Source organism: Helianthus annuus, chromosome 8 (assembly GCF_002127325.2).
Source record: "Helianthus annuus cultivar XRQ/B chromosome 8, HanXRQr2.0-SUNRISE, whole genome shotgun sequence".
Classification (NCBI taxonomy): domain Eukaryota; kingdom Viridiplantae; phylum Streptophyta; class Magnoliopsida; order Asterales; family Asteraceae; genus Helianthus; species Helianthus annuus.
In genome coordinates, this window is record NC_035440.2 from 9,828,274 (window position 1) to 9,972,452 (window position 144,179).

Sequence of the window (144,179 nt, forward strand, 5' to 3'; positions counted from 1 at the left end):
GGTTTGATTAGTTTTGTGATTTCCGTTCCTGTGCTATCATTATCATTTAAAAAGTTTGAAATATTGTCATTTTAATCCCTGGCCAAATTTTAAGGGGCGAAAGTCGTGACAAATTGTCAAACTCAAGAATGAAAATGACAATAAAATGCAAAACTTAAGTACTCAAATGTACAAAAAAGTCATTTTGAATGAATCAAACAAAAATGACTAATTTTGACATTTTATAAAATGGATGATTTTTTTATACTTTTATGATTTAAAAGGTTTTGCATAAAATAACTAAGAGTAAATTACAAGTTTTGTCCTTTATGTTTACATCAAATTTCAGGCGATGTCCTTTAGCGCAAAAGTTGACAGGCGGTATCCTTTATCTTTCAAAATCTTGCACGTTTTGTCCTTTAGGCCAAACCCAATTAGATTTTTTGGTTAAATCTAGTCATGTGCAAGGCACATGAGGGTACTATTGTAATTTCAGCATTCAAGGGGTTATTGTGTAAGATAAATTATATCAAGGAGCTATTATGTAAAAATAAAACAAAATAATTTAAGACGTTATTTTTATAACCATATCTCTATACATGTAGGGCTTTTATGCAATTGAAATTGAAAGATGGCTTTCATGTTTCCTACCTTCTTTATTTGCAAACCCTATTTAATGTACGCTACCAGGTTTTCTTCATCTTCATCTCCCTTCTGCAAATCAATCACAAAGATTCAATCAATTCTACATGTTAATTTTTCGTCAAAGGTTAGTCGAATTTCACTCTCAATTTCGTTTTGATTAGTTCTTTTGAATCAGGCTCACTTTCGATTTACCCATCCCCTAGCTTCTCAATACTCATTGTTTCTTCGATTCATTTGTGTTCTTGGTACGATTGGGGTTTCTCGGTACGGTTGGGGTTAATCAACAGCGAAAAGTAATTTACGGGTTGCAGCTCCATTGATGTGATAATCAGAGAACAAAACCAAATATGAATCTAGAGAGGTTTTTAGAGAGAGAGAGAGACCAGAGGTTTTGTAGAGAGAGAGTGTGGAGAGCAAAGGTTTTTTAGAGAGAGGAGAAAGAGGGAGAGAGAGTTAAAGAGAGAGAGGGGTGTTGTATGATCTATTTGGGGTTAGGGTTCCGATGGGGGAGGCGGCGTTGGAGTTGGTGCTTGCAGTGGAGGAGGTGGTGGTTGGATGGTGGCAGACGACGGTGGCAGTGGTGAAAACAGTCGTGGTTGCAGGGGAGGAGATGAAACGGTGGTGGTTGCATACGGTGGTGTGGGTGAAGACGGTGGTGGTGGTGGTGGTGGCGTCATAAGGTGAAGAGAGAGTAGAGAGGGTGGTTGTCTTAGGTGGGTGCGGTGGTGGCTGGTGTCAACGGCAGATGAGTTGTGGTGGTTGTTTTAGAGAGAGAGAGAGTAGAGAGAGGGGGTAAGTATCTTGTGATTTTGTTTCAGAGAAAATGAGAATGGTTGACTATGTTTGAAGATAGAATTTTTTTATTTTTAATTTTAATACAGAATAGCCCCTTGATATAATTTATCTTACACATTAACCCTTTGAATGTTGAAATTACAATAGTACCCTCACGTGCCTTGCACATTAACCAAAAAATCTAACTGGGTTTGACCTAAAAGACAAAACGTGCAATATTTTGAAAGGTAAAGGATACCGCCTATCAACTTTTGCGCTAAAGGACATCGACTGAAATTTGATGCAAACATAAAGGACAAAACTTGTAATTTACTCAATAACTAATTTACAAACATAACAAATAAATAATTTTTTTTATTTTCTCAATTTGTAATACTAAAAATAACTTTAACAGAAAGAATAAAAAAATCAAAAATAGAAAAGAAATTGAAATCAAAGAGTTTGTTTGCCTTGATATCGAGTTCCCGATTAAGGGTATGCAGTGTGGGGGACGGTGACAGGATGTCGAGAGTCGGCTAGGGCCGTCCACACCGCCCCCTTCAGCTTTATCCCGTCGCCCCATTGCCAGTGGTTACGAGCCTCTCTCCACACACACGTATACATACATCTTATATATATATATAAGGGGCTCATCTCACACCCTACACCCATCTCTTGAAACTCATCCCCTATACTCAATGATGTGGCCACCTATCTTTACGGATTATCCCAAATAACTATCCCTTTATGTGTAGTGTGCACCCAATAATAACCTAACAATCTATATATAATTAAAAATTTAGTTATATGAACTATTTTACAACCTTCATTAATGAGACTCTTAAATACATGAGTCTCTTAAATACATTCTTTTTTCAAATTAATAAAATTAATATTATAATTATAACAAATTATATCTATATCTATATATATTCTAAAGTTTAGTTATATGTACTATTTTAAAACCAAAATTTATGGTTGTTTTAAATGAGGTCATTTACATATATCCCCCTCCTAAGATCATTTATTACATATATACTCAACCCATAAAATCAATTACATATTCCCCCTTTTAAACCATACATGTTACATATTTACCCATTTTATTAAAATTACTCCTATTGAATTACTATTTTACCTTTAATGAACTTATTAAATGATTATTACATTTTCCCCCTTTCTAATACCATTACTTACATATTTTATGATTTAATGTGTAATATAATTGTTTACAAATAAGATATTAACCTAATGATATGAATTCATTTTTTTTATAAGCCCTGCCTATTTTTTTATAAGCTTCTGCCTCTGTTATGTGAAAATTGAAAGTTTTGCTTATATATAATACGTCATAGCTCTTAAGCATTATTTTTTTTAAAGAGAACAGTCATGCGACCATGGTTTAAAAATTTACTTTTGCTGTAAAACAGTTTTTTCAATATTATTTTGAATGTTTTTAAAGTCAAAATTTATGATGTTATAAATTCAACACTTAAAACAATATTGATTAAAAAATATATTCCAAAATCATAATCTAAAAGTTTACAAATAATGAAATAGAGGTAAATTAGAAGTCTTTAAGTTAAAAAATATTAAATGGAATTCAAAGAGAAGTAATTTACCTATTTAACTTTAACATTAATCCCTGTTTACCCTTTTTTCTCAATAACTCCTTGGAAACTAAAGAGTTTCCTACAACTTGCAATTGCAATTGAATCGTTTACTTTTAATTAAAATCTATTTATTTACCAATTTATCAACTATTATTTACTTCCTTTTCACATTCGCATTCACATAACACTACGTCTACAAAGTTAGATACATCCAGGGTTAAAGAAAGAGAGAGAGAGGGGCCTGGAGAGAGAGTGGACGGTCGCCGGCTACATTACCCGGTGATCATCTGTTACTCAGGAGATGACGACGAGGGTGATGGGGGTAACATCACCGCTCAAGGGTGACATATAGTGACGATGGTGACGGTAGTTCGCCGGTGGTCAGCAGCCACATCTTTGAGTGACGACTAGGGTTCCGAAGAACGAACCGGGTGATGTGATGGGGTAATGACTTCAGTCAAGGTAAGGTAACGGAGGATCGAAGGTGGTATACGAAGTGTCATCCGCATTTTCCGCCTGCTCTTCTCCTCTACTCCTCCGGCAAGGGACTCCTTATCACTTTTCGAGGTGCGGTTGCTCTATTCCCTGCTATTTCTCTCAACTGGTATGTTTTTTTCTTTTGTCTTTATCTGATTTAGAGCTTCATACGTCTTTAATAATTGGATGGTTATAAAAAAGTTTCATGCAAATATATGTATTGAATATGGTTATATGCAATTCCTTTAACTGTTTTATGTATTTTGGAATGTTACTTTGATGAGCAATTACGGACCATCTGAAAGATAAAGAAAGGGTTTCGGCCACGATTCTGACCGGATGTCGCTTATATGGAGATAGTCGTGCACGATTAGTTGGTTTGTTTGTTTAAATACTCATATACATCTCGCCTCTGATTGGGTTCAGATCTTTTTTATTCGTGTCATAGGTCTGATTCCAAGGGTTCTTTCTTTTCGTATTCTGATTTGGTTCAGGTACGTTTTTATTTCCAGTTTGTTTAGTCGCATTATTTTGAGTTTTGATATAGAAAGAGTTCGTGGAAATAATAACATATTCGGTGGTGTTACAAATGGATATTTTGCTTTCACTAAGGAACACCAGTAACCGTGTGGATACAGGTGCATTGCCTCCATTTCAGTTCAGCTATTTGAGAAATGTGAGTTTCATACTTTCATTGGTTTTCATTTTATTTGATGTATATGAATAAGAATGCATAATCATAATGTTTTAGTTACTAAATTTGTGGTCTCTTTGTTCTAATTGTGGAAGAATTGTTGTGCTCTGCTATTTCTGGTCTAATTTCTTCTTAATTAGTTGTCTTTTTCCTTGCCTGCAGAGGAAATCATTATCTGAGTTTTGGCGGGATTGTCCTATTGTGAGTATATATTTTAGCTTATTTAATGATTTGTTTATTTTGTGTTGATTTATTTCATGATTTCATCCTGTTTGTGGCCTTTTAATGAATGAGAGCTTTTTTGTTGAATGTGTTAATGAATGACAAAGAAGATTGTTACTAACAGATCTTTTCATTTTTTTGAAGCTGGCTGATAATTCAAAGGAGCATAATTGCATGCCTTATGAACATTATACCGCAACATTACTTGCAGTATGTTCATATTATCAGTATATTTGTATTCTATCTTCAAGAAATACAAGCAACTAACTTCGCTTACCATTATGTTCATCATTTGTAAACTGGCTTAAAATAATCAGCAAAAAGGCCTTTAAGGAGAACCCACAAATAGGAGTTTAACTCACACTTCATGGGTATCTCATCAAGCAAAGGTCGTGAAAGGCAAGGATGGCATCCTATGACGGCCAAATCTACAAATTTGTTGTTGCTACTCCCATTATTCATTCAATGGTCTCATTCACACTTGATCACAATAAGGTTGCAAATCATACTGCTATAGTGCTATACTATGCCAACTCTACAATATAAATTTTTTAAGCAAATAAGATGAATAGCTTTTGGTATGTACACTTTGACACCATATATCTTTCACTCATTGTTGCATTCTAAATCTTAGGTGGTTCATGACGAGTGCCCACCTACCGAATAAAAGAAGCAAGTTAGTACACAGAGTCTTCCCTCGCCCAATTAACCTGCTTTGCTTCGCTCGCTTCCATTTTGTTTCTATACTTTATTGGTCTTATAATACCTTTTGTTTATATTCATGGTAGTTGTTGATATTTTTACTTAGCGTTAAAGTTTATGTATAAGAAATCTATGATGTTAATAATGGCAGACCGGTTGTAATCTATTTTGTTACTGTTTCATGTTTCTTTACGTGCATACTGCAGTCGCTACACTCATAAGTTAGTTCACTTAAAAATTTGTTTATGTGTGTTCATTTACCTTCATTTATCTATGTTTAAGTTCGTTTAATAGTCATTTCAAGTTTTTAGGCAGTTACAATTTAGTCTGGTTTTATTTAATTTATTGTAGCATATTGTAATATGATTTAAGGTTTTCATATGGTAGTGATTTCTCTCAATGATTTTTATGGGTTAGTCATGTATGGAGAGTCATGCGTGCACATATGTTAAGATATTTGATTTGACTAACTCATAGCCGTTGCTTATGTTTACTTGCTTAAACCTGTTGTAGACAAGAAACTACTAAGGGGAAGGGCGACTACATGGGCATGCATTAGCGGCAGAAGATTTCGTGAATTATTGAATAAACCGGAAGCTTTATGAACTCCTTTAAGTTTTTTTCCTGTAATGTATGTTTTTAGACTTGGCATACAAGTTTGTTCTTAAACACATTCCGCAAACAAAGTTTCTTGTGCTATGCACGCCTTAAATTTTGTGTGGCTGGCTTATGGTACAAGCTCTTATGACGTTTTGTATGGCTTCTCTTACATTGTCTTTTGGCTAATCACCTTTTATCCATGCACATGGTTGTAAAAGTCCCGCCTAGGCTCCGAGTACTCCCCGAGTACTCGCTACAAGGTAGGCTGCCGAGGCACGAGTACTCTTCTCCCAGGCCAATTACTCCCCGAGTAATCTCCGCCTAAGCCGAGTACTTCCCGAGTACTCCCGAATCCGACTAGGGAGCGCCTAGCGACTTTTGCAACCATGTCCATGCATAAACATTTTTCCCGAACGCACCACAAAATGAAAGACACTAACTGTTGGTCATGCCGTGCATCGCACGGGCCTACCCTCTAGTATACTTAAAAATTTAGTTATATCAACTTTTTTACAACCTTCATTATGAGCCTCTTAAATACATTTGTGTCTTTCAAGTTGTAATTGCCTTAATATTTTTTAGTGTTTTATAATTACATTTATATTATTTCAACAGGTTTCAAGTGAAAAATAAGAAATTTTTCCGCAATTTTACGACCATTACTTCATTTGGAGTTGTTGGTACTCTGATTTCGTTTGCCATCATATCGTTCGGTATGTTAAATGCTTACAATTAAACATCTCGGTGGTCTTATATTTTTTTAGGATGCGTTGATTTTATTTATGTTTATTACACTTTAACTTGATTATTATTTTTTTATTTCAGGGGCAATGCGTCTGTTTCCTTTATTGGATATTGGTTACCTTGAGCTCAAAGACTATCTCGGTATTTATTCTTTTTCCTCATTTTTCTAAAATTTTGATGAATTTTTAATTTTATGACGTGAATGTGATATATACCCAGTATAAACTTAAAATATCATATATACCCCTTTTAAATGAACTTTTAGTTTATGACGGTTTTACCCTTTTCAAACACATTACCTTTTTTAACCTTAATTTAATTTTTGCGGATATATTTGTTGCTTCGATCATAGCTTAGTCTGAGAACTCTTTTTAATTAAAAAGAAAATTTCAATAACAATATCACATACAAATTTGATTAATTTGTTCTTTTTTAAATTGTTAGTTACGAGGAAAAATAGGTAATGGTTTTTTAAGGTTCATTAATGATACTATATTTAGGTTAGCCACACAACTCTAAAATATGTATTTAAATCAAATTAAAAGAATTAAATTTTTTATAAATCATGTGGTGTCCAAAGCCATATAAATGAACCATCACATTGATAATTAATAGTGTACAAGTGGTAGGTATTTCTTAATAAATTGTTCTCTTTTATAAAGTCTAACATTATATAAAAACCAATTCAAGAAACTCTAACTACAAGCTAGGATACCAAATGTCGCTTTAAAATTAATTAAATTGCATTGTTTTATTGTGCCTCTTTGAATATCCCTGTCATTTAATATTATTCATTAGGATATGATTAATTTGTATACAGTTGAACGGCCTTTGGTTATGCTATAAGATTGCCGACTTTGTTATGTTTGTAGGTTCATAGTTTCCTTTCCTCCTCTATTAGCATGGCCAGCCCCCTTAGTTTGCAAACGTCCGACGGTGGTACAAGCAGTCATATGTTCCTTAGTGAACTCCGTGAAGGGAGCACCGGACCTATCATGATAATGGTTTGTAGAAAATGGAACGTGACAAGTGTTAACGGCAGGTACATGAGCACCGACTATATTGTCACTGACATAAAGGTAATTTTTTACCCTCTGCTATCCCACATTCTTACGCTTTTCTACTTTTGATTCTGAAACAAAAATCTACGCCTTTATTTGCGCAGGGAGGTGTAATGCATTGCACCGCAAGGAATAACATTGCCCACTATTTATTTGACAAACTCAAAGAGGGCGGTGTATATTTGGTCAACGGTTTCGCCGTGCAACCTACAAATCAGTATCGGGTTCTTAAAGACAGCCCCTTTGTGATTGGGTTTCATGGTTCGACAACTGTGAAGCGGGTTGATGATGACGGCGGTCGTTTTGAACGCTACCCTTTCCTGCTTACGGCGTTTGAGGATCTCCAACCAACCGAAAACAAGTACTTCGTTGGTATGTTTCCTATACCCCACCTGGTATTTGTCATTAAAATATTATTAGGGCGTATATTAAATGCAATCTACATCGAAATAAATATAAATCTTTGATAATTATGTTACCGACATTGATATTTACAACAAAAAAGAGTCATGATAATCATAGTTATGATCATCAGAATCCAGGTTTTCTTATTAATGTTATACACATGAGACAAAAATTTTAATGTAACATATAGCGATAGAGTAATATTTAGTTAAAAGAAAATGCTAAAACGGTAATAGTAATAGTAATAATATTAATAAATAATAATAATAATAATATATTTATATTTTTTAATAATAATAGTGTTAATACCTCCAATCGAGCTACGAACACGAGTAGGTAGGCGACTAGGGGGTGGCAGGGCTGCGCCTTTTTGATTAAAGACGCTAATGATTATTATTATTATTAATAATAGTAATTAATAGTAATAATAATAATATACAAATAAAATAATAATTAGTAATGTTAATAAATGAGTGTGAAAAGAATATTCTAAATTATACATGTTAATTTTTTTAAGACCAACTTAAAGCAGATTATAGACACGACACAGTTATTACAGTTAGATGTTACCGGTTCATATCATCAGTATGCTACGTGTTTTAAAATAATTAATGATGTGATTCATTTAACATAGGTAAAACAGCAAAGTAAAAGTTCCTAAAAAAATGTATTCTGTTTATAAATTTATGTCGTTTTGGTAAGTTGATCATAACAATAACAATACCACAGGGTTTGTAGTATGGGTGCAATGTGGCCATTAAATCATAAATGCAATACTTGGCATTTTTATTTGGTGAGGGTAGAGCAGGCGATATGTTTTGTTTGCTAAAATGGGTCGTGTTAACATCGGGTACACTATCATATTTAGCTAAACATGTAATATACGACATAAAGGAAAAGTTGCACAACATTGACATGTTTAGCATGATGTTTGGCAAGTGGGGTTACATGCCGTTGACATACTTTTAACATGATTCAAAACAACAAGTTCAATAGCATAAAGGAATGTATACATTTAACTTGAAATAGTAACCAGTTTTCATATAAAAGGTTTTGGGCCCAATATATTTATGATGATTAAGATCCATACCTATTTTATAAAAAATAAATTTAAATATATAGAGAAAAATATTTGCCTCGAATATTACCGGGCTTGGCTAATCGTCCGGCTCACACTACCCTGGAGCCGACGCTGCTAACAACACATATGAGTCTTTGTGTTGAACATATATGTCACATGTTCATATTAATATTGTCATTGAACTAAAGAGTGCATTTCATAATGTGAGACCATGTATACCTGGAGCCGGGAATTGCTAAAACAGAGAAGGAAAAAAAAAAGGAAAAGGCGGGCCACCGGGTTCAGTAAAAAGAAAAATAGCTACCGAATACCGAGAATTAGTAAATCAGAATTGCAAATAGTTTCTTAGAAGACATCTGTTTTCACTTCTTTTTGGCCGGCAAGTTTTGCCAAGGAAAGAACTTATGGTCCATGGTTTAATAAAGTTTAAGCACGCCCCTTTGCAGGCGTATTGTCTTACATGTTATGCACCGGCCGTGTCAGACGTCTTACCACGCATGCCGTGCATCGCACGGGCTTTCTCGCTAGTTTCTTTAAAAAAAATTAAAAATTTTGAAATGTTATTCAATCAGTCAACTTGACTTAATTTGAATTTGTCCAACAGGACAAGCATACGACACAAAATAAACAGATACAAAACAACACATGCATCCCTAGTTGTAAATTACGCAGTAACACTTGTAACCCACTCTAGACTAGTCAATATCACCTCTGTAAAAGATCCCACCATCTTCTTTATGCTAGTACACACTACACCGTACCACACCACCTACAAACCCACTTTCTTGAGTTTCTACTCACACTCTCCAAAACCCTAATTCCCCCACCCCAAAATGCCGATCGGAAAACCCACCACCACCATCCTCCGCATCGCCACCATCCTCCTCCTCTTCCTCAACCTCACCACCGTAACCCCCAAATCAACAATCGAACCCTGCTCAACCACCGACTCCTGCACATCCCTTTTAGGCTACACCCTTTACACCGATCTCAAAGTCTCCGAACTCGCATCCCTCTTCCAAATCGACCCAATCAACCTCTTATCCGCCAACTCAATCGACATTTCCCAACCCGACGTCGTTTCCCACATCTTACCTTCCCAACTCTTCCTCAAAATCCCCATAACCTGTTCTTGCGTCGATGGTATTCGCAAATCTGTAACCACCCATTACAAAACAAGACCTTCTGACACTCTATCCAACATTGCTGACGCTGTGTATGGTGGGTTGGTGTCGGCGGACCAGATTAAGGAGGCGAATGAGATTAGTGATCCGACGGTGTTGGATGTTGGGGTGAATTTGGTGGTGCCGTTGCCGTGTGTGTGTTTTAATGGGACGGATAATGGTGTTCCGGCGGTTTATTTGTCGTATGTTGTGAAACCGGTGGATACTTTGGCGGGTATTGCCGCGAGGTATAGGACTACTGTTACGGATCTTATGGGGGTTAATGCGTTGGGGAATGCTGATGTTGAAGATGGGGATATTCTTGCTGTTCCCTTGTCAGGTAATTTGGTTTTGTGAAGTTTGAATTGAGGGTTTTGGTGTAGGGATGACTGATGAGGCAATTGTACCCGTTACCGAAACCGAACCTGTACCGAACTGTACCGAGCCATTACCAGGATGAGTACTTTCAGTTCGGTGCTGGTTCGATACAGTACTGGTATGTTGGGTTGATTCACCGTACCGAGCACTTTCGGTACTTCGGTACATGTACTAGTAACAATTTTTTTGTGATTTTCGGGATTGGTACTTACCGTATTGATACGGTACTGGTATTTTGGGTTGAGTTACCTTCGAATACCGTACTGTATCGAGCACTTTCGGTACTGGTACTTCTGGTAACCATTTTTTTGTGACTTTTGGGATTGGTACTTTCGGTATTGGTACGGTACGGTACCGTACCGGGCGCATACCTAGTTTGGTGTGTTTGGGTATGGGGTTAAGATGATTCTTGAAGTTCAAGAAATGGATTTTATGTGATTGGGTGTATGTAACGTTCGGAGTTTTGTAACGACCAATGTTGTTTTTTGTTGTTCGGGTGAAGACTTGTCAAGGGATGAGTAGCGATACCGAAAATGAGAAAAAAAATATAAATCGAATACCGTACTGATTATAGCAAGGTTTAAAAAAACGGAAACGAGTTTCGAGGCGTTTTCACTTCGCCTCACGAGGCGTAAGCCTCGAGGCGAACCGAGGCGTAAGCCCAAGGCGGAATCAAAAAATAAATATAAATATTATATACCTTATAAGAATAGTAATACTAACTAAATTCATCATCAAATTCATCAAAATAATCAAAAACACACATAAAAGAGACAAAAATTGCTTGAAATTGACACAAAAACGCAAAAACATCAAAAACAAATATCTAAAACCCCTGAGGCGCACCTGAGGCGCAGCCTTTTTAGCGCCTCAGCCCCTCTGAGGCGCACAAACAGTAGAAACCCCCTGAGGCGCGCCTCAGAATCGTTTTTTGGCCGTTTGACCTTGAGGCGCGCCTCGAGGCGCACGCCTCAACCGTTTTTTAAAACCATGGATTATAGTGATATGGTACTGGTAGGGTAAAAATAACGAAGAAAATTGAAAAGAAAACCCTTAAAACGAATAGCTAAACCGATTTTAATTGGTCGGTATTGGTTCGGTATGGTATCAGTGTTCGGTAAAAAATGCTCATCCCTACTTGATAACTGTTGCGTCCAAAGCGCGCTGGTGATATTTGAGGCGGAACATTTATGGCTCGGTATCTCTTATGTGGATAGAAACAAATGATGTGGGATTTAAATAAATTGTCACACTTTGAGTGATTATGGTTATGATTTTCTGATTATATAGGATAGAATGATTAGGTGTGGAGATTGGGGAACAGAGTAAAGGTTGTTGGAATAAATGAATGTAAATTTAATTACCCATGATACAATTTAATCATTTGATTAGCTAAGTGTAATAGTATTTATTCATGTGAATAAATGAATACTATTACTAGTTGCTTCCAGGGTGTTTTAACTGTTGATACCATGCCTAAAATAGTGCGAAATTGTTGAAAAGGTTATTTTAGTCCACTGGGTTAACTTCATTCATTTTTTCTGTTAACGAGATGGGCGATTCGGTCATTTTATATGTAATTCTGTTAACTAGAAGGGCAATTCAGCCATATAAAATGACCGAATTTCCCATCTCGTTAACAGAAAAACTGGATGAAGTTAACCTAGTGGACTAAAATGGCAACGAAGAAACCTTTTTGGACCCACAGGTGAAAAATGAAACATTTGGACTAAACTGGTAAAATGGCTCAAACCACAGGGACTAAAATGGCATTTAACTCTTTATACTATTATACACCTTTTTTCGATTTTTATTTCATCCGCAAAATGAACCTAAATACTTTTCTTTCTTTAAATATATGTTTTTTTTTTGTTGGTTATTTTCAGCTTGTGCCTCAAACTTCCCAAGATACGCATCCGACTACGCATTGTCTGTACCAAACGGAGGCTATGCCGTCACAGCGGATCATTGCGTACAATGTAGTTGCACACCGGGGAGCAGGTTCTATCGAGAACATTTTACGTCCATGCCATTACGAAAAAGTTACTTTTTTTAATTATTTTTAAGCTTCATGTTGTTTTGTACAGGTTATATTGCCAACCGGCTTCGTTATCGGTTTCTTGTTCTAGCATGCAATGCAAAAGTACCAATCTCATGCTCGGAAACGCTACGGTTCAACAGAGCAGCGCTGGCTGCAACGTCACGTCTTGCGGTTACGGTGGTTTTATCAATGGCACGATAATCACAACGTTGTCGAGTTCTCTTCAACCACGGTGCCCAGGTAACGTGATCCCGAAATCTTAAACCGATTTAAGATGTTAAATTGTTTGGCATTTTTTAATGATGACGGTGATGTGTTTTGGGTCGTCAAACATGTTACAGGGCCACAACAGGTTCCGCCACTTATCGCACCGCCAACGATGGTTACCCCAGACATGGGACTAGCTCCAGCCCCTTCACCATTCCAGATCGGTGGTGCACCGATCGGTGGTCTTCCCGGCTCGGTGGTGCCATCATCGACCGGCTCGAGCATAGCGTTCCCTCCGTCTGCAAATGGTCCCAGTGGAAGTATCTCTGCCGCATGCACCTTGGTGAACCCGATATCTGGTTTCTCACTTGCCGTGGTTCTGGTTGTGTTTCTCGGCTTGGTAGTCCCATTCTTGTAATATCCGCTTTCGGTTTGGTATAAACGTGTTTGTTGTATATTTAACCTTGATTTCTGGCCGGAAAAGACGTGTTACACGGGTTTTGGCTGTTTTTCCAGTATGAGATTTCAGGTTAGGTGGTTTGTTCTTGGAACTATTGAGATTTGAATGAATGAATGTTGACCCATTTGAATCTTTATGATGGATTAATAGATTTTGAATGATGCTTTGGGCTCTTTTGGCACTGTATGTATGATATGTGTGATTTTGTTAGCTGTCTCTTTTGGACTATATGTAATGGGTTGGGGCTTTTGTTATGATGGTGGGGTCCCCTTATATATTTTCATTGACATAACATGCATTTTCTTTTTGTTGTCTACTTGTCTGAATTGTTTTTTTATATAATAATTGGTAAGCTTAAAATGTTAGAAAAAAGTAGTTTCTTAAGGAAACAAAGAAATTAAACAGAGAAAATTTTATATTTATTTGTTTTTACCTACAAGTAAATATTATTTGAGTTGGTAGCTGGCTAAGACTCTCCATTGACGGTTCAAAGAAACCTCGTTAAGAGACGGAACATTGCGCTGGACCGTTAACGAAGGTTGTTAATGGGTGTGGTGGATCATCGCGGCGCAAACGACACTCTTCGGACGTTGGGGACAAGCTTGGTGATTGGCTGCTTATATTTTGGTAGGCCCCTCAAGTTCGCTCTTTCTCTCTCTCTCTCCTTGCAGGGTACAAGTGAATCAGCACAAGGTACAACTCTTGGGTAGTCATTGCTTCCCCTCCACACCCTTGGGTAGTCCCCAAGGGGATGGTCCTCCACCCTTACTGAAGTGACGCCTACGTAACGGGTAGTCCCTTTGGGAACTAACCAAACCACACCCAATGGTCTAAGGGAAAAGAGAGATGTTGGGGAGTGGGTGTGGGTCAAACTAGCCGTTGGGTTGGGTGGGAACTTAGGTTGAGTTTTCAAATAAAAGTTTAATTAATTTATATACCAAACACCAACCATATAGATACCACATTTCACACAAATCGCTCCTTTACTGACATGACATCCAAAGGATATTCAAAGTACATGATGAAGTACATGGTTTTCCTCGAATGCTTGCTAGCTTTGATTGTATAGATTGGGGTTGGGCGGCATGCCTAACTGGTTGGTGAGGAGCACATCATCCTGGTGATCATGATGGCCCAACTTTGATACTAGAGGCGGTGGCGTCATATAATCTATGGATTTGACATGCATATTTTGGTATGGCCAGGACACTCAATGATATCAATGTTGTTGAACAGTCACCCTTATTTGACGACATTATAAACGGCGTTGCACCTGGGACTTCATTTTATGCTAGTGATATGGAGTATGAGTACGAGTATTATCTTACAAGCGGTATTTATCCTGAGTGGTTCGTGTTTGTGAAAGCATACTCAAGTCAACTTTACGAGAAACGGGTATATTTCACGAAAAAACAGGAATCTGCAATGAAAGATATTGAACTTACGTTCGCAGTTTTTAATAAAAAAAGGGTATAGTTGCCCAACCTACTAGAATATGGGAAAAAACAGTTTAAGAGTGTTACGTATGTTTGCATTATTTTACATAACATGATTTTAAAGGACTCAGGTAAGGCGAGTTGTTAAGATTATGATCCAGACGACATGGAGCTACCGGAGTCTACATTAAACCCAAAACAAAGGCTAGCTATCCTTATGAAATTACGCCACTACGAAACACATGATTCTCTACATGCCGATTTGACTAACCATTTATGGGTTAATCCTTCGAATGGCGATGATGACGAGGAAGATGGGTAATTTGTTTGGTTCGTAATATTATAGTTTTTTTGTTTTTTAAATGTATTTTATTATTAATATTTTATTAAATAAAATAATAAATTAAATAATTATTGTTAAATTATTACAGTGTACTTAACCCACAACACCCACAGTTTAGTTAATAGCATTGTGCTAGTTAATGAAGAGTTTAGTTAATAATATTGTGCTAAGTTGACACTATGTTATATGCAAAAAAATTAGCACCATGTTATATTGTGCTAAGTTGACACCAATAAAAATAAATTAAACGAGCCCATCACTCTCTGCTTTCTCTCTCTCTACAACCTTTAAAACAAACCATCAACTACCACTCACACCGTTACTTACCTTCACTGTGTAATGCTCATTGTTTTGTGTAGTTTTGTTTGTGATTTGTAGTTTGGAGGGCTTTTGGTAACCGGACTGTCACCTTCTAAGCTTGAAGAACGAGATGGAAATATCATGTTCAGAATCAGAAGAAGAAGTCTAGATCAACACGTGAAATTCGTAAGAACTTCCGGCTGTTGATGAGTTCGCTGGCGACAAATCCGGTGGAGGATCTCATCTCTGCTGTGATATAACTTTTGACCAGCTTCGTTCGACAAATTTTCGCTTGCTAAAGGTCGTCGTCGTCACTTGTGCGGTCAAACAACCTACATCGACACTACATGGTTTGCCAGAATTTAAAACGGAAACTATATGATTTGAATGTCGGAAATCAAAAGTGAAACTCTTTGTTTTGAATCCACTGCACGGTTCGTCGGAAATTAGATTAGAAACTTTATGATTTAAATCGGAATATCTGTAATGAGTGTTAGATCTAAAGTCATCTTCATTACGAGTGTTAGATTTAGGCATGTCTAAACAAATTTTCATTAATTATTAATATGATCGAGTTGAATTATAAAGTTACGGTGTCTATTCATGGCTTATTTAAGCCTTCAAGCTATGAACAAGGAGTATCACCAATGGATATTAATTAAGTATTTTGTTTTTTTATCCACAATTGTTTTATATAATTCTAGAATTTGTTTTACATGTAAATCTTTACTTTTATAAAGTTAGAGTTTAAAAAGAAATTACATTTCAGACCCTGTACTTGTGAAATTTTAAAAAAAACCCTCATCAAACGATTGTTTCTAACACAGTTAGGCATTTGGATGAAAATGACAAAAAGTTACAAACGTGGAGGCTATTTGGTAAAAAAAAATCATTTTAGACAAAAATGACAAACATCCTCAAACCTCAAAGACGATTTTTGCAATTAACTCTATAATAATAATTAAAACCAAAGGGATTTGCCAATTGCCTAACTTGCCATTGTGGCTAGTGGGCTAGTGGCAATGTGGTTGATCAAATAATTGAAGGATAAACTGGTTCAAACCGATGGGCCGGGCCGGTTCTGACTTGAAACACGGACCCAAAAGTCCACACGGGTTTCTCGAATTACGAATAACAAAGTAACCGCTCCTCCAGGAAGCTTCCAGAAACCGTGTGAAAAGCTAACGAAGAAGAATTTGAATTTGCTTATAAAACCCTAAGGCGTCTGATCCAATCTTTCTCATTTTCTCCTTCAACATTCTTTCAAGGTACGTCAACTCAACTTCGATTTTATTTCATCTGTGTCTTTTCCTACTTTTTATTGTATAATAATTTATACATCTAGGGTTTGTCAATCTATTCGCGTGATTTATCTGTTGGTTTGTTGTCGTCCGATCGTTGACTGGTTACCTTTTCGCCAATTGAATGGAAAAATTGTTGCTTTTTTGGTTCTAGGGTTTTATTGGATGTATCTGTTGATGAATCAGGCTTCAGGGATTTGAATTTTTATAAAAGATGAAAAAAATTGTTGCTTCTTGATTGATTCTAGGGTTTGGTTGGATGTTTTTCTTGATAGATCAAGTTGGACTTTACTTTGATTCTTAATTTGGGTTTAGGGTTTGTGCTTGGTCAGTTAATATCCGTTATTCATATCGGTCCCCTAGCAAAATATCACTGTCAAATATCGGCCAGAATATCAGTACCGATATCGACAGATATGACCGATAGATCACCCATATTTAACCGATATAGCCTATGTATCACTGAATTATTAGTGTTAAATTGCTATATATATGTAAATTCTGCATTATATCAAAATTTACGATATCCCACCGATATCTCACTGAGATAACCTGTATCTCAAATATGCTCCTTGACCGATATCCGATATTTTACCGCATTAACTGCATAGTGTTTGGTATTACATCTGTTTCAAGAGAAGAATTGAACTTTTCTTGCGCGCATGTGTGTGAATTAGGTTTTTTGGGCCATCTGAATTTAGGGTTCAGTTTTACCACATCTGTCTTGACAAGGTTAAGAGTGAACTTTGATTGCTGTGGATTTTCTTAGCACGTAGATTGCGTGATTTTGGTAGCAATATTTTATACCTTGTAGTGCCTCTTCAGATTTATTTTCTGCATCGATGTATAATGCCTCTATGGTTATTGGTAGACTGAAGGTATACATGGTAATTGAGGTCTTGATCACTGCTCTGTTGAGTCTATAAGTGAAATTGGTACATATGTATTTCAATTTTTTTTTTTTTTTTTTTTTTTTTTTACGGCAAAGACTTTTATATATAATATAGAAAAGGGGCGAGTAAGAAGCTAGACCCGAAACAATTACACAATTACATCTCAATTAGTATTAGTGTAAATTTTGTCATTATCTAATGTTTCATTTGGCTTTGGTTTTGCACCGTCATTATTGGATTAACAGTTTTTCTTATTTTCAATTTTTTGTGGCTTAATATTGATATGATTTTTTTTTTCAGATTCTTTTATAGATTCGATATTCAAGTTTGGGATTTTGCGTTCTTAAGTAATCTCAAACTTTGCGTGTTTACTGTTCGAATAAGGTAAGAGTCCCAAACCAATTCTTGTTTTTCTGTTAAACTTTTTGTATTTTTGGATACTTCAAATTTTTTCTAAAGGCTTGACGTATTTTGGTTGTGTAATTCAAATTTTTTAGTTTCGTTAATCTTATTTAGCCTAGTATATTTGTACATGTTTTTTTATAGTTTTTATAATACTTATGATATTTACTCTTCTTATTCTTTTTTACTTTTTAAATATTTGATTTTTTTGATAAAGTAACTAACATTGTGTCATTCTCTCTTTGAGATGCACCTCTGGTCATCATCATACCATAATGCAGATATTGAGTTGGTTTTTAAATCCGAATGGACGCCAAGACGTTTATCCAGCTGGTTGAAGAGAAAAAGAAGCGCGTATTGGCAAAACAAGAAGCCCATTTGAAATGGCAGCAGAAGCTTGAAGCCGCTATTGAAGCCAATGAAAAGAAACAGAAAAGGCGTAAGAGAAGATCCGTGTCATATGATACCGACAGTGAAAGTGAAAGCAGCCGTGAGGTCAGAAAGTCAAAGAAGAGACGTCACAAGAAACATAGAAAGCATGATGATGATGACGAGAAGAAAGAAAAGAGATCAAAACGCAAACCAAAGAGAAGATCTTCAAGTTCAAGCGATGACAGTGACAGTTCGTATGAAAGTGATTTAGAACATCGTAGAAAAAAACGTGTTCATAAGAAACATAGACATCATCATCATCACTCGAGCTCGGGCTCTGATGATGATTTTGATTCTTCGAGTGATGAGGATAAAGGTGCGTTGAAGAGGAGACACTCGAAGCATCATAGCAGACACGTGAAATCGAGGGGTTCGGATTCTTCAAGTGATGAATATGATGATGATAGGATGAAGAAGAGAAGGCATTCAAGGCATCATCATCATCATGACAAACGGCATAGGCGTTCAGACTCGAGTGATTCAGATGATTCTAGCTTTGAAGATGGTGTTAAAAGGCATGGCGTTAAACACCATAAGCATCATCGCAGGTCTAATAGCCATGAATTGAAGTCTGACTCTGATAACAAGGAACAAGATCGTCATCACCGTAGCCATAAAGATGACTTTGTTGACCCACATGATAGGGAGAATGAACCTGAGTTGAATGGAGGTCTTCCTGAAGGTGGTCGTTATATGAGTGTGGATAATGATGAAGCTGAAGAGGGTCAGATTGTTTAGGTTTATTATTGCCATCATTTGAAATGCGCCTGTTTTTAAGACCTCTTTGAACTTAGCTTTTGCTGGCAATTTGTTGTTCTTGTAGCTCATTGATCTTGAATTGTTTCAACTTTAATTAACAAGTTTCTCTCTGTCTTTGATGTACATGAGCTATAACTCAGCGTGTGCGCATAAAACGTTAAAACTTTCAGATTTGATACATTAGTTCTTGGTTCTTTACAGTCTACACTCTACACACAATTACAATACATGTCAGGTTTATGTATTTTGGTGCAGTTAACTCGTGTATTTTAAGTTTGTAACAACTTATTGATTATTGAACTTCATGTTTCTACTATATAGTAGCATACGCGGACTGGAAGGTGCAATGGGGGCTTTAGATAACTGCCAGGCGTCATCAAGAATATCATCCATAGCTCAAATAATTGTTTTTTTCTAGCAACCATGAGAACATGTTACCGGAAAACTCATCGAATCTGAGACTTCTGGCAAAAAGGAATCGTACGTCTACCACCGTGCCACCCTTTCAAGGTTTCATAGCCCATATAATGCAAGAAGCATGACAAACAAGACCCAACCTTGTAAGACCATTGCTCAATATTACCTACCCATGGGTGTCTTATATCTTATCAAATGAACTAAATGTTCAGATTCTGCTAAATTAACTTTTGTAGGAATTTAATTATATTTAATTTAATTTTAATTATAAATAATAAATAATTAAAACTAAAGGGATTTGCCAATTGCCCAACTTGCCATTGTGGACTAGTGGCAATGTTGGTTGATTAAACTTTGAACCATTGGGCCGGGCTTGTTCTGACTTTACACGACCCAAAACTCCAAATTACACACGGGTTTCTCGAATAACAAAGAAACCGCGTGAAAAAGCTAACGAAGAAGAATTTGAATTAGGGATGGCAAAAAAGCCCAAGCCTGACGGGTATACTCGAAACCCGAAACATACGGGCCGGGTATACCTGAAGCCCAATGGGTATGGGCTTAAAAAGAAAAAATCAGGTACGGGTATGGGATTTAGTGATACCCGCCCGATACCCGGCCCATTTACCCGAATAATACCCGAAAGTAGATTTCCATATGTATAAACTTAGTACATGCACTTATTACCTTCTCTAAAATTATATGTGGATATGTATTTAGCAGTGATTAGTGCACAAATAACTTATTTTTTAGCATGTATATTCGATATGGAAGCTATCACCCTTTGTTATGTGGATGTTCATGCAATTAGGTGGTCATGATACAATTACCTAATTAAGTAATCGATTTAATTTAGTTTGGTATATGTGGTTTGAATATGATATTTAAGTTATTAATCATATTTTCATTTGTTATAGTCATTAAAAATTTAAAATAGTAAACTATATAAACATCAAAGTAAAATTGCACATTTGTCCCAACGGGTATTTTATGAAATTAACGGGTATACCCGATACCCGACGGATAATTACCCGACAAATACCTGACGGGTAACGGGCCGAGTATGAGACAAAGAATTACAACATGATACGGACCTGAGATTACCAATACCCGGCCAAGTCCGTCCCCTTGCCATTCCTAATTTGAATGTGCTTATAAAACCCTAAGGCGTCTGATTCAAAACTTTCTCATTTTCTCCTTCAACAAACATTCAAGGTACGTCAATTTTCATTCCCTCATTCTCTGCTGTCTTTTCCTGCATTTATCGGATTATAGTTTACACATCTAGGGTTTGTCAATTTGTTCGCATGATCTGTCGGTTTGGTTTCGTGTACTATCGGTTACTGCCTTACTGGTTACTTTTCAGTCGATTGAATGGAAATCTTTTTGCTTTTCTCGATTATAGGGTTTTATTGGATGTACCTGTTGACGAATCATTTTTGGTCCACAGCTCGCTCCAAGCTATCGCATATTTCTTTGATCAATTTGATATGATCACTTAATTCTGTCTTCCAAGAGGCAATTTGTGTGCATTCCTAAGTTATTCTATTTATAAACCTTTTTTTTTTCTTTTAATTCAAATAATAAAAGAAACACTAACATGAGTGCAATTAATAAAATTTGAAAATGAGCCACCTAGTGTCCCCTCTTATGCAACTAAGAATTAGTCTTTACAAAACTTCAAAATTAAAGGGCAAAAATCTTTATCACAATCCATTAAGAAGAAGAAAACAAAGGCTCTTGATTGAAAAGTGTTTTGTTAAGTGAATAAGCGACAACATTGAAAAGAATATTCAAACGTGAACTTAGGAATGCACACAAATTACCTATGGCATTATAGCGTAGTGGTATTGGGGGTGGGATAAGGCTTATGATCATTAGGTCATGGGTTCGATTCCCACAAAGGGGGTTTTCCCAGATTTATTGGGTTTCCTCCTGAATTGGTGTTTAGGCATTATTGCCTAGTGGAGATGGATATGATCGGGTGGTTCTGCTGGTGGTACGATGATACTCCAGTGGTCCGTCAGTGATCCAAACTTGCCGTTCAAAAAAAAAAAGGAATGCACACAAATTGCCTCTTGAAAGACAGAATTAAGTGGTCATATCAAATTGATCAAAGAAATATGCGATAGCTTGGAGCGAGCTGTGGACCAAAAAGAGGTTTGCAAGGTGAGGAGGCCAAGGGTTCATTTGAATCAGTCAACTTGTGCTCAAAACAAACCCACGCCAGCAAAAGGTCACGGTCCTTGTTGTAAAGATGATTCTGTGAACATAAGCTCTACGGAATTCACAAAAAATAACCCACTTTTTTTCACCTTCTGATGACCAAGAACCAAAGATATCTAATCATAATTTCGTTTTTGTATCTTGTGAAAGCACAACTCAATGGTAGGAACTATTTCAATATATATCCAAGGAAAAACGAGATCTGGGTTTTATGTAAGGAGCAGGATGCCGAGTGTACATTCGCTGATATGGATGCTGGTGATTATGACATTGTTGAAGTCGGTGAAAACAATGGAGACATTGTAAAGGTTTTGCCCCTCACACATGTGGCTGGTTACAAGACAGTTTTTAAGGTTGTTGATGATAGGGTTGTGGAGATACCAATTGATGAGTCACACAGGTTCTTTTATCAGGTCCGGGCTGTTCGTTTAACGGATGAACAAGTTGGTCGGTTGAGAGGGTTTTGGGAGCTTGATCTTGCACAGTTTCTAGGTGATTTAGGTGACTTTAGTGTTTTACATACGTTGCATTCCAATGGTAGATTTTTGGATTTAGTACTAATCATTTACGAATTAAAAAAAATACAGATGTGTTTGTGGGTTACCTGTTTAACTAGATTTAGTCCCGTGTCAAATACACATCTTCGTGTTCTTTACAAGGTCTAAATGTGGTTTGCAGTGTCCGGCCATTTTTTGGATCTTCAGTAGGATATTAATTATTTTATAATTTTTACCCTGTTAAGTTAGTTTATATATATTTATAAATAGTAAATAATTAAAACTAAAGGGATTTGCTAATTGCCCAACTTGCCATTGTGGACTAGTGGCAATGTTGGTTGATCAAACAATTGAATGATAATTTCTGATTGAATCATTGGGCCGGCCTGGTTCTGACTTTACACGACCCAAAACTCCACACGGGTTTCTCGAATAACAAAGAAACCGTGTGAAAAAGCTAACGAAGAAGAATTTGAATTTGCTTATAAAACCCTATGGCGTCTGATTCAAACTTTCTCATTTTCTCCTTCAACATTCTTTCAGCCGATCGGTTACTAGTTTGAATGAAACTAGGGATTTCGTTGATGTGTAAGTTGAGGGGTGGAGTTTTTAGGGATTCGAATTTATAAATACATCTGTTTCAACTAGGGGTTTGCAAAGTCGGTTAAACGTGGATTCGATTAACCGAGGGTTTGGTTAATTGAAAAGTAGTAACCATAACCACAACTGATGGTTGGTTAACCGGTGTTTGGTTAACCATTGGTTATGGATCGGTTTCGGTTAATTATCCAATGTATATAAAACTTGTAAAATATAAACTCATGAATATAAAACTTGCAAAATTATATAAATACCACATGCATATTGCTAACGGGCCCTATGTATATAATAAAACAAACACTAAAGGACCCTTGATTGTGTTGGAAATTTCGTGTAACTTTTGGAAAAAAAAACTTTAGCCAATTTGTCAAACAAACTGAACGCAGCGGAAAACATGTACACGAGGTTCGGTTCTAAACCGTTTCCACCAGTGATCTCATTACACTCAAAATAGGTTATATAAAAATTAAAGAATCGTGACTACCAAGTAAGACACCTTGGTTCAACGAACGATCTCGCTAGATGATCGTTGACCACGAAATTTGATTTGTTCGTTTGAAACGATTTCAAACGAAACCTAAATCTAAAGAAAATAAAGTTCAAAACCTTACCTTATGCGTAATCGAAGAAACAAGAAGGTTTGTTAATAATAGCCAATAAACTATTGTTCCTCATCTTTTCCCTTTTGCGACGCCACTCTCCTTAGAGTATAAAGTTCCGTATGTTTTTTTTGTTCCTTCAGTTCTTTCTTGACTTTTTAAAGCATCAAAAAGAATACTCTATTTTAAGATGGAACGAAACATCTATATTTGTTGAACTTCTATGAAAGGATACAAACCTTTCATTTAAAAGGTTTCATATATCTATTAACTTGATAGTTTAATATTGAGATTTCTATGGGAGTAGATATATAAAAGATATACTAGATTAAGAATTGTAATCTAATCACAACTCCTCCATAATTATCTCATAATTAAAACAATTATCTCTCCTTTTAATCATCTAAATAATTAACAATATATATATAATATATTATAATTAACAAATTAATTATAATATTAAATCCGGCTCTCCGTAATTATTCTAAATAATTACATGTTTCTTTCATTACGCTTATTATTTCGTGATCCGGTGATTAACGATTAAAACACCGTTACATGTTCGTTGCCCAAAGTGTAACTCTTTGGGTCGTACCTTGACGGCAACATTGAATTATAAACGACAATTGAACATTATATCCAACAATCTCCCACTTGGTCGATTGGCCGATTAAGTTTCAATGTACACAATAGTGGGTGCCTAGCTGCATCATATTGCCCCCGGCAAGGTATGACAAATTTATGTCAACTAATTCTTTGCACTAATCAAACCTTTGGTTATGCAAATACTATAGCCCGGGTTATCGACTCATTTATCCCTCTGTATTGAACACTTGTTGAACATGAGACATGGATTCAATTCATTCTCATATATTATTCAACCATTTCTAATTTCGTTCATGATTTGAAGTGGTTTATCAAACTACAACTAGTTCGAGCGTGGCCACGCGTTTAACACCAGTTCAAATCAACGAAAGGCGCCAGAGTGTTCCTCTCCTAAGTATAGAAGCACAGATCCCTTTGGCTACAAACAACTCCCACTAAACTTCAGATCATTCCCAAAACTATCCTTATTACTGCCAGTTACGTACAGCGTTAGATAGAATCAAAGAGCAACCATTCATTTAAGTTAGTTCTAGTATGTACCGCAGGTCTAAGGATACAATGATCGTACCTATTCAAAATGTCTTATGACTAAGATCCATGAAGATCATTTTGAAACGAGTTACGCCCAATATGATTCAACTAATCATATCAGTGAATATGGTTCTCAACACTTTGAGTATCCATTATATGGATCAACCATCTAATTCACAATAGTCTTTTACCAGATTGGTTCTCACGAATCTGATAGACTACGGACATTTTAGAATACAATATTCATAGATACTTAACCTACTAATATTTGAACACAAATATAATAGTTTAAAAGACATTCAACCATTAAATTCAAATAAACATAAAATACTGTTTACAGTTCAAAATGCACCAAATTACTAAATTACAAAATCAGACCCACTGTCTAGCATATCTAAGACCTATACAATCAGCATGCTTCTCGTGTCTCACTTGAGGTATAGGCTTAGTAAACGGGTCCGCTAGATTCTGATCAGTATCAATTTTCTCTACTACGATGTCTCCTCTTTCCAAAACTTCCCGTATGTAATGGAATTTTCTGAGAATATGCTTCGTGCTGTGATGCGACCTTGGTTCCTTTGCCTGAGCAATCGCACCTGTATTGTCGCAAAATATCTCGATAGGCTTCTGTATGCTTGGTATAACTTCGAGATCAGCAATGAACTTTTTCATCCAAACAGCCTCCTTAGCAGCTTCTGAAGCCGCTATATATTCTGATTCAGTGGTCGACTGGGCCACCACGCTTTGCTTAGAACTCTTCCAAGTTATAGCACCACCATTTAAAGTAAAAACATAGCCTGTCTGAGATCGTGAATCGTCACGATCCGTTTGGAAGCTTGCGTCAGTGTAACATTTTACTTTCAGCTCTTCTTCCAAACCGCCAAATATCAGAAACATATCCTTAGTTCTTTTTAAGTACTTTAGGATATTTTTCACAGCAATCCAGTGACTTTTACCAGGATTCTGTTGATATCTGCTAGTCAAGCTCAGAGCAAACGATACGTCCGGTCTAGTACATAACATGGCATACATGATGGAACCGATAGCAGAGGCATATGGAACCTTTTTCATATCCTCTTTATCTTTGTCCAATTTGGGACACTGATGACTATTCAGTACGGTTCCACTTGCCATTGGCAAGAGACCCTTCTTGGAATCTTGCATCGAAAAGCGCCGAATGACCTTATCGATATACGTACTTTGACTAAGTCCAAGTAGCCGCTTAGATCTATCTCTATAAATCTTTATTCCTAGAATATAAGCAGCTTCTCCAAGATCCTTCATTGAGAAACATTTACCAAGCCAGGATTTAACGTCCTGCAGCATCGGGATATTGTTTCCAATGAGAAGTATGTCATCTACATACAGGATTAGAAAAGTAATAGAACTCCCACTTGCCTTTTTGTAAACACACGGCTCATCTTCATTTTTGATAAAACCAAATTGTTTGATTTTCTGATCAAAACGAAGATTCCAGCTTCGAGATGCTTGTTTCAATCCATAAATGGATTTATTCAACTTGCAAACTTTCTTTGGATTCTTAGGATCTACAAAACCTTCAGGCTGCTCCATATAGACATCTTCTGTAAGGTGTCCATTTAGGAACGCGGTTTTGACATCCATTTTCCATATCTCATAGTCATAATACGCGGCTATGGCAAGTAGAATCCTAATAGACTTAAGCATGGCTACTGGCGAGAAGGTTTCCTCATAATCAACTCCTTGAGTTTGAGTAAATCCTTTAGCAACCAACCGAGCCTTATAAGTTTGCACATTTCCATCCATGTCTGTTTTCAACTTGAAAACCCATTTACTTCCTCTAGTCCGACATTCGGGAGGAAGTTCAACCAAATCCCAGACTTGGTTGTCATACATGGATTGCATCTCGACGCCCATGGCTTCGAGCCATTTTTCAGATTCGTTACCTGAAATCGCAGCTTTGTAGGTTGAGGGCTCTTCTTGATCTATTATCAAGACGTACCTATCAGGTGAATACCGATTAGGTTCATGACGATCCCTCGTACTTCTGCGGACGCCTAGTGTTACATCAGATTCCTGAATCCTCTCAGGTTCAGGTTCAACAATATTTTGTTGAGAGGCAGATTCGACTATTGGTTGATTAATTTGTGGTTCTCGAATTTCCTCAAGATCCACAAGATTATCTCCAATTCCTCGCGCCATAAGCTCATCCTCTAGGAATGTTCCTCGACGCTTAGTGAAAACTCTATTTTCAGCAGGATTATAGAAATAATAACCAACCGGATATGCATATCCAATGAAAACAACCTTTTCACCGCGAGGATCAAGTTTGTCCGAAGACTCACTGGTAACATAAGCGTTACATCCCCATATGCGAAGGTAAGAGACTTTAGGTGGTTTACCATGCCACATCTCATATGGTGTCTTTTCTACCTTTTTAGTAGGAGCAATATTCACAAGACGTGTAGCAGTTTCAAGAGCATAACTCCAAAAGGAGTGTGGTAAGTTTGTACGACACATCATTGATCGAACCATATCTAATAAGGTTCGATTTCTCCTCTCAGACACACCATTGAGTTGTGGTGTTCCGGGTGGAGTTAGTTGGGATATAATCCCACACTTCTTGAGATGTTCATCAAACTCTTGATTAATGTATTCACCACCTCGATCGGATCGAAGTGCCTTAATCGTTTTCCCTAGTTGATTCTGTACTTCATTTTGGAATTCTTTGAACTTTTCAAAGGTTTCATGTTTAAACTTCATAAGATAAACATATCCATATCTACTATAATCATCAGTAAATGTAACGAAGTATCTTTCCCCGTTCCTTGACATAGTCCTGAATGGACCACATACATCAGTATGTATGAGTCCTAACAGGTCTTTGGCCCTTTCACTAGTTCCGGTAAAAGGGGCCTTAGTCATCTTGCCACTTAGACAACATTCGCATAAATCATAAGTCTCCTGACCCGTGGATTCTAGAATCCCTGCGGTCTGGAGCTTCCTCATGCGATTGATGTTAATATGGCCAAGACGACAATGCCAACGATATGTTTGATTAAAGCTAGTTTTAACACGTTTAGAGGAAAGAGAGCATACTATATTATTTGATCTATTGTTAGAAGTATCTATTTCATAGACACCATTGTGAGGCTTAGCCTCAAAATAGAACACACCATTTAAAAATGCAGAAATGTTACCATTAACAATATCAAAAGCATAATTAAAACCTTGTTCTCTTAAAGCAGAAACAGAAATAATATTCTTAGTCAAACTAGGAACATAAAAAACATTGTCTAAAGAAATAAACAATCCAGAAGGTAATTCAAGAATAAATTCTCCAACTGCCTTCACAGCAACATTCTGCCCGTTCCCAACGTGCAACTCTAAGTCACCCTGCTTCAGCTTCCTAATCCTTTTTAGTCCCTGCAAATCATTACAAATGTGAAAACCACATCCAGTGTCAAACACCCAAGATTTGCTCGAAAAGGAAAATAGATCAATAACATGTATACCTGAGGATTCTCCAATCTGCAGCTTCTTAAGCTTCAACTCAGTCAGGTACTTGGGACAATTCCTCTTCCAATGCCCGATCTCATCACAATGAAAACACTTGGCATCTTTATGAGGCTTTGCCTTCGGAGTGGCAACCTTTTTACCTTTGCCCTTGTCTTGCTTACTCGCCTTGCCTTTTCCCTTGGATTGCTTCTTCTTGGTAATTCTTCCTTCCCTGATCGCCAACACTGGATTGCCCTTAGTTGGGATGTTTGTCTCAGCAGTTTTTAGCATCTGATGCAACTCTGGGATCGTTCTTTCCCACCCATTCATGTTATAGTTCATTACGAACTGATGATATGAATTGGGTAGCGAGTTAAGGATCACATCCGTAGCTAACTCATTACTAAGGGGTGCGTTCAGACGCTCCAGTTGATCAACGAAAGACTTCATTTTCAGTACATGAGCACTGACCGAAGTACCTTCCTGCATGCGACATGTAATGAGAGATCTCATCACCTCAAAACGCTCATGACGAGCTTGCTGCTGAAACATGTTTTTCAGCTGCTCACTCATCTCATATGCGCCCAAGTTTTCCAGATTCTTCTGAAGTTCTGGAATCATCATAGCAAGCATAAGACATGTCACATCTTGGGAATCATCAACATGTTTTTCCCATGTCCTACGGGCTGCACCCGTATTAGCAGCAGGTGCTTCGGGAATTGGTCCTTCAAGGACATAGGCCTTTTTCTCCGCCCTGAGAACAATTTTCAGGTTGCGGTACCAATCCATGAAGTTAGAATTATCAAGTTTAGCATTTTCAAGGATGGACTTAAGCGAGAATTTGGTGTTATCAGAATTGTTTGTAGACATCTGTAGAATTTTTAGAAGAAAATTTTATTAGTAATTTTCATGCATTAACCTAATTCAATTTTGACCCAAGATATACAAAATTTTAGGAATTAGGATGAGATCCCATCTCCCCATAACTCAGTGAATGGACTTAGCACTCTTCACTGGCATAGATTGAAGGGTAGGTGACGATCACCAATTGTGTCAACTACACAATTCTCGGTTTGGGGTCGCATGACGAGTGTTGTCAAGCATTGGTACGTTAACCCCAACTACGCCCACTTTCACAACCGTAGAAGACGAATGCAGGGTAAACACTAACATTCGCTCTCGTGTCGCAAAAGTGATATTTTTCCTCAAATAAGAACCGTAGCCCGGCCCATGTAAGCATGGAAATCGCGGAACTACCCCTAACCAAAACCGTAGGCCTGGATGCAGGGTAAACACTAGCACCAGGGGTTCGGATAGATCAGTTCGGGTGTTCTTAATTCAGGGTGGCGTAGAATATCGATTTTAGTTTGGGTTATATTTTAAAATTACCAGTTCGGGTCGTTTTAAAATACTTGTACGGCCTATGGCATGAACATAGGCTATACAATTCCTTTGTAAAATTCAATTTTACGTTTTAATTTGTGACGATTTGAAACACCTTTCAATCACTCGACCGATTAATTTTAAATACCCTATTTAATCTAAGTTGGTCGTGTCGCAAATTTATTTTAATCAATAACTTTTATTAATTATGGTTTCAAATTAACTTTTAATTTTTGAAAAACCAATTTTGATTTTTGTATTTTAAAATAAACTGTTTATTTTAATTACCTATCCAATACTTAATAAACCTTTTATTAAAATTGTCGTTTTAATGATCGTGTATTAGTTATTAATTTTATGGCGTAATAAACATCTCATGGCAAAACACAAAATAAATAAATAAATATGCAATTCCGGGTTCATAATATGTTCGGTTCGTTCGAGCCTAAGAACGTGAACCGAGCCCATTAAGTGTAGCACAAACCCTTTTGTGCTCCCACTTAATCTTGGATCCAATCCTAAAAAAAAAACTTCCTTTTTTTTGTTTGTTTAAATTTCCGATTGGAAAAATTTAATGAGTTCTAAATAAAAAAAATATATATATATCGCTTTCATATTAAAATCATTATTTCAATATTATTGGTTTTATTTTTTGTGTGTAACGCGCGTAGCTCAAAAAATTTATTTAGTACGCGTGTTATATTAAAACCGATTCTAGACCCGGATTTGCATAGTACGATCATTAAGCTAAACGAAATAGGTTAAGGCCAAAAATTATTTTTTCAAAGTGGACTTTGACAAGTGTTCATGTTTGGCCTTAATAAAAATTTGCCTATAACTATTATACATGACAAATTCCTATGCCAAATCTACTCGATTTTAAGCATGCAATTCTATAAACTACTTTATCAAAAATAAACCTACTTTGATTTGTAAGGTGGCTCTGATACCACTGTTGGAAATTTCGTGTAACTTTTGGAAAAAAAAACTTTAGCCAATTTGTCAAACAAACTGAACGCAGCGGAAAACATATACACGAGGTTCGGTTCTAAACCGTTTCCACCAGTGATCTCATTACACTCAAAATAGGTTATATAAAAATTAAAGAATCGTGACTACCAAGTAAGACACCTTGGTTCAACGAACGATCTCGCTAGATGATCGTTGACCACGAAATTTGATTTGTTCGTTTGAAACGATTTCAAACGAAACCTAAATCTAAAGAAAATAAAGTTCAAAACCTTACCTTATGCGTAATCGAAGAAACAAGAAGGTTTGTTAATAATAGCCAATAAACTATTGTTCCTCATCTTTTCCCTTTTGCGACGCCACTCTCCTTAGAGTATAAAGTTCCGTATGTTTTTTTTGTTCCTTCAGTTCTTTCTTGACTTTTTAAAGCATCAAAAAGAATACTCTATTTTAAGATGGAACGAAACATCTATATTTGTTGAACTTCTATGAAAGCATACAAACCTTTCATTTAAAAGGTTTCATATATCTATTAACTTGATAGTTTAATATTGAGATTTCTATGGGAGTAGATATATAAAAGATATACTAGATTAAGAATTGTAATCTAATCACAACTCCTCCATAATTATCTCATAATTAAAACAATTATCTCTCCTTTTAATCATCTAAATAATTAACAATATATATATAATATATTATAATTAACAAATTAATTATAATATTAAATCCGGCTCTCCGTAATTATTCTAAATAATTACATGTTTCTTTCATTACGCTTATTATTTCGTGATCCGGTGATTAACGATTAAAACACCGTTACATGTTCGTTGCCCAAAGTGTAACTCTTTGGGTCGTACCTTGACGGCAACATTGAATTATAAACGACAATTGAACATTATATCCAACAGATTGAACTAAAGGGTTAAAAAAATCCAGTGGGCCGTGAAGTCGTGAACTTGAAATAATATTACATTAAGAGAGTCTGGTCTATATACATATATATATATGTTTAATTAATCATTTAATCGGTTCGGTCTGGTTATATTCGGTTTTAGATATATAATTAACCAAGACCAAAACTGAAAGTTCGGTTATTCAAAAAACAATAACTGAACCATCTCCATCGGTTATTGCTTCGCGTTGGTTAATTCGGTTTTATGCTCACCCCACTTTCAACTTTCAAGAAAAGAATTGCACTTTAGTTGATATTAGGATTGATAAATGCTGCTGGTCGAAGAGAAAAAGAAGCGTGTTTTGGCAAAACAAGAAGCCCATTTGAAATGGCAGCAGAAGCTTAAGGCCGCTATCAAAGCCAATGAAAAGAAACATAAAAGGCGTAAGAGAAGATCCGTGTCATACGATACCGACAGTGTAAGTGAAAGCAGCCACGAGGTCAAAAGTCAAAGGAAAGGACTCACAAGAAACACAGGAAGCACGGTGATGATGAGAAGAAAGAAAAGAGATCAAAACGCAAACCGAAGAGGAGATCTTCAAGTTTAAGTGATGACAGTGACAGTTCAGATGAAAGCGAGAGAGACCAACACAGGAAAACGCATGTTCACAAGAAACATAGACATCATCATCATCATCACTTAAGCTCGGGGCTTGTTGATGATTTTGGTTCTTCGAGTGATGAGGATGAAGGTGCGTTGAAGCGGAGACACTCGAAGCATCATAGACATCATAGCAGACACGTGAAATCGAGGGATTTGGATTCTTCAAGTGAGGAATAAGATGATGATAAGATGAGGAAGAGAAGGCATTCAAGGAATCATCATCATCTCATACGGCATAGGCGTTCAGACTCGAGTGATTCAGATGATTCTGGTGTTAAGCTAGGGCTGTTCAAAAGACTCGCGGCTCGCTCGTAGTTCGCTCGAAAAAAGTTCGAAAAAAGCTCCGTTCGAAATTGGCTCGGTTTTAAATGAGCCGTCTCGGCTCGGCTCGGTTTGTAAACCAGCCCAGCCCGAGCCAAGGTAGGTTCGGTTCGTGGCTCGCTTGTTAGGTGGCTCGTTGGCTCGCTCGTTGGGCTCGTAATAATTAAGGGCTCATTATATATATATGCGTATATATATTTCAGGTTATCTTTGTAGAAAAAAAACAAACTGGTCACTGTAGAAATACTAGTATATATGACATTGTAAAATAAAATCAAGTTTGAAAATGAAAGTTGTGATTTTGTTAGTTAGTTACCATTTATCTTTGTAGTTGCACTCATCCACTCATCGACCATAATTTTACACATTAGCAAGTTTCAGCTTGCATTTAGCCAAACATAAGAACCCTTAAACTTGCACATCTATAGATGTCCCACAAATAAATATGCAGGTTTTGTGAAGGAACTGGTTAAAAAAAAAAGAACCTGCTCCCCAAATCAGCCATCTTGTCATAATATGTTTTCATTAGCTTGAACTTCTCTTTTTCAAATTTTTACATTTTTTTTTTCAAATTTTATCTTTTTTTCAAGTTCCAAATTCTTGTATAATTTTTACAATTATTTTAATAACGATAACAAATAATGATAACAATAATAATAATAATCATTTAAAACAAATACGATATGCCACATGCCTCTTCAGAAGATCCTTTTTATACATCTCTAATTCCACAATTTGGTTCTTGTACCATTGCAATTCTTTATAATTTTGATCCACCTTACACCGCTCTTCGTAAGAAAACTCTTCCATCTAATACCAACACCATATGAACGAGAAATAAAATTAACATATAAACCATTACTCTATGCGTATACAAAAAACAAATTTGTAGTACTATAACTTTTCCACAAATTTGCGTATACAAAAGAAAAGTGATATGGAAAAGTTATAGTACTGCAAATTTGTTTTTTGTATACGCATAGAGTAATGGTTTATATGCTAATTTTATTTCTCATTCATATGGTGTTGGTATTAGATGGAAGAGTTTTCTTACGAAGAGCGGCTTAAGGTGGTTCAAAATTATAAAGAATTGCAATGGGACAAGAACCAAATAGTGGAATTAGAGACGTATAAAAAGGATCTTATGAAGAGGTATGTGGCATATTGTATTTGTTTTAAATTATTGTTTTTGTTATCGTTATTAATAATTGTAAAAATTATGCAGAAATTTGGAGCTTGAAGAAAAAATGTTAAAATTTGAAGAAGAAAAGTTCGAGCTTCTGAAAACATATTATGATAAGATGGCTGATTGGAGGAGCAGGTTCTGGAATGAAGCGATCGAGTCACAGAGAGGGTTTGTTGTGGAAGTGAGTCAGTTGAGGGAGAACTACAAGATAAATGTTTGAGTTTGTATGTGGTGGTGTGATGAGCTGAGTGGTTTTGTGAGAATTAGGTGGTTTGTTTTAGTATTGGTTGGTAAATTGTGTGTTGACTTAGAAGTAACTTTGTATCTTATTCTGTTCTTCTGGATTCATACGCGGTTTCCATGATGCAACTCAAATTTTTTAAAATATTAAAAGGTGAGACAAAAATAAGACAAGTGACTATTATATCGTGTTGATAAGATAACCAATTTAAATATTTGTTTTTAGGTTCATGGAGGAAGAACTGAATCGTGGTAGCATAAAGAGTATTGTTCATGGAGTCAATAACATTGTTAAATGTCAGGTTTCACAACAACAAAATGCTTATGATTGTGGTCTCTATGCTCTTCTGTTTATTGAGCACTTAATTAAACAGGCCCCTAACATAATGGAAACAGAATATACAACAATGGTACGTGTTGACTGTTGTCTTCCTCTGATATTTAAAACATTTTTTTTATTCTGTTGGTTTTTTACTTGGTCAACATTTTTCAAATTTTTAGTTTGGAAAGAAGTGGTTTCAAGAAAAAGAAGTCGGAGGCTTGAGAACTAGGATGAAAAGCGTACTTAAAAATTTCCTCCAAAGAGAGACATTAAAAGTCTATAGCAGAAAAAAGAGACGCGGTATGACAAAATATATAACCCCTATCTATTCTGTTTCAATCATTGATTTTCAGTATTCTGTTTCAATCATTGTTTTCCAGTTTCTCATGTTTCACTAATCCAAAGAGTAGCGTGCAATTTCCTCAGAAACACTAATCCCTATCTATTATGTTTCAATAGTTTATGTTCAGTATTCTGTTAATAGTTTATGTTAAATTGAGATCTCCCCTGAGGTGTTACTTTAGAACCAGTGTTACTTCAGTTTATGTTTCAATAGTTTATGTTTATTTATTGTACAATTCAGGTGAAGAGTCAGATGATGCTCCATCATACCTTGGTAAAGGCTGGCAGATGATGATGCTACACTTATGACACCACAACCGAAGGTTAAGGCTGGCAAAAAACCAAAGGCGGGGTTAAATCAGTATAGAGAAATGCGTCGCCTTGGTCGCAATCCTAAATCAAAAGTTGCTGACCTTAGCAAGAGAATCTTGAGGAAAAGACAACCTACGTAGTGGTTGTAATTTATGACAAAATAGGGGCATAGAAGTAATGGTTGTAATTTATGACAAAATACAAACACTGGGGCATGTGTACATTGTTAAGTTTTATTAAGTTGGAAATCATCCTGATCAACCGTTGCATAAAAAGTATTGGTATGTAGGTTGTAGAATTAGCATACCACATGTCTGATCACTCTTTTGGTTCTAACCTATCGTTTAACCATACTATGGTTATGAAAAGTATCAAACTTTATATTAATTTAAGTCAGGTCACAAATCTTAAAATCTTAAGGGGGGATCTTCAAGTTAAGGGAGGATTCCCCTTTTTGGTTCTATGTTAAAACCTTATTAAAACATTAAAGGGAACCTTCAAGTTAAGATATGGTTCCCTTTTTGGTTCAAAGTTGGGGATCCGCAAGTTAAAAGAAGGTTCCCCCTTTTTTTTGGTTCTAGGTTAAAACCTTACACTGTGTTCCAGAGATCCACTTAAATGGAGAAGAGAAAAGATTTATAAGGAAAGAAGAGGGTAATGATGTTCCAGAGATTTTATTACGTGAAGAAAAGAAGAGAAGAGAAGAGATAGGGGAGGGTTTTTAGGGTTGAATTGTTTCATTCCAAATTGGGGTGATTGGGAGAGAACAGAATAATTAAAAACCACGTTCCTAATTCACTTCCTATTTTACCCTTGTAAAACATATGGCGGGTATATCTCCCACAACCCGCCAAATCTTCAACCCACCTTCCATCATCTATCCCCACAACTGCAACTGTTCCATCATTGTTTCAATCTGTAACCTGCTGTCAGCGATCCATTGTTCATCTCCCAGGTAACATCACATTCCTATTTCACATCCAATTTTGAGCGTCTTCTCCTTTGTGTGGGTCGTTCTGTTGAAAATTTTGATTAAAGTCATGGGTCCAATTTGGGTTTTGGCTTCTTGAATTGTTTAATTTTGATTAACTTAGATTGCTTTGATTGTTTATAGCAGAAAATTGTTTATACTGGGTAATGATTAATGTTAATCTATAGGTTTAGTTAGGTCAAATATTGTTTTAATTCATGGGTAGGTTATTTGATTGGAGGTATTTTGATATTCTGTTGGACAACTTTTCATTCTGGATGAATATGAGTTGCTTAGCATGTTAGGTATTCGGATAGGAGTGTAAGTTTAAACAGGTTTGTAACTGGTTCGTGATCAAAATTAGTCTATAACTTTATTGTGACTGATGTTATGTCTAAATTCATTAGTGTTTTTTAAACCTTAAAGGCCACGAAAGGAAAAAAAAGAATAAAAATGGCGAAAGTAAAATCCACATGGACACGAAAATAAAGAGTATATGAAGAGAAAAAAACACTGGTTTAATGGTTTAGTTATTTTGTACAATATTTTATAATTATAGAACAAAAATACTTAAGTTGACTTATAATCTTGGTTTTCTTTGAGGGTACCGAAAAAGAAAATTTATAGAAGAAATCTGACTTCTAGACTCTAGTTTGGACTTGATTGTGTGCACTAGTTTAGTTTTATGTCATTATTAGAGATTAAAAGTAAATGAAGAGTTGATATGTGTTTTATGTTGTATATTTTGGTGTTCTCTAATGAACCATTCTTTAGAATGATATGTCCCCCCCCCCCCCCCTATATACTTGCTTTCACCATCATAATAGATAACTCACATACTAGCAAACATGGTTTGATGGTAGTTTTGGTAAAAAGTTAGAACTGTTTCAACTTTCAAACCTATCTTTTACTTGGTCATATTCTTTTCTATTTCTTTTTATGCCAAAACGTGTCTAATTGTCCTCACTGCCACCATCTCTTTTTATGCGAGTTGTGATGCCTACGTGACACACTCAACTCTCGCCTCAAGTATGTATGTTGGATGCTCTAAACACCCCTTGTAAATAGTTTATGCTCTTACCACCCCTAGGAAATCGCTCAGATTCATAACTCTAATAGACACAAGCATTAATTAAAAAACATGTCAGTGCATCCTACAATAATTTTATAGAACGAGAACGTAAAGTTTTAACTAACAATTTTCTAATCTAATAACAATTTTCAACAGCAAGTAAATTTACAATGGATAATCAGATACGCGAGGCAGCTGAACTTGTGCGAGCTAGACAATTGCAAGCAGCTAACCTGATTTGCTTTCTGGTGGCTTTCGTTGCACTACGTAGATTGTCAACCAGAAGTCGTGCTAATTTACCTACTAATGATGAAATTTTACAACGACGATATGTGCGAGAAGAGATGTTACACGACCTTTCAAACGGCGGTAAATGTCGTGAGCTTATCCGCATGAGTGAGAAAGCTTTTATGACATTGTGCAGTATCTTAAAGCGTGATGGTGGACTTCGAGCTACTCAACGCATGTCTGTTGAAGAGCATGTTGCAGCATTTTTGCATATTGTAGGCAATGATCTGAGAAATCGGTTTACCTCATGGCTATACCGTCGTTCTGGGTCAACAACTAGTCGGTGCTTCCATAGAGTTTTGCGAGCGATTATATCATTAGAAGGTCGTTATATTCAACAACCTAAAGGTGATATTGTCCCAAAAGAAATTCAGGAAAAAAAAAGATTTTATCCTTTTTTTAAGGATTGTATCGGTGCAATTGATGGAACACATGTTCGCGTCAAAGTACCTAATAAGGATGCCCCTAGATATCGTGGTCGTAAGGGATACCCGACAACAAATGTATTGGCTGCTTGTACATTTGATTTAAAGTTTACGTATGTGCTAACTGGATGGGAGGGTACAGCATCAGACTCAAGAATTATAAAGAATGCGCTTACTAGAGATGATAAACTAGTCATTCCGACTGGTAATTTCTTTTACCAAATTTACTTAAATTGTTTAATAATGTATTTTAATACTAATTACAAGTTGTTTATAGGTAGATATTGTTTAGTAGATGCGGGTTTACCTCACACGAGTACCCTAATGGCACCATATAGAGGTGTTAGGTATCATTTGAAAGAGTACTCCACGCGCGCCCCTGAGAATGCAAAGGAGTTGTTTAACCTTCGTCATGCATCATTACGCAACGCAATTGAACGAGCATTTGGTGTCCTAAAAAAGAGGTTTCCTATTATTAGAAGTACAGCGGAACCATTTTACTCGTGCGACACACAGTCTGGCATCTTTTTAGCATGTTGTATTTTACACAACTTTTTACTAGAGGAAGATCGTGACAAAGATCTTGAAGATGAGGTTATACAAGAGGTGTTAGATGGACCACAAGAGGAAGAAAGTCAAATTACAAGAGACATACGTGAGGGTAGTACAAGATCCGAACAACTAAGGAACTCAATTGCAAATGAAATGTGGACTAACTATTTGAATTATCCAAACAATGAAATAGATATGTCAAAGTAGTTTTAGAATAGTACATTTTAGTATTTCATTTCGATTTTGTATTGACTGTTATGGTTTAAATTAATAGGTGACTTTGTTCTTTTTTATTAGCGTGTGCATTTACTAACTCTATTTAGCATAAGCAACAATTTACAGATGTATATATTTGAATTTATTTATGTATTACCATGTAGAAAGTTATCATGAGCAAACACGAAGCCACCGGAAAGAAGGAACAAATAAAGTGGACAGAAAGTATGGATAATATATTCATACAATCCATGATAGCACAACAAGATAATGGCAACAGGATTAATGGCAGTTTTACTTCACAAGCATACAACAATATGATTGAGGAGCTGAACACAAAGCTTCAAATTGAATTGACCAAAAAACATTTGAAGAACCGTTTAAAAACGTTGAAAGAGCATTTTTCCCAATGGTACGACATGTTTCGTGGAACGTCATTGAGTGGATTCTCATGGAATTCAGAAACTCAATTAATTGAAGCGGAGGATGAAGTCTGGGATAAATTAATAGATGTAAGTTTTTTTAAGTATTTACTCGAATATTTAGAATATGGTTTATAATACTAATTAGCTTAATTTTCTTTTAATAGGCAAAGCCTGATGCTGCGGCATTGAAGACGAAGAAAGTCTCAAACTTCAATGAAATGCTACAACTATTTGCAAAAGATAGGGCATCCGGTGCACACGCTGAAACAGCTAAAGAAAGAAATGCCCGACTGAAAGAAAATGACAGCATTAACATAGAAACAGTTCCAGACGTTGATGACTTCTGCGCTGCCAATGATGTAGTTCTGGAGAGCCAATGCAATACTGATGATGATATTCAAGTGCTACCTCCTACGTCTTCTCGTGCAAAGAAATGTAAGAGTAGAAAAAGAAAAGTTGAACAAGATGAAGATTTAACCTCTATGATTATGAATGGCGTTAGCAGTGTGGCTAATGCTATTTATGAAGGCAATAAAATACTTGAAAGAGCTTATCATCGCGAATACACAGGTGAAGAAATTTGTAATGCACTGGAGCCATTGGGTTTGGATTCCCATGAAATACGTGAACAGCTAAAGAAACAATGCAGTAATAAACCAATAATAATTCCAAACAGGCATAACAATATCCCAAAATATCCCCGTTTACAAGAGGCGCACCTCATGACTGAACCTCGATTCGTTTTTACCAGTACCTCAAATGAACAGCTAAATCTGGTCTGAAGCATTGAGAAATGCCCTGAAACGGTTCGCGTCGAAAAGACACGGGTCGAAACGGTACACGTCGGGGGGTCGGCCGCCCCCTCCCGCCCCCACAAAGCTACGCCCTTGTATGTGATCGAATTTACATAATGACATAATGTTATGAGTTATGACTGTATGCACAAATATGTATATGTTCTTTAATATAACTATGAGACTGCAAGTGTAATTGACGCCTGCATGTTTAGTCCCGTAGCACAAATTCGGATTCGGAACAACAATAGATGCTGCAAGTGTAATTGACTGCGCATGTTTAGTCCCATAGCACAAATTCGGATTCGGAACAACGTCTGACGCTGCAAGTGTAATTGACGCCTCAAATAAGTTATACTAAATTATCTTTTTTTTATGTGTAGGCTGGATTCAGATTCGGAACAACGGCTTACATGTGCATTATGTTTTCTGTCACGACACCGATGGGAATCGCGTTGTACGGTGATAGCAACCCAAACACGTTAACCATGGAAGGGCTTTTGGGAGATGCATATTCGATACACGGACCCGTTGATACCCCTAGTGACAGATGCATATTCGATATAAATTATAGGCCAGTTTGTTTCTTTTTCATTCAATTTGCACTTATTATTATTTTTTAATTATAATTAATATAAAATTAATTAACAAATACTAAACGAGACGAGCCCGAGCCGAGGGCGAGCTTGAAAAATTACTTACGAGCCGAGCTCGAGGTTTTAAAGTCAACGCTTGAATCGTGCTGAGCTCGAGCTTTCATATGATAAACGAGCTCGAGCTTGGTACGTTTGTTTGTTTGTGTATGAGTGTGCATATGTGTTTATGTCACCAGTAGTAATCGTGAGGGTTTTTTTTTTTTTTTTTTTTTTTGTAATAAACTCGTGCATAAAACAAAAAGATCAAACTACGTTACAACAGTAAGTATATTTATATAATTATGGACCATAGCCACATATGTGTGACAGTTTTATTGAACCATAGACTAACATTAGCTATCGCATACTGGACAGTGGACACCAATGAGTTCCAGTTACATCATCATATTCTAGTGACCACATGTGCAGTTGGTGCAGCTGCAGTTAGCACCACACTTGCAGTTGCCTTTATTTTCAGCTGCAGGAACCTCCATCACAATAGTCTCCTCCGTGCTGCACATAAAAAATCAAAATACATAAAAGTTTTCTTAATAACTGAAGTCATATTAGTTAGTGAAATTACCTGTTCTCAGTATCGACTACGGTGACATCATATCTGAATCCTTTCTTGCTGCAATTCAAGTGTGGCTTGGTCAGAAAATATGTCTAAATTTAGAATTAGAGATGGCAAAATGATTGGGCCGGGGCAGGTTAGTTAATGGGTCAAAAAAGGTAAAATTCTTTAATACGAGTTAAAACGGGTCAGGTTGACCTGAAACACTTTTTGATAAAAGATTTCATTTTTTTTTTAAATTAACTGGATTCAAGTTAATATTTTTTAATAATAAGTTAATAATCTATAGTTTGAAATTTGAATCCAGCAATTAGGAAAGTATTGTACAAAAACATTGGGCTACTTTTACCATGTTTTCTTCAAAGATATTTTATCTATTGAACAGAACTCATATCGACCCATTCATAAGTAAATGGGTCGAACATGACAGTCTACTTAGAATGATAACATATAAACACGAGCGTGTTACTTACGTGCAGTTGGCCTTGTCAAAGCAGTCACAGTTAGTTGGTACAGGAAGACATAGTTAAATTTATAATATGAAGTGGCAATAGGGGAACTCTAGACTGACGAAACTAAGAAGATGATTTAGATTCGCTATATTTTTTTATTTTTTTGGTTTTTTAAGTTTTGGTTCAATTATTCGGTTTTTTTTCTCACCCTTGAGAAGTATTAAGAGAGCAACAGAACGCTTTTGGCAGATGCATATTCGATACACGGACCCGTTGATACCCCTAGTAGCAGATGCATATTCGATACACGGATCCGTTGATACCCCTAGTGGCAAATGGAGTTTAATTTTTTATTAAAGATAAAAGAATGTTTTAAAGAAGACGAGAATGTGTGGGTTATTTTTCTTTTAGTATTACTTAAAAGGGTAGAATCGTAAAATTGTCACTATTCTTTCTTTTCCTCTCCACTCGGGAATGCAAAAAAAATGTTTATTTTCACTTCTTTCCTTTCCTTTACTTGAAACTCTGGAACACACAATAATTTTTATTTGTTCCTTTCTTTTCTCTACTAAACTCTATTTCTTTTCTTTTCTTTCTTTTATTAAACTCAGGAACAGAGTGTAAGGGGGATCTTCAGATTAAGAGAGGTTCCCTTGTTCCACTTTTTGGTTCTAGGTTAAAACCTTATTAAGGGGTGTTTGGGATTGCTTTTTCAACCTGATTTTTTGATTATTGTGTTTTGAAATCGCAAAAAATCTATTTTGAGTGTTTGGTAAAAAAATTAACAAAAACTGATTTTTTTGCGTTTTATAGACATCAAAATGTGATAATCCAAAAGTAGGTCACCCCTACCGGAGGAAAACGTGATTCCACAATATAGTCTGCTAAAATTTACCGCCATATCTATTATCACCCCTCTCCCTTTGTATACATCGTTAGAACCCTAATCACTTTGGCGGACTGTAACAAAAGTGGGCTTCTCAAATGGTGGATTCTTTCTACTTGTTGATCATCATTCCCTTCTCACAGGTTAGGGTTTCTCATGAATCATCTCTTTTCTCCTTATTTTCATGGGTATCCGTATGGATGTAATGGTGTTCATGAATGGTTAACTTGTAATTGGTTGAGTGATAATATTCGTTTCATGATTTCATGGGTATCCGTATGGATGTAATGGTGTTCATGAGTGGTAAATAGTTTTAACGACTGTGTATTTCTTGAATGCATGTGCTGTTATGTTCCTCTTTTGTTAATGATCTGACGATCCATTTTCTTCTTATTGCATTTATTTGATATCTTTGGTGGCGTAGTGTATGCACTCTAGGTGTTCGATGAATTGTCTCACAGAATTATTGCTATAAGGATCTCATAGATGAGTAACAGTTGTATTTGTTTCATCTGATTATCACATAGTAATACGATAAGTTGATGTGTTTAGTATCATCTGTTCTTGCAGAGTTTGTGTTCTTATAACTTTCCACTCTAATGGTAGTTTGTTTGCGAAGTGTGGTGATCGAAGCTACTTAGCCTATCACATAAGCAGTTTTAATCCTACTTAAGCTGGTAGTTTCATTATGTTGTCGCCTCTCGGTCTCTTTTTATTTTATGTGTTTGTATATGGCCATTTTAGTGGCTTTGATTTCGAACGTTGTCTTTCTCATTTCCACCAACTTTAACAACATATATTAAGTGGTTAAGATCATAAGAAACTACCTGGTTACTTGTAACAATGTCAAGTTGTTTGGGGAGTTCTTTAGTAATAATGATGACTAACTGTGAACAAACTGGCAGTCAACTTGTAGCACATCAACAACCATTCAAAGCTTTGATGATATTGTTTTGTGTGGTTTGGTTTTCTTGTAGTTTTTCTCGTGACTCGTATCATCATTTCTGAAGTCTCGAACTTAATATACACATGGACTTGGCAATAACCATTTCATTTTAGTTGTCTATTTTTTGACCCGTTTAACATTAATTCACCACAATTTATATCTTGGTTTTGATTCTGCTCAGCTTTATGTTTTCGCCTATTTTTGGCTCAGCGGATGTGCAGTGGCATTTAGGTGATTTTAAGCTCATGGGGGAGCATCAACAGGGGAGACATAAGGCTGGAACATACTTTTATGATTAGGACAAACTTTCCACCCCGAATTTTTATTTTGAGAACCTAATAAAAGTATGGAAACCAATAATTTCTTGAAATTTTTCTAACACTTTTTCTTGTTTTTTGTTTCCGTCAGTTGAGGCTTACCCACTTGGGTACTTTGGAGGTCATGTTCAACTTGGTTGGGTTGAAGTTATAAGGAGGAGTGAGGTTGAGGCCATGTTATCGAGTGCAGTTGGCAAGATACCTATTGGGATTAAGATTTCACTTAGTTATTTTTTAAAATACATATATTTGCCAAACACTCAATAGTTGATTATCTGATTATTGTGATATCAAACAACATAATCAAATCCAAACACTATCTTTCTGCAGCACGTTTTGTTACAGCTAATTATCTGATTCTGATTATTCAAAACGCATAATCTATTTTGAAAAAGCAATCCCAAACACCCCCTAAGACTTAAGGGGGGATCTCCAGATTAAGAAAGGTTCCCATTTTTGGTTTTATTTTAAAACTTTATTAAAACCTTAAGCCGGGATCTTCGGTCCCAAACACCCCCTAAGACTTAAGGGGGGATCTCCAGATTAAGAAAGGTTCCCATTTTTGGTTTTATTTTAAAACTTTATTAAAACCTTAAGCCGGGATCTTCGGCTTACGAGAGGGTTCCCCTTTTTGGTTCTACTTTAAAACCTTAAGGATGGATCCCCAAGTTAAGAGAGGGTTCCGCTTTTTGGTTCTATTTTAAAACCTTATTAAAACCTTAATGGGGGATCTTCAGCTTAAGAGAGTGTTCACCTTTTTGGTTCTACGTTTAAACCTTAAGGGGGTATCCCCAAGATAAGAGAGTTTCCCTTTTTGGTTATATGTTAAAATGTAATGTAAGGCCCCGAACTCGGGCACCCCACATGCGTTGGATTTACTCGTAATACAACTTAGAAAAATCAGAGTAAATAAAAACTTGTGCGGAAGTCATGACGTAACATTAAAGCATTCGATTACATATTCATTTAAACATAACTAGATAACAATTGTCTTAATACTCAAATTATAAAAACTTCTTTCATCGATGCCAGTCTTCGTTTCATCCCTTGCCATTCATCCCTCCAGCAAACTCCGACACGCTAATTACCTGCGTGCATACTTACTAAGTCAGCTACGCTGAGTGAGTTCAAGATATTCACATAGTTTTTTTACGTGATATAAAGTAGCGGTGTAAACAAGCCCAGAGGCTCGAGAGCTACTCGTGATCGGCTCAGTTGTAAGCTCGAACAAGCCGAACCTTAACGAGCTCGAGCCTGAAATAGAGCTCGTTTTGTTATCGAGCCCGAGCTCGAGCCTGAAATACAAAACTCGTTTAGGCTCGTGAGCCTAAACGAGCCCATACAAAATTTTAGTTTTTTTATATATAGTATGGTATGGTATGGTAGGGTATGGTATGGGTATGGTATGGTATGGTATGGTATGGTATGGTATGGTATGGTATGGTATGGTATGGTATGGTATGGTATGGTATGGTATGGTATGGTATGGTATGGTATGGTATGGTATGGTATGGTATGGTATGGTATGGTATGGTATGATATGATATAATATGATATAATATCTAATATCTAATCTACTACTAATAAAGAAATACATATAATGTCATTTGTCATTCTCTAATTTAATTTATTTATATAATGCCATGTGGCATTCTCTCATTTAATCAATTAATTTATATATGAAACTAGTTTAAGAACCCGTGTATTACACGGGTTGATTAAAGATAATATCTTACCATTATCATCGTTTACATAAAATGTTATGATTAAATACACGTTAAAACGCAAACGAATTTGTAAGACTACGACGACAAATTGAAATACATGAATATGTAATGATCAAAATTCGTTGAAAATCTCCTTAAAAACCACATTAGTTGTGTTATACGTATTGTTAACGTCCTACGTTAAATACTGCTATATACACCAAAAGTCGTTAAAAGTCTTGTTTATACACTTACTTAGAACCAACCTTTAAAACTCTACATGTTGAAAAGGATCAGTTCAAAAGTCTTCTTCATTAAGACCGCTGACATTAAATAGCTATGAGTAGATGATTACTTCATTAAAGGTTGTGAAGTTTTCCCCCATTCCTGCAGGTGAACTCTTTAACTTCCATCAACAATGCAACCACTTCTTTCATTGTAGGTCTCTCCGCGGGTGAAGAATTCACACAAAACATCGCGATCCCAAGCGTTAGTAGCATTTCTTGGACCATTTGATCCGGCATCCCTTGTAAGTAGTGGCGGATCTAGAAAATCTTCGTGGCGGTAACGTGTTATAAAAAAGCGGTAACGAAATTGAAAAAAGGTCAAAGAAATGTCAAATTTTCCCAAAATTTACATTACTGCCGGAGGGCCAAGCGGTAGCGAAGGCTGCCCCTTCCCCTAAGGTAGGTCCACCCCTGCTTGTAACTTGGCGTCTAGTATGGTGACTGTGGGCTCAAAACTGCCCATTTTCTTTTTGACCCACTCGACTATATGTGAAACCTCCCTGACCCGATTCTCGACCGCACTACGTCCACTTAAGATTTCTAGTAACACCACTCTGTAACTGTAGACGTCACTCTTTTCTGTTATGTTCATTGTGTAACCATATTCTGCAAAAAAATAGAAAAAAATAAATAAGTCCATATATGAATCTATCTTTTTAAAGTGATTAACAAAAATATTCTTCTAATATGAATATTTAGAATTAAGTTAATCATATTAGATATTCTTGTTCCTCAAGTGGTCTTAAAATGCATGTCAATTTCAAGAGACGGGTCAAATAAAAAATCAGGTAAAAAGAAAACGGATCAAATGGGCCGAAAACATTGCCCAAAACATATTGTTGTGCAAAAAAAGTTTAAAACATACCTGATCACTATTGTGATATTATAGTTTTTTAACAAAAGAAAATATGTAAAATGTATCCGAAATCGGGTATGTTTTGAAATCAACCAAAGATTTAACTGTTTTGACCCATTACTCAACCCGAAAAATAACACTCTTAACGTTTGTACACCATGTTAAAGGACAATATCCATAGGATTGGCTACCCTTAACACACAAACTAATGGGTTTGGCCTGTTTCAAACGGGTTGAAAACAATGTTAATGATTTGAAGCATTTTGATCGGTTATAAACAACAGACTAAATCCACTGGTTAGAATGATAATTAGCTCGTGATTCAACGATAACAACAAAAAAAAACTTGCCTGGAGCGATGTATCCATATGATCCAGTGACCCGTGACATGGCATGCTGATAATTGGCAGAATTCATTAGTTTCGCGAGCCCGAAATCAACCAAATAAGCCTCATATTTGCAGTCGAGAAGAATATTATTGCACTTAACATCTCTATGAAGAATTGCAGGCACACAATCTTGATGAATATAAGCGAGCCCTTGTGCGGATCCAACCGCGATCTTGTACCTCGTTTCCCAATCCAAATTCCGATTACTTTGCAACAACTGCTGTAAAATCTACTTTGGAATGTGATTGTAAAGCAATTGTCACGGCCCCCGACCCGGTTTGACCCGTTTCAGGAGCCGCGGGACAGAATTCCCGTGGTATTTAATTTAGGCGACAGCGGAAGTCTTTTTAAAACAGGATCTTTCAATATTTAAAACTGCCCGTTTACATAATTTAGGGATAAAACCCCGGTAATTTACAATCATTTGATTTCACTGGGAAATCTTTTATTTTACAAAACATGTTTCTTTATTTTATCATGAGCCACTTGCTTAAGCTTGTAGTGCTTCACGGCACTTTTCCTGGATCATAACAGATTACCTGAAACATGTTTGAAAAAGGTTTTGTCAGCGGGAAATACTGAGTGAGTTCATTCAGGTTTTATAAAATGACACTTAGTTATAAAATTACAGCATAAGAGCGATTACAATGGTTTATATCTTATATTTATCTGGCGCTGTGTCACAATGGTGACAATGGTCATACCACTATTAGTTCAATGAACCCAAATAGTGATGATTATCCCTAGTAGGTCAATGAACCTAACTGGGAGAAAATTAGTAATGTGCACAATACCCCACTAGCCAGTGATTCAAGATATCCACGACTTAGTCCCTGTAATTATAACTTTTGAAAATAATTTGGAGTATTGTAAAATAGTTGATAAAAAGAGAATGACTCACAAACTGTGAGAAAAGAGAATGGACTCACTTTGCAGATTTAACGAGCAGAGTATAAGCCTACTGATTAGCCTTGATTAACCTAATTTAAATAACAATGCACACAAACGGGTTAGTAACTAATACAGCAGTTACGACAATTCACGAGATTAAACCCTCACAACGATTAACAAAGTGCAATACTTAACAATTCAGCGGATTCACAACGAATGACAGAGTATAGTCTGAATTCGGACAGCACTCAAACATTCAAGTCGAAATCACGATGAATAACAAAGTATAAACTCAATTTGAGCAGCACTCAAACAATCGTTGGATAGTTACAATCGATCGGACGTTGAATCGTAATAGCGATCGAGTTATTACCCTGATTGCGGCAGCGATTTGTGAATCGTGTGTGTTGTGGAGTATTTCTGTTATAACTCAGAGTGTACAACGAATTTCTTCGTCGTTTTTGTGCTAGAAATCAAGTGCCAATGCCCTCTATTTATAGCCAAATTTTGACCCCCCTCGCGTGATGCGAGGGGTCCTGCCCTAGGCTTCGCGTGACGCGAGGCCTCACCTATTTTCTATAGGTAGCCACGTCCCTGTTACACCCCAACCGATGGCGGAATCATCGGGGCGCGGCACTAGGCGAATCAGATTGCTCAAGAGAATCCATAACAACTATATTGCGATAATATTTATTACATTTGTTATCCCATGCTAACAAACAATACAATCACGTAAGTTATTACAGATTTCTTGTCCTCTCGAACAATTCAAATCCGACAACCTAGATTTTAGGTGAGTTTCTAGACTTCCTAGCTTGATTTGATGTAGACTTCAACTAGACCTGCAACATACGTTAAAATATTGTCAATACAAAAGTATTGGCGAGTATACATGTTTGATATGTAATAGTATAGATTAAGAGTGCTGCGAATTTCCACATGCGTAGACGTAATACACGACATATATACTCACAAAACTGATACTACCAGCTAAGTCCTCGATGCTCGACTCTTCGATGGCATAACTAGACCCCGTCGGGCGAAATAATACTATACTAGCTGTGGTGGGACGTCACGAGTATAAGTCCTAGCATACATGTAACTAGCATCACGTATATCTATGCAAATAGTTATTCGCAAGTGATAAATTGTCCAATTGAATCATTCTTTTGATAAGTTCGATTTAATAGGAACGTATGTTACACCCAAAGTTCGATAAAAGGGGTCAAGTATACTCACCGTGCGTAGTTGGTTGGATTGACGGTATGGTGTCTGAGAATGTCCTGATTACAGACTAATTTCATGAGTATTGGATTACGCGTTAAACGGTATCGAATTACGCGAATTTGGACGAAAAATGGAATTGAGCTGGCCCATTCGGATGGACCGCTCGATCGGCCGGGCTGCCCGATCGAGTGGACCGTCCGATCGAGTGGGCCGTTCGATCGGCTGGTCCATCGACTGGGCCGCTCGATCGGCCAGCCTGTCCAGTTGTTTTTTGATGATTTTCGAGTGTTTTTCGGTGTTTTTGGTCGAGACGTTTTGGTGACGTGTTGAACGACTGAAATCCCATCCATTCCGACCTGTTCCAACGGCCGGGAATCACCCCGTTTATCAGAACTGACCGTTCTTGGCGGGTTTTCCGTGTTTAACCCGAAATTGGTCGTCTCTTTGATAGAAATCAGATCCTTGACCATCACGACACCAATAATGAGTGGAAGGTCGGTCTAATCTCTGTTTCTACCGTTGGTATGTATAGATCTGATGTAAAAACCTTGATTGTTCTTGGGAACCCCTGGATTCTGAGTTGTTCTTGGTGGAAATGAGGCCAACACTTGAAGTTCATAAGAACTTTGTGATGACATCACTCTGAACATCTCAAATCCATGGCTTCTTGATTAGAAAATATAAATTTGGATGAGATTCGTGAAGAATCGTATGGAAACCATTCGGATCTGAGTTGTTCTTCATCGGATGACATCACCCTTGAAGAACTCCATGGTGACATCACCCTAGAACACTCCAAATCCGTCGATTTCACGGTTAAAAGTCGAATCTTGAAAGATAGAAAGATGAAGGATTGCATAAAGATTAAGGAAGTACAAGATTTGAGTTGAAAACTTACAAGAATCGCGAGAAATCGGAAGATTAAGGGGCTGGGACGTCTTGGTCGAGTAACAGCAGCAACAACAAGTGTTTGGAGTGGAAGTGGGGTATTTATAGGCAAGGAAGGAGAGAAAAGGAGGAAAACGGGCCGGATCGGATGGCCCGTTCGGTCGGCCGGCCCAGCCGATCGGCTGGCCTGTCCGATCGGACGGCCCAGCCGATCGGCTGGTCCGTTCGATTAGATGGGCCCAGTCGATTGGCTGTCTGTCCGATCGGCCGGCCCAGCCGATCGGCTAGCCCGTCCGTACGGAAGCCCTGGGACCTCGTTTTTGGCGCGATTTCGACTGTTTGGGCCGTATTTTCATATATTTATATAATTATTTAATTATTTATCATAATTGATCACAAAAGGGTCGTATATACGTATCTATGTATCCAATATCCGGTGCGGTGATCGAGTTACGCGTGCCTTCGAGTGCGTTCTTCGATGTGATGTGCCACAATGATTATCGGGGCACTACTTGCTCGTATTGCCATCATCGTCATGACGGCTGGAGGCATGGTACTCACCCGATAGTCTTCGTTAGCGTTGATTGCTTACGTTTCGACACCTCACGTTTATCGAGGAGGGTAGATTAAGCCCTCACTCGACATCATCGCGAGTGTTATAATTTATGAAAATAGGTTTGCAATTGCCACAGAATATGCGTAATTATTCGATTATACTTCGATTTAGCAATATATCTGATATAGTCACATTATGATCTGAATCTCCGGTGCTAGGCGTAACGAGTGTATCGAGTAGTAACAACGCACGAAAGTGCGGGTTGTTACAGTCCCTAACTAGGCTTGCTGTGTCGATAGTTTCTTAAAATTCGTTTTTGACAACGAGTTATTTAGATAATCGTAACTAGGGTTTTGCCCCCCCTGAGTTTTAGGGGCCCTGATCCTGATTCTGATGATTCTGAAAATTTTAGGGTTTGCGTAGAATCACTTGGGTGTCTCAATTAGGGTTTTCTTAATAGACAATTAACACACTAAGTATTGGTTTTAGTGAGAGTTGTTACAGCAATAGATTCACACTTTTATTAGAACAATACCCCAAAACTTTCACTATATTTTGATGCCGAATATGACCCAGAATTTGAATTTCAGCTGCAAACGCGACCCGAATGGCTGGCCACGCCCAGCTAAGCGACGCCCTACCACACCCCTAGTTTTTGAGTATTAGCTTGTGGATCCCACCCTCGCCATATGTCGAACAATTCCCCCCAACCCAAGCCACTCCACACCCAATAGTCTTATATTACAATTTAAACAAATTTAAAGTGAATTTAACTAACCTTAACAGTTATCTCAGCTTTATAAGGTCTAGCTGCACCCCATATAAAACATAAAATAGTAAACAAAACAATAAAACTCAAAAGAGCCATTAAAGCTTGTAATCTTCTAGTAATAAAATAATTCAAATCAACAACTGAAAGTAAAAAAAGTGAAATAAATTACAAAAATTACAAAAGCGCGATGCATGTAGAAGGGGTTGTGTTGAATTCCGGCAATTCCTTCAGCTAGCTATTTACGATATTCGCTTTTAGTTTCAGCTAAACTTCAGTATCGGTACTAACAACATGTAGAGTTATGTACATCATAATTGTTAATGAAGGATAAAACAATATATTGTACGACTAATAAGGAAACCGTTACGAATTCAAACTTCAACAATCCATTTTTAAAGAGTAAAAAAACATGCTTAGTAAAGTCAAACATTAAAGAACTGCAATACGGTAACAAAAAAATTCCCGAGAAGGGGTATTTCATGAAGAAAATTAAAAAATCAAATTACACGATATACATACAATGCAATTAAACAAACCAAATTCAAATACGTACCCCTGGTGTATAAGGTGGACCCCACTCGTCTGGGACTTTCATGAATCTGTCGATTTCATCAAACATGTTGACATCAAAATTGTGTGCTCTGTCTAGCTTGTACCTTCTCATTGGCAAGCTCAGCTTCCTGCAAGTCACGGGCACACAAAATAAATTAATTTTTATGGTTTGTTAGAATATAGTTGCTAAGTTTTGAGTTGTAAAAGCGGCAACAAAATTGCTAAAGTTTGTGAGAAAAAAAGTACCTGAGGAGTGTTGTACTCGATGAAGCAATAACCTCAGTGTCTTCAACAATGCAACCACTTCCTTTTGACCCACTCGACTATATGTGAACCCTCCCTGACCCGATTCTCGACCGCACTACGTCTACTTAAGATCTCTAGTAACACCACTCTGTCACTGTAGACATCACTCTTTTCTGTTATGTTCGTTGTGTAACTGTATTCTGCAAAAAAATAGAAAAAATAAATAAAGCCATACACGAATCTATCTTTTAAAGTGATTAACAAAAATATTCTTATAATATGAATATTTAGGATTAAGTTAATCATATTAGATATTCTTGTTCGTCAAGTGGTCTTCAAATGCATGTCAATTTCAAGAGACGGGTCAAATAAAAAATCAGGTAAAAAGAAAACGGGTCAAATAGGCCGAAAACATTGCCCAAAACATATTTTTGTGCAAAAAAAAAAAGTTTAAAACATACCTGATCACTATTGTGATATTATAGTTTTTTTAACAAAAGAAAGTATGTAAAATGTATCCGAAATTTGGTATGTTTTGAAATCAACCAAAGATTTAACTGTTTTGACCCATTACTCAACCCGAAAAATAACACTCTTAACGTTTGTACACCATGTTAAAGGACAATATCCATAGGATTAGCTACCCGTAACACACAAACTAATGGGTTTGACCTGTTTCAAACGGGCTGAAAACAATGTTAATGATTTGAAGCATTTTGATCGGTCATAAACAACAGATTAAATCCACTGGTTAGAATGATAATTAGCTCGTGATTCAACGATAACAACAAAAAAATACTTGCTTAAGACCCCGTGTATTACACGGGTTGTATAAAGAAAATACTTCTTATAAATCTATTGATTTGATAAATTGCACATAAATATAATTTTGTTTTGCAATCATGATTAGCAGAATATATATTTCATAATAAAATAAAATAAAATAAAATATATGCGCGGGTCCTTAAGACAAAATGTGGGGCAATAACCACCGGAACTACAACCAATTATTGTTTATACATAGTTCTTATAAATATATGTATTAACCATCTGGTGGGACAAAATATATTAAATTGTTATCATCATAAAAGTATTATTAATAGTAGCTTTACAGAGACACCGTTTATTTGTGTTCAATTAGTGTGTTGGTTAATAGTTAATGTATAAATAATGAATATCAGTTAGGAAGAGGGATCAATGGTTATCTTTCTTTTGACCATCTATCAGTTGGATCCCTCCCTGATTACTGAACCAAGTTCCCAAAGCGTGTCATGTGCAAGGGAAGTTATAATCTTGTTGTCTTCGTCTTCCACGAAAAGTTAAGGCCTTTTGAATCCTAAAAAGTACATCATCAGTTTATTGCTGAAATTGATAGGTAGGATATGGTTACAATTATGGAAAGTAGCAGGTCAAATTAAATACCATTAACCTTATTTAGACATGTATATGAATGTTTCAAACTACCTTCAAATACTGGTCCGTATCGGAACCAAATCATACCGGACCGGGTATTTTGGGTAAAAAAAAGTGCACCTCAATCAACCCGTTTACCCATTTGCAGAAAATCATTTAAGTAATTGGGTATTTTAAAGAAAAAAAAACTAAATAAAAATAACACCCATTTGACCCCTTTCAAGCTGACTCTGTTTTAAACCATTACCCAACCATCTTCCCATCTCTAGCCAAATAGTATCAGTGGAACTTCACAACCCTTAGGTTGTGAGTCAAGTTTCTTTAAAAAGCATTAGCAAAACAATTAGTTGACCCTTTGTAAAAGAACTATTTCTAAGAAAATACATCTGAATAAATGCTAAGGGAAATACATCCCAGAAAGACAAAAGATGTAGATACCAAGCATTTCCAGAGGAGCACCAAAATTTTCCTTTGCTTCTGTTGACATGCTTAGCCAAAGCCCGAGCTCCATCACTCAAAACTAAGCTTTTAACCTCAAGCCAAAGTGAAGTTAAGTTGTCAAAAAGCAGAGACTTGTGTATAATACGAATACGGAAACAGTGGTATGTTGTTTATGAAATCCATAAGAGATACATGAATGGTAAAACAAACAAAGATTTCACCTGTATATATATGTATATATGAAGAGAGATAGATGGCAAAATAAAACTCAAAACACAAAAACTTATACCCAGATGTTTTACCAGAAATTACTCAATTAGACTAAACATTGACCTAGAATTATATAGCATAAAAAAACTTCAAAAACAACATGAAAACATGCCATCCCAAGTTTCCTTGACCCTAACAGTAACACAGGGCCGACTCAATCATTTTGGTGGCCTAAAGCGATTTAAAAACTTGAGGCCTTTTTCAAAAAAAAAAAAAACACTATTTGAGAAAAACCCTCCTTTACCCGGGCTTGGATTCGCTGAAATATATTATAATGATTTTAAGAACAATTAATGTATACCAATGAAAGAAGATTCACAATTAGAGAAAGAGTAACTGCTGTTAACACTAAAATGCTAAACTTTAGATTACAAAACTTAAAGCAGACTTAAACAAAATATATTATAATGATTTAAAGAAGAGTAATCACAAACATATAGTTCTATGTGTCGGTCAACTGGTCAAGAGCTAAACATCATCAGTAATAACATGATGACTACAAAGCTTGCAGCAAACTTAAACTAATAAAATCATATCAACAGTGGTTCAAATCAGGCCCTAATTTTAAAACTTCAAAGAAATTCAACCATTCACGCCCGAATCAAACATCATTATCAGAAAATTAAAAACAAACAAAACCACATGCGAATATCTTTAGTTTGCGAAAAGATCTGGGATAAGCAAGACTTACCTTCAGCCCAACGATGCTCCAGCAAGCACTCTCAGTTGCTGCAAAAACTGTGGTATTATACGACTACATTATCAGAAAATTAAAAATCGACAAAACCACATACGAACAGAACTAAATTCATAACACATAATTACAATGGAATCGACCAGATATTTCGGTTGTAAGAATTCCGTACCCTAATCGATGAGCTTCAAATGGTTGGATTTTCCATACATTCATCACTCCTTCACAACTTACCAGACCTAGTTTTACTTGTACCACCTAGGAAGTGAGGCCCTTGAAAAGTGGTGGCCCAAAGCTTTTGCCTCATTTGGCTCACCCTTGGGCCAGGCCTGCATTATAGTGTATATGATCTTCTAAACAAATAGGCAGCAATTAACAGATTCATGAGGCTCAGAGAATGCAAAAGGACCAAGCCACCATGGCTGCAATAAGGGTTGCAGGTACTAAACTGCCATCCTCCATAGCTGCCACACCATGGCGACTTATTGCCTTTATTTTTTATAACTCATCACTGCCTCTGGGTAACAACGATCCATTTAAACAAACACAGCTACAATTCCTATTTAACGGTCGTTAAATTACTATTCCTAACCACCATACAACCATTTCACCACACGGTACAACACCAAACAACTATAAAATGTTACCGGTTGATGTTGTATAATTTTAGTGCATAAATGAAGATACCAATGAACCGGGATCGCCATAAGTCCAACAAAACCCTAGCCTCCATGCCCGGAGGCGGTGGCTAGGTATTCTAAACCAGCGTTAACGTTGATACCTAACTATCAACGACTGTCCAGTGAAGACCACCCTCCTGATAACACAAAATCACCATGACCAACACCTATTCCGACTGTGGCAACCATGGTCTCAGGTTTTTAACAAAAAACACAATTCAATGACTTTACATAACTCTCAATTCAGTGACAAACAAATAGCCACAACTCGAGAAACATAAATCCAACCAACAATGATAATAATATGAACTCAAAAACCCAACAATTATTACTTAACTAAATAAAATAAACCGTTAATCAAAGCATATAGCAGGTTCCGTCCGATAAGAATTGGATAATATGCTAAATTCTCATATTTAAAAAACCAACCACCTGCTCTAGCTATAGCAATTGCAGGTTTATGTGAATATGAAATTACTAAAAAATGAAAAGAACCAGATAGAATGTAGGTGACAATGATGATTTGAAAAGAATCAAAGAAAGACGTGTCACCAAAAAAAGGAAAGGGGAAATAAGATGCAATTGGGTAAAATGCGTGGGTTACCGTAACATTGCACCGCCGGTTACAGTAATCATAGCAAGAACCACCACCATCGTAATCTCTGTTACCATCAACTACCACCGACAATTGTGGAGGAAACCCTATTGACCAGAATCGTGGCTATAAACCTTAACTAACCGGAATAGTGGCTATAGCTCTAGCCATCACCTGGAGCAACCGTCGATCGTCTGAAACCCAACTGGAAAGTCGCAGATGAGTAAGACCTAGGGTTTATGATTTGAAAAAAAAAGTGTGAAAGGAAAGGTCTGGATATTTATGAAATAGGATTTAGATTGAAGAGAAGAGGGGCATAGATTGATAAGCTGGGTGACGGGAAGAGTTCTAGGGTTTGTTTCCAGCCTTTAGGGATTAGGAAACATGAATAGAAAAGCAATTGAAGAAGATGAGAAGCATGAGACATGACAATACATCAGCACATAAATTAGGGAAAACAACTTGTGAGAGAAGGAACTAATGTGATAAAGGAGAATAGAGAAAGAGTTTGGCGCCCAAAGGTGAATTCTCTGGCCTAAGAGGGTGTCCACATCACCCAATTGATTGGCCAAAAATAGGACATGTGGCAAAGATAAATTATTTTAGTATAGTAGATAGATTAATACTATATTAATATAGTAGATTAATCTCTAATATTATTAATTATTGTTATATCTAATAATATATAAATCTAAATAATTGCTATACATTATCCAATTTATCTATGTGTTAATTTCTTTAACTTTATTTTTTTAAGATTACATGGATTTTGTCTTTGTTTTCTTTTTTTTTTCATTAAAATGTTTAAATTACAAACTGATAAATAATTAAATGAGTATTTAAATAAAATTGATAATAATTAAATGAGTATTTAAATTAAATTTAGATAACCGTTAACTTATATTTTAATTGATGATGAATAATAATTAAGTTATTTCTAATTATTGTAGAGGATATTTATATAGCATCTTCAGTTAAATTTGATAAACTAACTGGACATATTTGATTTGCTTTAGTTATTAAAAATAGCAAATATATAATTTGAAGAATAATTGCTGAAATCCCCTGTGCGATTCGGTGGGAATTCAATTTACAGCGATATGGGTTTGGTTCATTACGTTAATGACACTTTCTATAACTACGAAAAGAAAAATCCAAAGAAATAAAGTTGTTAAACTTCAGAGTATAAAAATTTTGTGGTCATTTTAGAAAATATTTAAACTTTAATATTCTTGTCACAAAAACACAGAAGAAAAGAAAACATTAAATTAAAGTGAAAACTGTTAATGAAATTTATAGTCAAACCGATGTTTAACATATAGAAGTACTAGCATATTATTCATATATTATTCATGTTAGCGTTCCATTCCAAATTATTTATAATTCAAGGTGTTTAAATTATATGGTTTAACTTATGTATTTTTAATGATAATTAGCAATAGTTATCCGTTATATATTGGCATTTTAATATGTGTAAAAATTATTATATTTTTCTTTAAATTTCAAAGAAAAAACTGACATTTTCTTGATTATGGGTGATTTAATTTAAGTAATATTTGTATGAGATTTATTATCTTTAACATATGTAAGATATTTTATTTACTCAACCCCATGTAATACATGGGTATATAACCTAGTAATATAATATAATATAATATAATATAATATAATATAATATAATATAATATAATATAATATAATATAATATAATATAATATAATATAATATAATATAATATAATATAATATAATATAATATAATATAATATAATATAATATAATATAATATAATATAATATAATAATGATGATAACGATGATGATCCGAGCCCGAGACGAGCTTTGGCTCGTTTAAGCGAGCTCTAGCCGAACTTTTAGCTCGTTTAAGGCTGTTCTCAAAATAGTTCGAGCCGAGTCGAGCCAAACTCAAGCTTTGGGTTTTACTCGCAAGCCGAGCTCGAGCTCAAATAAGTAGGCTCGAACCGAGCCGATCGCAAGCTCAAGCTTCATAAAAACATAACGAGCCCAGCTTGATCTCGGCTCGGCTCGTTTACACACCTAATATAAATATATAACTCACTATATTATGTTTTATCGACCATCTTATATGTTTTTACCTACATCTAGAATTACTAGTTTTATAAGTAAATATGATATCTTTTTACCTACATCTAGAATTACTAGTTTTGAAATAAATATGATGTAAAACACTTTTAGACCTTTAATTACCAAATATTTGATCCAATTTTTGACCATTGAAATGGAATAACAAACACAAGAAAAAATAAGAAACAAATTCAATGAAAACAATCTCCACTCACACAAACAACACTATATTAGTCACCACCACATCAACCCACTCTCCCTCCGAGTCAACTCGGTTCTCCTTCTCACTCATCTCCACCAAACCCTAATACTTTCTCACTCCACCATGGCTTCCCGGAGGCTAGCAACCTCCCTCCTCCGCCGCTCCCTCCACCGATCCCCATCCAGATCTCCCTTCTCCACCTCCACCAGATCCACACGCGCCCTATCTCACTCCCCCGCCCCATTTCTCAACCGTACAGTCAACTTCTCCACTTCCGCCACCGCCGCCGCATCCAAACCGTCTCCGCCCACCGCCGGCGACGGATCTGTTGGAAAGATCACTGACGAGTTCACCGGCGCCGGTTCGATTGGACAGGTGTGTCAGGTTATTGGTGCGGTTGTTGATGTTAGGTTTAGTGAGGGTTTGCCGCCGATCCTTACGGCGCTTGAGGTTTTGGATAACTCAATTAGGTTAGTTTTGGAAGTGGCGCAACATTTAGGGGAGAATATGGTTAGGACTATTGCTATGGATGGTACTGAAGGTCTTGTTCGTGGTCAACGCGTTCTCAACACTGGTTCTCCGATCACTGTGAGTTTGTTTTTGATCTTGAGATGATTGATTGTTTGAGATCTGCTTGTTGATTGTCTTTGTAGTGTTCTGATTTAGTTTTGAAATTTGATTTGATGTTTATGTTTAAAATGAAATGCGTTTAAATGCAGCTAATTTTTCTGCTTTTGGGGATAAAGTTTTGCTTTTTTTGCTATGCAGTTAATGTGGTAAAATATCGGTGAGATATGGGTGGGATATCGGTAATTTTAATATAATGCAGAATTTATATATATAGCAATTTAACACCAATAGTTCAGTGATATATCGGTTATATCGGTCAAATATCGGTGATATATGTCGGTTATATCGGTCAACATCACTGATAATATCGGTACCGATATTTGACACCGATATTTTACCAAGGGACCGATATGACCGATATAACTGATATATCACTGATATTAACTGCATAGCTTTTTTGTTTAATTGCTTTTACATTAGACTGGAAGGTATGGTGAGGGTCATCCCCAAGGGGATGGACCGCCACGTAAGCGGGTGTGAGGATGGGCCTAAAGGGGATGGACCTAGGGGGTGGGGGATGAGCCCCTTTATGTATATATACTAGTTTTTGCCCCGCCCGCGTTGCGGGGCAATAAGCCGAATATTTCTCTCTCATAACATGTATGTCTGTACAGAGTGCAAAATCGTAATTATATTTTTAACTGGAGGCGAAATCATAATTTTAAACTGAGAGCAAAATCATAATTTTGAGCTACGGGGAAAAACATAATTTTATTTTGAACTGTGGGCAAAGGCATAATTTTGAGCTGAGGGCAGAATTGTAATTTTGAGCCAGAGGAAAACGCAACATTTTATTTTAAGCTGGGGGCAAAAACGTAATTTTAAATGGAGGGCGAAACCGTAATTTTAAACTGGGAACAAAATAAAAAAAGTTTTTGACCCGAGGGCAAAAGCGTAATTTTGAGCTAAGGGCAAAGGTATAATTTTATTTTGAGCTGAGGGCAAAAACGTAATTTTAAACGAAGGACGAAAGCGTAATTTTAAACTGTGAATAAAAATGGTATGGTCCAATAGGGAAGTGCCACACAACTATGTGGCACTATTCCCCCCAACTTGTTTTTGTATACGTAGGGTAATGTATGTATGTATAGGTGTGTGTGTGTTGGAGAGGGACGGCAAGATCGTCTGGGATCCGCTGGTGAAGACGGGCCGGCCCATAGGGGGGCGGTGTTCCGGGGCGGCGCCAGGGCTCGACGGCCCTTGGCCGTTCCCCATACCGTCTAGTCTTATGATTTTGCTATTCGTACACTGATTGTTTTTGTTTCTTGTAATATTTATTCTGATTTCGATTCTAGTGTTTTAGCATGGTTGTTGACTAGTTGTAATGTTGCATAACGATTCAAATTTGGTTGTGTACTTAATAGTTAATATTATCTATTTAAGCATATGATTCATATCACTTGTAACTTTTTTCACAAGCTTGTTTAAAGAAGTTACAGTTAAAGGTTTGTATGGATCCGATTATTGCCCGCATTGTTGTGTTCATTTCGTCTTGGAAATATGTTCATTTGCTTTCTAAACACAGTGTCTTTTAACTCTTTTAACACGTGTAGGAAAAGATTGATGGACTTAATTTGGATGATTTTTTTTCTGATAGGTACCTGTTGGTAGGGCAACTCTTGGCCGTATCATTAATGTTATTGGAGAGCCTATTGATCATAGAGGCGAAATTAGTAAGTTTCATACTTTTAATTGCATAGGATGGTGTTTTTTGTTATCTTGGGATTTGCGTCTAAACATTTTTTTTTTTCAACAGAAACCGACCACTACTTGCCAATCCATAGAGAAGCCCCGGCTTTCGTTGAGCAAGCAACAGAACAACAAATTCTTGTTACCGGAATCAAGGTAAAGGCATCGTTGACATGCTTTTTTGGTCTCTTTCTTTCTATGTTACAAGTACTTGATGCATAGGTGTGGTTTTATAGGTTGTTGATCTTTTAGCTCCATATCAAAGGGGAGGAAAGATCGGTTTGTTTGGTGGTGCCGGTGTAGGAAAAACCGTGCTTATTATGGAACTTATCAACAACGTTGCTAAAGCTCATGGTTGGTAGATTCAGTTATAAGTTTTAAGATTTTGATTTGAATATACGATTTAACATGCATATGAACCCTTCTTTTTCATTTTTTCACAGGTGGGTTCTCTGTCTTTGCTGGTGTTGGAGAACGTACCCGAGAGGGTAATGATCTGTACAGGGAAATGATGGAGAGTGGTGTCATTAAGCTAGGTGATAAGCAGGTTTGTATACCGGAGTTCAATAGCTTATCACTTCTACAAATTTTTAAATTTTACCGTAAACTGATGTTTTTTCTTTTATGTTTGTAGAGCGAGAGCAAGTGTGCTCTTGTGTACGGTCAAATGAACGAACCCCCAGGTGCCCGTGCTCGTGTCGGTCTTACCGGTTTGACTGTTGCTGAACACTTCAGAGACGCTGAAGGACAAGATGTGCTTCTTTTCATCGACAACATTTTCCGTTTCACTCAGGTACTTTTTACTTCTGTCTAAATCTATTTTATGTCACAAGTTTAATATATAATGTGTGTGAATAATTAGGGGTGTGTACGGTTCGGTTCGGTTATTAGCATTATCCGTAACCGTAACCGAAGTCATCGGTTAATCGGTTCGGTTAATTCGGTTAATTTGTCAGTTTTCGGTTCGGTTCGGTTAATTTTCGGTTAATAACCAATTCAAACAAGGGCTATTTTTTTTTGTTTAGAAATACATGTAATGGAGGTATAAATACATGAAATGGATGTATAAATAAAGAAATGGAGGTATAAATGCATGAATAGATGTTTAAATACATAAAATGGAGGTATAAATAAATGAAATGAAGGTATAAATAAATGAAATAGAGGTATTATTACATGAAATGAAAGTATAAAACATGAAATACATGAAACAGAGGTATAAAAGCTAGAAATATATAAATAAATAAATGATTCGGTTCGGTTAATTTCGGTTAACCGATGGTAAAAAAATATCCGTTAACCGACTTTCGGTTAATTCGGTTTCGGTTAATTTTGGTTCGTTTTGTCGGTTTTCGGTTCGGTTTCGGTTAACGGTTCGGTTATTGCACACCCCAGTGTGTGGTTAAACAATGATGATAATTTTAATCTGCAGGCTAACTCTGAGGTGTCTGCTTTACTTGGTCGTATTCCATCTGCTGTCGGTTACCAACCAACTTTAGCTACGGATCTTGGAGGTCTTCAAGAGCGTATCACCACAACTAAAAAGGGTTCTATTACATCCGTTCAAGCTATCTACGTGCCTGCTGACGATTTAACGGATCCCGCTCCCGCTACAACTTTTGCTCACTTGGATGCCACAACTGTGCTTTCCCGACAGGTAATTCGTTACATCCCACCAAAAGCTGCTAATTTTGTGGTTAGCGTATAGTGATTTTAAATTTGCGCAGATTTCTGAACTTGGTATCTACCCTGCTGTGGACCCACTTGATTCTACATCCCGTATGCTTTCACCACACATTTTGGGAGAGGACCATTACAATACGGCTCGTGGTGTACAAAAGGTTCTTCAAAATTACAAGAATCTCCAAGATATTATCGCTATTCTTGGTATGGATGAGCTCAGTGAAGACGACAAGTTGACTGTTGCACGTGCCCGTAAAATTCAAAGGTTTTTGAGTCAGCCGTTCCATGTTGCTGAAGTTTTCACCGGTGCCCCTGGTAAATATGTGGAACTCAAAGAGAGCATCGGCAGTTTCCAGGTCAGCTTTTCCAATGGATTTTAATTTTTGGGGCAATTCATACATACATACCCCTACAAACTTGCAAAATTGTAAAATACCATATATACCCTTAACAAAATAGTTGAAATATCATATATACCAATTCATTAGAAACAATTTAATAAATGACACTTTTACTCTTATTTTTTTCTAAAACTTTGACATCTCATATATGACCTTTAACTTCAAATATTATACTTATTTCTAGCTTAATTTAGCTTAAATATTATATATGAAGAATACTTTTGTTTATGAAAAAAATGGGTAAAAATAAATTTAAGCTTAAAATGTGTTATATAAAAGTAGGAAGTTAAAAGATGAGCATAAATAAAAACTTAAGTTAAAAAAAATAATGGTTAAATGATTATTTATCATATTGTTTTTAATAAATCGGGTATATTTCAATATCTGATATTTTAACTATTTTGATAGGGCATATATAATATTTTTAGTTTTGGTTGGGTATATATGAAAATTTTCAAGTTTGTAAGGGTATATATGAAATTAATCCTTAAATTTTAAGAACACCATTAAAAAAGTGTTTGATGTTGCTAAATGCTAATTGGGTCTACATGATGTGTGTTTAATATGACAGGGAGTGTTGGACGGGAAGTACGATGACTTACCGGAGCAATCGTTTTACATGGTTGGAGGAATTGATGAGGTTATTGCAAAGGCTGAGAAGATCGCCAAGGAAAATGCTTAGATGTTTATTTACATTCATCGTCAATTTTCACCACCTCTGATAGTTGCGAAAAAAAAATTGAAATAATTTTTACTGATATGGTGCTGAATGCGCCGGGAGTTTAATTTTAAAAAACTGAGATTTTTTTTTGTGGATCCTTGTTTTTTGAGTTTTATTGCAATGAAATGGAGACGAGGTTGACCTCCCTGCAAAATCTGTTCTTGGGCCCTTTAATTTTCTTGTACAACATTACCTTTTTTTTCATAACTAGGAGCAATGCAAGTATAGAAAGTAAATGCTTGAATCATGCCTGAATCTTGTTCGTAGACGAAAACATTTCGCACAGAAGTGTCGAGGCCTAAAACTGAGGCAAGGGGTGTAAAGCGCAAAAGCGATGGGTATTTCGTACCCGAGGCGCAATGAGATTATATAAAATGTTTATATATCCCATAGGTTTTAGCATCACTAATCCCTTATCCAAGATATATGATTTTACATACATGTATAGACCAACAGATCTATTATACAACGTTTCGATGCATAAAAACAACATAAAACACCCAAAGTACACACCTCGCTTTGCGCTGGGTGCGCCTATGTTGATAGATGGGTGCGCCTATGTTGATATAAAAACTATATATAGTATTAAATATACAAGCATAGGAAAATGTATTTATAGGGTATTAATGGTACTAGTAGAAAATATTGTTTTTTAAGAAAACAGAAATATTAAATTGATTTGAACATGATTTTTAAGACTTACATGAATGTCAAAAGCATATATTTAAACTGAACCATTAAGAAAACAGAAATGTTAAATTGATTTGTGCATCATTTTATAAAAATTACATGAATGTCAAAAGCATATATATATATATATATATATATATATATATATATATATATATATATATATATATATATATATAAACTGAATCTGGTTCACGTATCAATATTGGCAGATGAAAAAGACATAGTTAAGAGATTTGGGAATTCGAATGTACTTTGGGTACCACATATTATTTTGAGCACGAAATATAGAGTTCTTCCAAGAATATGCGAATCTAAAAAAGGTGATTAAATATAGTTCCCACTTTTTTGTTTTGTTTCTCTACCATAGTGTGGACTCTACCTTGGTGCAAATTGATTTATGGGTAGGTCACTTCGAATTTAAATTAATAATTAAAACATTGACAACTTTTCTAAAAAAAAAAAGTTTAATGGAGGTCAAAGGAAAGCCTATAGACTTGAAACAACATCATTTCAATCAGTGGCGGACCTAGAATTTTTTTCCTGGGGGTGCAAAAATTTTTTAAAGATTTTAGACCCCTAGCTATATAAAAAAAATCGGTTCATAGCGGGTCGGGTCGGGTCAAGTAAAACAAGTAAACACAAACAAACAAAGTTTCATAGCCAGTCAAATCAGATCGGGTCGGGTCCATTTCAATTTTCAAACAATCAAACCATAGTTCCTAACTTCGTATCCCATTAACAAACAAAAAAGCATCAAAGTTCAATTTTTAAACAATCAAACCCTAATTTCTAACTTCCTAGTAGTTGGGTTAGGCTTTAATGGGTATTAAGTTATTGGGCTTGATGGATTGAATTTAAGTTTTATTAAAGGGGTTAATGGGCTAACTTGTGTACATAATTTGAGCGGGTTTCAATCCGTGTTCAAGGGGTGCGGACGAAAATTTCCAAGGGGTGCGGTCGAGATTTTTTGCGAAAAATACCACTAAATTTTTTTTTTTCAGGGGGTGCGGCCGCCTACCCATCTCATAAGGTGGGTACGCCCCTGATTTCAATATTGCAAGTGAGATTAAAGAAAATATATACAACTAAATCGCTAACGATGAAAATGGGTTAGTTTGGTTATGGGTTAAAATGAACACATAAAACAATGTTTTGGTTTTTAGATTTTCATAACCAATTCAACTATAAACTTTATGACTCGTCGAGCAGGGGCGGACATACTAAGGCTTTAGGGGTAGCCTCCGCTACCGCTTAGTCGCCCGTCGGTAGTGTTAAAAAAATGACGTTTTTTCGATTTCGTTACAGCTTGGAAAAAAAAAATGTTACTCCTTGTTACAAGCCCACAATTTATAGAAAATAATACCCACCATAATTTTCAAACCCATCTATTAATTAAGCCCAATTGGCCAAAGCCCAAATACAATTATATTTCTTATTTGTTATGAACGTATCACATTTGAGAACAAAGAGAAGCCAGTACTACCAGTAGTCCAGTACCACCGCCCTCCTGCTCCGCCGCCCGCCGGCTCCGCCACGACCGCCCTCAGTCCTGCTCAAGTGGTCCGCCCCTGATTTTTAGGTATTTTTCTATTCTATTTTTTATTCTTCTATTGTAATTGTTTGAACAAATTGATGATTTAGGGCTTATGTAGTTATGTGTAATTGAGGATTTAGTGCTTAACTGCTTATGTAGACATGTAGTTATGTGTAATTGGTATTATTTGCAATTGGAATTTTGTGCAATTGATTTAGGGCTTATGTTTAATTTTGTGTCTATTAAAATTAGGGAATTTGGAAGATGAAGAAACAAAGTCTTATTAGTAATATTTTTAAACGAAAATTCCAAGAAAATGTTGATTTGGATCCAACTCCAAGTTCAAATATTGTTGATGATATGCAAGTAAATGAAGTCTATGAAGATATCGGTCCAAGTTCAAATAATGATATTGGTATGCAAGAAAATGAAGATATCGGTCCTAGTCCTAGTTCCAATAATGATATTGGTGTGCAAGAAAATGAAGATATCGGTCCTAGTCCAAATATTACTTCGGCTTCAACACGAAACAAAATCGATTTGAATGATCTTCCTTCGGATCCCTCCGATAGACCACCTATTACTAGTTATCATCCTAATCAAATAGACGACATAAGAAGAGTGTATCTTGTTAAAAAGGCGTTTCAACCACGAGGTCATGACTTTAAATGAACAAACTATGCTAGTGGCCGGAGACGTTTTAATGTAAAATGGTTTAATAAATATCATTGGTTGGAGTATAGCACTAAACAAGAAAAAGCATATTGTTTATGTTGTTACTTGTTTAATGAAAGTGTTGGTAATAAAGGTGGAAGAGATACTTTTGTTAGTGGAGGCTTTTGTAATTGGAGTAAACCGGGTTACTTAAAACAACATGTTGGGTTAGTTAACAGTTCACATAATTATGCGGTGCATAAATGTGAAAATCTCTTGAACCAAAAGCGATCATATGATGCGAATGAGAAAAGGCGTAACAAGGAAGAAAAAATTGGAAATCGGTATCGATTAATGGGTTCTGTTCGTAGTGCTAGATTCTGTTTAGAAAATAGTTTACCGTTTCGTGGTCACGACGAATCTGAAAAGTCTCTTAATAAAGGTATCTTTCTTTCGGTTTTAAAGTTGATAAGTGAGAACAACCCGGATATTGGTGAATATACTTTAGGGAAGGCCAAAAAGAATAATAAGATGACGGCTCCATCAATTCAGAAAGAGATTATCGATTGCTATGCGAAAAAAGTAACCAAAATGATTTGTGAAGAAATTAAAGACAATGTGTTTGGGTTGTTAGTTGATGAGTCTAGCGACGTGTCTTTAAAGGAACAAATGGCCGTAGTTGTGAGATATGTCGATAGACTCGGAGTTGTTAAAGAAAGTTTAATTGGAATTGCTCATGTGAGGAATACATATTCTTTAACTCTTAAAGCAGACCTTTCAACAACGATCTAATGCATCAGGTATTCTATCATATTTTGAGAGTCTTGAATTTGTGTTTTACATACACTTGTTGAACGATATATTAGGCCTCACAAATGCTCTATCAAAACATCTTCAAAAAAAGAGTCAAGACTTGTTAGAAGCGTCTCTTTTGATAAACGGGACAAAACGAGCTTTGAATTATCCAAGACAAAATGGGTTTGAAAAGATGTTGGAAAAAGTGACATCTTTTTGTGAAAAAAACAACATCCTCATGTTAGATATGGCGGAAAATTATGGTAATCAAAGAAACTGAAAGTATGTCATTACTAATCGACATCACTTTGAAGTTGAAGTTTTTAATACGGTTTTGGATATGCAAATTCAAGAACTTGGAAACCGATTTAGTGAGGTCTCAACTAGTTTGATAGAAAATATGTCGGGTTTAAATCCTTGTGATTCGTTTGCTAAGTTTGACATACCTAAGATAGTGGCGTTTTCTAAGATGTATCCGAATGATTTTAATAAAGAAGAAAGAGGGTGTCTTGCGGGTGATCTTTCGACCTTTTATCACACTTTAAAGGAAGATGATAAATTTGCAAAATTGACTGGATTGAGTGATCTTGCTCGTGTAATGGTGGAAAACGGAAAAAATGAAACTTTTCCTTTGGTTTATCGAACATTGAAGCTAGCGTTGGTTTTACTGGTTGCAACCGCAGCCGTTGAAAGATGTTTTTAAAAAATGAAGCTTATCAAGACAGATTTACGCAATCGAATGGGTGAGGAGTATTTGAACAATGCTCTAATTTGTGCGGTCGAGAAAGAAACTTTTTATAAAGTAAAAGAAGAGGATGTCATGAGCCGATTTCAAGCTTTCAAAAACCGGAGAGGAGATATCATTTAGGTACATGTTTAAATTATTTATTAGCGTGCTATTATTTTTGTTTCTGTATGAACTTTGAACTACGTCAAATTGTATTTGTATCAAGTGCGCTAATTTTTTTGGGAACGCTACCGCTTGAACTAATTTCTAGATCCGCCACTGACTGAAGAAGAAGAAGAAGAAGGTAAGAAGGAGGTAGAACCTGCTGCCAATGATCCCGTGCATCCGACTGAAGAAGACGGTAAGAATGAGATAGAAGCTGCTGCTCAGGCCACTGCAATCATTGATGCTCCCTGAAGTGACTAAAGAACATGGTCAAGGTAGTGATTCGACTGAATCTGATGATACCGAGGAGGATAAATAAGGAGGGTGAAAATAGTCACTTGTTAAATATGGGATTTTTGTCATTAGGTCTATGCATGTAAAAGAACCCTACTGTTTACATTTGAATATCGGATATTAGTGCTGCTCTCCTCTATAATGCAAGCACACGATTTAGTCGCTTCTATCTCTCGTGTTGTGTGTTGTGCGTGTGCGTGTTTACGTGCATATATCATTAGATGAGTCAAGATGGCAAGTTGGGTAAGGGTCAAAACATTCGGGTTTAAACAACATTGTTTAAAAGTTATTAACATGTCAATGTAAAAACAATCTAGGATTTTGTATGCATTAAAAAAAAATAGATTTTGGGACTTTTAACCCATTTTCTTTTTTAGGTATGTATAATCAGTTTATTTTGACATCTAAGATCAGATCTGAGAGAAATGTGTTGGTTTGGGTTTTGAGTTTAGAAACAAAGAGTTGTCTTGGAAATGGGACTCTTAAGTTGTTATAACCTTTTGGAAAATTTTATTTTATTTTATTTTTAAATACCCTTTGTCCTATGCGACCAAGCAGCTTCATGGGCTGGTTTTAAGATGTGGGTTGGAGAGTTTTCAGCTTGTAGGGAGTGCGTTGTTGCACTTTTATGCAAATTGTAGTGAGATCGAAGAAGCTAGGCGGGTGCTCGATGTTTTGCATGAAAGGAATGGATTACTTTGGAGCTTAATTCTAGTGTGTTATGTTAGGTGTAACTTGTTAGATGACGCGTTGGACGTGTTTGACAAAATGGCAGTTCACAATATTGTTGCTTGGACTGCAGTGATTTCGTGGTTTTCGAAGACGGATGGTGGGTTAGAGAAGGCTTTGGAGTTTTTTTTGCTTGATGAGAAGGGGTGAAGCGGAGCCGAATGAGTTCACTTTGGATTGCGGGATAAGGGTTTGTAGTCGCTTAGTTGCGTTGCGTGGAGGAACGACTGACTGTACATGGGCTTGTGATTGAATATGGATTTGAGTTTGGACACTCGAGTCGATTAGTGGTGCACTAATTGAGTTTTATTGTGCTTATAAAGCAATTGAAGAAGCAGAGTCGGTTTTTAATTCCCTTGTTGGAAAAGATCCATGTGAATAAATCAACCTCCAATGATTTGGATAGGTTGGGAAAGTATTATTTATAATCGAGGAATTACAAAAGTCTCTTCCATAATTATGGAGAGTCATCTTCTCTCACCAATCTTCTCTCACCAAAAGCAAGGAAATGAATAATCACATTTAATACAAAATAGTTACAAATTATTTTCTCTAATACCCCCTTCAATCGGAACGGTGGCGGACCAAGACGGAGCTTTGTACGAAAAGCATCAAATTGAGCGCGCGGAAGACTCTTGGTAAAGATGTCTGCCACCTGGAGATTGGTCGGGACAAACTTGGTGTAAAGTTTCCCCGAGTTAACGAGCTCACGAATGAAGTGATAGTCCAAGTCAATATGTTTAGCACGTTTATGAGAGACAGGATTCTGGGTCATAAACAAAGCACTTTTATTAACACAGAGTAACGTTGGACGATCAGGCGGAAGAGCATATAACTCCCGTAGGAGATGAGTAATCCAAACAAGTTCGGCAGCCGTATTAGCCATGGCTCGGTATTCCGATTCGCAGCTTGATCTTGAAACAGTAGGTTGTTTCTTGGCACTCCAAGAGACAAGGTTACCACCAAGAAAAATCGAGTATCCGTACGTTGAGCGTCGCGTATCAAGACAGCGTGCCCAATCGGCATCTGAGTAACCAATGATGTCGGGAGGATGCAAACGACTATAGGTGAGGCCAAAGGAAAGTGTACCTTTGACATACCGTAAGAGGCGTTTAACTGCTTGAAAGTGATCGACGGTTGGGCTATGAAGAAACTGAGAGAGTTGATTAACGACATACGAGAGACCCGGTCTGGTTATGGTTAAGTATTGCAAGGCTCCAACCAACGAACGATATAACGTGGGATCGGAATACGGCACACCTTTGGCAGAAAAGGATTCATGCGGAGCAAGAAGAGTATGCACGGGTTTGGCATCATACAAATTTGCCCGTTGAAGAATATCTTGGGCATACTTGGCTTGTGTAAGGAATAAGCCGTTTTCCGTGTGGACAACTTCTAAGCCGAGAAAATAGTTGAGATTTCCAAGATCCTTTATCGCAAATTCCCGATTAAGATGAGAGATAAAGGATTGTATAATGACTTCATCGTTTCCGGTAAGGGTAAGATCATCCACGTAGACAAGGAGATACATAATGTGAGCATTTCTACGAAAAATGAAAAGCGATGTATCCGCACGACTACATATAAACCCGTAGGATATAAGGAATGTGCTCAAACGCTGAAACCAAGCACGAGGAGCTTGTTTGAGGCCGTAAAGTGCCATAGATAACTTACAAACGTAACGTGGATGACTAGAGTCCACAAATCCGGGTGGTTGTTCCATGAAGACGGTTTCATTTAAATCGCCGTTTAGGAATGCATTTTTGACGTCTAGTTGATGCAATTTCCATTGATTGAGAACCGTAAGAGATAAAACGATGCGAATTGTAGATGCCTTGACCACCGGACTGAAAGTGTGAGAATAATCCAATCCCGGAATTTGAGTAAAACCTTGCACCACCAAACGTGCTTTGTACCGAGCAATAGTCCCTTCAGAACGATATTTAGTACGAAACACCCGTTTGGAACCCATAACATTCATAGATGCTGGTCGCGGAACTAGCGTCCACGTGTTATTTTTATGAAGAGCCGTAATTTCTTCCACCATTGCCGCCATCCACTTTGGATCTTTGGCTGCGGTTTGAAACCGCATGGCTCCGTAGCGACTGACAAAGCCACATGTAAGGCATGGGAATTTAGAGCAGCGAGGTCTGCTTGATGCTTTGGTTTAAATATTCCCGCCTTTGCTCGAGTCGTCATAGGATGGGAATTAGATACAGGTGGTACAACGGTTGGTGGTACGGGTACAGCAGGGGAGGGTGGGTCGGGTGTAGGAGGGGAGGGTGGTTTGGGTGCAGCAGGGGAGGCGGGTTGGGTTGGGTTGGGTTGAGGAGCTGGTGGAGTTTGGATGTAGTGCGTATGGCTGCTGTGTAGGAGGAGGATCCATATTGGGTTGAAGTTGAGATGGGCCGTTGGGTTGGTTATGAGCTGGAGTGGTATGAAGAAGTTCCGAGGTGCAAAGAGGGCAAGTGTGTGAGGTAGTTGGGCCGTTAGGTGATGGGGATAGTGAAGTGGAAGATGGGCTGGTTGGTGATGAAGTAGGTGGACCATCTGAAGTTGGTGTATCTTCACAAAAAGATGTAAGCAGTAATTGGTTTAAGTCCGTTGAGATGTGAGAATCTTTAAACGGAAATGACGACTCATTGAAACGAGCATGACAGGATATAAAGACCCGATTGGTAGTAGGATCCAAGCATTGAAAACCTTTATGAGAGGAGCTATAACCAATAAAAATGCACGGAAGACTTCGTGGCTCGAGCTTATGCTTGGCATAGTCACGTAGGTAGGGAAAAACACGGCACCCGTAAACCCGAAAATTGGAAAAATTTGGCAGTTGATTAAACAGGACTTGAAAGGGAGACTTGTTCTCTAGAAGAGGAGTCGGCACACGGTTAATAATATAAGTTGCCGAAGCAAAAGCGCCGGCCCAAAAAGAAGCAGGCACGTGAGCATTAAACAACATTGCGAGTCCGGTTTCCACAATATGGCGATGTTTCCTTTCGGCACGTCCGTTTTGTTGAGGCGTGTGCGGACATGAGTACCTATGAAATGTTCCATTTTCTTCAAAAATGTTACGAACTGTATGGTTCACGAACTCCGTTCCACCATCGCTTTGAAAAGTTTTAATTTTTTGTGAACATTGAGTTTGCACAAGGTTAATAAAAGACTGTAGAACCGCGTAAAACCCTGTTTTTGTTTTAAGTGGATATAACCACGTAAACCTAGAGTAATCGTCAATAAAAGCAACATAGTAACGAGTATGCCCCACATACAACACAACATACAGAGAGATATGTACTAGATGTGTATAAGAAAGTGTTTAGAGTAAAAAAGGGCGAAGAAAATGATAGGGAAGACTTCTATATATAAGCACATCAACAGAAAAGAAACATGAGATGCTAGAGCATCTACAAGTTACTAATTTTAGTCATTATCAAAACAAGTTATTAGGGGTGTTCATGGTTCAAGTTAAAACCATGAAACTGTTTAAACCGGTCATCGTTTGGTCTTGTGAACGTTTTTTTATTTAACTTTTAGTTGGTTGGTTTCAACAATTTTTAAACCATAACAAACTGTTTGGTTTACGGTTTGTACCGGAAACTGGCCTTATAAAACCAGACTGAATGGTAAAAAAATATATATTTTATTAATTTAAATACTTGTTGTTAGGCATAATTAATTAATTGCAATTTAAGTTTAATTGAATTAAGAAATTAAACTAATGAATGGGCTCAGTGAACTAATGGCTAACCTCAATCTAAGTGAACATATAAACCCTATAATCATATATTTAACCTCATTCCTTTGTGCATTAGTATGTGAACTATGTATAACTTTAGTGGTACAAAAGCTCCAAATTCATATCAAGTCAAACTAATTACTTAAAGAATTTATTAATCAATGATTAATATTTGTATGAATTTCCGACGGTTGCAGCCTCGAATGGTGGTCCTACGTCCTACGAGTTTCTCATATTGCTTTCTAGGCTTCTGCCTAATCCAGAGCTTGAAACCTCAGTTCTTTCTGTTTGGTATGGTACCATCCGTCAACATTATATAAAGGGAAAATCATGAAAATGTCCAATTTAACAGAGAAAATTAACAAAATAGCCTTAACTTTAAAAAATTACCGATCAATCAGAGCGCAACAAGTATCTTTTGACGCAGCAAATCTATGCTGGTTTGCCAAACGCCCCGCCCATGATAAAAAAAAAAAGAATTATATTAATAAGAACGTGGCACATGAGGTTGAAAAACGGCACGTGAGATTTTAATTGAAGTTCTAATGTGTTAGTGATCGGTGACATGTTTACTCTTGTGATGGGCGGAAATTATTGGAAAATGAAAAATAAAAAAAATATAGACGCCTTTTTTTGTGATTTAAAAAAAGTCAAGCTTATCTTGTTAATTTCCTTGGTCAAAATGAATATCTTCATGGTCTTCCCTTATATTTATATAAAATGTTTGGATGTTTTGAGACAAATAATAATATGTGATATTAGGGGGTGCGGAGTGGCTCGGTAAACCACTCGGCAAACCCAGTTACCGAAGTGGCAAACCAATGCCAACCCCTTGCCGGTTGAGGTGTTTGACGAAATGGGAGTGAATTCGGTGATGCATTACCGACGCGGGAAGGAGGAAGGAGAGAGAGAGAGGGGGTGTGGGGTGGGGTCCATTCCAATCTCAACCAATCACATCTTTTTACTTTTTTTTTATTTAAAAAGTTTACCACTTCACCAAATGTCTAAACCATTGCCAACATTTTTTACCAAAGTTTAAACACTTTTCACTTATTGACGTGGCACACTCTCTTTGGTTGATTTTTTAGTTTGCCACTTTCAAATGTTTAATCACTCCTTACACCCTTAATTAGGCAGGATATTACCTGAAAAGTTTCCCTGCCACATTTCCTTTTAATTTTCCTTCCAGCGAAATAAACACAACCTTCAAGGGGTTTTGAAATGACTTTCACTAGTTTTCTGTCTTTAACCACCTGCCTAACTGAAGTTTTTACTTGATTTATCATCAGTTAGTTATCAGAGTATTGGTGGGGTCCGTAAGGCTAGGGGGTATGGGGTTCGTCCCCACCCCGTCGAGGAACGGCGACGGCCGTCGCACCGTGCCGCCCCCCCCCCCCACTTCCCGTCCTCAACGTCGAGATCTTGCCGTCTGCGACGAACCAATTATGGTGGCCCCCAGTCAAATGTAGCCGTTTAAAATAGAAAAATTAACAACAACCCACCACCGCCGTGAACTACAACCACCACCACCACCACCACAAACTGGCCTGAAAAGTAATCAGAAAGCCTAAAACTGACCTGAAAAGTATCGGAAACAGAAGCCGGTTCAACGGAACCAAACGAGCGGAGGTTAAATCCGGTGAAGTTACCTGTGATTTGACCGGAAAACATGCAATCGAGAGGGAGAATTTGTGCGAGATGGTGAAATGTTAGGGTTTAGGAGAGGACGAAAAAGTTTTGGGGAAGAAGAATGATATGCAGTAGTGGTGGTGTCTTTTTTATTAACTTTATGTTTAGGAGAATTTATGCAAAATGTATTTATCATCAGTGCGGTATTTTTTTTTATTAACTTTATGTTTTTTTTAATTCTATTTTTTTTTATTTTTTAAGTTTATGTTTTGTTTTTTAAGTTTATGTAATGTGTTTTTAATATTAATAAAAATATTTAGTTAATTTATTTGTTAAATGTTAAAAAAAAGTAGAAGATTAAAAAAATAAAAAATATAAAAGTAGTGGGTAGGATCATCTAGGACCATCCTCCCATACCCTCTAGTTTTGTGAGATGGACTATCCTTGGGAGGACTATGACGTGGCGCCTACATGGCGGATCATCCTCCTTTGGAGGACCATCACCATACCCTCTAGCCTAAGTTTACGAGCAGCACAAAAAAATAAAATAAAATAATGACTGGTCAAATATTTAATTAAAGGACCTGTGTTTGTTGGTCTCATGTTAACACAAGTAATTTTGGTGCGGGTTAGGTTTGTGTTTATTTAAAAAAGAATTTTTTTTCCATAAGTCTTCAATGAATAATTTGTGTTAAAAATCGAAACATTATTTTTTTTTTTAAGATTATATTCATTGAAAATATAATTTCTTTGTTTCCCTATTTTTTTTTCATTTTATTTGGGTTAAAGATAATTCAAATGACATCACATGAGTTGAAATTGCGATTATGATTATGGGTATCTGATGAGGGTGGCAAGGGAGAGGCTATTTGAGGAAGAATGCACAAGAGAAGATATATTAATGTGAAGCCATATTTTACACTTATACTTTTTTAATCTCTTTTTAAAGCTTGTGCATTTTTTGGAATGTTTTAGAGATAAATTAGTTATTTGTTATTATTTTATTTGATATTATTATAAGAAGCCAAAAAATTGAACTGAAAAGCTCCACAAGAAATGATAAACTAGTTTGTGATTGTTCTTTGCAATGCATCTAAAAATATATGTTTTATTAATTGAAATATATATATTTTTTAACGAGAATTTCTATATATAAATATAGAAAACCAGCTGAACAAACAAAGACCCCCAATTAACCAGTATCGCGATTATCCTTATAGTTTTGGCTCACAAACGACCCATGCACACCACTACCGAAAGCTACATGGAAACCAACTTGAAATATATTTAAATCTCTCTGATTTAACTAAATTTGAGTTTCAAGTAATTTATAATTTTTAAATTATTTAATAGTTACTATATATTCGGAAAGTAGAGAAGGCTTGTGGTTAAAGTTGGGACGATGATCAAAAAGGGGTATGAAAGTGATTCATACACTATTTAAAGAGATTACTTGGGTAGTAGGCATCCAACATTCTGGAATAATCGGGTGCCGAAAAAGATAAACATCTTTTCTTCGAGAGCTAGAGCTTAGACCGTATCACGACAAAGAAAAATCTGGCTCATAGGAACATCAATTTGGACTCCGATCTTTGTGGTATTTGCAACTTTGATTATGAGTCTATCTCACATTTGCTTATCCCATGTTCTTTGGCTTCTTATGTTTGGCAAGCAATATCAATTTGGTGCAATGTGACTCCTATTTATACTTTCTCAATTCTCGATCTCTTGAACTTTCATAAGCAGTCATTTTGTTAAGAAGAAACACAAAATCTTGGCTTGACAATCATATGTTTAAGAAAGTAGTCAACTAAGGAACAAAAGTTTCATTTTGGTATGAAACTAGATGGAAGCCCCCGGCCGCGATGCGGACCGGGGCTTAGAATTTAAGACATACTACATATGAATAAAGCATAAATGCTAAGTTAAAAATGTTCATAAAGTGTTATTCGGCAATACAACGTTTATACACATAAACAAACTCCATAATTGATTACATTTCGAATACACCACCTATATGATATATAACAAATGAAAACATAGGAAAAAATACAGACCATATGTATATAAATAGGTGAAGAACATCACCATAATGTGTCACTTTCTTAGCATCCTTCATCAAAAAAATCCAAATTACATCGAAATATACAACTTATTTGGAAAAAATAAAGGATCTAAAAGTTATGCTAACTAAATAGACTAATCCAACAGCAAAGTGACCAAGAATATATTACTCCAAGACACAACTTCAGTTACCCCTTTAAAGAGCTTTTTTACCCGTTAACCGACCAACCTATTTAGCTCAGATCTGTCTATTAGACCGCCATGGCTGCAAAGAGGTTGCAAGTGGAGAACCTCACACTTGTCGTCCTTTGATTGTGCCACGCCAAGAAACGATCTAGACTTAACTCATCACAGCCTCTAAACACCTGGATATATATCGACTTCAAGCATTCACACATAAGTAAAAGTCTAACCCATATTAGAAACGGACGTTTTGGGTCCATTACCCGACCGACCTTTTTGGCGCAGATCTGTCTATTAGACGACCATGGTTGCAACAAAAGTTGCAAGTGGAGAAACTCACACTTGTCGTCTTCTCATTCTACCACATCAAGAGACGGATTCCACTTAACTCAATACAAAAAATAAACAAATAAATAAATAAATAAGAAATTTCTTATAATTTAATTTGTATCCTACAATTTTCATTGTAATACCAACCAGCATACTAACAAACATTTAATTTAAATCCAAAAAAACCTTCAAACCGTTGTGAAAAAAAAAAAGAGATAGAAAATCAAACAATTACTTGGCATGTCCTTTTGATATAAACACTATCAAAATCCTTTAGGATCTACAATCTACAAAGGTTATGCAACTGATGCAACCTATGCTAATATCCCAATTGGCAGAACAACCTTGGACCCCATCTTCTTTTGCTTACCAAAATAAAAGTACTATGTAGGTATGTACACATGCAAGTATGCATGTACAGACAAATATAGATTTTATTTTGGTAATTGGTAAACAATTAAAGACATAATTCAAAATTTTGTGAACCATTTCAGTTTTTTTTTTTTTTTTTTTTTTTTTTTGTAATCTTTCATCAATTACACAGTTTTGTAAATCCCAACGATTCTAATCAAGTGAATGTTCACAAAAATCAAACTTACCGCAGGCATCTCGACGTAGTAATTGGACATAATCAAATGTAAGTGATACTGGCTGAAATGAAAGCACCATTGCTTTCCTTTTAGCTACCATTTCTGTACCTGAGATCAATAAAATTTCCTTATAGAGATCACATAACACGTTTAAGGTTTTCATTCTTCAAACAGAACATGAACTGAACCTTGATCATCTTCCTTTGATCCAGAGTGTTTTAAGTTGTTCATCTTCATTTGGAACCACAATTCTTGAACCTTCACAGATTGTGCATTTCACGTCGAAAATAACATTAGATCAGATCAAGAAGTTCAGTTAACTATTGTCTAATTAAATATGCAACCATAAACTACTTGCGATTCAAATATGTGAAAGCCAAAATGAAGAAGATGGTAAAGATCACTGAATACGCCTATCAAAAGCGGATGAAAGGGTCTCGATATGCGTATCTTAGGAACATGTATATCACACTTCTATGACATCTAGTGTTCCGGTAGCCTGACATAAATTCCACTGTCGGGAGCCATTACCAGTTCATGTTGTAGCTATAAAAATCAAGGAAACCACCATCCTTACCTACCAGATACTCAAAAAATAGCAAGAATCGACAAGCTATACTCAACTATATATTTAAAAAAAATCTAGCAATCAAATCATGATAAATAATATAACTAAAACATGGATCTACAAATCAAAACTCCTAAAGAATGAACACTTATCTTAAGTTTCATTAATTCCTCACTCAAGATTCCATCATATACCTACAGCACAATCAATTAAACCTAAGGCTATGGGGTATGGTGGGCGTGGGTTTGGGGGCATGAGTTGACATGTGGAAAGCAAACTTAAACCCACGCCCATGGGGTATGGTGGGGCTTAGGTTGGGGGCTTGGGTTGGGGGCATGAGTTTGATTTGGCCATTGAGAGTCCGCCATGTCACCTTGCTAGCCCGCCACATGCCCGACTTCAAACCCAAGCCCCAAGGGCCACGCCGAAACCCACGCCCCAACCCAAGCCCCCGGGTGGTGGCTTGAGCGTTTTCAGCCAACCCACGCCCCAACCCAAGCCCCATACCCCATAGCCTAACAAAAAAGAGAACTTCAAATGTTAAGTACTAAATAAATCCCAAAATTCTTTTACTGACATTTCAACAAACAGTTGGGAGGCAAGCTTTGAAAACCCCAAATCACAATTCACAATCAATTAAAATACTAAAATAGGAGCTAAGGCAAGCTATATGAACTTTATAAGTTAACCAAAAAGTCTTTGTGGTTTGACCAATTACACACTTTGCCATTTTAACATGCATTTGCTAACCTTTATTCAAAATTTTCAGCCTAAAATATCAATCTGTATATGGTAGTAAGTCAAAAACTTACACATCATGAGAATTACAAAGATCCACTCCTGATGCCTTGTGATACTGATAAAAAAACTGTTTCATCTTGATCCAAACATTAATCATCTACACATACACAAATCAAGCTCAACAACTTAAAAGCATTTAACAAAATCAAAACCGACTTGAAAGCATCTAACAAAATCAAAACCGATTTGAAAGCATCTAACAAAGTCAAAACCGATACCGATACCGATACGTACGTAATCATAGGTAGCACAATCGGATAGGCTCAGGCTCATGCATCGCTCGCCATCGTGTGCAGAATCAACAGCTCCGGAACGATCTCGACGCGAAGAAGACGATCGAAGAAAGTGAGGTAGTTGCACGCAAAACCGAAGTCGTCGGGGACTTCAGGAGAAAAATCGGACGTCATGACGGGCGTTACGGCGGTCATTTAGGGGTCACCGTGCCGGCGTTAAGGTATTCATATGGGGGGGTCTCTCTTTTTACTCTGTTGGTGTTCATTTGGGGGTCTCTCTTTTTACTCTGTCTTATGATAGTTTAGGGTTTACAAAGAAAACAACAAAACGTATAACAGTTAAATGCATGAAACAGGTCTGAAGCCAAAGGTACAAACCTATATTGCATATTTATGTTGTAAATTAGAACTATATATAATTTGAATAAGTGGATCTTGAAGAGCCTTTGCTGCTGCCTCTTCTTCTTTCATTATTTGCTTATTTGATATAACTAGAATTGCGACCCGTCGCAATGCGGCCAGGATTCTTTAGTTATAACTAAGTCGATCTAGGAACCGAACGTTATGTTAAACCTCTCAAACGGAAAAAAATAGACGATATAAAAACGTTCACCCACACACTCACGTTGCGTCGTGTTAACTCGCAAAATTTAGAACGAAACGTAAAAACGTTAAACCAAAGACGCACGTTGCGATGTGTTAAGTCACAAAATTTAGAACCAAACATAAAGCGAAAAATTTGCGGAAAATGAAAACTATAAAGGACTAAAGTTGAAAGTAAAAAAAGTTGTAAGGATATATTGCAAAAGATAAAAAGTTTTGGGTTAAAAGTAAAAAAAAAAACAAATAGTTTTGGGTTAAAAGTAATTTATGAAATACTTTTGGGTGAAATGTAAAAAAAAAAATCAATTTTTTTTTGGAAAACCCCCAAAGCCAAGGTTACAACAACCATATGCATAACCATTTTTTCTTTGAGAAACCCCCCAAAGCACACCCCGCGTTGCGGCGGGGCGTAAAATGGTGTCAAATAGTACTAATGCCACACAACCGTCATCGACTACCAACACTGACTCGACCTAGGATCTGTGTGTTGCGACAAACTTGTCAAAGACGGAAAAATAGAGGTAAAAACGTTGAACCACACATGCACGTTGAGCCGTGTTAACTTGCAAAATTTGAAACAAAACATAAAAAAGTTGAACCACAGTCATACGTTGCGTCGTATTAACTCGAAAAATTTAGAACTATACGTAAAACGAAAATTTGCGAAAGATGAAAAGTATAAATGACAAAAATTGTGAAGTTAAATTGCAAATAATGAAAAGTTTTGGGTTAAAGTTAAAAAAACAAATATGTAGGGTTAAAATTACAGAAGGTAAAAACCTTTGGATTAAAAGTAAAAAATCAAGTGTTTTTTTTTTTTTTTTTTTTTTTTTTTTTTTTTTTTTTGAAAAAGTCCCAAAGCACAAGGTACAACTTGTATTGCATATTTTTATTGCTAATTTATAGTAACAAGTATTATAACAAACCACACCAACGAAGAAGTTTGAGAAAATTTCTATCTTTCAATGAAAATTAGAGAAGAGTACTCTCTAAATTTCATCTTCATGTTTCCAAATTCTAATACACTAATTTAATCGGTGTAACCTCTGGTGCGTGGTCTTCTCCGGTAGTACATACTGCTTCGGCTGTTATACCTTAGGAGACAGACACACTGTTTAAGTAGTGGCACTGAATCTGTTTTAAGGGACCCAAGTTGAACTTGAATCCATAGCCTCAACCGTTAACATCAGTTTGTTTATTCTTGCAGCCAAGAAGACTACAAGAAGACCTTATTGAAGAACAAAGTTGAAGACTCTACCTTTTAAAGATTTTGGTTTGAATCATTTCACTTATATGCGATGTTTATTTTGTATTTCGGTATTTGCTACTACTTATTTTTCCATGTTAATAACAAGAATATCGTTATTATTTATTTTTATATAAAAAGTGACCCATCTCCTACCTATACATCTTGATCAAAACATTTTCAGGTGCCAATTGGTAAAGTTTGGGTGATATGGTGTTTCTATAACATGTCTTTATGATGTCTGTTATAATTCTATTATTGATTTGGTAGCTTTATGGGGTCAGAACCAAATCACCATTATTGATTTAGTTAACCACAGAATCTATACGTTTGGACTCCATATACCTTTAGCCAAAGTTAAGCATATGATATATGGTTAAATATGATTTCTTAATACCTAAACAAAGGAATAATACATTATTATTTAATCCTAACCTCTTATTCCAATTCTCAGGCCCCACACTAATCTCACACAACCATTCCAAATAACAATATTAAAAAGAATATTCTATGTGTCACAAGAAAGTAAAATGAAATTATTTGATGGTTGTTATAGAGTTTTACAGTAAGATTAACACATATCATGTGTTAGAAACTTAAAGATAATTTATATATGGAGCATGTTGGCTCAAACGCGTTGATGATATTTAAACGGAATCAATTTCTTATATTTCTAGTGTATCTCATATGAACATAACATAATGATTTAAGATTCACCTGAAGTGTCATTATTTGTGTCATTAAAAGGTTTTGAAAAGGTTTAGAGTTAGATTATATGATGGGTATGAAGTTAGAAAGATAATTTGTATGGAGAGGAAACCTAAGGGACCCATGCTGACTCATATCCACATGTTATAGATTGTTTCTGTATATGGTACTTGATCTAAAGCCTTTTTAATCGAAATAAAGTTACAGAATTTGTTGTGTAGATCCATATGCAATTCCATGTGTATTATAATCATCCTCACGTAACAAAGTTAAAATGCTGCAATCCCAAGTGGGGAAGCTCATCTATCACCTCTATTTGGTGTCTAGATTCAATCAAGTTGGTCACATCAATTAAAAACAAAAGAGAGAAAAAGATGATAGGTTAGGTCCTGGGTTCGATTCTTACAAGGGGGTTTTTCCCATATTTATTGGGTTCCTCCTGAATTGGTGTATAGACATTATGCCTAGTGGAGATGGATATGATAGGGTGATTCCGCTGGTGACACGATGATACTCCAGTGGTCCGTCAGTGATCCAAATTTGCCGTTCAAAAAAAAGGTAACCACAAATTATAAACCCAAAAAGAATTATTGAATACCAAGTTTCGAGCTAGCAAATCTTTACACGTAATCATTATTCCTTTTCATATCCTCCCAAAATTAAAGTTATTTGCTTTTGCTCGATTACTATATTCATTCATCAACCGTCGGTTTTTCACAATGTTGTGGTCGTTCTTTGAGTAGTTTCATGATCATACCAGCCATTGCATGATAGATTGTTCAAAAGATCATTGTTTTAAAAGGTGTTTGACAAGATGGATGGGTCACCCAGGTTGATAATGGATGTAGAAACCGGCCACATGAGATTGGGTTGATCGTATATGCGTCTTGTTCCATTTTAATATATAAACTAGAATTGAGACCCGCCGCAATACGGCGGGAATTATTTAGTTATAACTAAGTTGATCTAGGACCCGCATGTTATATTAAACCTGTCAAACGGGAAAAAAATAGACGATGTAAAAACGTTCATATACACACGCACGTTGCGTCGTGTTAACTCCCAAAATTTAGAACGAAACGTAAAAACGTTAAACCAAAGACGCACGTTGCGATGTGTTAAGTCACACAATTTAGAACCAAGCATAACGCGAAAAAATTGGGGAAAATGAAAACTATAAAGGAACAACGTTGAAAGTAAAAAAAGTTGTGAGGATAGATTGCAAAAGATAAAAAGTTTTAGGTTAAAAGTAAAAAAACAAATAGTTTTGGGTTAAAAGTAATTTATGAAATACTATTAGGTGAAAAGTAAAAAAAATCAATTTTTTTTTGGAAAACCCCTAAAGCCAAGGTTATGACAACCATATGCATAACCATTTTTTCTTTGGAAAACCTCCAAAGCACACCCCGCGTTGCGGCGGGGTGTAAAACGGTGTCAAATAGTACTAATGTCACACAACCGTCATCGACCACCAACACTGACTCGACCCAGGATCCGCGTGTTGCGACGAATCTGTCAAACATGAAAAAATAGAGGAAAAAACTTTGAACCACACATGCACGTTGCGCCGTGTTAACTTGCAAAATTTGAAACAAAACATAAAAAAAGTTGAATCACACTCGTACGTTGCGTCGTATTAACTCAAAAAATTTAGAACTATATGTAAAACGAAAATTTGACAAAGATGAAAAGTATAAGTGACAAAAATTGTGAAGTTAAATACAAATAATGAAAAGTTTTGGGTTAAAGTTAAAAAAAAAACAAATTATGTAAGGTTAAAATTACAAAAGGTAAAAACCTTTGGGTTAAAAGTAAAAAATCAAGTTTTTTTTTTTAAATAGCCCCAAAGCACAAGGTATAAGGCCATGGGGTATGGGGCTTGGGTTGGGGGAAAACGCCCAAGGCACCACCCCGGGTGGGCTTGGGTTGGGGCGTGGCCCTTGGGGCTTGGATTTCAAGCCGGGCGTGGGGCAGGGGAAGCGAGCTGACATGGCGGGCTGTGTTTGGCCAAAAGAAAAGAGTCGTTGGGCTAGCCGTTGGCCAACGGCTATATTAAAAAAATTAATTTTTTCTTCCATTTTTTCACTATAAAACTCACATTTATTTTTTTACCACATTCAACCACATCTTTTATACATCTTCGATTCTCCTTCTACAAAACGAAAAAATGCATTCTTATAACCATGCTTATGACCCGACCAACCCGTATGCACTCCAAGAAAGTAATCCTAGCCCACCACCCAATCATCCAATTCCTCGTCCAACAACAAATGGCCGAAATACGAAGGAGCAAAGAAGCTAGAGATGCCGCTAGAGATGCCCAGAAACAAAAAACGGGATGATTTGAAATTTCTATCTCAGCCCATTGATCACCTACAGGGTGACGAGTTAGAACTAGTCTTGGCGTTGAGAGAAGAGATAAGAAACAAATATAAAAGTCAGGAATTTTTTTTTGTAATTTTCTTTATTTAAAAATATTAAAAAAATTAAATTTGTTGTTTTAAATAATATTCAAATAGCCAGCGGGTCAGCCCAGCGAAGCCCACAAACCCACGCCCCAAACCCCCGCCCCACCATACCGTGTTGAATGTGGGTTTAGCCCATATCTGCCACCCAAGCCACGTGTCAACTAATGCCCTAACCCAAGCCCAACCCCCGCCCCACCATACCCCACCGTCTAAGTGGTTATGCAAAAAAAACTTGCTTATTTATATATATGGAATACAATAAAATAAAATGTGCTTTCCTCTTTCACTATTCTTATTGTCTTCCTAAGGAACAATCATTATCTGTTAGTTATAGTTTATGATATGTTACATTACATAAAAAAATTGGACATGTGATTCCCACTTTTTTGTTTTGTTGCTCTACCAATAATGTGGACTACTTTGGTGTGAAAAACGTGTTAAAATAAATTATTCACTTGATTCCGAATTAATTTAAAGGTAGATCACTTTGAATTCAAAGGTAGACAAAAGAAAACTATAGACTTGTAAACAATGTTTCGGTTTTTAGACATTCATAACCGATCAGCTTCAATTATGGATGGTTTGTTAATTCGATTATTAGAGAAAAATAATTTGGTTAATTCAAATAATTAAGGTGGGTATATTCAAGCTTAATACAATTAGTAAATCTATACATATAATAAAGTAAATCATATGAATGACACATGGCACTCTATAAGATGATCTCAATAATTTTTTCCCTCCTAAATAAATAGATATAGATAATATTTATTAATAAGATTTAAATAAAAAATATATATTTTTAATCCCTAAATTTTATCTTTGTATCTTTTACCCTAAACAACTAGATTGATCGCATAAAACAAACTTATAATAATAAAATAGTTTAATATACTTTTTGTAATTTTTATTATTTTAATCAATTTATTCTGTTAATCGCATAAAACAAACTATAATAATAAAACAGTTTAATATACTTTTTTGTAATTTTTATTATTTTAATCAATTTATTCTATTAAGAACACAAAATGAATTGGGTATTTTTTCATAAGATTTAAATAAAGAATAACATATATAAAAGTATATTTATTTAACCCGTATAATAAACGAGACTTTTTAAAAAATAATACACAAGGGATTTTTAATGATATACAAAATTACATTTATTCAACTTGTAGAATACATAGGATTTTTGCCAGAAAACTCAATATTTTCGTTCCAAACCCTTTTGTAACCTTATATCGGACCTTTTAGAACCTTTTTTCTGGCTAAAAACGTTTTTCTGGCGATCGAAAACTAACAACGTTAAAGTTCTGTTAGTCAGGTTCTATTGGAAGCCAATATGTTAATAGCTGGGACGGCCAATGGTCATTTTCGAAATTGGAACTGTTAGCGGCCGACGACGAATAGCTAAGATTATTAAAATCCAATATTCCTTTCTTTAATTCAACTTTTTCCAAGTTTTCTTGGTGTGAATTTTAATGACTTTGTTTTTTATTATATAATTTTAGGATGTTTATCCCATGAAATTCATTGTTATTAAAAGGTTTGTCCTGAAATTCAATGTTATTAATGACAACCTATGAATTTATCATGTATGTTCAATCAAAACTATCAAGAATAGATTAAAAATAATAAGTATTTACAAATAATAAATTATATCATTTTCACTAATCAACCCGTGTAACACACGGGGCCATAACCTAGTCCAATTATAATCTCTAATCAACTAACATATTAGCAATATTTTAACTTATAAATAAGAATTAGCGGCAAAAAAGGTTAGGTTGTTGTACAAAGGACCCTTTACCTAAGAAACGTAAGAACAACTACAGTGAGAAAATGTAGCATTGATTAAAATTAGAGTTTAAAAGTAGTAGTGTAATTTTGCATAAAGATTCAATTATGGAACAAGATCATGCGAAACTGTTTTTTGAGAAATTTTTGAAAGCTATATATACAATTTACGTTATATATATCTTCTATTATTCAAAATCTGGAATCCAGTATTGTTTTATAAAATAAAAAATTCGTTTTAACATTTTTGTTATTATGCAGTTATAAAACATTATATAGATTCCAAAAATACTACAATTTAAATCGTAATACAATCATGTTATTTTAACATCTGGAATAATTGTATTGTTATTCAAGTAATGGTGTTTTAACACTATCTGGGAATGATTGTATTGCTATTCCAGATGTTAAAACACCATGACTTGAACCACAATCCAATGTTTTAACCTTTTTGTTATTGCAGATATAAAACACCATACATGCCTTCAACATATTAAACACCATGAGTTGAATAACAATAAAAGTAGTCCAGATCTAAAAACATCAGGACTTGAATCACAATACAATGTTTCCAGATGTTTAAAACACCACGACTTGAATCGCAATACAATCATTCCAGATGTTAAAACACCATGACTTGAATCACAATACAATGTTTTCAGATGTTTAAAACATCACGACTTGAATCGCAATACAATCATTCCAGATGTTAAAACACCATGATTTGAATCACAATATAATGTTTCCAGATGTTTTAAAACACCACGACTTAAACACCCTGACTTGAATTGTAAAACACATTCCGTCTAGATGTTAAAACACCATGATTTAAATCACAATACAATGTTTATAGATGTTTTAAAACACCACGACTTAAAACAAACCGAATTTTATAACTTGAAACATGATCTTCGATGAAGAAGGAAACCAACGAATATTATGGGAAGAGTGATGATCGCGGGTATTCCCTTATTCAAATCGTATGAAAAAGACATTATTGCCCCTAAACAAGTCAAATTAGTCAAAACAACAAAAACACACACACACACAATTTCTATTTTGCCATTTTTTTTATCTCAACCATTAAAATTTAGATCCAGCGGTCTAAAACACTTATTAACCTTCTTAGATAAAACCCCCTTTGTAGGATAACCCCACCCCCGCAAAAAAAATGTTATTATAAAAAGTCATAACAGAACTTTCCTGACATAAGGTATTATTTATATTGGTCCTGAAATTCGGTACCGGTTCAGCTAGGGATGAACAAATGGTACTAGGTACTAATTGGATTATTTCATCATCATCGTTATCACCTCAGTCATTCGCCGACTACCTTAGTGACTCCGACCTTACCACCATCTCCATCGCGACCACCGTCATCACCTCCATCACATTCGACTTCTTGGTAATTCAACAACATAATTTTACCTTTAAGAACAATGGTTTTTAATTCAACACTCTAAAGAGGCTGGACTCAACATTTACTTTTAAGAACGATGTGGCTGATTCCAATGCTTGATGTGGCTTGGTGGGTGACTGTTTTTGGGATGTTCGTGTATGTCGTGTTTGGTGCATGTCGTTAATCTTGGACTAGTGTATATGGGTTGTTGCCCTCTCTTCTAATTGAAGTTTAATTTTGACTTTATCTAGTCAGATTACTCTTTGTGGCCTATGATTCTCTTCAAAATTCAACAACCCTTGTGTTTTGTTGGATTAGTTTGCTTAATTTGAAGTTGTTGATATGAATAAAGTTAATTAAACAAGTAGTCCTTCAAAGCATCCCCAACTCATACCATTCAACATCCTCATCATTCTTGTGTTTTGCTAGATTAGTTTGCTTATTTTGAAAATATGAATGAAGTTAATTACACAAGTAGTCCTTTAAATCATCCCCAACTCATACCATTCAACATCCTCATCATTTTCCAACCTTTAATTTCTTCACTCGATGATTGAAGATTTTTTAGGTGTTTGAGTTTTGCTTATTAAATCTGCTTTGGTTTGCACTAAAAAGTATGAGATTGGATGTATTTAATGGTGGTAGAGAGAGAGAAAGGGGAAAAAGAGTAAATTGCAATTTGTGTCCCTAGGTGGTTAGACCATGGGGTATGGTTTGGTTAGTCCCTAAAGAGACTACCCGCCACGTAGGCGTCACCTCACCAAGGGTGGAGGACCATCCCCTTGGGGACTACCCAAGGATGTGGAAGACTACCCAACCCCACAATAAAAATCAATATAATATAATATATAATAAAGGGGGGGGGGGAGAGAGAAGTCAGAGGTGGCCCACTTGCACAGCCTTGTCTCCAACGTGTCTTGGAGAGGCTGGCAGCGACGCGACGAGCCCAGGAGGGGCGGTGTGCGACGTGGGGGACTGACCGGGACGGGGAGGGGACGACCCCCATACCCCATGGTCTTATTAAGTCTTATCAGCTTCTATTTAACGGTCAACTATCTAGGAGATGATGGGAGAGACACAAAGAAAAAAGTTTGTAAACCAACGAAATTCAGATGGTGAAAAATAAAAAAAAGGAGGGATGGAAAGTGATCTCGCCATATAATCACTGAACTACAAATTGCATTTTACATAGCCCTTACTATTTTTTATGGTCCCAAACAACTTCCATTGATGTAAAATACATGTCGATATATTTTTGACCATTTTACAGCTTTATCTCTTGGTTACACATAACATCTTTTGTTAATGAAATTCAATAATGTAAATACTTTTTTTTTGTTTTGTAATATACAAGATTCGCTTCTTATCCGGTGTAAAGAAAAGGATGTGAGGTTTAAGGTGTCACGGCCCCCGACCCGTTTCCCTGGTTCGGAAGCCGCGATATAGAAAACCGTGGTACCGGTGTTTATTAATTGGCAACGAAAATTTCATCACGACCGATTGTCAGGAAAATAATATCAACGTTTTAAAAACACCGAATTATTTTATTATTAACTGCGGGGTAAACCCCGTATTTACAGGAAAGGAATTTCACCGGGAAAATCCTTTAATTATAGAAAAACATGTTTTATTTCTAATTTACCGAGTCACTTTATTTAAGCTGGAGTGCTACGCAACACTTTTCCTTTCTTCACAGTAAATTACCTGAAACATGTTTTAAAAAGATTTTATCAGCGAAAAATACTGGCGAGTACATTCAACTTATACGAAAGACACATTGTTATAATATACAATATCAAGAACTATTACAATGTTTATATCAACCAATTACCCCAAATCGGTATTTGTCACTCGACCAGATCTGTGACTATGGTCATATCACACATTGGCTAACCCGTTGTCCAATGGTGAAGATTATCAAGTAGTGTATACAAAACGCCACATACCGGCACTAATTATAGATTACAAAGACTTAATCATGTAATTATAACTTTGAAAAACATTTAGGGTTTTACAAAATAATTTTGATAAAAAGAGAATGACTCACATTGCAGGTTTAAACTGTCAAAGCTTGCCTACTAGTTAAGCGAGTAAACCTAATTAAATATACAATGCAAACGAAATCAGGTTAGTAACTTAATACAACATTTACGATAATCGCGAGATCGAAACCCTCACGACGAATGACAAAGTATAGTCAAATACAGGTAGTACTTAAACATCCATCAGATCGGTTTTAATCGATCTGATACAGTACCGTATCAGTGATCGAGTTATTACCCCGTTATCATAGCAGAGTGTTGGTACTTCGGGTATAATATTTATGCAGAATATTAGAGAAACAGAAGAGAATTTGAGCAATGTTGAAAGGTTCCTGCATGGCTCAATTTATAGCTGATTCGCACGTCCCTCGCACCCCGCGACTCGCTCAGGGAAGGCCTCCGCGGCCCGTGAGCACCCACCTAGCTACTGCTAGGGATGCCGTGTCACCCCCTAGCCTTGACACGTGGATGACACGTGTCATACAACGTCTCCGGATAAAATCAAGTTTCTCGCGCCCCACGAGAGACATCCCTTAATGGGTCGCGGCCAGCGACAGAACAAATTTTCAGTTTTTATTTGATTTTTATATATAATAAGGTTATACGGGTTAGGTTTTACACTTACGGAGCGTTTTAGGGCGTTTTTGTGAGTTGTTACATAAGGTTCAAGTTCTATAGTGTATAAATGTGTAGATGTTAGAGTAGGTTTAGAAGGTGTGTGAGTTACCCGGTGAAAAAAAAAAGAAATCTAAAACTTATTCAATTTTATTTTATATTATGTAATAGGCAAATTGGATTTAAATAATCTCAACTTTCTCAATTTAACCGATAATAATCCCAACTCAGTTATTGGCCGATAATAATACGAACTGGTCAACTTTTGGCCGATAATAATCTGCGTTAAATATAGCTTAACGGAGTTAAGTTTTTTCCGAATTACATACCAATGTTTTAGGGATTTTGATTAGAACGAGGATAAGAGTTGATTGATGTAAAATTTACCTCGAAATACTCTGCCCCAAACTACGAAAACGGTGCTTCAATTCGGGTGTTTAAACTTCCAATTAACAAAAATCAAGCCGTTTGAAGCACCGTTTCGAGGTAAGTTTTACATAAATCGACTCGTATTCTCGTTTTGATCAAAATCCATAAAACATCGGTTTGTAATTCGGAAAAAAGCTTAATTCCGTTAAGCTATTTTTAACGGCGGACTATTATTGGCCAAAAGTGAACCAGTTCGGATTATTATCGGCCAATAACTGAGTTGAGATTATTATCGGCCACATTGAGAAAGTTGGGATTATTTAAATCCAATTTGCCTATATAATACGACAATAATAAGTTACATCTACAATAGCATCTATTCCTTTTTTGTCTTTTGTGTCTTTTTTTTTGCGTTTGTATCTTTAACTTTCAATACAACCCCTAAACTTACGAGAGACTTTGTAATCGAGTTTTATATGCTTATTTTATGTACTTTTCATTATAAATTCAACTTAATTTACGCTTTGTTTTTTAGGAAATCAGTTAGATAAAAAATAATACGTTTTATGCTTATTTATATATGCGTTTTCAGTTGGTCAACGTTTTGACTTAAATTTTGTTAAAAAACGAGTTGGTCAATTATAATACATTTTCAAATTCAAGTTAGTTTATGTTCCGAGGTCGCAGCAACGCGGTACCATTCTTTAACTTAAAAGACATTACATTTTTATGTTATTATGTTTATATACATGGTAATATAAATTCAAGTTGCTTTACATTTAGACGTAAGTTTCTTTCGCAAATAAGTCGAGTCAAATATAATACGTTTTTGTGCTTATTTTTATGTACATTTTCAGTTGGTCTATGTTTTAACGTAATGTTGTTCAGAAATGAGCTGGGTCAAATATAATACATTTTCATTAGATGATATTAATTCAACTTACTTCACGTTTCGATGCCACCGCAACACGCAAGAATGTTTACTAGGTATTAACAGTTTACAATGCATAAATAGTGACCTTACTAATAGTTTCACGTCACCTCTTGCTAAAGGTGACCAACTCGGCTGGGTGGGAGCGTGTGTCTTCAAACATGAGGTTGAATGTTAATCTTGAAATAATAGTAAAGTCAAGGATTTATTTTATAGAAGTTGATCTATTTTAATTAATTATATTCTAATTGGTTTAGGAAAGGTTTAATGTTTTGGAGAGAAAGTTTAATAATTTGTTAAGGAAAGGTTTAATATCTTCGAGTACAAATTTAGTAGTACTATAAATTGGGGTCTAGTTATTGTTTTTATTTGTCCGTTTTCCTTGTAAGTTCTTATGCTCGTTTGATTGAATAGAAAGAGTTGTGGGTTTGTCTCCCCAATATCTCGTGTTCGTGTTTGTGCTTGTTGATGTCACAGCCCAATATTCCACGTATTACCGGTGGGCCCGGTGGGGTATCGTGACGTAGTTGATATCATCATAGTCAAACATACACAGAATAGCACAGCGGAAGTCTAGGAATAAAAATATTATTACAAACTCAATGTCTGAAAATATCAAAGTATTTATTAAAGACGAGTCTGTAATATCAAATCCACAGGGGATCATTACAGAATGTTTAAAATGAAGCTTAGCAGACTTTATGGCATCTTTAAGGGTTTGCAAGATCCTCTTTTTCGACACCGAGTAACTCCCAGCCTATTACGAGTAGTACCTGCCACTTAGCCTTTTGAAAATACGTCAGTTTTCACTGGTAAATACAATTTAATCGACTCATTTGAAAAGAGTTTATGAAAATTGATTTAAGTGCACAAGGCACAAAACCTTTTATAACTTGGGACAATCTTTATTAAGATCTTGTATACAGTTTTACATGTTTGTCATACATGTGGGGCCGGTTTGGAAGCCGGACATGATTAACCGACTCACCACTTTAAAACCCACAAAGGAGTTATTCCCAACATGTGGGTTATTTAGCATTTGCATTTGTCGGGTGTATGCCTACACCCCGTGCATAGGTCGTGGCCATTTTCAAATGAAATGAGCCGTGGATATCCAGGACACAGTCGTATTAACCCCCAATGCTTATGTTATCAAACAAAATAGATTAAAACGGGTTATGCGGATTTATTAAATCACAATCCGACAAAATAATCCCATACCCGACCAAGCGGTATTAATATACCGTATCCCAAGTCCTTATAGGGAAAATAAGTTAAAAGTATTTACCTGAGCTAATACTTGATTCACAGCAAAATAACTCAGTCGTATCCAATCTATCAAAATGCAGGTAGCTTTTACCGGGTGGCTCTAGTCTGGAGTGATGGTAATATATAACCAATTCAGAATACTAACGGTCTTTATTTAAGTCGTAGACTTAGACCGGCTAGCTTAAAGTATTTAAAGCGGTACGACACGTTTAGATCAAACGATGACCGTAATAGAATGTTATTTAGACCCAACAAGTTTGGATATTTGTGTAATATGGGTATACTAAACACATTCCGGATTTTGAGACAAAAACGATAAGGTTAAACCCGTTTCGGCAAACATACGTAAACTAGTTACATAAACCGATCCGAACGCGTAAAATGCGTAACGGGTAACCAAATGAATCATATACAAGTTCCATATGTTATTATGCTTAGAATATGTCAATACATCAGTAGGATGTCAACATATATGCCCAAAAAGTATTTAAAACCATTTTAAGTCCCGTAGGGGCATTTTGGTCATTTTAATACTTATAAAAGAGATTTTATAACAAACTGAAGTTCTGGTCCTTTCTAATCAGTAAAAATATTTATTTCATCTCATTACATCAGTAAAATATCATACGTATGTGAGGTTTATCATTTATGGCCAAACTATGTCCCGAAAGGGTATTTTGGTCATTTCACATATGCTTTTACGACATTTTTGGAAGTCTGAGTTCACGACTTATACCTACTGTAATAATATTAAAGTTTGTTTAAAAATTCAGTAGGTAATAAGTCTTAGGTGTTAATTATGGTTTAAAACCACACTATGCACCTAAATAGCGTAAAAATCGCTAATTGACGATAATTAAGGGGTTTTATGGAAATCTGAGATTTTGATCAGTTTTGAATGCTCAAAATAATTTATTTAATATATAAAATCAGTAGGAAAAGGTTTGGTATTCAAATCATTTGTAAATCTTATTTTATGCATGAAAAGGGTATTATCGTCATTTATCGAATTAATACAAGAACTCTATGGTATGATCAGTTTATAATCTGATTAATAACTCCAACAATCCCTAAAAATAATATCTTAACAGTAGGTAATGAGTTTTGGGTCAAAATCCAAGTTTAAACATGCTTTATACAAGATATCGCAATTTACTTAGTTAAAAGCTTCTAATTACGATATCGAGCATAACTCCTATTTGGGACCAAGAACTGATGTCAAATTTTTGGGACAAGCTTATATATCAGTAACAAAGGTTTTTGTCCTCTCACATCTCTAAAAATCTCATTCTTATGTCAAAAGGGCAAAATGGGCGTTTATAAGCATAATAGCGGAAACTAGCGTATAATTCAAACCACAAGGAACCATGCAATATAACTCCAGAGGGTTATACTACTGAATAATATGGTCCTAATGGAAGCTCAAAACATGGAAGAATCAAGCTTAATCGGGTCAAAACTGAAAAGTCAAAGCAAAGTCAAGCTTTTGCGACTTTCGGTTGTGAACCAACCTTAAACTTAGAATTGTCGGGTTGGACCAGCTTAGACATGTTCTAATAGTAATTACCAAGCTATTAGAGTGCTAAAATATCATTTATAACATTTGCATCTATGGTTTTAATTAAAATGTACAAAGCTGCCAAGTTTGACTTTTTACCTAAACGGTTTGACCCGACAATTAACTAAGCAAACGAAGGAATTAGGAGGTGCCCTTTCAGGGGTTAATCACCTACCTAACTATGGTCTTATACCCACTTTTAATTTGGTTAGTGGCTGGACCATGAGAGTATAAACCGAAAGTCAAAGCTAATATATGATAACTTGACTTTTCGGTTATTAAAACATAAATCTGAACTATAAGGTGGGCTAGGACACTTACAATGGGTCCATGCTATCTTTTCTACAAGAATATAAGTCCCATTCAGATCCTAAAGCTCCAGATTCGGAAGTTATGAGGAATAAAGAAAGGAGGTGCAAGTTGAAGTGAATGGGTTTAAGCTCTATATATAGTTTTTGGTGGAGAAAATGATCAAGACATGTGTTAGGAGGGTTAATCAGGTCCTTACACCTATTATAGCAGCTGGCATAACTTGGAGGAGTGTTAACTTGGTCATTACACAAGGAAATTGCCAAAAACAGCCCCTGAAGTATCAACAGTTTGCTAAAACTGAGTTTCTGTCGCTGGGCATGTTTACACGGCCCGCGTAAGCTGAGGGACAAGCTTACGCGGCCCGCCTGGCCTTCACAGATCAGCAACATCTTTTAAAATGTGCAGTTTTAGTCCCTGATCTTGATAAATATCATTTCTGACTTGTTTGAGGCCCGTTAATCTCATTTCAAGGCTTCACTATGATGCTCGAACATAGTGGACATGAGATATGCTCAAAAACATGCCGGATATCGGCTCGTTTGGTCGTACGGTCACGTTATCCGTCGAATTACGACGAAACACGAACAGACGCGAAAACGACCCAAACTACGCGACGAATGGAATTTTATCAAGCCAAACACTAAAATAAAATATTTTAGTGCTTACATAAATATTTTGGTGCCCGGGGATATTCAGAATGCGAGATATGCGCGAAAGTGCAAACTTGTGCACTTTTTGACACTTTTAGTCCCTGCACGACATAAAAGTTTATTTTTGCGCACCGAACACCTCTAAGCCGATATCTAAGCTATATAAAGGATAAATAGGCTATGTTTAACTCATGGACATTTTCCGGAAGGTCCGTTATCAAACGATTCGACCTATTTTTGCACTTTGACGCAATTAGTCCCTTAATTGCGCAAAGTAGCGCGAAATACCATTTAATGATATCCAAGCCATCTATAGCCCATAATGGGCATCCCCGAATGTATGTCCAGTTATTACCACACTCCGGTTTGCTTAAAAGGTCCCCGAGAGGCGTAGATTCAAAAGTTGACGCTTTTGGTCCCTCTAATGCGCAAACTTGCGCATATCATCGTTTAATAGCATCGAAGCCTTATCTAGTCCATGTTAGGCATTTTTGAGAGTATTATAATACAACACGATGCTTCGGGTTTGTTAAAAGGTCATTCAGAGGTATAATTAAAGATGTTGACGCTTTTAACCCCTCTAACTTTCAAACTTGCGCATAACCTCACTTATAGGCATAAAAGCCTTGCATAGCCGATATTTGGCATTCCTGAGAATATTATGAAACATAATGAAGCTCTCGGTTTGTTAAAGGGTCACTCAGAGGTAAGAATTAACATGTTGACACTTTTAACCCTTATTGCGCAAACTTTCAAATAATTTCGCAAACGGCTCCTCTCGTCCAACGAATGGCTCGTCTGAGAATACGGACATCGTATAAGGTCACTCAGAGGCCTAGTTTAGGCATGTTGACACTTTCAGTCCTTCTGTAAACAAAGTTTTTGATTTTGACGAAAATAGTCCCTCATAGTCAACGTTTGACTTTATTAGGGTTCATTACACGTGTCAACTCATCGTTGGACACGATTTTATGAGGTGTTATAGTTGATACGATTGTTTGAACCGTCTAGGCCAACAATTGGTATCAGAGCTACGGCTTGTTACACACGAACAAATATGATAAGAAAAGAAGAGGTTGTTGATTTGGGTTAGTCGTACGCAGCCGTATTTGTCAAAGGGAAAGAAGAAGCAAATTTGACAAAGACAGAAGATGTACGTGATATTGATCCATCTCTGTTTATATGGCAGTTTGTTCGAAAAGAAAGTAAGTTTGAATGAAGAAAGAGTTATCCCTGATGTTTTTGAAAAGAATGAAGAAGGAATGTGGTATTTAGACAATGGTGCAAGTCATAACATGTTAGGAAAGAAAGAGTTTTTCACTACCTTGGATGAACAAGTTTCGGGTCATACTAACCTTGAGGAGCATGTTAAAAATATTTTTTTAAGTAAATATAAAGGAGGAAATTACTCACCAACATATTTGTTGACCCAAAAATATATTTTTTCTAGCGTGGTGCAGGTTTTCAAAGTCGATGAACAAGTGATGAGGACACGTAGCATGGGCTTTAGGAAATTAAATTGAAATCTTATGATATGTTTGTTTCTGAACAAGTATGAGTAATTTTGATTATTAAATGTTATGTGACAATTTAAATGGACATACTTTAAATATCGTAACAATGATTAGTTGTCAAGAGCGATGGGCAATCATCATGCCCCGTACCATTCCGCTGCGAGTCGGGGTGTGACAACCATGGTAAGTAAGAATGGCGAAAAGAAAACATTTTGCGATATTTTCTACATGTCTAAGTTGAAGACCAATCTTCTTAGTTTGGGACAGTTGGACGAAGAAGGTTGCAAGATTGAAATAGCCAATGGGATATTGTGGCTACATGATCAGAAAGGAAGATTGTTGATGAAGGTTCGGAGAAATCTGAATAGAATGTACAACATCAAGCTTCAAGTATGTTGTAATCCTAACAACTTTGAAGATGAAAAGAAAGAATTTGTTTGGAGATGAAAAGCGATTATAAAAGTGAGGGAAATTCGGTTTGGAACGATCCCAAAGGATTTGTTTGGAGTTCGTGAAAGTATTGGTCAAGAACGAGTTGAAGAGAAGAAGCAAGTCAAGAAAGAAAATAGCAATGTGGATTCAAAGTTAAGTACTGAAGGAACTAATGCAAAGTTTGAAGAACTAGTGAAGCAAGTATGCTAATTCAGTTGAAAAGGAGGAATAAAGGCAAGAAGAAAAACAATTCAAGATTAAGGGGGGGTGAATGAAGGTTAATCTTGAAATAGTAGTAAAGTCAAGGGTTTATTTTATAAAAGTTGATCTATTTTAGTTAATTATATTGTAATTGGTTCAAGAAAGGTTTAATGTCTTGGAGAGAAAGTTTAGTAATTTGTTTAGAAAATGTTTAATATCTTGGAGAACAAGTTTAGTAGTACTATAAATAGGGGTCTAGTTATTGTTTTTATTTGTTCGTTTTCCTTGTAAGTTTGTATGTTCGTTTGATTTAATAGAAAGAGTCATGGGTTTGTCTCCCCAATATCTCGTGTTTGTGTTTGTTGGTATGCTTGTTTGAATCGTCTGGGTCAACAGAGGTCTGGGGCTCACATCCTGTTACCGTGCTCATTTCCTTTTCTCTAACTTGTCATCTTGCTTAATAAATATATTAAGACAACACTTTAAACACAATTGGGGCCTCAATCCATCGGTAATCCTTATTTCCAAAGCTGCGTGGCTCGGCTTGAGTTAATTTGTGAACAATTTTAACTAGCTAAAAGCTCTGCTCGAGCTAGCCTTGATAGCTTAAACGAGTCAAAACTCAGCTCGCTAATGTTAAATAGCATGTATATTATATATAACATTTGTTTAGGCTCGTGAGCCTAAACGAACTTTGTATATAAAGCTTGAACTCGTGTTCGATAACTACACGAGTCATATTTCAGGCTTGAGTTTGAGCTCCGCCTCGTTTACACCACAAAGAAATACTAATAAAGTATTATTATTTGTCGAGAAGTTAATAAAAAATAATGAGTAAACTGCAATTTTACCCCCTGAGGTTAGGGGTCATTGGCATGTCTACCCCCCCTAACGAAATAATTGCAATTTTACCCCCCACTGTTCACTGTTATGTCGCAACATTACCCCCTGTTAACAGTCAACGTTGTTTGACCCATATAGGTGAGGGTATTTTGGTAATCTTACCCTATATTATTATTATTATTATTATTATTATTATTATTATTATTCAAAACCATTAAATCGATTCCTCATAAACCATGGAGCCTACAGATTCTTGCGCCCACTTCTCACCTACCATTGTTGTCATTCTTGCTACAGCAGTTAATTCTTCATATTCAAACCACATCCTACTTAGTGGCTTTGCACCATTTCATATAATATCATATTGATTGGAATTTACAGCAGTGATATTCAAACCACTATCCCAGGTGAGAGTGATAGTTCATTCTTGCTACAGCAGTTCATTCTTCATATTCAAACCACCGCCACCATCAATTCATCATCATCAGCAGCAGTTCATTTGCTACAAGAAAGAAGCACACAAACCCTAGCCGCCACTCCAACTTCTACATCATCTAATAACCCAGATCTGGAATAGGAACCACTGTAGGCGGCTAGGGTTAGGGTTTGGTGTAACACCTCGAAATTTTGTGTCCAATAATGTGTTAACACGTGTCATGAGTTTACACGTGGCATTAAATATTAAATAAAGGACTAATGTTGACAAACCTTGAAAGTATGTAAATTCGAGGGTTATAAATGTCAACGAAGGGTAAATATACTATATAGTAACCCTAATTGACGCTCGTACCTTCAAACGAATAAATCATGGATCGTACGGAGCGAAACGCGTGAGAAAGTGAGAGATTACAAGCTGCAGGGGTTAATTGTGTCAACATGTTTAATTTATACCTCTGAGTGACCCTTTGACGAACCCGAGGCTTGGTAACAGTAAAATACGCTCACTAGGTTGTGCTACGTAAATCTCGCGAAGTTCCGTTTTAAAACGAGAAAGTTATGATCAAATTCGTATGAGAGGGGTTAAAAGCGTCAACAATAAAAGTTAAGGCTTTTCGGATAGTAATTAAACTAACCGGGGACTTAACAGTGCGGGTAAATGGCACGAGGCCCTTAATTGTAATTAACCGAGGGCCAAATCGCAAAGTTACCCCTTTGAACCCGAAAGGTCAGGTTAATGATTACGAAAGATTCGGTTAATCATTACAAAAGATTTAAAAATCTTTGAAAACAGGCCTCAGGCGGCCCGCCTGAGTGAAACAAGCAAGTTGAAGCGGGCCGCGAGCCACCTGTGGATACGCGTCTGACATGAAGATTCATGCGGCCCGCGTACAAGCTGCATGAAATCTAATGCGGGCCGCGTGAAAGTCCCAGATGCAGAAACTTTGGACAGACTTGCTGTTTGAAGTTGTGAACGATCAAAAAGGCAATAGATGAAGCATGGGCGCCCTCTACTTGCCCCCTAGCACCCAGGGCCACCTGCTGATCATCCATGCTCCATTGTAGGATGAGTTGTGATGATCCTAAGCCTCATTTTTCACTATAAAAGCCAATGCAATGTGCACAATGGAATCACACCTCAAAACTTACCTTCTGATCAATCTTGGAGCTCTCAAGCTTTCTTCTAACATTCTAAGTCGTGCACTAAGCTTCTGTAAGTATGCCAAACCTTTTATGGCTTTGTTTTTGCCTAGTTTAGCTCAAAAGTCAATCCGTCGTAACTAACGATTGACTTTGCGATAAATCACGAATGGTCCAGTGATTTGTCGAATCAAAGATAGTTATATGTTGGTAATCATGTGGGCATTAAACCCCTAAAAGGGCACCCTCTGATTCCCACTCTAACTAGTCCAAATGTCGAGTCAAACGTGCTTAGAAAAAGTCAACAGAAATGTTATTTTGCGATTTCTTGCATAATCTGTAATGTAGATGATATGTAACTTGTTTGAACACTCATAAAACATGATAATAAGTATATAAACTAGTCTAAGCTTGTTTGATCCGACCATTTTCTGTTTTGACCCGGTTCGGAGCCGAAAGTCGCAAAAGCTTTGACTTTTGCATTAACTTCAGTTCTGACCCGTTAAAGTTTGATTTAGATATGCCTTAGGACTCTCTTAGGACCAGGTTACATGATGGTATTAACCTCTGTGACCGGTTCGTTGTTTGTCCGAGTCTTTTACACATTTCCGTTAGATGCTTAAAAGTTGACCGTAACGCCCTTTTTAATTTAAAACGAGAATTTCGGACACGTGAACGAATCATAACCTTGGTTACTGATTTCTAAGCATGTCCCTAAAATTTCATATCAATCCGAGGTCCAGAATAGGAGTTATGCTAAATAGCGCAAATTGCGAAACTTTATTAATTAAATAGCGCAATTAGCATAACGCCTATCTAAACCCGGATTTCGACGCCAAACCTTTTACTCACTAATGTAATATAATATATTGGGATTTTTAAAGATTTTTAATTATTTTTAACCTGCTCATAACCTGCGGTTATGGCAACGGTTCGGTAAATACCGAATATACCCTTTTTGGCCATAACTCGAGTTCTACAAGGTCTTTTGACCCGATTCCAGTTGCTACTAATTTTAAATAATAAATAAAGTATTTTAGACTTTATAAACTGTTCGGGAAACTCAGATTTCCTGTAGAACTCTAAAACCTCCTTTATAATCTTTAAAAAGACCAAAATACCCCTACGGGGCATTAAATGAATTTAAACTCGTTACGGGCATTATGGAAGGTATCCTACTGATACCACAACCTCTTTAAGGCATATTGACTTAGGAAAACAGTGTAGGACTCTTACGGTTACCTGTTGCGCCTTTTGCGCGCACGGTACGGCATATGTAACTAGTTTACATAAATTAGCCGATACGGGTCAAACCATATTGTTTTGACCCCAAAATCCAGAGTATGATTATTATACCCATATCAAACAAGTCTTCAAACTTGTTGGGTCAAAATCACACTCCATTCACGGTTTTCGCCTTTCACGCGATTAAACCGTAACTGTCCTTTGAAACCGACCGGTCTAAGCTACGGCAAATATAAAGACCCGTTAGGATTCTAATAGGTTATTTTAAACCTTCGTTCTAGAATAGGAGACCAGTAAAAGCTATCTGTGATTTATTCAATTAAGGATTATACTTGCAAAGGTAAATACTTTAACTTATTTTCCGTTATACGGGCTTGGGGTACGGTATCTAAAATACCGCTTGGTCGGGCAATTGACCCCAACTCATTAGTAGTTGGGTATTATCAATGTGACCCGTTTAAAAACTTGTTTTGTTGGCTTAACGCCTTTGGGGGCTTAATGACCATGTCCCGGATATCCTTGGCAGCATTTATGAATGGCCACGACCTTGACATCCCGGTGTAGGTGTACACCCCGCATTATGTCCATAACTATAAAAGTGTAGCCGTTGGTTACCCGCCACGGTTTTACACTATGTGGTGTGTCTATTAAACTTTAACCCGACATGACTCGGGCGACCGAACGCATAGTAACATGTAATTCTTTACAAGATTTAATTATAAATTATCCCAAGTTATAAAAGAGTTTGTGCCTTGTGCATTCAAATCAATTTTAATAAACATTTTACAAAAGTGTCGGTTGAATGTATTTACCAGTGTAAACTGACGTATTTTCCCAAAAAGATTAAATGCAGGTACTAAACGTAATCGGCTGGCTATAGCTCCTTAGCATCTTAAAGAGTCTCGCAAGCTTTTGATGCCTTGTCTGTTGAACAATACTTTTTATTATTTTGATCCCCTGTGGATACCATTCGACTATTTGTGATACATTCGATATTACAATCAATGGTTGAATTATAATTATCTTTATGCTTCCGCTGTGCATTCATATATTGTGTGGTTTGACTATAATGTTGCCAACTACGTCACGATAATCCCCCACCGGGCCCACCGGTGAGACACGTGGAAATCGGGGTGTGACAGGTTGGTATCAGAGCCAACATTGAGTGAATTAAACACTATCCTAATGTTTTTAATCTCAATAGCACAATTGCACATACTTGAGTCTAGACAAGAACATAGGACAAATTCGAATTGTGATTCCAAGTTTGTCTTTTTATTGTTTATTGTTATCTAAAGTTTTGAAAGCAGGAAGTATGCCACCTGCAATCGGACGAGGAAGAGGAGGAAGAGGCAGAGGAATGATCATTACTCACAATGATCACGAAGCTGGACCTTCAAACACGCGAGCTCCTTCCAGTACAAGGAGTGAAGAACCACAGAGACGAAGAAACCTTTTTTAACCTGCGAGACATTCTACCTCGCATAGCTCAACACCCTCATACCGCCATTCATTCGGCCCAGATTCGGAAAATAATCCCAATAACCCTCAACCATCCTTTTTACCTCTACAGCGATCTGCTTCGCACCGATCTTATGGCGATCCTTCACCTTTCTTCATAGGACAGTTTAATCCGGCGGATTATGTCCAAGAGCCAATAGGGTATAACCCTCTGGGACCAGAGGATCACTTTTCTGAAGATAATGCAGTGGATATGGACGAGGATACAGACCCCGTCGAGCCTGCAAGGGGAACTCCCTATCATCCAATCGAGATCTCGGATGGGTCATCCTTCCATAAAACACCCTATCAAGGTCCCGACAGCTACCAGGCGAGGTTTGACCAATATAATTGGTATTTTACACCTTCACATAATTACTCGCCCCATGAACAACAACAACAACAGGATCCTTCTGAGGATTCGCGGTTCGTGGCTGTTACACCACCACCACCGCCACCGGTTCAACCAGTAATTCCAGATCCGCCAAGGCGTAGAAGATCAGGAGCACGGATGTCTACCCGAGGAGGGGAATTTCATTTCAGCACCCCTCGCCACTCGAGTGCTAGTCACTTTCCGTCAGTACCTGAAGAAGAACCACAATTAGGGGAACCTTCTGGTCACCCTGCAGAGGTGAATTCTGCACCAGTTGCACCACCTCCGCCACCATTCGGATATGACAATCCGATACCAGCGTACGGCGCTTCCACGACGTACAATCCGTTTGAGCAGCCAACTCATACGCACTACAACTATAACTATGATGCCGATCCATATGTGATAGCGGCTAATTATAATGCCCTCCATGGAACCTCTTGAAGAGCCGATTACTCAGCTCATGGGTATCCAATACCCTCTAGACCTCCGGTTCCGCAACCGTCGCAGCAGCCATGTTTTTCTCCACCGGAGCAAGAAGAAATACTCCACCGTTTAAACCGTGTGGAAAGAGACTTCGAACAAGAACGAAAGAGTAATCGCGGATTTCTCAAAGGCTTAGCAAACCTACTGAAGGGAAGGAAGAAACGAGACCATTAGTCTCCTTATGTAATGTTGTATTTGCAATTTAGTCCCTGCGTGGACATTTATCGTATTTCAGTCTCTACGTGGACTTATCCTTTAGTCCCTGCGCGGACATCTATCTTGTATTGGTCCATGCGTGGACTTGTTTTTCTATAAACCTCTGCGTAGGTAGTTATTTATTTAAAAGTCCCGTTTAGGGCAGCGTGTAATCGTATTTGAAGTTATGGAATGCTATGTTATAAATTTCATTTTAAGGATTCCAAGGCCCAAATTAATGATATAATAAATCATGGGTTAAATCATCAATAAAGATGATCATGTATTAAACATCCATTAGTGATGTAGAGCCTACGGGCCGAATTATTAAGCATCCATTAGTGATGTAGTGCCTACGGGCCATAATGATTGTCATATAACACAAAAGACAGTGGTAGTCTATGACTCCCTGTCAGGAAGGGTAAAAGGACTACGGTTCAAACCTTCAAACCTTGATTCTCTGTAATCTCGGCTAATATTATAAAAACGTCCTCGTGACTAGGCTTTTATGCCACTAACATTATTGTTTGTAATTAGGATAAGTATGTTCAAATCCTAAATAAAAGTGAGTAACAAATTAACCAGATATGGTCTCTGTTACCATGGTTAATGAATTGCCATAAAAGACAATTCCATAATAAACTCCTAAATAAAAATTTCGTTATCTTCTGTAACAGATTCAAGTTACCATGGCTGATCCTAGTGGAGAAAATAGCCACTCGAATGAAGACGAATACGATAACGCCCAAGTTAATTTGACGGGCGCTCAATTAAAAGCTCTTGTCGATAACGCTGTCAAGGCAGCTCTGGATCGACAATATGAAGAATATACTGAATCTCGGAGCCGAACTATATCCAAACCACCCTCAAAGCCGAAAACCCACTCAAAATCCCACAGCAAACCGTTGTCCAAGCCTAAAAAGGACGATGATAATCACTCGTCCAATGAAAATAGTGTCCGTAAAGAAAGGGTATATACTGATGCGTCTCGCGCCAGGGGCTGCACCTACAAGTACTTTGTGTCTTGTAAACCCCGAGACTTCACTGGGGAGAAAGGAGCGGTCGATTGTATGACGTGGCTTGACGAGATGGACACCGTGGTGGACATCAGCGGCTGTGCAGAAAGGGATGTGGTGAAATATGTGTCACAATTATTTAAGGGCGAGGCCCTGGCTTGGTGGAGGGCCTTGGTTCAGGCCTCAGGAAAGGCTGTGCTGTACAGCATGACATGGGAGGAATTCATTTCTCTCATCAAGGAGAATTACTGCCCTCAACATGAGGTCGAGAAGATAGAGACTGACTTCCTGTCCTTGGTGATGACAAACCTTGACTGTCAAGCTTACCTAACGAGCTTCAACACGATGTCCCAGTTGGTTCCATATCTGGTAACCCCGGAGCCAAAGAGAATCGGTCGTTTCATCGGTGGGTTAGCCCCCGAAATAAAGGCAAGCGTGAAGGCCTCTCGGCCAGCGACCTTTCGATCTGTAGCCGACATTTCTTTGTCCCTCACTCAGGACGCGGTCCGTAAAAGAGCGCTGAGGAACAAGGAGGCTGAAAAGAGAAAGCGTGAAGATGATACTTCACGGAGGTCGGGCAAGAAGTACCGTGGGATCGGTGATAACAAGAGAGGGTCGGAGTCAAGGAAGGATGGGCAACAGTCTGGTGAGAAGCCCAAGTGCAAGAACTGCAAGAGACATCACTTTGGAAAGTGTAGGCTCGATTCAAACTCGCAGACTCAGTCGAGGTCGTATGCTTGCGGGTTGTGCAAGTCCAAGGACCACAAGACCGTGGATTGCAAGAAAATAAAGGATGCAACTTGCTATAACTGCAGCGAGAAGGGGCACATTAAAAGCAACTGCCCTAAATATGCCAAGAAGCCTGAAGAGGCCAAGAAGAACAATGCTAGAGTCTTCAGGATGGAGGCGAAGGAAGCAGTGCTGGATGATAACGTGATCACAGGTACTTTTCTTGTAAATGATATCTTTGCAAGAGTACTTTTTGATTCGGGCGCTGATAAGTCTTTCGTAGATCATAAATTTTGTAAATTGCTGAATATGCCTGTCAAAACCTTAAACGTGAACTACGAGGTAGAGCTAGCAGATGGAACCGTAGAAACCGTCTCCACTGTGTTAGATGGATGTGTGATATCCATTAAGAACCACTCTTTTCCTCTATCTCTACTTCCCTTTAATTTGGCTGGTTTTGACATAGTTCTCGGTATGGACTGGTTATCTCACAACCAGGCCCAAATCGTCTGCAACAGAAAGCAAGTGGTGATAAAGAATCCGTCTGGTGAATCGCTTACCATTCGAGGAGATACCCAGCACGGATTGCCTGAGCAAGTGACTATGCTCAAGGCTTCAAAATGTCTAAAGAAGGGTTGTGTCATTTACATGGCACATGTGATTTTTGAAGAGCCTAAACCGAAGATAGAAGACATTCCCGTCATTTCGGAATATCCAGAAGTTTTCCCTGAAGATCTACCTGGGTTGCCACCAGATAGGCAAGTGGAATTCAGGATCGATATCATCCCTGGAGCAGCACCTATCGCTAGGGCACCGTACAGGCTAGCACCAACCGAAATGAAGGAGTTAAGGACTGTAACACCTTGAAAATTTGTGTCCAATAAAGTATAAACACGTGTCATAAGCTTTGAACGTGAGAAAGAATACTTTGGAGGGACTAAAGTTGACAAACATGGAAACTATGTGAATATAAGGGTCCAATGTGTCAACAATGGATAAATATATTCTAAAATAGCCCTACATAATGTTTATACCTTCCAACGAATAAATCATGGATCATACGAAGCGAAACATAAAGGAAAGTGAGGAATTACAAACTACAGGGGCTAAAAGTGTCAACATGTGCAAAGTATACCTCTGAGTGACCTTTTGGCAGACCCGAAGCTTTGTAACGGTAAAATATACTCACTAGAATATGTGGTTAAAATTTCATAAAGTTTCGTTATCGTATGAGAAAGTTATGATCAAATTCGTGTTCGAGGGGTTAAAAGCGTCAACATTGAATTCTATGGCCTTATGAGTGGTTACAAGGTTGGTCAAGGACTTAACCAAGTTAGTAAAAGTCCCAAGGCCCTTAAAAATCAAGTTTGGAGGCTGAAATGGCAATTTAGAAGCTCAAAACCACGTTACAAAGGACCAGGGACCAAAATTGCAAAGTTTGAAAACTTGTTGACTGATCAGACAGGTCAGGCGGCCCGCGTGAGAATCCCTGGTAACCCCAGGCGGGCCGCATCAGACTCCCAGCACCAGAAAACGTGGACAGCTGCCATTTCAGGCCTGTTAACCGACTTTAAGAGCTTGTTTTATATACCAGGGGCTGCCCCAATGGTATTTCATGCATAGGGGGCACTTGGACTCATCTGGGATCACCTATAGACTTGTTTGGCACCATCTTGTTGCATCAAAACACCTATATAAGAAGCCACTAGTTGTAACCATTTGTGCATTCAATTGCAAAGAGTTCACAAGTTCACTTCTGGAGCTCTCTGGATAGCAAGCACTCTTCCTTAGGCTCTCTAATCTCAATTAGGACTCTTGTAAGTGTCCTTAACCCTTCCTAATTCGTTTTAGCTTAGTTAATTAGCTAAAAGTCAAACCGTCGTAATTAAGGTTTGACTTCGTGATTAATTAAAATGTGCTCTGTCAAATCACGAATTAAAAGTACCTTTAAGTAGGTAATTATGTGGGTAACAAACCCTTAAAAGGGTATTTCCAGATTCCCACTCTAACTATGTTAATTGTCGAGTCAAAGCTTGTTATAAAAAAGTCAACAGAAAGGTTATTTGCGAATTAATACATAATTAGCAATGTAGGATGCATGCAACCTGTTTAATCATTAAAATAACTTGGTAATTAATGTAAGAACATGTTCCAACATGTTCAACTCGACAATTTTCAGTTTAGGCTCGGTTTGGAACCGAAAGTCGCAAAGTTTGACTTCTGCTTTGACTTTCAGTTCTGACCCGTTTAAGCCAAGATTAGGATTGCCTTAGAGCTTCTTTTGAACCTATTTACATGTTAGTATAACTCTCTGAGATTATACAACTTGGTTCATTAGATATCCTATTCACATGCATGTTTCCGTTAATCGCTTATATGTTGACCATTATGCCCATTTGACCTTAAAACGTGATTTTTGAAAATATAAAAGGGTAGGCACCTTAGCTACTGATTTATAAACTTGCACCCAAAATTTGAAGTCAGTTTGAGGTCTAGATTAAGAGTTATGCTCAATAGCGTAATTAAGAGCTTCTTTACTAATTAAATGGCGTAAATTATGTATAGCCTATCAAAACCCAAATTTTTATACCAAAATTTTTACCCACTGTTATAAAATAATATTTTGGGATTTTTGGAGATTTTTATTTATTTTTAGGCTGAGCATAATTTAGTGTTCTAAGATTAATTCGGTTTATGCCGGTTTTGCCCTTTTTAGCCATAAAATGAGTTTTACAAATCCTTTTGACCTCAGACCAATTTCTACAGATTTGTTATGATAAATAAATTATTTTGAGCCTTATGGAATATCAAAAATATCAGCTTTTTACAGAAAACCCGGAAATGGCTCCAAATCGCCTTTTTAGGCATTTTTAACGCATAAGTGTGCACTAGAACCTTTTTAAGCACAAAGGTTGATACCTACTGATATGTTTAGTAAATTTTTATATTTTAAACAGTAGGCAAATGTTTTGAACTCAGAATTCCAGAATTGACCTTTTAGGCACATGTGAAATTACCAAAATGCCCCTACGGTGCATAGTAAGGTTAAAGATAATAAATTTCACATAAATTTGATACCCTACTGTTATAACTTAGTAAATTAAGTATATTTACTAATTTGATCAGACCTGTAACTCAGGTTATCGTTTTAACCCTTTTACACCTTATAAAATGACCAAAACGCCCTTACGAGGCATAGTTTTGGTTTAAAATCATTTGGGGCATAATGGAAGATATCATTCTGATATCACAACATATTTTAAGCATATTGACTTCAGAAACTTGTATTTGACTCTTATGGTTACTCGTTACGCATTATACGCGTTCGGGTCGGCTTATGCGACTAGTTTGGCCATTTTAGCCGAAACGGGTCAAACCATATCTTTTTGGTCTCAAAATCCAGAATGTGATTATGTTACCCATATAAAACAAGTGTGCAAGCTTGTTGGGACAAAACCACATTCTAAAACGGTCTTCGCCTTATTGTGCGTTTAAAACCGTAATCTTTATATAAAACTAACCGGTCTAAGCTTAAGACCCGTTAGGATTCTAATAGGTTATTAAAACCTTAATTTCCAGATCTAGGAGCCCAGTAAAAGCTACGTGCACTCGTTATATTTGGTTTATACTTTGCTCAGGTAAATACGTTTAACTTATTTTCCCTATACGGGCTTGCGGTACGGTATATAAAATACCGCTTGGTCGGGGAATTGACCTTAACCGGTCTTGGTTATGCGCAGTCAAATTAACCTGTTTGAAAATGCTGTTTTGTTTGTTCAACGCCTTTGGGGGCTTAATGACCATGTCCCGGATATCCTTGGCATCATTCAAAGAATGGCCACGACCTTAGCACTCGGGTGTAGGCGTACACCTGTAGTGCTGTACTACATGTATAATCGTCGGTACGAGAGAAGTCTCGCGGCGGAATTATATTAAGTGGTGTGTCTATTAATCTTTAACCCGGCACGACCCGGGCTACTGAACGCAGAACGAACATGTAATTCTTTTACAAGATTATTAAGCAAATAATTATCCCAAGTTATAAAAAGTTTTATGCCACGAGCATTTAAATCAATTTTAAACATTTTCAAAATGAGTCAGTTAAATTGTATTTACCAGTGTAAACTGACGTATTTTCCAAAAAGACTAAGTGCAGGTACTACGCGTAATAGGCTGGTCACTCCTTAAGCATCCATAGAAGTCTCGCAAGCTTAGGATGCATGAAGTCTGTTGAAATGAAGTTTCCTTTTTATTTGATTCTGCCTGTGGATTCTATTTCGACATTTTGTGATACTCGAATATTACAATAATTTAAGTTGAAATAAATCTATCTTTGCTTCCGCTGTGCATTATAATTTGTGTTGTTTGACTATGATGATATCAACTACGTCACGTTAATCCCCCACCGGGCCCACCGGTGACACGTGGAAATTAGGGGTGTGACAGGTTGGTATCAGAGCCAACACTGAGTGAATTAAACACTAGCCTTTTGTGTTTAGTCTCAGTGCACGAATTGCACATTCTTCGAGTTCCGAGTCTAGACAAAGAACATAGGACAAACTCTGTTTGTTTTATTTTTGGGTCTTATTATTATATGTTGTTGTTGTTATCTAAAACTTGTATGCAGGTCAAAATGCCACCAAGATTTTCTTCGCGGTCGAGGCAAAGGACCAGTCACGGGTCACGATCACGAAGCCGGGCCTTCGCACCGGCGTACCCCATCCATTACCATGAGCACTAGCCCACAAGAGCCGTGGAGGCTCTATGTTGAACACGAGAGACGGTCAGTTTCCCTCAGCTCTTCACCTTCTTACCAGCATTCCTTTGGGCCTCAATCGGAAAATGAGCCCAACGAGCAACCACCCTCTTTCATACCCTTGCAGAGATCCAACTCTCACCACTCCTTTGGTGACCCAACCCCAGTTTTCCAAAGCCGATTCAACCCGGCTACCATTCTTCCAGAACCTATGGGTTTTAACCCACTCGGACCGGAAGACCACTTCTCTGGGGAAAATGACATGGACGAGGATACTGATCCCATGGAGCCTGCTACAGGAACGCCGAACCACCCCATCGAAATCTCGGATGGGTCATCTTTCCACGGATCACCATACCGCGGACCGGACAGTTACCAGGAGAAGTTCAAGCAGTGGGACTGGTACTTCACGCCCTCTGAGCACTCGTCCCCATATCAGCAACAGCAGCAGCAAGATCCTTCTGAGGATCAACGATTTGTGGCAGTCACTCCGCCACCACCACCACCAGTGGAACAGCAGCCGCCTCCGGAGCCACCGAGGCGGAGAAGGTCAAATGCACGAATGTCCGTGCGAGGGGGTGTCCGTATCAGCACACCCCAACCATCAAGTGGCAGCCATTATCCGCCACTTCAGGAGGAAGAGGAAGAACCACAAATGGGGGGTCCATCAAACCCCATACCAGAGATCAACTCAGTACCTGTGGCACCTCCACCGGGTTTTGACAACCCAATCCCTGCTTATGCCGGTTCTGCGGCATACAACCCATTTGAAATGCCGGGCCACAACAGCTTTAACTATGCCAACGTGGACCCATATCAGGAGGCTTGGGATTACAACGCTCGACACCCTGAAGGGCCCTATGGTGGTCCTTGGACTACCGGATACCCTCCATATGTGTACCAGCATCCACCACCTCCTCAACCATTGTACTAGCCGCCGCAGCAGCAGCTTATCCCACCAGAGCGCCAGCAGGAGGTCCTTGAGAGACTGGACCGTTGTGAACGGGAAATCCAAACTGAGCGCAGACACAACAGAGGTTTCTTCAAAGGACTATCAGATTTGATCAAAGGAAAGTCCAAAAGGAGGGACCATTGAAGATCTTAGTATTTTAGTTGTAATCAGTCCCTGCGTGGACTTGTTGTTTCTGTATTCAGCTCCTGCGCGAGCTTGTCTTTTTGTATTCTGCCCCTGCGTGGGTATGTCTTTCAGTTGACCCCTGCGTGGGTTTGTTGTTTGTTAGTGTGTTTATTTGTTTGTTGTAATTCGCCCCTGCGTGGGCATGTTGTTTGTAGAAGTCCCGTTTAGGGCAAGTATTGTACTGTTGAATCTTTATTAATGAAATGTTGTATTTAAATTTTCATGATTATTGTTATAAATAAGTATATGAATAAACTTAAAAATAAAAAGGTAAAAATGAAAATAACATTTCCTAAAATAAAGAAGACCTACCATTAATATAAAATGGCAAAATCTAAAAAGGGACAAGACCTAGCCACATGTCATTTTAAGACAAGGCCAAGATGGTATCTCCATAATTAGATTCAGGTCCATAATTAACGTCTCAACTTAGGATTGATCTGCGTTATAAAGAGAATCTAAGGGGTAACACCTAGCAACGTGTCATCGCAGGCATGGCCAAGATGGTAGGACCTGTCTAGAAGATTCCAAATTCTGTTAACATCTGTAAGTATGTTAACATACTGGGCAAATTGTGACACAGTAAAGGTCACATAGGCTATTATTGAAAATTGGGTAATTTAAAATTCCCTGTAAGTAAATATCCATTCCTTGGGAATGAAGTACCTACGGGTAATAATTAATGTCCTAGGGACTAAGAGACAGTTAGAGTCTGCAACTCACTGTCTAAAGGGGTAATGAACTGTGATTCAAACCCTAATACCTCGATTATGTGAAAATCCTGGTTATAAATTAAAACTTGTTTGCATAACTAGGCCTTTAGGTGCCAACATTAAAGTTATAATATAGGATTATAATAAAGGTCCTGCATAAATAACTAATTAACAAATTAACCAGTAATGACTATTTAAAGCCATGGTTAATAAAGTATAAAATGCTGTATTAGCTTCTAAATAAAACCTTGCCTATTATTGTCTATATGTAGCAATTGAAGCTACATGGCGGGGTCGGACGAAGTGAACAGTCGTCCGGTAGAGAACCATGATAATGCAAAAATACAGTTAACTGGCGCAGAGCTGAAAGCGCTTGTGGATGATGCGGTTACTAAAGCATTAGAAAGACAGTACAGTGAGTACAGTGGGACCCATAGTAGGACCTTGTCTACACCGCATATCAAATCCAAGACTCATTCGGAGTCTCACAGCAAGCCACCTTCTGTCCAACCCAAGTCTAAAAAGGAAGAATCTAAGAAGGATGATGATAGACATTCTTCGAATGAAAATGATAATCATTCCAAGAAGATCGTGCTTTATGATGCCCCACGTGCCAAGGGTTGCACGTATAAATACTTTGTGTCTTGTAAACCCCGGGATTTTACTGGGGAGAAGGGGGCAGTGGACTGTATAACTTGGCTTGATGAGATGGAGACAGTAGTGGATATAAGTGGCTGTGCTGAAAGAGATATTGTGAAGTTTGTGACACAATCTTTCAAAGGTGATGCCCTACAATGGTGGAAGTCACTGATTCAAGCCACCGGGAAGATACCGCTATACAACATGTCTTGGGAACAATTTGTTGCCCTGATCAAGGAGAATTACTGTCCTCAACACGAGGTTGAAAGGATAGAATCTGATTTCCTGTCCTTAGTCATGAAGAACCTGGACTGCCAGGCGTACCTCACAACCTTCAATACCTTGTCAAGTCTAGTTCCCTATCTTGTAACACCTGAACCGAAGAGGATAGCCCGTTTCATTGGGGGTCTGGCCCCAGAAATTAAAGCAAGCTTCAAGGCCTCTCGGCCCACTACGTTTCGATCAATGGCTGACATATCTCTGTCCCTTACTCTAGACGCAGTTAGACAGAGATCCCTGAGAGCTGCAGATGCCGAGAAACGAAAACGCGAAGATGATGGTTCGCGATGCTCAGATAAGAAGCGTAAGGGCAATGACGACCACAAGAAAGGGTCGGGATCCAAGAAGGGAGATCAACAGTCGGGTGAAAAGCCCAGGTGCAAAGTTTGTAAGAAGCACCATTTCGGGAAATGCAGGCAGGAGTCTAGATCCCAATCTCAGCAGAAACTATGTGGGATTTGCAAGTCCCCGGATCATAAGGCATTAGATTGCAAGAAACTTAAGGATGCCACCTGCTACAATTGTAATGAGAAGGGACATATTAGACCCAACTGCCCGAAACTTGCCAAGAAAGCAGAAGAGGGAAAGAAGACTAATGCAAGGGTCTTCCGCATGGATGCAAAGGAAGCTATTCAGGATGATAATGTCATAACAGGTACTTTTCTCATTAATGATGTCTACGCAAGGATATTGTTTGACTCTGGGGCGGATAGATCCTTTGTAGATAATAAGTTCTGTGATTTATTGAAATTACCTGTTAAAACCCTAAGTATGAATTATGAGGTGGAATTAGCTGACGGAACAATAGAAACAGTTTCGACTATATTAGATGGATGTGTCCTATCCATTAGGAACCACTCTTTTCCTTTGTCCTTGTTACCCTTTAAGCTAGCAGGCTTTGATGTAGTAATAGGAATGGATTGGTTATCGCGCAACCAAGCCCAGATAGTGTGCAACAAGAAGCAAGTAGTAATCAAGACCCCATCTGGTGAGCCACTCACTATTCAGGGAGATACTCAACATGGATTGCCTGAGCAAGTGGCTATGCTTAAGGCATCCGGATGCATGAGTAAGGGTTGCGTCATTTATATGGCACAAGTAACCATTGACGAGAAGAAGCCCAGGATCGAAGACATACCAGTCATTTCTGACTATCCCGAGGTTTTTCCGGAGGAACTACCTGGTTTGCCACCAGATAGGCAGGTGGAATTCAAGATTGACATCATCCCCGAAGCTGCACCAGTAGCCAGAGCACCATATAGATTAGCACCAACGGAGATGAAGGAATTAAGGACACAGCTAGATGATTTACTAGCTAAAGGTTTATTAGATCTAGTTCATCTCCATGGGGAGCGCCAATTCTGTTTGTCAAAAAGAAGGATGGATCAATGCGTCTATGCATTGATTACCGTGAGCTAAACAAGGTTACTATCAAGAACAGATATCCTTTGCCCAGGATCGATGATCTATTCGACCAGCTACAGGGAGCGAGTTACTTCTCCAAGATAGATCTCAGGTCAGGTTATTATCAACTGAAGGTCAAGGAGGAGGATGTACATAAGACCGCGTTTAGGACTCGTTATGGTCATTATGAGTTCCTAGTGATGCCTTTTGGGCTCACTAACGCACCTGCCGCATTCATGGATCTCATGAATCGCGTATGCAAGCCTTATCTGGATAAATTTGTCACGTCTTCATCGACGACATCCTCATCTACTCAAAGAACCAAGCTGACCATGAGAAGCATCTTCGGTGCATTCTTAAGCTGCTCCATCAAGAGAAGCTCTATGCCAAGTTTTCAAAGTGTGAATTTTGGCTTCGCGAAGTTCAGTTCCTTGGGCATGTTGTGAGTGAACGTGGAATTCAAGTGGATCCCGCAAAGATAGAAGCTATTATGAACTGGCAAGAGCCAAAGACACCTTCAGAGATTCGAAGCTTCCTTGGTTTGGCTGGATACTATAGGCGTTTTATTGAAAACTTCTCAAGAATTGCTGCACCCTTAACATCGTTAACACGTAAGAATATTAAGTTTAATTGGGGGCCCAAGCAGCAAGAATCTTTTGATATCTTGAAGCAGAAGTTAAGTAACGCACCAGTGCTGACTCTACCTGAAGGCATTGATGAATTTGTGGTGTATTGTGATGCATCACACACCAGAATGGGTTGTGTGTTAATGCAAAAGGGCAAGGTCATAGCCTATGCTTCGCGTCAATTAAAGGTGCACGAGAAGAATTACACCACCTATGACTTGGAATTGGGTGCCGTTGTATTTGCACTGAAGCTTTGGAGGCATTATCTGTATGGGACGAAGTGTGTGATCTATTCCGACCACAAGAGCCTTTAACACCTGTTCAATCATAAGGTACCATCCAGGCAAGGCCAATGTAGTCGCAGATGCTTTGAGCAGGAAGGAAAGAGTGAAGCCGATAAGGATCAATGCCAAGAGCATTGAAATTAAGAGCAGTTTGAATGAAAGGTTGTTAGCTGCACAAATGTAACGCCCTGCTTTTTCATACTTTCCATAATTAGAAAGCTCGCCTTGTAATGCTATTTTTGGAAATCTTGTATTACTGTAGTCGTCTTTTCGTTGTAAAATCCGAGACTTGGATCATAAATAAAATTCGTATTTCTTTAAATTCACCATCTACATATTCATACATGTTCATACGTTGGAATTCATTGTACATCGAATCCTTATTTGTAATTCATACTTATACAATACTTATTCACGGTGCATGTCCATGCTTGTCCTTAAATTGTTGATACCTAAAAACCCCTAATAATATACTTATTTATACAACGGTTAATCATCTAAAATGGGACATATACTTGTCACTTACAAACATGTTACATACTTGTACATTACACTTTTTACCTAGTTAAATCATGTTTTATTTCATATTTCACCTTGTTACAAGTTAGGGGAAACATTGTTCCATATTATTACACAACTTAATTAACAAAATTACTCATTATAATGTTTTAAAAATAAAAAAAATAAAGAAATATGGCAGCCCCAATTTAGCAAAATTCAGCCCCATATAGTTGGGTTTTGTGGGCTAGTTTCAAGGTGTAACCCCTTCTAAACACTTCCAAAGCCCAACCCATTGAAACCCTAATCCTCCCCCCTATAAATACCACTTATAACCAGCCTCTCTACCACTTTTGCAACACTAAAAACTCTCAAAGCATCCTCCAAACCGTAGCTGAAAGCAAGGGTTCGAGTAGATTGACACCCCTTCACGAAAATGAGCATAACTCACTCATTTCTTAACGAAATCACTTGATTCTTTTTCCTACTTGCTTGTATAATCATGGGGTTCGATTCCTAGACTTCTCCTTGGAGAAATCAGACCTGGAAATGCCCCGAAATAGTCCATAAACTTTCTGTTTGATTTTTATGTTCTTCAAAACTTGTTTAAACCTATGCAACTTGTGTCTAACACATCTCATGCCTATGTCCTAATGCTTACAACTTATCCCATGGTTGGTTAAGCTTAAAAACAAGGTTGAGACATTTAAAATCAGAGGATTAAACCTCATAAACTTGGTGTTTTGTCTAGGGTTTCAACCCACAAATCATGTCAAACATAGTCTTTGATACATGAGTGATTATGGAACAACTTGGGTTGTCCAAACATACAATCCTCACATGATTTGATGATTTCTATTAGTTAGTTTACTTTACATACTTGTAATGACCTTAGCTCATGACCCTCCTTGGTTGTTTTTACATCAAGTGTAGTGGTGAACATCAAAGGGGTACCTAAATGGAAGCCTTGTCTTCCTACCCCATCCATGACACCCATGACTCAACTTGAGGTACCTAAATGAAGATGTAATCTTCTACCTCCTACTTGAATTATTGGACTAAATAATATGTAGTACTTAACCTAAATATATATATACACTCATTCGAACCTTTGATGTTGAACTTGTGTTTATATGTTAAAGTAGTAGAACATCACCTAAGACCTAAACCTTGTTGTGATTCTTATGGGTGTTCAACTCATGAAAACATTATCATAACCCTTGTGGTTACCAAGTGTCATACAAGTGTTAAGTGTTGAAGATGATTATTTCACATGCTATTCACATATCTTACTTTTATGTTGTTTTAAATACCGAATCTCGACTCTAAGCATACTTGAACGTTAACCCTATGCATTCAATCTTCTAACCTCATCAACTCGTCAATAAATGGATAATTGGAAAGCATATGCAAACTTTGTGAGTATACTCGTACTTTTCCCCTTTTTACTTTTACCACTTTTGGGGTGTAACATGTTTACCTATTGAAACTTACACATGAACTTTTGTCTAAACACATGAACATTCCTATAACATGCTTGTATATGTGATGACTTGATACTTTAAATTTGGGTGATTCTTATGTGTGGAACTTATCATTAACTTCGTACGAGCCAAACCTTGACATATGTAGCGCTATAGGATTAACGACCCGCCTCTACTGAAACTTTGGTTATGTCATGAGCAAGTTGCGTTTTCTTGGTTTGATATGTTATACACATGCCATATTTAATGTTTATCTTGAATCGCATGCTTGCTATGAGGAATTGTTCACACTTTTATCTTATGCTATGTATGTATCAAACTTGTATACTCGCCTTTGCTTTTGCATTGAATTATTTTAAACATGTTACAGGTTGATGAGGACGATGCTAAGAAAAGAAATAGCGTTGATGCCTAGATACACATATAGACGTTAGGGTTTAATATGTTGTATCAAATTTTGTTATGTTATCATGTTGTTTTGTTAAGCTTGTTGTATTTGAATTTCTTGTAATGTCGACTATTTGAAGTTATGAAATGAAATGAAATTTGGATTTTCTAAATATTGTCACAAATAGCGTTATGATGTCTCTAGCAATCTTCACACTTCGTCTCATCCCGATGTTTCCGCCATTGGTTGGGTTGTGACAACAAAAGGAAGCTGTGTTGGAAGCTAACTATCCTGAGGAGAAATTAGGAGTGACTGAAGAACAATTGTCCTACGACAAGGACGGAATGTTGAGGTTAAATGGACGAATATGGGTTCCTGTATATGGAGGACTTCGGGATGTTATCCTCAAGGAAGCCCACAGTTCCAAGTATTCCGTCCATCCTGGAGCTGACAAGATGTACCAGGATTTAAAGGCAAATTATTGGTGGATAGGCTTGAAAAAGTCTATAGCTGCTTATGTAGCTAAATGCTTGACGTGTGCTAAAGTCAAAGCTGAACATCAGAAGCCGTCAGGTTTGCTACAACAGCCTGAAATTCCCACTTGGAAATGGGAAATGGTAACGATGGACTTCATCACCAAATTGCCTAAGACGCCGAAGGGAAATGATACTATATGGGTTATAGTTGATAGACTGACTAAGTCAGCACATTTCCTGCCCATTAAAGAGACCTTCAGCTCTGACATGCTAGCCCAACTGTACGTGGATAAGATTGTGGCCTTGCATGGCGTACCAGTATCTATTATCTCAGATCGGGATACTAGATACACATCTCATTTCTGGAAGAGTTTCCAACAGTCTCTGGGCACTCAATTGAATTTCAGTACGGCTTACCATCCTCAGACGGATGGGCAGAGTGAGCGTACTATTCAAACGTTGGAAGACATGCTGCGTGCATGTGTAATTGATCTAGGAGGAAGTTGGGACAGGCATTTACCATTGGTCGAGTTCTCCTACAATAATAGCTGCCATACTAGCATTAAGGCTGCGCCTTTTGAGGCACTATATGGTAGAAAGTGCAGAACGCCCATTTGCTGGGCAGAAGTGGGAGATACGCAATTATCAGGTCCTGACTTAGTCTTCGAGACAACGGACAAGATTGTCCAAATTCGCGACCGCCTGAAAGCTGCTCGAGTGTAACACCCCGAAAACGGGTTTGGTAATCAAACCCCGTTAGCACTAAAAGACGGGTAAAATACCGTAGCGGTAAAACTTATCCGGTAAATATTAGGATTTTAAATAATTAATCCTAATATTAGATAAGAAGTGAATAAATGCTTGAGACAATAAAGTTATGAAAGGCCCGAGTTAACGGGACTTAAAATATAACGGGTTATAACTTCCCGAACCTATTAAGTTAACTAGGGATAATTAACCTAGTTATTAGTATGAGGCTAAGTGATAAATAGTGAGTTGTAGCTTCAAATGATCAAAATAAAACATGGGGGACTAGGGTTGCCTAGTGAAGAAACTTGTTTTAATTAAATCAAGAAATAAAACACAACACACACTAAGAGTGTGTGTGTGTGTGCGTACGACCAGGATGGGCTCCAAGGAGCCAAACCCTAGCTTGATCAATACCTTCAAATTGGAGGATCAATTCAAGACCAAATCAATGCATGAACGCGTATAAACGATCACCGAGTCAAGAGGATCGAAAGGTATGTCAAATTTTGTAATTTGGTGATACCTTGAGATTTTGATGAACAATCAAAATCGAAAATCTGGAATGAATATTGATGTATATAAGTGTTATTATGATGAAATCTTCGTTAGAAACAAACCCTAGTTGAAAACTTGACGAATTGAGGCCCAAACTAGGGATTTGATAATTACCCTATCATGTGTTAAATGGGTTTTGTAGAAATATGGTGAACACTCGAATTAGGGTGCTAAATGGATGAACCTTGATGTTGTGATGCTAGTTCTAGGTGTAGTTCATGTACACTAGACATAGAGGCATGATTTTGATACTAAAACTTGATTAAAATGATGAACATGATTAGAGAAAATATGCTTGTAAATCTCGCCTACAAGGTGTTTGTTAAAATGCCTGAATGAATGTTGAAAAGAGGATCTTATGAAAGAAATGCGTAATTGGCTAATTTGACTAATTACGTGAAATATGGGCTAAAACGGATTATAATAATAGTTTGACACTCTACAAGCTAGGTGGAGGCTTGGGAAAGAAGCGGTCAAACGAATCAAGCACGAGAAGAAAAAGCGTATTCGGGTGCGAGGTAAGTATGGCTTACACTAGTCTTGTATTTTAGAATATCCTCTTATCGTATTAGTTACGAATAAGATAAATACATAATTGCGGTATGATGTTCCGGCGTGTAGACACACGGAACAAGTTGGACAAGCATGACAAGAAACCATGTTGATGGTTTAGAAAAGACTTAAAATCAGTAATTCGATTATTTTATGATAAATGGAAAATGAAACGTTGGAATGGTTGCCTTATAGGGTAAACCAAAACAAACAATAAGGGTAAAACGGTAAAATTGGTCACGCGTTGACCATAACTATTGATTTTGAATGGCACCGTATGACGTAAGCTATGATAGGCTAAAAAGCGTTAGGGAACGATCAATAGGTGAAATGACCGCACGGTGTAAACCGGAGCGAGACGTATAGATGAGTTGGTAATAAATGCCATCTCGTCAACCTAACCGGTCACTTAGACCAAACGGGTCAAAAGGTGAAGATATCACCTCTTGACAATAACGACTAATGATTATTGTCGCGTTATATTATTTCAGGAGTAAATGTGAAATGGGTATTAGCAACGCCATGGATTAGCGGTTATAAAAGCAAGGTATTAAAAACGGGTTGATATATTGACCCGCGCCAGGTATGTGAAACAGGGTAACACTCATTTAGAATATGTGGTTCAACGAGTGCTAATAGAAGTCAAAATAAACATTTGGGTACTTGATAAGTAAACCAAATGTTTAATATAGTGAACATTGCGTTGGGAAGCTTAATGACTTTTCAAACAAAATCATAAGTTAAAAGAGGGATTTCGGGTTGAATATACTTCCAAGAGCCCTTCATCGTAAATGATTGGCTAAACGGACTAAAACGCTCTTATAAGCTAAATTGGACAAGCTACCTTTAAAGGTAGTTTTGAAACGAGTTTTACGATCAAGTAAGTAATTGAAATAAGTATTAAGTCGCAAGAGATGTAAACCTTTGGTCAAATGACTCTATACGAGTCCTTGTCGTAAATTTAGTAATCCGACGAGAAAAACTCGGATTATTTAGATTTCCCCCTTAAGTCCACCACAAATAAGTTTGTGGTGGAAGATCGCTTGATAAGAAATGTTGTATGATAATGCTAGAAATGAATGAGAGCGTTTCATGATCAAAATATGCATAAACACCCTTAACGGGTCAAATATGCATAGGAGCGTAAATGGGTTTAAGATACGTAAGGAACCCGCGACTTGAACCTAATATGATAGGAATTATTGAAATTATGATTACCGTGAGAATAAGGATCAAACAAACATGTTTCGTTTGATAAAAACATGAATGGGTCAAAATTGCGGCAAATTGGAAAAGCTGGATGCAGAGTCCACCGTAAATTACGGTGCCACCGTAATTTACGGTGGAGATGAAAGTCTTACGGTAGCCCCCTACTGGTTTATGGTAGGGGCATGTAAAACCAGTGGCCACCGTAAATTACGGTGCCACCGTAATTTACGGTGGAGGTCAGGTTGAAATTGTTGTTTTGTTATCAATTGTTTCTCGAACCCGTTTAGACACGTTTAAAACCCTGTATGACTAAGCATTTCATGTTTATGAAATGTAGGTACACTATGGGATGCCGGAAGACGATCAAACTGAAGAACCGAACACAATAAAGACTCATGCTTCCGCACATTGCCTCGTTGTAAATTTTAACGACGAACCCAATCACGTTCATAGATTAGCTTATGAATTGTAAAAGTTTTAATTTACTCGGAATTGTGTAAGGATTCATAACACTAAATACATGTCGGTTTTCGTAATTTATACGAAAACCTTTAAAATAATAACTAGAGTGTTACAAGTTGGTAATCAGAGCTCATGGTTAAAGAGTAAGGTGTGTTCGGTTCGAGGCTTGATCGCAAATCCGGTAAGCGTATGTATGTTAATCGTTTAGCGTATTAAAGTGTTGTAAACAACACATAGGGTTATCGTGAAATACACGTTACCCCAAATTAAATGATAGAAATGGTTAACAACATTTCGTGCGTTGACACATATAGTACAAAAGCCTTGTATTATGATACGGGCATTTAGTAAAGTTGACATTACTAACTTTGTGAATGTCTTGATTGAAGGACACTTACATTTAAAGATGGCAAAGGTTAAACAAATGCAAGATGTGATAGAGGAGCAGTCCGAGGCATGACAAGAGGAACATGCCCATCAAGGACTCAATCGCGTAACGACCGCGAACAAGGCTAATAGCAAGAGAAGCCCGTTAGGGCAAGCATTATCAGGTGCACGTTTTAAATCATTGCATAAATAGTAATATGCAATAGATATGTAGAAATTGAAAGTTGCATATGTAGATTGAAAACTTGGAAAGACCGGAATAGAAAACCTATCCGGGATATTGTTTCCAAGAAAAACAGATAGAGGTATTACTTACATAGGGCGTGATGTGAAAACTGTAAAAAGGTCATGCGTGTCATGTGTTAATCGCTTACTCTGGCCAAGTAAGTAGCGGCATATGATACCATGAACTTCTTATGGCGGACACGTTTACATCCGATGTAGTAAGGGCAGGGTGAATGGGACTAATTGAAAAGTACCCAAATGAATCAGAAAAGCAAAATATTTGATAATAATGTAAACGCACAACCAAGTGACGGGGGCGTATTACATTAGGATAATGAGCCCGGGTGAAGGGGCAAACATCAAGCATGTAAAATGATTTAGACAAGTATTGGGAGGGAGTGTACTTACACTCGAACCCAGACAACATCAAGCATGTAAAATGATTTAGACAAATATTGGGAGGGAGTGTACTTACACTCGAACCCAGACAACATCAAGCATGTAAAATGATTTAGACAAATATTGGGAGGGAGTGTACTTACACTCGAACCCAGACAACATCAAGCATGTAAAACGATTTAGACAAATATTGGGAGGGAGTGATACTTACACTCGAACCCAGACAACATCAAGCATGTAAAACGATTTAGACAAATATTGGGAGGGAGTGATACTTACACTCGAACCCGGAGAATGTAAACATGTAAGATGAGTTAGATATGCATTGGGAGGGGGTGTACTTACACTCGAACCCGGAAAATGCAAATATGTTCCTTAACGGGTCATTTTTGTAAAACGTCGAGCTTAAAGATAAAGTCAGAATATAAAAACCGAAGCGAGGTCTTAATGCATACCGGGAGGGTTGCAATAATAACAATTTCGGTAAAACACCCGGTGGATGGGTAAGAATTAAACACATGTGTAAACCAAGAGACGTGAACGCAGGTTGAAAGATCAAAGTAACGTGGATTACGAGTTATGACTATAAAATCTCGTATATAGAAATTGCGAATAAATATGTTCAACTATTCGAAGTCGAATGGGTCGAATAAAGAATAAAGTTGATTGTTTATAAGTGATGGATTTCACATTAATAGGTCAAACATGTTGAATACAATATAACGCTGAATGGCACAAATGAGCACTAGCCAGATAAAGGTAGTGTTAAATGCAAGAGAATAATGAGCCCGGCAATGGGACATAATCAAACACGAATATATGTAAACTGGATAATGGTGAGCATCAGATAAACCGACGCGTAAATGACGTGAGAAATCATAAAGTCGGAAAATGTGCCCGAAAGGAAACGAATGTAGCCTTAGACTACGGTCAAGGTCAAAGATAACATCAAAACGATAATAAATGATGTTAAACAAAAACATGGTGCCTTAACGCCGTATGCGTATATAAATGTATACACATTTGAAGGAAGACTCGAATAAAAGATGATCTACGGAATCATCATAACCTACGAGATATTAATTAGAGCAAAAGGTCTACGGGGCCAAAACGACCCACGGGTCATGATTAGAAAGAGGTTATAAGGACTTCGCCTTAAAGAGGTGAATGTCTAATCAAAAATAGCCCATAAGGCTAAGTGATAAACCTACGGGTTAGATGGAATAAAGCAAGGAAATCAGTTAAGAATCCCCGCATAAAAACTAAGACTGTAAAGGATTAAATTACGGACTGTCAATATCCCGGTATGGATGATTGACACAAGATAAAGAAAAGATCCTAAAACTAAAACTTCGGTTTTAGTAAGAAATAATGTTATTACAAACATAAATTCTGATAGGAATTTAAATAGTAAGCATGAAAGATACAAGTCTTGACACTGATGGGCGCAAGATGATATATTCGAAAGGTGATATTCTCAAAAAAATGAAAGGTTGATATAAATTAAACATGATGTAACACAATCACGGTCAAGAAATGTAATGTGAAGTAGAATCACAATATGACCAAGCAAGCGGTAAAAAGAAACTGGACAAATAAGTCTAGATAGTGAGACCAGTTAAGGTCAACAATTCAAGTCAAGAAATTTGGTTTGCTCGAAAACAGTGGGATCGGTATAGCTGAACCGAATAGATAAAATTTGAAAACAAAAGAACTTGTTGCTAAAAGTGAAATATTTCACTAAAGACCTTTAAACGGGTCAAAGTAACGGATTCACAAAGAATTTGATAGGATATGAAAGCGAGGAATATCGCTAAGTTGATTAAACCAGTGGAAATAACGAGATTACGTTATTTTCAGTCGCATTATGTCATGTAAGATACATAGATGATTAATAACCAAAAGAGTATTACCATACTTTTCTGGTAATACTAGCAATCGGTTAAGATATGAGAAACGCTTAATTGATTATCGAGAGCAAATACATGGAGTTGAACTCGATAAATTAAGTAAGAACCGGTTTCGAGGACGAAACCTCTTTAAGGGGGGTAGACTTGTAACACCCCGAAAACGGGTTTGGTAATCAAACCCCGTTAGCACTAAAAGACGAGTAAAATACCGTAGCGGTAAAACTTATCCGGTAAATATTAGGATTTTAAATAATTAATCCTAATATTAGATAAGAAGTGAATAAATGCTTGAGATAATAAAGTTATGAAAGGCCCGAGTTAACGGGACTTAAAATATAACGGGTTATAACTTCCCGAACCTATTAAGTTAACTAGGGATAATTAACCTAGTTATTAGTATGAGGCTAAGTGATAAATAGTGAGTTGTAGCTTCAAATGATCAAAATAAAACATGGGGGACTAGGGTTGCCTAGTGAAGAAACTTGTTTTAATTAAATCAAGAAATAAAACACAACACACACTAAGAGTGTGTGTGTGTGTGCGTACGACCAGGAGGGGCTCCAAGGAGCCAAACCCTAGCTTGATCAATACCTTCAAATTGGAGGATCAATTCAAGACCAAATCAATGCATGAACGCGTATAAACGATCACCGAGTCAAGAGGATCGAAAGGTATGTCAAATTTTGTAATTTGGTGATACCTTGAGATTTTGATGAACAATCAAAATCGAAAATCTGGAATGAATATTGATGTATATAAGTGTTATTATGATGAAATCTTCGTTAGAAACAAACCCTAGTTGAAAACTTGACGAATTGAGGCCCAAACTAGGGATTTGATAATTACCCTATCATGTGTTAAATGGGTTTTGTAGAAATATGGTGAACACTCGAATTAGGGTGCTAAATGGATGAACCTTGATGTTGTGATGCTAGTTCTAGGTGTAGTTCATGTACACTAGACATAGAGGCATGATTTTGATACTAAAACTTGATTAAAATGATGAACATGATTAGAGAAAATATGCTTGTAAATCTCGCCTACAAGGTGTTTGTTAAAATGCCTGAATGAATGTTGAAAAGAGGATCTTATGAAAGAAATGCGTAATTGGTTAATTTGACTAATTACGTGAAATATGGGCTAAAACGGATTATAATAATAGTTTGACACTCTACAAGCTAGGTGGAGGCTTGGGAAAGAAGCGGTCAAACGAATCAAGCACGAGAAGAAAAAGCGTATTCGGGTGCGAGGTAAGTATGGCTTACACTAGTCTTGTATTTTAGAATATCCTCTTATCGTATTAGTTACGAATAAGATAAATACATAATTGCGGTATGATGTTCCGGCGTGTAGACACACGGAACAAGTTGGACAAGCATGACAAGAAACCATGTTGATGGTTTAGAAAAGACTTAAAATCAGTAATTCGATTATTTTATGATAAATGGAAAATGAAACGTTGGAATGGTTGCCTTACAGGGTAAACCAAAACAAACAATAAGGGTAAAACGGTAAAATTGGTCACGCATTGACCATAACTATTGATTTTGAATGGCACCGTATGACGTAAGCTATGATAGGCTAAAAAGCGTTAGGGAACGATCAATAGGTGAAATGACCGCACGGTGTAAACCGGAGCGAGACGTATAGATGAGTTGGTAATAAATGCCATCTCGTCAACCTAACCGGTCACTTAGACCAAACGGGTCAAAAGGTGAAGATATCACCTCTTGACAATAACGACTAATGATTATTGTCGAGTTATATTATTTCAGGAGTAAATGTGAAATGGGTATTAGCAACGCCATGGATTAGCGGTTATAAAAGCAAGGTATTAAAAACGGGTTGATATATTGACCCGCGCCAGGTATGTGAAACAGGGTAACACTCATTTAGAATATGTGGTTCAACGAGTGCTAATAGAAGTCAAAATAAACATTTGGGTACTTGATAAGTAAACCAAATGTTTAATATAGTGAACATTGCGTTGGGAAGCTTAATGACTTTTCAAACAAAATCATAAGTTAAAAGAGGGATTTCGGGTTGAATATACTTCCAAGAGCCCTTCATCGTAAATGATTGGCTAAACGGACTAAAACGCCATTATAAGCTAAATTGGACAAGCTACCTTTAAAGGTAGTTTTGAAACGAGTTTTACGATCAAGTAAGTAATTGAAATAAGTATTAAGTCGCAAGAGATGTAAACCTTTGGTCAAATGACTCTATACGAGTCCTTGTCGTAAATTTAGTAATCCGACGAGAAAAACTCGGATTATTTAGATTTCCCCCTTAAGTCCACCACAAATAAGTTTGTGGTGGAAGATCACTTGATAAGAAATGTTGTATGATAATGCTAGAAATGAATGAGAGCGTTTCATGATCAAAATATGCATAAACACCCTTAACGGGTCAAATATGCATAGGAGCGTAAATGGGTTTAAGATACGTAAGGAACCCGCGACTTGAACCTAATATGATAGGAATTATTGAAATTATGATTACCGTGAGAATAAGGATCAAACAAACATGTTTCGTTTGATAAAAACATGAATGGGTCAAAATTGCGGCAAATTGGAAAAGCTGGATGCAGAGTCCACCGTAAATTACGGTGCCACCGTAATTTACGGTGGAGATGAAAGTCTTACGGTAGCCCCCTACTGGTTTATGGTAGGGGCATGTAAAACCAGTGGCCACCGTAAATTACGGTGCCACCGTAATTACGGTGGAGGTCAGGTTGAAATTGTTGTTTTGTTATCAATTGTTTCTCGAACCCGTTTAGACACGTTTAAAACCCTGTATGACTAAGCATTTCATGTTTATGAAATGTAGGTACACTATGGGATGCCGGAAGACGATCAAACTGAAGAACCGAACACAATAAAGACTCATGCTTCCGCACATTGCCTCGTTGTAAATTTTAACGACGAACCCAATCACGTTCATAGATTAGCTTATGAATTGTAAAAGTTTTAATTTACTCGGAATTGTGTAAGGATTCATAACACTAAATACATGTCGGTTTTCGTAATTTATACGAAAACCTTTAAAATAATAACTAGAGTGTTACAAGTTGGTAATCAGAGCTCATGGTTAAAGAGTAAGGTGTGTTCGGTTCGAGGCTTGATCGCAAATCCGGTAAGTGTATGTATGTTAATCGTTTAGCGTATTAAAGTGTTGTAAACAACACATAGGGTTATCGTGAAATACACGTTACCCCAAATTAAATGATAGAAATGGTTAACAACATTTCGTGCGTTGACACATATAGTACAAAAGCTTGTATTATGATACGGGCATTTAGTAAAGTTGACATTATTAACTTTGTGAATGTCTTGATTGAAGGACACTTACATTTAAAGATGGCAAAGGTTAAACAAATGCAAGATGTGATAGAGGAGCAGTCCGAGGCATGACAAGAGGAACATGCCCATCAAGGACTCAATCGCGTAACGACCGCGAACAAGGCTAATAGCAAGAGAAGCCCGTTAGGGCAAGCATTATCAGGTGCACGTTTTAAATCATTGCATAAATAGTAATATGCAACAGATATGTAGAAATTGAAAGTTGCATATGTAGATTGAAAACTTGGAAAGACCGGAATAGAAAACCTATCCGGGATATTGTTTCCAAGAAAAACAGATAGAGGTATTACTTACATAGGGCGTGATGTGAAAACTGTAAAAAGGTCATGCGTGTCATGTGTTAATCGCTTACTCTGGCCAAGTAAGTAGCGGCATATGATACCATGAACTTCTTATGGCGGACACGTTTACATCCGATGTAGTAAGGGCAGGGTGAATGGGACTAATTGAAAAGTACCCAAATGAATCAGATAAGCAAAATATTTGATAATAATGTAAACGCACAACCAAGTGACGGGGGCGTATTACATTAGGATAATGAGCCCGGGTGAAGGGGCAAACATCAAGCATGTAAAATGATTTAGACAAGTATTGGGAGGGAGTGTACTTACACTCGAACCCAGACAACATCAAGCATGTAAAATGATTTAGACAAATATTGGGAGGGAGTGTACTTACACTCGAACCCAGACAACATCAAGCATGTAAAATGATTTAGACAAATATTGGGAGGGAGTGTACTTACACTCGAACCCAGACAACATCAAGCATGTAAAACGATTTAGACAAATATTGGGAGGGAGTGATACTTACACTCGAACCCAGACAACATCAAGCATGTAAAACGATTTAGACAAATATTGGGAGGGAGTGATACTTACACTCGAACCCGGAGAATGTAAACATGTAAGATGAGTTAGATATGCATTGGGAGGGGGTGTACTTACACTCGAACCCGGAAAATGCTAATATGTTCCTTAACGGGTCATTTTTGTAAAACGTCGAGCTTAAAGATAAAGTCAGAATATAAAAACCGAAGCGAGGTCTTAATGCATACCGGGAGGGTTGCAATAATAACAATTTCGGTAAAACACCCGGTGGATGGGTAAGAATTAAACACATGTGTAAACCAAGAGACGTGAACGCAGGTTGAAAGATCAAAGTAACGTGGATTACGAGTTATGACTATAAAATCTCGTATATAGAAATTGCGAATAAATATGTTCAACTATTTGAAGTCGAATGGGTCGAATAAAGAATAAAGTTGATTGTTTATAAGTGATGGATTTCACATTAATAGGTCAAACATGTTGAATACAATATAACGCCGAATGGCACAAATGAGCACTAGCCAGATAAAGGTAGTGTTAAATGCAAGAGAATAATGAGCCCGGCAATGGGACATAATCAAACACGAATATATGTAAACTGGATAATGGTGAGCATCAGATAAACCGACGCGTAAATGACGTGAGAAATCATAAAGTCGGAAAATGTGCCCGAAAGGAAACGAATGTAGCCTTAGACTACGGTCAAGGTCAAAGATAATATCAAAACGATAATAAATGATGTTAAACAAAAACATGGTGCCTTAACGCCGTATGCGTATATAAATGTATACACATTTGAAGGAAGACTCGAATAAAAGATGATCTACGGAATCATCATAACCTACGAGATATTAATTAGAGCAAAAGGTCTACGGGGCCAAAACGACCCACGGGTCATGATTAGAAAGAGGTTATAAGGACTTCGCCTTAAAGAGGTGAATGTCTAATCAAAAATAGCCCATAAGGCTAAGTGATAAACCTACGGGTTAGATGGAATAAAGCAAGGAAATCAGTTAAGAATCCCCGCATAAAAACTAAGACTGTAAAGGATTAAATTACGGACTGTCAATATCCCGGTATGGATGATTGACACAAGATAAAGAAAAGATCCTAAAACTAAAACTTCGGTTTTAGTAAGAAATAATGTTATTACAAACATGAATTCTGATAGGAATTTAAATAGTAAGCATGAAAGATACAAGTCTTGACACTGATGGGCGCAAGATGATATATTCGAAAGGTGATATTCTCAAAAAAATGAAAGGTTGATATAAATTAAACATGATGTAACACAATCACGGTCAAGAAATGTAATGTGAAGTAGAATCACAATATGACCAAGCAAGTGGTAAAAAGAAACTGGACAAATAAGTCTAGATAGTGAGACCAGTTAAGGTCAACAATTCAAGTCAAGAAATTTGGTTTGCTCGAAAACAGTGGGATCGGTATAGCTGAACCGAATAGATAAAATTTGAAAACAAAAGAATTTGTTGCTAAAAGTGAAATATTTCACTAAAGACCTTTAAACGGGTCAAAGTAACGGATTCACAAAGAATTTGATAGGATATGAAAGCGAGGAATATCGCTAAGTTGATTAAACCAGTGGAAATAACGAGATTACGTTATTTTCAGTCGCATTATGTCATGTAAGATACATAGATGATTAATAACCAAAAGAGTATTACCATACTTTTCTGGTAATACTAGCAATCGGTTAAGATATGAGAAACGCTTAATTGATTATCGAGAGCAAATACATGGAGTTGAACTCGATAAATTAAGTAAGAACCGGTTTCGAGGACGAAACCTCTTTAAGGGGGGTAGACTTGTAACACCCCGAAAACGGGTTTGGTAATCAAACCCCGTTAGCACTAAAAGACGGATAAAATACCATAGCGGTAAAACTTATCCGGTAAATATTAGGATTTTAAATAATTAATCCTAATATTAGATAAGAAGTGAATAAATGCTTGAGACAATAAAGTTATGAAAGGCCCGAGTTAACGGGACTTAAAATATAACGGGTTATAACTTCCCGAACCTATTAAGTTAACTAGGGATAATTAACCTAGTTATTAGTATAAGGCTAAGTGATAAATAGTGAGTTGTAGCTTCAAATGATCAAAATAAAACATGGGGAACTAGGGTTGCCTAGTGAAGAAACTTGTTTTAATTAAATCAAGAAATAAAACACAACACACACTAAGAGTGTGTGTGTGTGTGCGTACGACCAGGAGGGGCTCCAAGGAGCCAAACCCTAGCTTGATCAATACCTTCAAATTGGAGGATCAATTCAAGACCAAATCAATGCATGAACGCGTATAAACGATCACCGAGTCAAGAGGATCGAAAGGTATGTCAAATTTTGTAATTTGGTGATACCTTGAGATTTTGATGAACAATCAAAATCGAAAATCTGGAATGAATATTGATGTATATAAGTGTTATTATGATGAAATCTTCGTTAGAAACAAACCCTAGTTGAAAACTTGACGAATTGAGGCCCAAACTAGGGATTTGATAATTACCCTATCATGTGTTAAATGGGTTTTGTAGAAATATGGTGAACACTCGAATTAGGGTGCTAAATGGATGAACCTTGATGTTGTGATGCTAGTTCTAGGTGTAGTTCATGTACACTAGACATAGAGGCATGATTTTGATACTAAAACTTGATTAAAATGATGAACATGATTAGAGAAAATATGCTTGTAAATCTCGCCTACAAGGTGTTTGTTAAAATGCCTGAATGAATGTTGAAAAGAGGATCTTATGAAAGAAATGCGTAATTGGCTAATTTGACTAATTACGTGAAATATGGGCTAAAACGGATTATAATAATAGTTTGACACTCTACAAGCTAGGTGGAGGCTTGGGAAAGAAGCGGTCAAACGAATCAAGCACGAGAAGAAAAAGCGTATTCGGGTGCGAGGTAAGTATGGCTTACACTAGTCTTGTATTTTAGAATATCCTCTTATCATATTAGTTACGAATAAGATAAATACATAATTGCGGTATGATGTTCCGGCGTGTAGACACACGGAACAAGTTGGACAAGCATGACAAGAAACCATGTTGATGGTTTAGAAAAGACTTAAAATCAGTAATTCGATTATTTTATGATAAATGGAAAATGAAACGTTGGAATGGTTGCCTTATAGGGTAAACCAAAACAAACAATAAGGGTAAAACGGTAAAATTGGTCACGCGTTGACCATAACTATTGATTTTGAATGGCACCGTATGACGTAAGCTATGATAGGCTAAAAAGCGTTAGGGAACGATCAATAGGTGAAATGACCGCACGGTGTAAACCGGAGCGAGACGTATAGATGAGTTGGTAATAAATGCCATCTCGTCAACCTAACCGCTCACTTAGACCAAACGGGTCAAAAGGTGAAGATATCACCTCTTGACAATAACGACTAATGATTATTGTCGAGTTATATTATTTCAGGAGTAAATGTGAAATGGGTATTAGCAACGCCATGGATTAGCGGTTATAAAAGCAAGGTATTAAAAACGGGTTGATATATTGACCCGCGCCAGGTATGTGAAACAGGGTAACACTCATTTAGAATATGTGGTTCAACGAGTGCTAATAGAAGTCAAAATAAACATTTGGGTACTTGATAAGTAAACCAAATGTTTAATATAGTGAACATTGCGTTGGGAAGCTTAATGACTTTTCAAACAAAATCATAAGTTAAAAGAGGGATTTCGGGTTGAATATACTTCCAAGAGCCCTTCATCGTAAATGATTGGCTAAACGGACTAAAACGCTCTTATAAGCTAAATTGGACAAGCTACCTTTAAAGGTAGTTTTGAAACGAGTTTTACGATCAAGTAAGTAATTGAAATAAGTATTAAGTCGCAAGAGATGTAAACCTTTGGTCAAATGACTCTATACGAGTCCTTGTCGTAAATTTAGTAATCCGACGAGAAAAACTCGGATTATTTAGATTTCCCCCTTAAGTCCACCACAAATAAGTTTGTGGTGGAAGATCACTTGATAAGAAATGTTGTATGATAATGTTAGAAATGAATGAGAGCGTTTCATGATCAAAATATGCATAAACACCCTTAACGGGTCAAATATGCATAGGAGCGTAAATGGGTTTAAGATACGTAAGGAACCCGCGACTTGAACCTAATATGATAGGAATTATTGAAATTATGATTACCGTGAGAATAAGGATCAAACAAACATGTTTCGTTTGATAAAAACATGAATGGGTCAAAATTGCGGCAAATTGGAAAAGCTGGATGCAGAGTCCACCGTAAATTACGGTGCCACCGTAATTTACGGTGGAGATGAAAGTCTTACGGTAGCCCCCTACTGGTTTACGGTAGGGGCATGTAAAACCAGTGGCCACCGTAAATTACGGTGCCACCGTAATTTACGGTGGAGGTCAGGTTGAAATTGTTGTTTTGTTATCAATTGTTTCTCGAACCCGTTTAGACACGTTTAAAACCCTGTATGACTAAGCATTTCATGTTTATGAAATGTAGGTACACTATGGGATGCCGGAAGACGATCAAACTGAAGAACCGAACACAATAAAGACTCATGCTTCCGCACATTGCCTCGTTGTAAATTTTAACGACGAACCCAATCACGTTCATAGATTAGCTTATGAATTGTAAAAGTTTTAATTTACTCGGAATTGTGTAAGGATTCATAACACTAAATACATGTCGGTTTTCGTAATTTATACGAAAACCTTTAAAATAATAACTAGAGTGTTACATCGAGACAGGCAGAAGAGCTATGCGGATGAAAGGCGAAAACCTCTCAAGTTTGAGGTTGGCGATAAAGTTTTGCTCAAAGTATCACCTTGGAAAGGGGTGATGCGATTTGGCAAGAAAGGTAAGTTAAGCCCAAGGTATATAGGACCATTCGAAATCATCGAATGTGTAGGATCAGTGGCTTACAAGTTATCGATGGTATTCATAATGTATATAGGACCATTCGAAATCATCGATGGTATTCATAATGTATTTCACGTCTGCAATCTGAAGAAATGTCTGGCCGATGAGTCGCTAGTCATACCACACACAGATGTGCATATAGATGAGAGCTTAAAATTTGTGGAAAAACCTGTGTCGATTGAGGATCGACAGGTAAAGAAGCTTCGGAGAAAGCTTGTGCCTATTGTCAAGGTGAAGCGGGACGCCCGCAGAGGTCCTGAATACACGTGGGAGCTAGAATCCTCAATGAAAGAGAAATACCCTCATCTGTTTCCTTAAATCTCGAGGACGAGATTTCTTTTAAGGGGGTGAGGATGTAACACCTTGAAAATTTGTGTCCAATAAAGTATAAACACGTGTCATAAGCTTTGAACGTGAGAAAGAATACTTTGGAGGGACTAAAGTTGACAAACAAGGAAACTATGTGAATATAAGGGTCCAAAGTGTCAACAATGGATAAATATATTCTAAAATAGCCCTACATAATGTTTATACCTTCCAACGAATAAATCATGGATCATACGAAGCGAAACATAAAGGAAAGTGAGGAATTACAAACTACAGGGGCTAAAGTGTCAACATGTGCAAAGTATACCTCTGAGTGACCTTTTGGCATACCCGAAGCTTTGTAACGGTAAAATACACTCACTAGAATATGTGGTTAAAATTTCATAAAGTTTCGTTATCGTATGAGAAAGTTATGATCAAATTCGTGTTCGAGGGGTTAAAAGCGTCAACATTGAATTCTATGGCCTTATGAGTGGTTACAAGGTTGGTCAAGGACTTAACCAAGTTAGTAAAAGTCCCAAGGCCCTTAAAAATCAAGTTTGGAGGCTGAAATGGCAATTTAGAAGCTCAAAACCACGTTACAAAGGACCAGGGACCAAAATTGCAAAGTTTGAAAACTTGTTGACTGATCAGACAGGTCAGGCGGCCCGCGTGAGAATCCCTGGTAACCCCAGGCGGGCCGCATCAGACTCCCAGCACCAGAAAACGTGGACAGCTGCCATTTCAGGCTTGTTAACCGACTTTGAGAGCTTGTTTTATATACCAGGGGCTGCCCCAATGGTATTTCATGCATAGGGGCACTTGGACTCATCTGGGATCACCTATAGACTTGTTTGGCACCATCTTGTTGCATCAAAACACCTATATAAGAAGCCACTAGTTGTAACCATTTGTGCATTCAATTGCAAAGAGTTCACAAGTTCACTTCTGGAGCTCTCTGGACAGCAAGCACTCTTCCTTAGGCTCTCTAATCTCAATTAGGACTCTTGTAAGTGTCCTTAACCCTTCCTAATTCGTTTTAGCTTAGTTAATTAGCTAAAAGTCAAACCGTCGTAATTAAGGTTTGACTTCGTGATTAATTAAAATGTGCTCTGTCAAATCACGAATTAAAAGTAACTTTAAGTAGGTAATTATGTGGGTAACAAACCCTTAAAAGGGTATTTCCAGATTCCCACTCTAACTATGTTAATTGTCGAGTCAAAGCTTGTTATAAAAAAGTCAACAGAAAGGTTATTTGCGAATTAATACATAATTAGCAATGTAGGATGCATGCAACCTGTTTAATCATTAAAATAACTTGGTAATTAATGTAAGAACATGTTCCAACATGTTCAACTCGACAATTTTCAGTTTAGGCTCGGTTTGGAACCGAAAGTCGCAAAGTTTGACTTCTGCTTTGACTTTCAGTTCTGACCCGTTTAAGCCAAGATTAGGATTGCCTTAGAGCTTCTTTTGAACCTATTTACATGTTAGTATAACTCTCTGAGATTATACAACTTGGTTCATTAGATATCCTATTCACATGCATGTTTCCGTTAATCGCTTATATGTTGACCATTATGCCCATTTGACCTTAAAACGTGATTTTTGAAAATATAAAAGGGTAGGCACCTTAGCTACTGATTTATAAACTTCACCCAAAATTTGAAGTCAGTTTGAGGTCTAGATTAAGAGTTATGCTCAATAGCGTAATTAAGAGCTTCTTTACTAATTAAATGGCGTAAATTATGTATAGCCTATCAAAACCCAAATTTTTATACCAAAATTTTTACCCACTGTTATAAAATAATATTTTGGGATTTTTGGAGATTTTTATTTATTTTTAGGCTGAGCATAATTTAGTGTTCTAAGATTAATTCGGTTTATGCCGGTTTTGCCCTTTTTAGCGATAAAATGAGTTTTACAAATCCTTTTGACCTCAAACCAATTTCTACTGATTTTTTATGATAAATAAATTATTTTGAGCCTTCTGGAATATCAAAAATATAAGCTTTTTACAGAAAACCCGGAAATGGCTCCAAATCGCCTTTTTAGGCATTTTTAACGCATAAGTGTGCACTAGAACCTTTTTAAGCACAAAGGTTGATACCTACTGATATGTTTAGTAAATTTTTATATTTTAAACAGTAGGCAAATGTTTTGAACTCAGAATTCCAGAATTGACCTTTTAGGCACATGTGAAATTACCAAAATGCCCCTACGGTGCATAGTAAGGTTAAAGATAATAAATTTCACATAAATTTGATACCCTACTGTTATAACTTAGTAAATTAAGTATATTTACTAATTTAATCAGACCTGTAACTCAGGTTATCATTTTAACCCTTTTACACCTTATAAAATGACCAAAACGCGCTTATGAGGCATAGTTTTGGTTTAAAATCATTTGGGGCATAATGGAAGATATCATTCTGATATCACAACATATTTTAAGCATATTGACTTCAGAAACTTGTATTTGACTCTTATGGTTACTCGTTACGCATTATACGCGTTCAGATCAGCTTATGCGACTAGTTTGGCCATTTTAGCCGAAACGGGTCAAACCATATCTTTTTGGTCTCAAAATCCAGAATGTGATTATGTTACCCATATAAAACAAGTGTGCAAGCTTGTTGGGACAAAACCACATTCTAAAACGGTCTTCGCCTTATTGTGCGTTTAAAACCGTAATCTTTATATAAAACTAACCGGTCTAAGCTTAAGACCCGTTAGGATTCTAATAGGTTATTAAAACCTTAATTTCCAGATCTAGGAGCCCAGTAAAAGCTACGTGCACTCGTTATATTTGGTTTATACTTTGCTCAGGTAAATACGTTTAACTTATTTTCCCTATACGGGCTTGGGGTACGGTATATAAAATACCGCTTGGTTGGGGAATTGACCTTAACCGGTCTTGGTTATGCGCAGTCAAATTAAACCGTTTGAAAATGATGTTTTGTTTGTTCAACGCCTTTGGGGGCTTAATGACCATGTCCCGGATGTCCTTGGCATCATTCAAAGAATGGCCACGACCTTAGCACTCGGGTGTAGGCGTACACCCGTAGTGCTGTACTACATGTATAATCGTCGGTACGAGAGAAGTCTCGCGGCGGAATTATATTAAGTGGTGTGTCTATTAATCTTTAACCCGGCACGACCCGGGCTACTGAACGCAGAACGAACATGTAATTCTTTTACAAGATTATTAAGCAAATAATTATCCCAAGTTATAAAAAGTTTTATGCCACGAGCATTTAAATCAATTTTAAACATTTTCAAAATGAGTCAGTTAAATTGTATTTACCAGTGTAAACTGACGTATTTTCCAAAAAGACTAAGTGCAGGTACTACGCGTAATAGGCTGGTCACTCCTTGAGCATCCATAGAAGTCTCGCAAGCTTAGGATGCATGAAGTCTGTTGAAATGAAGTTTCCTTTTTATTTGATTCTGCCTATGGATTCTATTTCGACATTTTGTGATACTCGAATATTACAATAATTTAAGTTGAAATAAATCTATCTTTGCTTCCGCTGTGCATTATAATTTGTGTTGTTTGACTATGATGATATCAACTACGTCACGTTAATCCCCCACCGGGCCCACCGGTGACACGTGGAAATTAGGGGTGTGACAAGGACCCAGCTGGATGAACTGCTGGCTAAAGGGTTCATCAAACCTAGTTCGTCTCCCTGGGGAGCACCTGTCCTGTTTGTTAAGAAGAAGGACGAATCGATGCGTCTGTGCATCGATTATCGCGAGCTTAATAAGGTCACGATAAAGAATAGATATCCTTTGCCAAGGATCGACGATTTATTCGATCAGCTACAAGGGGCAAGTTATTTCTCGAAAATTGACTTAAGGTCAGGCTACCATCAGCTGAAGGTTAGAGATGAAGACGTACATAAAACCGCATTTAGGACTCGTTACGGTCACTACGAGTTCCTAGTGATGCCTTTTGGGCTCACTAATGCACCGGCTGCGTTCATGGATCTCATGAATCGCGTCTGCAAGCCGTACTTGGACAAATTCGTCATCGTTTTCATCGACGACATTCTTATCTACTCGAAGAACCAAGCTGACCATGAGAAACACCTTCGTTGTATTCTCAAACTGCTGCATCGTGAGAAACTCTATGCCAAATTCTCCAAGTGCGAATTTTGGCTTCGAGAAGTCCAATTTCTTGGACATGTCATCAGCGAGCATGGTATCCAGGTGGATCCCGCTAAAGTAGAGGCTGTCATGAGCTGGCAAGAGCCAAAGACGCCTACAGAGATTCGTAGTTTCCTGGGGTTAGCAGGATACTATAGGCGTTTCATTGAAAATTTTTCAAGGATTGCTGCGCCCTTAACTTCCCTGACCAAGAAGAAGTTAAAGTTTGTTTGGGGCCCTAAGCAGCAAGAGTCCTTTGATATTCTAAAGCAAAAGCTGAGCAACGCTCCTGTGCTGACTCTACCGGAAGGTACCGAGGAGTTCGTAGTTTACTGCGACGCATCACACACTGGCATGGGATGTGTGCTCATGCAGAAAGGCAAGGTTATTGCCTATGCTTCGAGACAGTTAAAGGTGCATGAGAAGAATTACACCACCCATGACTTGGAGCTGGGTGCCATTGTGTTCGCACTAAAGCTATGGAGGCATTATCTGTATGGTATCAAGTTTGTGATCTATTCTGATCACAAGAGCCTTCAACATCTGTTTAATCAGAAGGAATTAAATATGAGGCAACGCCGCTGGATGGAGACCTTAAATGATTATGATTGTGAAATCAGGTATCATCCCGGCAAAGCGAATGTAGTCGCTGATGCCTTAAGTAAAAAGGAAAGGGTGAAACCCATCTGAATCAATGCCAAGAGCATTGAAGTAAAGAATAATCTGATGGAAAGGTTGTTAGCTGCACAGCGAGAAGCTGTGTTGGAAGCTAACTATCCTAAAGAAAAGTTAGGAGTAACTGAGGAGCAGTTAACTTTTAGCACGGACGGAATTTCACGATTGAATGGGCGAATATGGGTTCCTATTTATGGAGGACTACGGGATGTTATCCTCCAGGAAGCCCATAGTTCCAAATATTCTGTCCATCCTGGAGCAGATAAAATGTATCAGGATCTAAAGGCAAATTATTGGTGGATAGGCTTGAAAAAGTCTGTAGCCGCTTATGTAGCCAAATGCTTAACTTGTGCGCAAGTCAAGGCTGAGCATCAGAAGCAGTCTGGCTTGCTACAACAGCCTGAACTTCCTGAATGGAAGTGGGAATGTGTAACTATGGATTTTATTACCAAGTTACCCAAGACGAGGAAAGGAAATGACACAATATGGGTTATCATTGATAGGCTGACTAAATCAGCGCATTTCTTACCCATCAAGGAGACTTATCGCTCCGACACGTTAGCCCAGTTATATGTTTATAAGATTGTAGCCTTGCATGGCATACCTGTGTCTATTATCTCCGATAGAGATACTAGATACACGTCCCATTTCTGGAAAAGTTTCCAGCAATCTTTGGGCACACGTCTGAATTTTAGTACGGCTTACCATCCTCAGACAGACGGTCAGAGTGAGCGTACTATTCAAACGTTGGAAGACATGCTGCGTGCATGTGCTAGCGATTTGGGTGGTAGTTGGGATAAGAACCTACCATTAATCGAATTCTCCTACAACAATAGCTACCATACCAGCATTAAGGCTGCGCCTTTCGAGGCATTATACGGTAGAAAGTGTAGATCGCCTGTTTGTTGGGTGGAAGTTGGAGATGTCCAATTGTCTGGACCAGAGATAGTTTTCGAAACAACGGACAAGATTGTCCAGATTCGAGACCGTCTCAAAGCTGCCCGAGATAGGCAGAAGAGTTACGCGGATCCAAAGCGTAAAGATTTTCACTTCGAAGTAGGCGAAAAAGTGTTACTTAAAGTGTCATCCTGGAAGGGGGTGACGCGTTTCGGTAAGAAAGGCAAACTAAGCCCGAGATACATAGGACCTTTCGAGATTATCGAACGTGTCGGGTCCGTTGCCTATAAGCTAAACTTACCGGAGGAGCTCAATGGAATTCACAATGTGTTCCACATCTGCAATCTAAAGAAGTGCTTCGCTGATGAATCATTGGTGATCCCACACACAGATGTGCATATAGATGAGAGCTTGAAAGTTGTAGAGAAGCCTTTGTCGATTGAAGATCGACAGGTAAAGAAGCTTCGAAGGAAGCATGTACCTATAGTAAAGGTCAAGTGGGTTGCCCGTAGAGGTCCCGAGTTCACGTGGGAGGTTGAAGCCACGATGAAAGAAAAATACCCTTATTTGTTTGAGTAAATCTCGGGTCGAGATTTATTTTAAGGGGGTGAGGATGTAACACCTCGAAATTTTGTGTCCAATAATGTGTTGACACGTGTCATGAGTTTACACGTGGCATTAAATATTAAATAAAGGACTAATGTTGACAAACCTTGAAAGTATGTAAATTCGAGGGTTATAAATGTCAACGAAGGGTAAATATACTGTATAGTAACCCTAATTGACGCTCGTACCTTCAAACGAATAAATCATGGATCGTACGGAGCGAAACGCGGGAGAAAGTGAGAGATTACAAGCCGCAGGGGTTAATTGTGTCAACATGTTTAATTTATACCTCTGAGTGACCCTTTGACGAGCCCGAGGCTTGGTAACAGTAAAATACGCTCACTAGATTGTGCTACGTAAATCTCGCGAAGTTCCGTTTTAAAACGAGAAAGTTATGATCAAATTCGTATGAGAGGGGTTAAAAGCGTCAACAATAAAAGTTAAGGCTTTTCGAATAGTAATTAAACTAACCGGGGACTTAACAGTGCGGGTAAATGGCACGAGGCCCTTAATTGTAATTAACCGAGGGCCAAATCGCAAAGTTACCCCTTCGAACCCGAAAGGTCAGGTTAATGATTACGAAAGATTCGGTTAATCATTACAAAAGATTTAAAAATCTTTGAAAACAGGCCTCAGGCGGCCCGCCTGAGTGAAACAAGCAAGTTGAAGCGGGCCGCGAGCCACCTGTGGATACGCGTCTGACATGAAGATTCATGCGGCCCGCGTACAAGCTGCATGAAATCTAATGCGGGCCGCGTGAAAGTCCCAGATGCAGAAACTTTGGACAGACTTGCTGTTTGAAGTTGTGAACGATCAAAAAGGCAATAGATGAAGCATGGGCGCCCTCTACTTGCCCCCTAGCACCCAGGGCCACCTGCTGATCATCCATGCTCCATTGTAGGATGAGTTGTGATGATCCTAAGCCTCATTTTTCACTATAAAAGCCAATGCAATGTGCACAATGGAATCACACCTCAAAACTTACCTTCTGATCAATCTTGGAGCTCTCAAGCTTTCTTCTAACATTCTAAGTCGTGCACTAAGCTTCTGTAAGTATGCCAAACCTTTTATGGCTTTGTTTTTGCTTAGTTTAGCTCAAAAGTCAATCCGTCGTAACTAACGATTGACTTTGCGATAAATCACGAATGGTCCAGTGATTTGTCGAATCAAAGATAGTTATATGTTGGTAATCATGTGGGCATTAAACCCCTAAAAGGGCACCCTCTGATTCCCACTCTAACTAGTCCAAATGTCGAGTCAAACGTGCTTAGAAAAAGTCAACAGAAATGTTATTTTGCGATTTCTTGCATAATCTGTAATGTAGATGATATGTAACCTGTTTGAACACTCATAAAACATGATAATAAGTATATAAACTAGTCTAAGCTTGTTTGATCCGACCATTTTCTGTTTTGACCCGGTTCGGAGCCGAAAGTCGCAAAAGCTTTGACTTTTGCATTGACTTCAGTTCTGACCCGTTAAAGTTTGATTTAGATATGCCTTAGGACTCTCTTAGGACTAGGTTACATGATGGTATTAACCTCTGTGACCGGTTCGTTGTTTGTCCGAGTCTTTTACACATTTCCGTTAGATGCTTAAAAGTTGACCGTAACGCCCTTTTTAATTTAAAACGAGAATTTCGGACACGTGAACGAATCATAACCTTGGTTACTGATTTCTAAGCATGTCCCTAAAATTTCATATCAATCCGAGGTCCAGAATAGGAGTTATGCTAAATAGCGCAAATTGCGAAACTTTATTAATTAAATAGCGCAATTAGCATAACGCCTATCTAAACCCGGATTTCGACACCAAACCTTTTACTCACTAATGTAATATAATATTTTGGGATTTTTAAAGATTTTTAATTATTTTTAACCTGCTCATAACCTGCGGTTATGGCAACGGTTCGGTAAATACCGAATATAACCTTTTTGGCCATAACTCGAGTTCTACAAGGTCTTTTGACCCGATTCCAGTTGCTACTAATTTTAAATAATAAATAAAGTATTTTAGACTTTATAAACTGTTCGGGAAACTCAGATTTCCTGTAGAACTCTAAAACCTCCTTTATAATCTTTAAAAAGACCAAAATACCCCTACGGGGCATTAAATGAATTTAAACTCGTTACGGGCATTATGGAAGGTATCCTACTGATACCACAACCTCTTTAAGGCATATTGACTTAGGAAAACAGTGTAGGACTCTTACGGTTACCCGTTGCGCCTTTTGCGCGCACGGTACGGCATATGTAACTAGTTTACATAAATTAGCCGATACGGGTCAAACCATATTGTTTTGACCCCAAAATCCAGAGTATGATTATTATACCCATATCAAACAAGTCTTCAAACTTGTTGGGTCAAAATCACACTCCATTCACGGTTTTCGCCTTTCACGCGATTAAACCGTAACTGTCCTTTGAAACCGACCGGTCTAAGCTACGGCAAATATAAAGACCCGTTAGGATTCTAATAGGTTATTTTAAACCTTCATTCCAGAATAGGAGACCAGTAAAAGCTATCTGTGTTTTATTTAATTAAGGATTATACTTGCAAAGGTAAATACTTTAACTTATTTTCCGTTATACGGGCTTGGGGTACGGTATCTAAAATACCGCTTGGTCGGGCAATTGACCCCAACTCATTAGTAGTTGGGTATTATCAATGTGACCCGTTTAAAAACTTGTTTTGTTGGCTTAACGCCTTTGGGGGCTTAATGACCATGTCCCGGATATCCTTGGCAGCATTTATGAATGGCCACGACCTTGACATCCCGGTGTAGGCGTACACCCGTGTCACACCCCGATTTCCACGTGTCTCACCGGTGGGCCCGGTGGGGGATTACCGTGACGATGTTGGCAACAATATAGTCAAACCACACAATTATATAATGCACAGCGGAAGCTTAAAGATAAATAAATATATTTCAACCTCTGATTGTAATATCAAATGTATTACAGAAGTCGAATGTATCCACAGCGGATCAAAATAAATAAATATTGTTCATTCAGATACGGCATCGAGTTTGCGAGACTATTCGTGATGCTTAGGCAGCTAATACCAGCCAATTTCGTCTAGCACCTGCACTTAATCTTTTTGGGGAAAATACGTCAGTTTACACTGGTAAATACATTCAACTGACACATTTGAAAATGTTTATTAAAATTGATTTGAATGCACAAGGCACAAACTCTTTTATAACTTGGGAAAATTATAATAATATCTTGTGAACGTTTTACATGTTCTTTTATGCGTTCAGTAGCCCGGGTCGTGCCGGGTTAAAGATTTATAGACACACCACGTTTGCGTAAAACCGTAGTATAAAAACCAACGGCTACGTCTTTTAATTTAATGTCGACACTTTATACCGGGTGTACGCCTACACCGGGATGTCGATGGTCGTGGCCATTTCGTAAAATGATGCCAAGGATATCCGGGACAACGGTCATTAAACCCCCCAAAGGCTTATAAGATACAAAACTGTTTAAATGAGCCGATCATATTATTTAATTTAACCACCTAAGCGATGGAAGAATACAATGCTCAATCAAGCGGTATTAATATACCGTAACCCAAGCCCATATAGGGGAAATAAGTTAAAGTATTTACCTTTGCAAGTATATTTCCTTAATTGGATTAAATCACCGATAGCTTTTACTGGGGCTCCTAATCTGGAACGAAGGTTTTAATTAATCTCTTAGAATCCTAACGAGTCGTTATAATGGCCGTAGCCTAGATCGGTTGGTTCCGATATATATATATATGGTTTAATCGCGCGAAAAGGCAAAAACCGAGAATGGAGTGTGATTCTGACCCAACAAGTTCAGAGACTTGTTTTATATGGGTTAATGGTTCACACTCTGGATTTTGGGGTTCAAATAATATAATTTGACCCGTATCGGCTAATTTATGAAAACTAGTTTCATAAGCTGAACCGTGCGCGCAATAGGCGAAACGGTTAACCATGAGAGTCGTACGCTTATTTCCTAAGTCAATATGCCTTAAATAGGTTGTGGTATCAGTAGGATACCTTCCGTGACGCCCGTAACGAGTTTAAGTTAATATTATGCCCCGTAGGGGCTTTTCGGTCATTTTAAAGACTTTTAAAGAGCTTTTTCGAGTTCTACAGGAAATCTGAGTTTCCCGAACAGCTTATAAAGCTTAAAATACTTTATTTATTATTTAAAACCAGTAGCAACTGGAATCGGGTCAAAAGACCTTGTAGAACTCATGTTTTGGCCGAAAAGGGCATATTCGGTATTTACCGAACCGTAGCCATAACCGCAGGTTATGAACGAGGTAAAAATTATTAAAAATCTTTAAAATTCCCA

General features: G+C 37.2%; 7 protein-coding genes and 5 long non-coding RNA genes across 18 annotated transcripts; 9 read left to right on the forward strand and 3 right to left on the reverse strand.

Moving 5' to 3' along the window:
* Positions 1-3,988: 3,988 nt before the first annotated feature.
* LOC110871996 (glycosyltransferase BC10-like) lies at positions 3,989-4,745 on the forward strand. Of its 2 annotated transcripts, XR_004864630.1 has the most exons (4): positions 3,989-4,164; positions 4,345-4,383; positions 4,549-4,614; positions 4,722-4,745. XR_004864630.1 is itself a non-coding variant. In XM_035976414.1 (3 exons), exons 1-3 carry the CDS (start codon positions 4,078-4,080, stop codon positions 4,669-4,671), a joined length of 249 nt encoding a protein of 82 aa, XP_035832307.1. In that variant the 5' UTR covers positions 3,989-4,077; the 3' UTR covers positions 4,672-4,715. The 2 variants fall into 2 exon arrangements, 1 of the variants encoding a protein (XP_035832307.1); XM_035976414.1 differs by lacking the exon at positions 4,722-4,745 and having other exon boundaries at positions 4,549-4,715.
* A 5,012-nt stretch (positions 4,746-9,757) lies between these two features.
* On the forward strand, positions 9,758-13,407 carry LOC110871997 (lysM domain-containing GPI-anchored protein 1). Its single transcript, XM_022120760.2, has 4 exons — positions 9,758-10,500; positions 12,425-12,539; positions 12,626-12,819; positions 12,921-13,407. Exons 1-4 carry the CDS (start codon positions 9,831-9,833, stop codon positions 13,202-13,204), a joined length of 1,263 nt encoding a protein of 420 aa, XP_021976452.1. The 5' UTR covers positions 9,758-9,830; the 3' UTR covers positions 13,205-13,407.
* A 3,059-nt stretch (positions 13,408-16,466) lies between these two features.
* Positions 16,467-19,290, forward strand: LOC110871998 (sarcoplasmic reticulum histidine-rich calcium-binding protein). Of its 2 annotated transcripts, none has more exons than XM_022120761.2 (3): positions 16,467-16,593; positions 17,820-17,903; positions 18,169-19,290. In XM_022120761.2, the coding sequence occupies exon 3, from the start codon at positions 18,228-18,230 to the stop codon at positions 19,089-19,091; it is 864 nt and encodes a 287-aa protein (XP_021976453.1). In that variant the 5' UTR covers positions 16,467-16,593; positions 17,820-17,903; positions 18,169-18,227; the 3' UTR covers positions 19,092-19,290. The 2 variants fall into 2 exon arrangements, with proteins under 2 accessions (XP_021976453.1, XP_021976454.1); XM_022120762.2 differs by having other exon boundaries at positions 18,203-19,290.
* Positions 19,291-27,690: 8,400 nt separating this feature from the next.
* LOC110871999 lies at positions 27,691-28,513 on the reverse strand. The gene is made up of 2 exons (XM_022120763.2): positions 28,083-28,513; positions 27,691-27,993 (listed from the first exon to the last, which is right to left on the reverse strand). The coding sequence occupies exons 1-2, from the start codon at positions 28,405-28,407 to the stop codon at positions 27,977-27,979; spliced, it is 342 nt and encodes a 113-aa protein (XP_021976455.1). The 5' UTR covers positions 28,408-28,513; the 3' UTR covers positions 27,691-27,976.
* Positions 28,514-35,190: 6,677 nt separating this feature from the next.
* On the forward strand, positions 35,191-40,068 carry LOC110872000 (uncharacterized protein At2g29880). 5 transcript variants are annotated; one of them, XM_035976417.1, is made up of 5 exons: positions 35,191-35,654; positions 36,898-37,659; positions 38,387-38,734; positions 38,812-39,082; positions 39,825-40,068. In XM_035976417.1, the coding sequence occupies exons 3-5, from the start codon at positions 38,396-38,398 to the stop codon at positions 39,905-39,907; spliced, it is 693 nt and encodes a 230-aa protein (XP_035832310.1). In that variant the 5' UTR covers positions 35,191-35,654; positions 36,898-37,659; positions 38,387-38,395; the 3' UTR covers positions 39,908-40,068. The 5 variants fall into 5 exon arrangements, 4 of the variants coding, with proteins under 4 accessions (XP_035832310.1, XP_035832309.1, XP_021976456.1 ...); XR_004864631.1 differs by having other exon boundaries at positions 35,194-35,654; positions 38,812-39,536; XM_035976416.1 differs by lacking the exon at positions 39,825-40,068 and having other exon boundaries at positions 35,194-35,654; positions 38,812-39,802.
* Positions 40,069-41,244: 1,176 nt separating this feature from the next.
* LOC118481167 lies at positions 41,245-43,304 on the forward strand. The gene is made up of 2 exons (XR_004864632.1): positions 41,245-42,131; positions 43,145-43,304. It is a non-coding gene; the product is annotated as an uncharacterized LOC118481167 (long non-coding RNA).
* Positions 43,305-45,638: 2,334 nt separating this feature from the next.
* On the reverse strand, positions 45,639-50,919 carry LOC110869529 (probable LRR receptor-like serine/threonine-protein kinase At1g34110). The gene is made up of 3 exons (XM_022118771.1): positions 50,830-50,919; positions 46,451-46,706; positions 45,639-45,850 (listed from the first exon to the last, which is right to left on the reverse strand). Exons 1-3 carry the CDS (start codon positions 50,917-50,919, stop codon positions 45,639-45,641), a joined length of 558 nt encoding a protein of 185 aa, XP_021974463.1.
* Positions 50,920-51,005: 86 nt separating this feature from the next.
* Positions 51,006-51,755, reverse strand: LOC118481168. The gene is made up of 3 exons (XR_004864633.1): positions 51,622-51,755; positions 51,377-51,503; positions 51,006-51,058 (listed from the first exon to the last, which is right to left on the reverse strand). It is a non-coding gene; the product is annotated as an uncharacterized LOC118481168 (long non-coding RNA).
* A 6,215-nt stretch (positions 51,756-57,970) lies between these two features.
* Positions 57,971-63,298, forward strand: LOC110872003 (ATP synthase subunit beta, mitochondrial). The gene is made up of 9 exons (XM_022120766.2): positions 57,971-58,608; positions 60,248-60,323; positions 60,407-60,495; positions 60,576-60,693; positions 60,783-60,886; positions 60,974-61,132; positions 61,772-61,996; positions 62,067-62,378; positions 62,995-63,298. Exons 1-9 carry the CDS (start codon positions 58,144-58,146, stop codon positions 63,103-63,105), a joined length of 1,659 nt encoding a protein of 552 aa, XP_021976458.1. The 5' UTR covers positions 57,971-58,143; the 3' UTR covers positions 63,106-63,298.
* A 55,469-nt stretch (positions 63,299-118,767) lies between these two features.
* Positions 118,768-121,150, forward strand: LOC110870810. The gene is made up of 4 exons (XR_002553254.2): positions 118,768-118,880; positions 119,392-119,459; positions 119,985-120,076; positions 121,040-121,150. It is a non-coding gene; the product is annotated as an uncharacterized LOC110870810 (long non-coding RNA).
* A 3,247-nt stretch (positions 121,151-124,397) lies between these two features.
* LOC110870811 lies at positions 124,398-127,025 on the forward strand. Its single transcript, XR_002553255.2, has 4 exons — positions 124,398-124,756; positions 125,268-125,335; positions 125,861-125,952; positions 126,915-127,025. It is a non-coding gene; the product is annotated as an uncharacterized LOC110870811 (long non-coding RNA).
* A 3,436-nt stretch (positions 127,026-130,461) lies between these two features.
* Positions 130,462-132,900, forward strand: LOC110870812. The gene is made up of 4 exons (XR_002553256.2): positions 130,462-130,630; positions 131,142-131,209; positions 131,735-131,826; positions 132,790-132,900. It is a non-coding gene; the product is annotated as an uncharacterized LOC110870812 (long non-coding RNA).
* Positions 132,901-144,179: the final 11,279 nt, after the last annotated feature.

Bases quoted from the DNA above. Each gene is read 5' to 3' on its own strand.
- LOC110872003 (XM_022120766.2), top strand. From the start codon at position 58,144: ATGGCTTCCCGGAGGCTAGCAACCTCCCTCCTCCGCCGCTCCCTCCAC. The intron at 60,694-60,782 runs GTTGGTAGATTC...ATTTTTTCACAG, and splicing joins CAACGTTGCTAAAGCTCATG to GTGGGTTCTCTGTCTTTGCT. The intron at 60,887-60,973 runs GTTTGTATACCG...TTATGTTTGTAG, and splicing joins TTAAGCTAGGTGATAAGCAG to AGCGAGAGCAAGTGTGCTCT.
- LOC110871996 (XM_035976414.1), top strand. From the start codon at position 4,078: ATGGATATTTTGCTTTCACTAAGGAACACCAGTAACCGTGTGGATACA. The intron at 4,165-4,344 runs GTGAGTTTCATA...CCTTGCCTGCAG, and splicing joins AGTTCAGCTATTTGAGAAAT to AGGAAATCATTATCTGAGTT. The intron at 4,384-4,548 runs GTGAGTATATAT...ATTTTTTTGAAG, and splicing joins TTTGGCGGGATTGTCCTATT to CTGGCTGATAATTCAAAGGA.
- LOC110871999 (XM_022120763.2), bottom strand. From the start codon at position 28,407: ATGAACTATAACATGAATGGGTGGGAAAGAACGATCCCAGAGTTGCAT.
- LOC110871997 (XM_022120760.2), top strand. From the start codon at position 9,831: ATGCCGATCGGAAAACCCACCACCACCATCCTCCGCATCGCCACCATC. The intron at 10,501-12,424 runs GTAATTTGGTTT...GGTTATTTTCAG, and splicing joins TCTTGCTGTTCCCTTGTCAG to CTTGTGCCTCAAACTTCCCA. The intron at 12,820-12,920 runs GTAACGTGATCC...AACATGTTACAG, and splicing joins TCTTCAACCACGGTGCCCAG to GGCCACAACAGGTTCCGCCA.
- LOC110869529 (XM_022118771.1), bottom strand. From the start codon at position 50,919: ATGGCTCTTTTGAGTTTTATTGTTTTGTTTACTATTTTATGTTTTATA. The intron at 46,707-50,829 runs GTTAGTTAAATT...ATTTTACAGCAG, and splicing joins AAGCTGAGATAACTGTTAAG to TTGTTGCAAAGTAATCGGAA. The intron at 45,851-46,450 runs GCAAGTTTTTTT...ATTTTTTTGCAG, and splicing joins ATATGGATACATCGCTCCAG to AATATGGTTACACAATGAAC.
- LOC110872000 (XM_022120764.2), top strand. From the start codon at position 36,912: ATGGATAATCAGATACGCGAGGCAGCTGAACTTGTGCGAGCTAGACAA. The intron at 37,660-37,731 runs GTAATTTCTTTT...AGTTGTTTATAG, and splicing joins TAAACTAGTCATTCCGACTG to GTAGATATTGTTTAGTAGAT.
- LOC110871998 (XM_022120761.2), top strand. From the start codon at position 18,228: ATGGACGCCAAGACGTTTATCCAGCTGGTTGAAGAGAAAAAGAAGCGC.